This window comes from Myodes glareolus, chromosome 7, assembly GCF_982192425.1.
Source record: "Myodes glareolus chromosome 7, mMyoGla1.1, whole genome shotgun sequence".
Classification (NCBI taxonomy): Eukaryota; Metazoa; Chordata; class Mammalia; order Rodentia; family Cricetidae; genus Myodes; species Myodes glareolus.
The window spans coordinates 18,631,573-18,739,326 of NC_142032.1; the positions used below are offsets into that span (position 1 = coordinate 18,631,573).

Genomic DNA, 107,754 nt, shown 5'->3' on the forward strand with positions numbered 1-107,754 from the left:
CAGCTTTTTTCCTGCTACGACTGAAAACCGAAAAGCATGTGTCCCGTTTTTCACCAACACCGTTTAAGTATTTCGAGGCAGGACCTCTTAATGAGAGCTGCAGGGTTTTGCAGCTAAAGCTGAGTCAGGAAGTCTCTCTTAGATGAGAGCACTTGCTTGCCTCTAGCAAGCAAAGCAGATCCGAGAAATTGCTGCTACCAAGGAAACATGCTTTATTCTATTCTTTCCCAAGCTTTCTCAAGCTTTCTGTGGATTCAGTTATCCACGTCTGGGCTCCATATGTAACATGACGGGCCAGCTTGTTGGGGTTTCTGTCCCTCCCAGTACCCCACGGTCGGCAAATCCCAAAGAGAAAATCACACACAGGACTCCATAACATTATAAACTGATTGGCCCTTAGCTCTGGCTACTTATTAGTTCTTATGACTTATCTTAACCCATTATTCTCATCTATGTTAGCCATAATGGCTCTGTACCTTTCTCAGCTGGGCAGCTTACATCTTGCCTCTTAGGTGGTCTGGACAGGAGTGGCTAAGGGAGTTTCCTCCTCCCTTGCCTTATCCTATTCTCACTGCCCTGCCTCTACTTCCTGTCTGGCTTTCCCGCCTATACTGCCTGCCTGGCCAATCAGCGTTTTATTAAAATATGATTGACAGAATACAGATAATTCTCCCGCACCACTCCGTGTTTGTGTTTGGAGGCACAGAGATTTTGTGAAGTAGTTCCAAGCCAGATGTGTCCAACCTTCTGAGGTTGAAGTATGACATTGTCATTGTCTCCAGACCTGTTTGGTCACGTTCATAGCTATGCTGAGACACATGAGGCTGTGGCTGCAGTTTAGACATGCCTGCCCTAGGCTTTTGTGGAACTCACTTGGAGGCATGGTTACAGAGACCAATTGCACTCTTGGTGTCTGCAGCATTCAGAGATGGCTTTGGTTCCTAGACATCTCCCTCTCTCTTGACCGGTATCTGAGATGTTTCAGTTTTATCTCAGCATCCTAATTCTGGAGATCACATTAAAAACTGCGTGATCTGCCAGGGGTAAAAGCAGGGCTGTCCCATGTGCCCAGCATGTGAATGCACTTTGTGTTTCTGTCTCTATTCTGCTTTGACGAGAAGCTGGTGGAATTTTCTCTGTTTGTAGAAAGCAGTAGAGTTTCCTTGTTCGTAGTTCCATACTCTGACTTGGACGATGCCTGAGATTCATGTATATCCCCTTTTTTGTACTCAGCATACCGCACAGATGATTCTCAGCCCTGGGTTTTGCCAGTAGTGAGGAAGGTGGAACAGAAGATTGCTAACGACAGTAGCCTCAACCATGAGTACCTGCCCATCCTGGGCCTGGCAGAGTTCCGAAGATGTGCTTCTCGCCTCGTACTTGGGGACAACAGCCCAGCTCTCAAGGAGAATCGGGTGAGTTTGGGGTGTGAATAGTTTCTGTGAATGTTTAAAAAATAAAAAAATAGAAAATTCACTTTGTTTGAAGGTATTGAAATTTATGTCTTGAGAATTGTCAGAAAATACATTTTTGTTTTTTGTTTCTTTGAAGGCAAGCTGACCTTTTTAAATTTTATTTATTTACTGATTTTGTGTGTGGGTATTTTGCTTGCATGCACGCATGCCTGTGCTTCCTGTGAGTGCCTGATGCCCAAGGAGGCCGGAAGAGGGCGTTGGATTCCCCTGGGACTGGAGTTGCAGATGGTTGTGAGCTGCCATGTGGGTGCTAGGAATCGAATCCAGGTGCCCTGTAAGAGTATTCAGTGTTCTTCAGGACTGAGCCATCTCTCCAGTCCAGCAAATGCATTTTTGATGGCTGTGAGCAGGCGGTGTGGCCGTATCCAGAGCTCAGCTCCACTTGAGTTTTGCCCAGTACATCATCAGGCAGTAGTTACTGGAGATGCCAAGCGAAGGGACGTTAATGGAATTCCAGGAGTCTGGGGGTGCATAGACACGTCTCTGCCACTGCTTTTGGCTGTAGGCAAGTCATTTACCTACTTGGTTTCTGTATCTTCATTTTAGAGCGAAGATAACCTGTAGCTCATAAACCCACTAGGAAGTCTCGCATAGGGGCTTCCTGAAAGTATATGCAGAATTTTATTTATTTCTGGGGGAAAAGTTGCCTTAATTTTAACCAGATTCTCAAAAGGTGTCTGTGGTCCCTCAACATTCAAGACCCAGAATTCCTGCCCTGCCTCATATTTGGTGATTCTTCTAGCCTTGCCCTTAGCGCCTCTCCTTTCACTGCGTGTGTTACCACTGCAGACATGTGGAAACATGTGGAAGAAGAGTGTGTGTTGAATGGACCCTGTGAGATACTGTGTGTGTGTGGTAAGAAGTGGTGATGGAAAGATTTGAGGGAGAGACCCTTGAGGCTGCAGGTGGGACTTGAGCTGTGTTTGAAGGATGTGTGTACCCAGCCAGGGCTCCGACTCTCAGCCGTTGCCATATAGTAGTATTACCTGTGAGTTTGTACACTGTGCCCTGTGAACCCCACGCTAAGCCATTTTGATCAGAATCCTGGAAGGGCATGGCCCTCTTTTCTCCCCACAGCCTGGCAATGGGATTATTTTTAAAACATGCCCTCATGGACTCCAAAGTACCTGCAGGTTTGACAACCACGAAGTAGAGAAGATAAGAAATCAGTAGTGCTGCTCTTGGGACAGGCGTGTGGGGAGTGGCTCAGGGACAGAGGTAGTCAGAAGCAAGTCTAGGCTGTAAGACACTTGCCTAAAGACCCAAGTTTGTGCAGGGCTTACCTAATGAAAGTGTTGTTTGAAGGCGTAAACCCGGCTGGATGGGTGGAAAGGGAAGAGCCAGAGTCCGGTCAGGTGTTGTGCAATTGGAACCAGCTGCCCTTGATACCTTCCAGGCCACGTTGTAATGCAGGCCACGGGTCACACCTTGAAAACACCACAGTTGTGGAGTCATGTGAGGTGTTCCTCTCCAGGTGCCCTGATAAGCCTAGTGGCAAGGTGAAGTTAAGGTTGTGCACACACGGCACACAGCGCCTTCCTGCTCGCGTCTTGCAGGAGGCAGGCTCTGGCAAAGGTCTTGGAACCCAGGGCACTGATTAGACAAGTAATCGAAGTTTGGACTAGGTTTCTGTGGAAGGCTTTGACTTGCCTTGGAACTGAAGGTGTGAGATGTAAGTGTTCGTGGGTAGGGGTGGCTCGGAAAAGCTGCCCTGAAAATCCAGTGTTTCCCCAGAAAGTGAACAGTCTTTTTAAGAAACATGTAATAGTTGTAGTAATCGTCTGAGAATTTCATGCATTGTATTTTGAGCGTACTCAGCTCCACCCCTCCCCCACTCTGACTTTGTGCTCTTTGCTTTTTTAAAAAAATAATTCCCCGAGTCCAGTTTGTACTGCCCGTGTACGCATGGATATAAGGCCATCCATCCATTGCCGCACGGGGCCAACCAGGCTACGTACCAGTGGCCACAGCCTTAAGAAAAACTGGCCTTTCCTTTCTCCAGAAGCCATCAGCTCTCAATAGCTCCCCAGTTGGGGTGGGGGCTCATAGACTCCTTCACACTCTACGCTTGAGTGTTGACTGGCTTGGTCTTGTACAGCCGGCCACAGCTGCCGTGGGCCCACGGGTGCAGGGGTCCACAACGTACTGTGTTGTTCCAGTCCTCCCCTGCCTCTGACTCTTTTCTCACCCCCTCTTCAGCAGTACCCGAGCCTGGCTTGTGTGCATGTGTGTGTGTGTGTGTGTGTGTGTGTGTGTGTGTGTGTTACAGATGTCCTATTTGTGGCTGAACACTCCACTGACAATTCCTCTCTGCAGTTTGACCAGTTGTAGATACTCTTAATGTAGTTTGAAAGTGAGCAGCTGAGGGTGGGGGGTCTGTCTCTGCATAGGCCGTAGATTAGTTGGGGCAGTTGTTGGCAGATGAGAGACCATATTGGGGAGCTGCTTCCTCTAAGAAGACTGCATTCTCACATGGTTACTTTGTTGGCAGTGTTCCTCTGTTCATGGATCTGGGTTTTGAGCTCTTAAGACTCCAAACTCATGGCCTTGACCTGGGAACATAGCCTTGGTCTAGTTCATCTACATTGTGTTTTGATTTCAGAACTTAATCATCAGTCTTTGTGGCATCAAATACATAAAGTTCCCATCTGGGATACTTCCCAGCAGCCGCCTTGCCCTAGGTACCAGCCGCTCCTGAGCACTGAGCCTCTCTGTCTCCTGGAAGTTCTCTCCATGTCTTAGTTCAGCCCGCCATCAGCTCATGTGGTCATACAACAGCCTCATTGACTTTCTGGCCTCGAGTCTCCTTTTCCTCCCAGTACAATTTCCAAACAAGAGTTAAAGAGCTTCCTTACCAAAAGCTGACTGTGCCACCTGCTTCCGCCCTCCCCATGGCGCACGTCCACTGCTGCCCTGAAAATTTGCTCCCGCTGGATCCCGCCATCCTAAGAGCATTGCTGTTCCTCAGCCCACAGGCCTTGAGGACTCAGAACCCTTGCCTGGCCTTTCCCACTGTGTGGAATGCCCTTCTATTCCTCCCAGCTCTCTTGTCTCTGCCTCTAAGACCTTCAAGACCTGACCAAGGGTCACCTCTATGCTGAATCATCCACTTTCTTAGGTGTGGCCAGTTCTTTAGGTTCTCTTGAATTATGGTGTGACTGTTGACTGTCAGGGAATAGCAGAACTCACTGTGTTTTAACTATGATGTCTAGTTAGAAAATGTCATTTTATTTTGTATGTGTGAGTGTTCTGCCTGCATGAATATGTGAGCCACGCGAGTGCCTGGTGCCCAGGGAGGTCAGAGGAGTGTTTCGGTTCCTCTGGAACTGAAGTTTCAGATGGCCGTGAGTCACTTTGTGGGTTCAGGAAACTGAAACCAGGTCCTCTTGAGAAGAGCAGCAACTGCTGAGCTGTGTCTCCAGCGCCCTGTAATGTCTAATTTTATAAGCTTTTTCTCTGACACTGTGTGATCCTGGCCAGGGATCATGGCTTATTTACTTTGCATGCATTTCCACATTTTAGCTCATGGGACTTCTGAGAGTCTCAGATGTTCGAGTTAGTCATTCACTTGCTTGTCAGAAGGGCTGGACACTTTGCTAGATGCTACTGGTATCCAGGTGACCATACAGACAACCTTTGCTTCAGCTTACTGTGTTAAAGTTGACAGAAGCCGGAGAGAGAGAGGAGAGGGAGGCATGCTAGCCGTGGCAGAGGGAGGGTGGCAGAGGGCGGGAGGCTGGATTCAGGTTTAACTGGAGTGGACAGGATAGGAAGAGTAGTAGAGACAAGACGTGAACAACGAACCAGAGTCGAGCTGTAATGTTGTCCTCCTTACAGCATCCTCTCAAGGTTGAACATTAGCCCAAGTTCTAGGACTTTCACTGTTCCTTACTACTTTTCCGTTTTCAGACTTTAGGGCTCTAACAAAATGTCCCTTTTCAGCTCCTGTAGAGCAATGTCCACATAGGCAGGAGGTGCGGAGCCCATCTTGTTCAGTTTTAACCGTTTAACCTTTGTTTAACCTTTGTTCTGGGTACTTCTGTGTACCGACTTGAGTCTAGGTGACTGACTCCATGAATTGTCTGAACTTATTTTCTTAGATATTAACTATTTTCCTTTTTTTTTCCCCAAATATATAGGACTTTCTTGGTCAAAAATTAGTTTCTACAATGACCAAATTGCTACTTTATTTATTCATAAAAAACTGGTTTCTGTTAATTACTGATGTTTAGAGTAACTTATGTTCCTCTGAAACCATCTAGTGTTTAAATCTTCAGGACATGATAATTTGAATGTTTGATATTTCATGTGTCATATACGGTATGAGTGCCAGGGTAGCTCATGTTAGTGAAGTGGGTTTATGTTTTTAAGGAGCATTTTCAGTCCTGTGTTTGCTTCTGGAGGGAGGGCTGAGCTAGTGTCAGGATCCCCCCCCTCCGTTTTCCTTTGCTATCTTTTAGTGTTAGTGTTAGCTTAGCGCCCAGCTCTGTGCCCCCCCTCCCCGCCCCCGAGATAAGGTTCCTCTGTGTAGTCCTGACTGTCCTGGAACTCGCTCTGTGGACCAGGCTGGTTCGAACTCAGAAATCTGCCTGCCTCTGCCTCCCAAATATTGGGATTATATGCCACCACTGCCAGCTCGCTCTCTTTTTAAATTACACGTTGCTGGGGGTTGAACCTTGAGCCGTCCACATGCTAGGCAAATGCCTTACCACTAAACTACATCCCAGCCACCTCTTTTTCTTTCTAGATTTTTGCCACGTGCTTCTTTTGTTCTCCTTACTCTAGTATGCCACATACTAGGTGGCATCTAATTTATGCCATTTCTCTACTGAAGGAGTTATGCTGAAGCCTCACTAGAACTTGAAGGGTCAAATCAAAGAGGTAGATGGAGTGACGTACAGAAGACAGACTGACCAGATCCAGAGCGGGAAGACCTCATTTCGTGCCCACCCATGACTCCAGCCTCCTCTCTGTCCTTTTGCAAACCATTTATTTCTCTCAATCTGTTTCCTCATTCATCAACTGGGGAAATAGAATTTACTTTGAGGGGCTTGTGAGGACCAAATAAGACCTTGTGTGAAAGTACTTTTGTTAATGGTAAAAACGGGGTTTCTAGTATTGCCCTTATTAGGACTCAGAGCTGAGAGGAAACTGAGGAAGGAGAGAAGAATCTGCCTGTTATCTTTGTTAGGGAGGACACATTCCCAGGGGTTAATAAACTGTGCTCTGAGCTCGATAGTGTCAAGGGCCAACTCGGGTGTATTTCCAGGACTGCTACTGAAAGGAGTGATCTTGGGATGGGTACCGTGAACAGATGGGTTTCCTTCCAAGGCACACACTGGCACGACCTAGGTCCTTCTACCTGTCCTCAGAATGGAAGTTCCTCTTGGAACTGTGAGCTTGAACCTGGCCACCCTGCTCACTGGCTGGTGGCAGGGACTTTATCTCTCACCTTCCCATCTATGTTTCCCCATGGGTGAACATGAGCAGCTAATAGGATCTTGGTCAATTGTTGGAAGCTTTGATGAACTCCTACATTAGGGGATTTGCAAAGAACGGGCACAAAGTAGGTCATCATTATTGTCTTACTCTTGTAGATATTAAACGATGTCACCATTGTCAGTCTGTGACCCCCAATCTTCTCTCTTAGGTCGGAGGTGTGCAGTCTTTGGGAGGAACAGGTGCACTTCGAATCGGAGCTGATTTCTTAGGGCGATGGTACAATGGCATAGACAACAAGAACACACCCGTCTATGTATCATCGCCAACCTGGGGTGAGCCTGTTAGCTGTGGGAGAGAGAGCAGAGCAGCTGGGAGGGCTGGCCCGAGGGCACTCAGTGGCAGCTTGGAAGGGGTAATCTATATCCGGAAGGCAGCATCCCGAGACAGCTGCTGCTCAGATTTCAGCCGGGGGCACCTTTTCCCAGATTCTCCAGTCTTGCATTTTAGCCCATGCTGAGGGCTTCCAGTGTAAAGGTGAATGCAGGAGGCGGCACCATAGGCTGCAAGTCTGGAGTTCTTGTAACTGGTTTAACTTGTTCCTGGTACTCTAGCTCAGTAACTAGGTTGGTACTCTAACTCACATTGCCCAGTGCAAGCACCTGTGTTCCTTCTGATTACACCATCACCTCGTGTTCATAAAAGCTCCTAACGTTTGTCCCTTTACTTTTCAGAGAACCATAATGCCGTGTTTTCTGCTGCCGGTTTTAAGGACATCCGCTCCTATCGCTACTGGGACGCGGAGAAGAGAGGCCTCGACCTCCAGGGCTTCCTGAGTGATCTGGAGGTGGGTGGTAGAGAAGAGCAGTGGAGACTTCTGCGGGGTCAGAAGCAGCAGGGAAAACTTTGGGATCAGTTGATGAGCAAGAGTCTGCTTTTTCTCCAAATCAGATAGTGCATTTGAAATAGCGTGTAAGAGAGCACTCGCTTACGTAAGAGCGAGACGTGAGAAGCTCAGGCTGTGGTTGGTCCCGTGTACTGCTGACCATCTCCTGAACTCCCTGCTGTGTCAGAGAGCTGATGGACCTTTCTTCTTGTCAGAATGCTCCCGAGTTCTCCATCTTTGTCCTCCATGCCTGTGCGCACAACCCAACCGGGACCGACCCGACTCCAGAGCAGTGGAAGGAGATCGCTGCCGTCATGAAGGTACCTGCTCTTCCAGAGCATCTGAAACATAGGGCGTATGGCTTAATTTCAGTTAGTTGTTGATAATTATTTAAAACACAGCCTGCTTATTGGAGGGTCTGGAAAGTGGAAAGAAGTCCAAAGAAGAAAATAGATATTAACTGTAAATCCTCTTACCCCAACAGACACTCGTAGTGTGTTAGTGGGTGGAATATTAGGGTTTGTGTAGGTTTTAAAATGTCTATATGTTTTATAAAGGTGGAATCATTTTGTTAATATTATTTTTGCAGCATTTCCCCCTCTTATTTCTCTATATGACATCATTTAATATTTTACAGCATCAGTTCTCATAGCCCTATGATCCTTTCATGAATATGCCATCTTGGGGATTGAGTAAATCAGTTGAGGAATGTTTAGGTTTATTTCAGATTTCTTGAACTGATTTATTTACAGAGTGAAACTTGATCTCTTTAGGATGCTTTTTAGATGAGAATTTCTAGCTCAAAGTGTATATATTCTTCATCAGCGTGTTTATGGGATGCTTACGAGGCAACTCTTAAGTATTAAGCACCCCTGGGGTCTGGTAGAGAACAGAGCAGGTGCAGCCCCTGCCCTGAAGAGCACATAGCCAGATTGGGAAGACCAGTTTAGTATTAAAGCAGTTCTGATACTGTGAGACGCTGTGTGACTGAGTTCTGCGGGTGCACAGCTCAGATTTTATGACTGCTCAGATTTAAGGCTAGTCTTTCTGCAGGAAGTGGTCTCCATGCTGAGTCCTGGAAGGGAAGGGGTGAGAAGACTTTGTCTGGAGGGGACTGATGGAAAGCTGGCAAGGGCAGAGGGGGAGCATGGCCACAGCCCCACCGCGGCAAACTGTGTCTGTCTAAGGAAGTGAAGGACATTTGCATTACTACCTGGAGTTCTGGGGGATCAAGGGAGGGTAGGCGATGTGTCTAGAGAATAAATAGGGCTGAGCCTTAAGTTCACCCTGACGACATGGTGTGGAATAGGTCAGAGGGAAGTTAGCTGAGACAGTGTCGGGAGCCGTGTGACATCGGACATGTGTGGAGTGAGGCTCTCCGCAAGACAGCTGGGAGAGAAGCTGATGCTGCCAGTGTCCAAGAGGGCGTTCCTAGAAACCAGACGAAGTAGGTGGCGTTGGAGTAAGGGAGGTGCAAGCAGCTCCTTAGGAGACTAAGCTGGCAGGCATCAGGGGCTAAGATGTGTGTGATGAGCTGCGGGATTTGAAAGATGCACTCAGGCTTCTGGTTTGGACAGTTCAGGGGAGGGAAGAGATTTGTCCAGTCAGTGTCAAAGCCACAGGTTCATCATGGGGGACTCTGAAGAGGTGAGAGCAATTAGAATGGAGAGCCTGCTTCGTCTTGAGCAGCTGGTAGGGTCGCACTGAGGCGAGGAGGCCCTGGGGTTGCCAGACCTCAGTTATCCTGCCAGGAATTCCTGCAGAAGGATCCACTGCCACAGGACAGTGTCTCCGAGCTTCAGAAATAAGCCGTGCACCTTGCTGCCGGAGCGCAGCACGCTGTGAAGAAGGGAGGTTGACAAGTGGTCATTTGCTGCTTGCTGTTCAGTGAAACAGGTGCAGAGTGGCAGGCAGCAAAGTGAACGCACACAGGCAAGAAATACAAGGACAGTTCAGGGCAGAACTTCTTCCCAGGCACCAAGTGGGGACGGAAGGGCCCATGTCTGAGGCTACTTCCCGAGGACATCCTGCTCTGACTTGCTTTCCTTCCTCGCAGCGCCGTTTTCTGTTCCCCTTCTTTGACTCAGCCTATCAGGGCTTTGCATCTGGAGACCTAGAGAAAGATGCCTGGGCTATCCGCTATTTTGTGTCTGAAGGCTTCGAGCTCTTCTGTGCCCAGTCCTTCTCCAAGAACTTCGGGCTCTACAGTGAGTGCCTTCCAGAGTCGCTGCCCTGCCTCCCTGCCCCCTCAATACTGTGTCAGCAGTTAAGCCTGGTTCTTATCTTCTCCTTAGATGAGAGAGTGGGGAATCTGACCGTGGTTGGAAAAGAATCTGACGGCATCCTGCGGGTCCTTTCCCAGATGGAGAAGATTGTGAGAATCACTTGGTCCAATCCCCCTGCGCAGGGAGCACGGATCGTGGCCTTCACCCTCTCTGACCCTGAGCTCTTTAAGGAGTGGTAAGGGGCTTGGACCCTGACGTGTGAGGGTGGGGTGCAGAGCTGCATCGTGGGCTGCATTGTAAGCTGCATTGTTTGGTTGGATCCTGACACGTGAGGGTGGGGTGCAGAGCTGCATTGTGGGCTGCATTGTGGACTGCATTGTAAGCTGCATTGTTTGGTTGGATCCTGACATGTGAGGGGGAGGTGCAGAGTTGCATTGTGAGCTGCATTTTCCTAGTTTTTTTTTTTTTTTTTTTTTATCGTGGGAGAGGCAGAACACTCCTAACCTCTATGTCCATAAAGTGGACAGGTACCCACGTCACGTGTGTGTGGTAGCACAGTGCCCGAGATGTGCAGTGGCTCTGCGATGGATGTCCGTTCCTCGTTCCTTCACTGTCCAGTCCCCTCTGTAAAGCGGAAGCACAGGAGTTCCTGCAAGAATAGATTGTCTGACTTCAAGGCAGTGTGACCATTCTGGGGCTCTCTCTTTTTGCCGTGAATTTACAGGATGATGAAATTTAGCTCCTAGACTAGACATGGTAGAAGAGGCTAGTAATAATAATTAATAAAGGAGTGGTGTCATTGTAACATTATGCTTTAACAATAGCTACTTCAATCTTATGAAACCTTCTAGAATTTAATGTTTTCTGACTGTGGTTAACCAAAGATAGTTGAGACCAGAGGAAGTGAAACTGTAGAGAAGGGTGAAGACTTGTATTTATCTTATTTGAGAAGACCGTGGCTTTCATGTAATGTCTGATAGATCCATTAAGCCTAATGGAGTGCATGGTCCTATTGGTATCAGCACCCCGGTGAAGCGTGACTGGGATGCTAATGCATTACAGCCGTAGTACCACAGAGCAGCACTGAACTCTATCAGGAAGTTCAGTTCTTACTGACCCTTCCTTGTGTCTGTGTCTCTGGCTGTTAATCCATCTGTCTAGGAACACAGGTACCATAGCAGACAGGCCGTGATCTCATGTTAAGTGTTCAATTTAAATTGCAGACTGTTTTGCTTTCTATTTGTTTGTTTTGGGTTCAGGGTCTTGCTATGTGGCTTTAGCTGACCTGGAACAGTAGACCAGGCCAGGTTCGAACTCACAGAGATCCGCCTGCCTCTGCCTCCTGAATGCTGGGAGTAGAGACATGCACCACCACTGCCCAACTAAACTACAGCTTTTAAACTTATATATTTCTGTGAACCCTCTTTATCTGTGTGAATGGGTGTTGATACCAGTGTCCATGTCTCAGGACAGGCAATGTGAAGACAATGGCTGACCGGATTCTGACCATGAGATCTGAACTCAGGGCACGATTAGAGGCCCTCAAGACTCCCGGGACCTGGTCTCACATCACTGAGCAGATTGGAATGTTCAGCTTTACTGGATTGAACCGTAAGTGGACCCAGCCTCTTGAGCACGTGTATGCATGTGGACACAGCTGTTGTCAGTGGGTCAGATGTTATTTTGGATCAGAACAAGTTAGGTTTTCTTAGTCGTATCTCCTGAGCTATTGAAACCTCAGGAGCATTGTTGTGGTCTGCCCTCCTGACCCATGATTTTGGTATTTTCATTTTTATGGGTTAGAAAGTGACTTAGAGCTAGCTGGGAAATAACACGATTTGTAACTTGGAACTTTAATCTATAACCAGTTTCTCATAAATTGCCAGGTGCCTTTGGCTTTACTTTAATCATTTATCTTAATCATAAATACTACATGTGAGTCCTTAGGTACCAAAATTCTTCCTTTTGTTTGTTTCTGCTTTTTCGAGACAGGGTTTCACTGTGTAACAGCCTTGGCTGTCCTGAAACTAGCTCTGTAGTCCAGACTGGCCTCAAACTCACAGAGATCACCTGCCTCTGCTTTCTGAGTGCTGGGGTTAAAGGCGTGTGCCACCACTGTCTGACTTGGGACCAAAATTCTTAACAGGTCTTTGGTGGTCTCCAGGTAGTACTCTCAAAAAAATGCTGGAACGTTATCTCTCCTTGTCATAAATTTAAAAATTGGTAGAGGTAGTTGGGATTAAAAGCTGATAGGAAATTTCGTGGGCATGATTTTGGTCAGCTGCCGGTATTGGTCCCTTATGGTAGAGGAACCATTGATTTAATAAGTAATTACTTTCTGAGCACCTGCTGGATACCTGCTGTTAGCCTGGTGCAGAGTGGTCGCTGACCTGTCCTCTTGGTAACTCTAGTGAGGGATGGATATGTGTTGGGTTCCATTGTAGGTGGGAAACTGGAAGCTTCAACCAAGTGTTATGGCAGACTGTTGGAGTGCTAGTTTGAAAGGGACTGAGAACAAAACCCAAGGGAGATAAATGGAAACATGTGATCAAGATGGTATTATAGACCCTCTTGAACGACTTTGTGTCGAAATGAGGCTGCCCCAGAAAGTAGCGAGTGGCTCACTTAGGTGTAGGTGTCCTCATGTGGGGTAGAGAATTCCTTGGCTGAGAAGTTATTGTGTGCACGCGCGCGCGTGCGTAAAAATAGTGATATGCAAATGAGCATTGGGTGTCATCTAAGAGCTTACAAGAAGGGACCCCCCCCCAGCTTTAGCCTACTGCTAATCAGAGTAGGAAAAGTGGCAGAAATAGACTGAACCTGGCTGTTCTTAGCGTTTGACATCACTTGCTATATTTTGAACAACAGTTCTGGTTTTCTCTTCCCCTCATTTTACTAAGAAAACACACAGATAGGTGTAGTGGTGTGCATCCTTTAATCCCAGCACTTGGAGGCAGTGGAGGGTGCTGAACTTTCCCTGTGCCCCATGTGTGAAATGGGGATGATAAGGCTGTTACCAACAATGCTGAAGTGCTGGGCTAGGCAGTGGTGATGCATGCCTTTAATCCCAACAGTTGGGAGGCAGAGGCAGGCTGTTCTCTGTGAGTTCGAGGCCAGCCTAAGTGAGTTCCAGGACAGCCAGGGCTGATACACAGAGGAACCCTGTCTCGAAAAGCAACAACAACAATGACAACAAAGTTACTGAAGTGCCTGGAACACTGCCTAGCATGTTGGGTGTGCCCAGGGATGAGCGTGATCTTATTATTCTATTCCATGTCTTTAATGTGCTAATGAAGCAGAAATGTGCTAGAATTTGGCCACAGTTTCGTAGTAAAAACAAAATCACTATAGTGATTGTAGGATTGAGGAAGGGTACACCTGCCCTTCCTTTTTCATATGTGGTGCTTGGCTACTATATATAGATGAATTTTTCTTTGGGCTGCCAGCTCACAAAAACAACATGGAGATTTATGAATTATGAAAGCTCGGCTTTAGCTCAGGCTTGTTTTAACTGGGTCTTATAACTTACATTAACCCACTGCTGTTACTCAACATGTTGCCTCATGATGCATGGTTTTTACCTCTCCTGCATGTCCTGCTTCCTCTCCATCTCCTGGTCTCTCTCTCCCACCTAGATTTGTCTCTTTCTCTCTCTCTGCCTTGAAGTCCCTCCTAACATCTGCCTGCCTGGCTATTGGCCATTTAGCTCTTTATTAAATCAATGAGAAAGTGCCATGGCAAAGGCATATCTTCAGTGTCCAAAAAAGGTTATTGCATCCTGGGAGGCTGAGGTTTGAATGGGGATCTGATGGTCCTAGGTTGTGGGGTCTGGGTAGTTTCTCAGCCTCTTGGTTCATTCACATGTCATTTATCAATATGTCCTGATGGGCTCCTGTCACATGTATTGTGAAATGAAATGCTGGAGGTTGTTAGATGCGCAGGTCTAAGCAGCCAGCCTGGGGAAGACACAAAGTGGGTCGTATAACCAGCTCCTATCAATATACTGTCTTATGTCTGATGGTTATTCTCAATGGGCAGACTTAGCTCTTATGGTTAGTCTCAATGGACGGACTTAGCTCTGATGGTTATTCTCAATGGGTGGACTTAGCTCTGATGGTTATTCTCAATGTACGTACTTATGTCTGGTGGCTATTCTCAATGGGAGGACTTATGTCTAGTGGTTATTCTCAATGGACAGACTTATGTCTGGTGGTTATTCTCAATGGGTGGGCTTATGTCTAGTGGTTATTCTCAATGGACAGACTTATGTCTGATGGTTATTCTCAATGGGCGGACTTATGTCTGGTGGTTATTCTCAGTGGGTGGGCTTATGTCTGATGGTTATTCTCAATGGACAGACTTATGTCTGGTGATTATTCTCAATGGGCAGACTTAGCTCTGATGGTTATTCTCAATGAATGGACTTAGTCTGGTGGTTATTCTCAATGGACGGACTTATGTCTGATTGTTATTCTCAATGGGCGGACTTAGTCTGATGGTTATTCTCAGTGGGCAGACTTATTTCTGGTGGTTATTCTCAATGGGAAGGCTGTCTAATGTGCAGGGTCTGGTTGGGAGGTAGTCCCAGATTCACAGCTACCCTTCTGTTATAGTCATATTGTGAACACCCTGAAAACGACATTAAGTACAGACAAGTCTTTCAGGATCTAATAAGTAGTTTTCTATTTGCTGATTGGACAAAGGACAAAGTCGCTCCTTTTGTTTGACTTGTCTGTGTTAAAGGGGGTAGAGTGCCACTGTCCTGTGGTCTCTGGATATTCACAACTTAACTCACCACATTGCTTTCCTGTCTTCTTTACAGCCAAGCAGGTTGAATATCTGGTCAACGAGAAGCACATCTATCTGCTGCCAAGCGGTCGAATCAACATGTGCGGTTTAACCACCAAAAACCTAGATTACGTCGCTACCTCCATCCATGAAGCCGTTACCAAAATCCAGTGAAGAAACACCACGTAGTCCATACCACCAAAGCGGTTTTTTGTCACGTCTTCCCTGCCTGCGCAAACCTAGTTGTACATTATCCTGGATTAGAGATCACCGTGGTGAGGCGGCCACTGTTTAGCTGGCCCCACGTGAGGAAGACATTTCTTGAAATGAACCGGAGGTCCAGGGGATTAGAGCCTTTTAGAAACCAGAGCACATCAGAGTTATTTAAGAATAAAAAGTACTTTGCTATGAGATGTAATTACCTTGCCTTCCTCTAGCATTCTCCTGGAGTTGCTGTCCGTGGAGCCATGGGCTTCTGCGTGTTGCTTGACTCTGTACAAAGTCCAGTCCCAAAGATCATGTTGTCTGAGGAGCCGGGTGTGACTGTGGGTGTCGGCTGGGGCATTAAAACCTATCATTTCCACCCAGAGTCTCTTGCCTCCCTGATCTTTCTGCATGGTTGTGTCCCTAGTCTGAGACATTAGTTTTTTTTGTTTTTGTTTTTGTTTTTTTTTAGGCAATTATGACAGATATTTACATCATGACACACAGATGGATATACATATTTAATTGAAATAAAAGTCCCACTAAATGGTATTGCTCTTGTGATATGTAGCACCTTGTGATGTTTTCTTAGTCTATTTTGTTGTGTTCTGTTTCATTTAAAAAATAAAAACACTCATCAAGACACATGGAGTGAGTTTTGTCGCGTTAATGAGTTGTGGCCCGAAATTTAGAATGAACAAAAGAGAATGTGTTCCTGAAACGGAAAGTTCTGGTGGGGTCACGGCTGTGGGTCCATGCTGCTCTTTGGGGTTTATCATCCAGAGGCCAGCCATTTTCTTAAGCAATGACGATGATGTCATTTAGAGTAATTCTAGAATACCAGGCCTTCCCATAACAGCTGGAGCGCCTCCTGACATATTGGAAAAATTACAACTGCGTGAACACGCCACAGTTTCCAGAGAGCTCAGAGGCTCTGCAAATGGTGGATTTGGAAAATTGTGTCTTACTTTAAGCAACAGAATTACCACTTGGGAGTTTTAAAATCTTTCAAAGTAGCTTTTCAGTATTTCCTGGGGCTCCCGTGAGGTATAAAATCCTATAGTTTTGAAGATGATTGCCTCCTGGAAGTCGCCAGGTCCAGCCCTGCTCCCCCAGTGAACTGGTCTGCTTCATATTGTCCTGACTCACCCCTTTCAGCTGGGTGTGGTCAAGAATTCTTTCCCAGCTTAGCCAGGCACTCTGTTCTGTTGTTAGGGCTTTGAGTTAAAAAAGATCTTTTACCTTGAGCCAGAATTTGATCTCCTTTTGTTCCCCCATTCCTTTCAGGCAGACAGTTTATTGGTACTGTTACGTATGGCCTCGCAGCTCTGGAAAGCACCAGTGGTTATTTCTGGTCTGGCTTTCCTGTACAAGCCACCCCCACCCCAGCCTCCTTCAGCATCACTCACAGTTTCCTCTGGCTGCACTCACCCAATACGTGTGCCTGGGCTGGTGTGTGTGGATGAAGTGCAGGTTAGATGTTAGCTTGCCGTTTCTTTGTTTCCATTTGCACCTCTTATTAATGCTTGTTCTTCCAACTTCAAAATGTTGCCACGAGTAAGAGAAGCCACCCCAGAGTTTCCTGTCATTCTCCCTAGGTGTGGCTTAAGCCATCAGACACAGCATCCTCATTGTCAATGGTTGGTAAGGGCAAAAGTGTCTTCATTTGGCCGAAGAGATGACTCAGCCGGTTAAGATTGCTTGTGGCTCTTGCAGAGGACCAGGGTTTAGTTCCTAGCACTCACGTGGTGTCTCAAGGCTGCTTGCGAATCAAGTTCAAGGGCATCTCACACCCCCTTTTGGCTTCCAGTGGTACTGGCATATACACCAATAAATCTTTAAATATATAATCTTAATTACTTGATCCAAAGTGTAGTTCTACTCAGTTAACTTTTACTAGGATATATTTAATTTTTTTTTTAAAGAGAAAGGTAATTTTTTTTTGTAGTGATACTTTGTAATCTAACAAACCTTGCCTAAACAGTGCAGAGCTAAACCACTAGCTAGCCATAGATGGCAGGCAGTGGTGGCAACACCTTTAATCCCAGCACTCGGAGACAGGGGCAGATGGATATCTGAGTTCAAGGCTACCTTGGGCTACTTGAGACTGAATGTATCTAAAAGAGAAAGAGCTCACACAAAGGTGATCCCGGGACTTGGGAGTCACAGGCCTTTAATCCCAGCATTAGGGAGGTGGAGACAGGAGTGATATGGTTAGGTGGAGAGAGGAGATGTGGGAGGAGACAGGAGCTCAGATGCAGTCTGAGGATTCATAGGAACAGAACTGCCCCTTTGGTCTGAGCAGTGGTAGAGGTAAGAATTATAGTGACTGGCTGTTCTAATTCTCTATCCGTCCACTTTCACCCCTGATAGCTGACTCTGAGTTTTCATTATTAAGAACAATTAGAATTCGTGTTATAATTTTTCTCTAGGGGAAGTTCTAAAATGTAAGGGAACAGCGTCAGTGCCTGTACCAATGTGCTAAAGATGCTTTTAGAATTAAAAAGAAAAAAAGTCAAGTGAGGACTTGGCCTTAATTGTGTGTTTGTCTGTCTTTTGGTTACTGTGTCCTGTACTGTGTCTGGGGCTCTGTGGATGTTTGGGAAAAGCTGTGGGACTTCAGACATGGGTGCACGGTAGACTTACTTCAGAGGTGGGATTGGTATCACAGATTCTGTATTCACAGACAGGACACTCAAGTCTGACTTGCCAGTTCCTGGCCCAGCAACCTTAAGCAAGTTATCCGACTTCTCAGGCAGCATCAGCACCTTTGCGGGGCAGTTCTGAGAAATGAGCTAACACATCCTTATTACAACATTTGGTAGTATAGCCCAGAGCAAAACGATTGTTACCGTATTAGGGAATGAATCGCCTCTACTGCGTCTCTGAGAAGAATCTTAAATTGTTCTAGCATAACCCAATCGCCGTGCTATTACACACTTTGCCAGCCATTCCCCCTTGATGGCTGTTCCACAGAACTGGCTGTATCCTCTGGCCCTGGTCTTGCCTTTGTTTAGGAAGTGCTGGAAGCATGCCTTCTCGACTTCTTTCCAGAGGGTCTGTAGAAGTCTGCTAGTGTGAGCAGCAGAGTCTCAGGGGCATGTCTGGGTCTGGCCCCCAAGATCCTGAACTTTTCTCATGGTCACATGGATTTAGCAGATGGTGGCCCTTCTCACTATCCTCTTAATACCTCTTCGTCTCCATTTACAGCTAGGCTCATGTTTAACTTCCCACTTCTGCCATTCAATTCCTATAGAATCTGCCCCTCCTGGTGTCCCAAAGTGAAGTACCCGAGCATTCCTGTAACCTTACCCCAGCCCCACACCTGTCTCGAGAGGAGCACTTGTCCAGGCAGCGGGGCCACAGGTGAGATGTGGGAACCACGGCAGAACTCGGAAATTCCGTGGGCAATTAAAGCGGCCATAGTCCAGGAAACACATTTTCATTTTATTTAAAAATTATTTACAATTTATTGAGCTTTCATAAATGCTTTATTTTAAAATCTTTTTTTTTAAATTTATCTTAACCTGAAGAAAATCTGGGGGTGTGGGAGATAGGGAAAGGGGAGGTGACAGCTCCTTAGAGGTTCTGCAGTAGGGAGGGTATCGCAATAGCAGTGGCCTGGGCGTCGGGGCCGAAGGGATAATGAGAGGGAGTGTCTTTTGTCCAGCAGGCTCCCTTGCAAATTCTTGTTCAAAACTCATCACTTATTGGCCTAGGTCCGAGATCTCCAGCATTTAGTGCCGGCATTATCTGTTCTGATCACGGAGGAGCAGGCAGGGGGTGGTGGCCGTGGAGTTAGCTAGAACACATGCATGGCTGAGCTTCAGGCTAGCCAGGCTAAGCGAGTGGCATGTGAAGTCCGTGACACACACAGAAGAGACATCGCTGGTGCCAATCTTCCCTCCTGGGGCTGTGGCCCTCTTGGCAATATCAGCTGTGGTTTGGTAGACAGCAGGCAAGTGTTTTGTTTGGGATGTAGGTTGTACCATACTATGTGGTATGCTAAGGATTTCTGAGGACCCTGTCTTGGTGAGTACCAACCTTCCCCCATTGACAAGAATGCCTGACCACGTATAATTAAACACCATTCTCAAAGTGTCCAATATTCACTCTGCATTGCAGAAACACTGGGCTGAAAGTTCCCCTATTTAAAACTACTAAAAGCCTTTGTGGGTCTGGGAACTTTGAGGCTAGTAGGAAAGCTTCAAGTCTCTGGAACACACAAACACACAAAGTTCTGACAGTTTCAAGGGCATCATAGGCCCTCTAAAGTCAAACTACGGACTCCCCTGGGGTAGTGGCCCCAGGTTAACAACCCCTGAGTTAAATAAAGTTCCTGTGGGCGAGCATTTTCCTTTGAGACACAAATAACGTAGAGGAATTATCAACTGTCCATCTGCTTGTGACCAAATGGGGAAGAGGAAAAGGTGGCTTGGGAATGGCGAGGAGACACAGCAGGCAGAACTGCATCTCTGGGTACTACTGACTGGAGGTGTGCAAAGGGTGAGAAATAAACCGAAAACTCAAATTCAAACTCCACTTACGTTTTCCCTCTGGCTGTTTCCCAATACCTACATTCTCAGTAGATACGCGTGGCCATTCTGCCATCTTGTGGTTGTGACTGGAATTGCATCTGCCTCAACACCCAGGACTAAAACCCTGGGATCAGGTAGGTTTTCGGGATACTTAGCTGACCAGCAAGGTATATAGTAAGTGGGGAGTATGTGAAAAAGAAAAGTGAGCGTTCAACATTCCTGTGTCAAGCACACTGAAGTCCCGTGACAGCACGGGGCATCCTTCCTGGCTGACCTGGGCACTCTTTGGTTTATCATGGCTAAAGTCACTGTAACAACTTACAAGTTTTTTTTTTTTTTTTTTTTCTTTTCATGTAAGTTTTTTTTTTCCTGCTTTGATTTTTCACGTAAAACCTGAAGTTCCATGTCTGGCTCACAACTTGGTCTCTGTGTTCCCTGATTTCCCTTTTCTGAAGCTGGCTTATTGAGAGATTAGTTACTGGAAGCCCAAGCTGACACATCCTGGGGAGATGTGGTGACTCAAGGCTTTGTCGCTTGCCCTTCCCCAGGCTTCAGAGAGATCCAGTCACGGACAGTGAGTCCCACACTCTGAAGTTCTGGGAGAAGAATCCTTGTCCATCCCTGGAGCATGACCTTCACAACTGTTCTTTTAGACTCGAATACACCTCTCTCCCCACATCACCTCCAGAGTTAATCCTAAGAATGAACTATGGCAGAAAGGGTTATTTTGTTCTGGAAGAAAGAATGGTCAATTCCAGGACATGGGTCTCCTGTGGTCCAGGGACACAAAGAACAAAGAATATCACTGGGAGCCTCAGAGAGGCATTGCCAGCTTGGGGTCATCTCCCTGCCGGTTCTGGGCTATGCTATGGACAAGGCCACTTCTAGCGTCTTCCATCACAGGTTTCTCCTTCTGTGTCAAACTGGAGACAACTGGGAAAACTTGTCAGACTGACCGAGAGGGGTGTGAGGTGGAGGGCAGGGTGTTCTGTCACCGTGGGAGGCCTCGGGGAAGCAGGTGATGGGAGGGTGGGTCTTCCCCAAAGCCTTGGAATTTCACACGCAGCCCAGCCCGTGAGGTCTTCCCCTTGTCAGGTGATCAGAGGTGTTAAATTGGAGTTTTCCTCAGAGGCTTTCTCTCCATCTGCTGACCTCTTTCTTTTCCGACCACCTGAAAAACGGGTTGTCAGAGTCAGTCTGCAGCAAGGGGGGGCAGTCTCAGCAGGCTGAGGACTTTTTAACACGGTGTGGTGCGGAGAGGGGACAAACCCTGCTTTGGAACTCGTGCCATGGAACCTGCACTGCACCGTGGTGCTGACATTAGCATCTGAAGCACCTTCCCAGCAGAAGAGCCTCCTGAAAAACCACGATCCCAGGCAGTAGCCTATGGCAGAGTTCATGGAAGGGACTAGGAAGGCCCTGAGATGCCTTCTCTGCCTTCTCCAGCTCAGTGACTGCCCGAAACCTCCAAAGAGTGCTAGTCTCCCCGTCTCTGACGTCCCATGGGCCGGAGTTGGTGGGTAGAACTGGGAGCCGTTTTCCCGAGGGGTCTGGTTCAGACCGTCTCCTGCCCACTCTGGGCCAGGTGATGGTCGCTGTATAAATGTCCTCCAGGAAGAGACCCCTGTGTGCAGCGCTGCAGTTTCCAGGACGGAACTTTTTCACCCTGTTCTCTGCCATTGGCCTCTGTCTTGTCTCTCTTTTAAAGAACATTTACTGTGTGCAGGGGCATTTGCACACGTGTATGTGTGTGCATTTGCGTGTGTGTGGTTGTGCAGGTGCCATGGTGTGCATGTGGAGCTCAGGTGACTACTTGTGAGTCAGATCTCCCCACTTCCCATGTGGGTCCTGGGAACCACACCCAGGCCCTCAGCCTTGGCAACAAGCACTCTTACTTGGAGCCATCTCCCTGGCCCTCGCTTTCCTTTCTATGGAGTCTCCTGGCCACAGAGTTTTCCTTCAAAGGACTATATAGTGAATATTATGGATTTAGCAGGTTCTAAGATCTCTGTCATGATTGTTTAATCATGATAAACTGGCCTGATGATCTAAAGGTCTCTACCTATAAAAAAACAGGAGAAGGAAGGAGGGGGTCATATTTTGACCTCAGGGCATGTCTGTGGACTCCTGTCACCAGATCACCAATGGAAAGGGACAGAGTCGAACAGTATCACAGGTGTGGCACTGGCTCAGGCCCTGTTGTGATTTTCTAGAGTCATGTGTCACTAAGGTTCGCAAGCCTTCCCCTTGGAAAAAGATCCTAGCATGTATTCCAACTACCTGGCAAGGAACTTCGGTGGGGGAGACAGGTACTCACTCAAGGTTCTTAGCAGCTTCTTGCCCATGGTTTCCTCACAGTCGCTGCTGCAGGGGCTGGCCTCTGGCTCCAGGTGGATGTTACAGCATTCGGTCTCTGCAGCAGAAAGAAGAGCAGGCTCAGGTCTCCAACCTGAATGGCAGGACCAGGCAGGGAGATTCGGAGTGATGCCTCTCTGTGAGTGATGGGAGGGAACGGTAGGACCTCCTCTCAGGGAGTGACAGCGCTGAGCAGTGCGTGTGCTGAGCAGTGCGTGTGTGTGTGTGTGTGTGTGTGTGTGTGCATGTGTGTGCATGCCCATGGACATGTGCATCTGCCCTGAAGGGTGCTGTCTATTAGTTAGCAAAAGGGACAGAGAGACAACAGGAGCTGCAATCCACCAGACCACTCAGAGTCAGAGATGACTCCTTCCCCAAATGCCATCTGGAGAGAGTGGGAGAACAGACTGTGTGCTCTGTGTCAGATGAAAAGGACACCTGAGGCCACCAGATGTCACTTTCTTTTACCTGTAACACCAAGGGCTCAGCGACAACTGAGCACACACCCCCAGTTCCCTAGAATCTCAGAGCACAGGAAGGGTCCAAGCTGGGAGGCAGGGCAGTGTACGGGAAACTGACCTGCGCCTGCACGCCTGACGTGGAGTCCACTTCCAACACTGTCACCAGGCGTGGGCGAGCTGTTTCCCCTCTGCCAACCTCATGGGTCCTCATGTGTCACACTAAGCGGTGGGCTAGATGGTCTTTAAAGTCCACCCATCTCCATCCCCACTCCCTCGCTCTGTCTCTTGGCCAAATGCTTTAGCAGAGCTGCTAAATTTAGTGTGTGGGGGAGGAAAAGGTCTCGTGTTTTTCAATCCAAACCCTGGACTGGTGACTGTATGGACTCTCTTTCTGGGTTTGTAGCATGTTGTCTCACTGATCTTAGAGGCTCAGGAGCCTTTCCAGACCTTTGCTTTGGTGTGGAATGGGGCAGGACGGAAGCAGTGGGTGGAAGAACTGCTGGTCTGGTGGGAGGGTATGTGGTGTGGCCAGCACTTGGGGCTGTTCACCTTAGTGAGGAAAACCAGATCACGTTGCTGCTGGGACACAGGGAGTTTCGAGCTGCTCCACTATTAAGACAGAGGTGCGCTGTGTCTCAAATGAAGGGATCTGAGAACGCAGGGAAAGTTCCAGAGACTTTGGCCTGCTCTGTGGCCCAGGGGAAGGGAAGAGCCCTACCAATGAGGGTGAAGAGAAATAAAACTATGATTATATTTATTTATTTATTTTTGATTTTTCGAGGCAGGGTTTCTCTGTAGCTATGAAGCCTGTCCTGGAACTAGCTCTTGTAGACCAGGCTGGCCTTGAACTCACTCTGCCTCCCGTGTGTTGGGCTAAAGGCATGCGCTACCACTGCCCAGCTATTATTTATATTTATTAACTTACTCAGGGAAGTTTACCTATTAAGATAAGGAAACTGAAACTTAGGTTGAGTAATTTGCTTACGATTGCACAGTCCCTAAAAACCCAGTGTGGGTGGTGCATGCTTGTAATCTCAACACTTGGGAGATGGAGACGGGAGGCTCAGAAGCTCAAGGTTCTGCTACAAAATAGGTTTGAAGCCAGCTAGGGTTACATGAGACCTTGTGTTTAAAAAACAAAAAAACAAACAGACAAAAACCCCAAATATTGAGAGGCTAGGGTATAAATCTAAGTAGAAAACAGCTCAAGTTTTCCTGGAAAGGTGAATTAGATGGGCCCGATACATGGTAGGTGCTTGGTAAATGCTGACAGCACCCCACTCCCATGCCCTCCCAACTCTGATATAAGAGCTAGGAGCCCAAGGCCCCCCAAGCCAGCTGGTTCTGAACCACACTTGTATCCCAGAGCGGTGATCTCCCTTACTCCTCTGACCCAGCGCTGACCTGCTGTTGTGGGAACAGCTGCAGGGGACAGCGAGAGCTGGTGTGTTGTGTTCTCCTCAAAGCTGGCCATTTCTTCCTGGGGGAAGGCCATCTCCTCCATCCTCAGGTACACGACCTCCCCGGGGCTTCTCAGACCATCGGAGCGGCTGCCTAGGGAGGACAGTGAGTACATCACCACTGTGCCTCGGAGGAGACCTGGGGCTCCGTGAGGCACAAGATGGCTGCCGAGCAGAAATGGAGGTGGTAGACTGACTCACACGGCAAGCTGGTCCTGTTGCTCAGGAGTGTGAGGACTGGGTCATCCTTTGGAGTCTGGGGTGTGCCGCGGGTCGTAGGGGCCTTGGTGGAGTCCCCATCAGTGAAAGCTTCCATGTCTGGGGACTGGGGCGAGCTGTCCATGTGGCAGGCCGTGAGTGCATTCTGGTACTGCTGTCGTGTGATCTGGAAGGAAGTGGGCAGGGGCTCAGGAGAGCGATGAAGACGCTGCATCACAAACAGCTTCACTGGGATGCTTTGGAATGCCTGGCCTGAGACCTGAGGCTGTGAAGTGGAGTCCCACCCAGCTGCATTAGCCCCACAGAAAAAGAACAAAGAAGGGTCCTTTACTTGCTGACCACCAACACCCACTATACATTTTTCTGGCTTTAGACTTTGCAGCGTACTGAGAAGAACCTGCCAGACCTCTTTTGTGTTGCTGCAGCAAAGTATCTGAGCCTTGTACTTTATATAGGAAAGAGGTTTGTTTGGCTCAAGATCTCTGTGGTTGGGGGGCTGGAGAGGTGGCTCAGAGGTTAAGAGCATTGATCCTGAGTTCAATTCCCAGCAACCACATGGTGGCTCATAACCATCTGTAATGAGGTCTGGTGCCCTCTTCTGGTCTGCAGGCATACACACAGACAGAATATTGTATACAAAGTAAATAAATAAATATTAAAAAAAAAAAGATCTCTGTGGTTGGAAAGTACAACCAGCATGGAACTGGCACTTGGTGAGAGCCTCCCTGGCTGTATCATACGCTAGAGAAGCATAAAGGGAAACGGTTGACTGTAGCAAGGGACTAAACACATAGGCCAACCTTGTTTGACAACTACCCAGTTCCACAAAAGCCAATACAGTCCCAGGAGAATGATATTAATCCCCTTCAAGGAGGTGGACCTTGTAACTCTCACATTCCTCTAGGTTCGGTCTCTGGAAGATCCACCTCATAATACTGTTATGTTGGGGACTTTGTTAACCTTTGGGCACACACTCAAACCATACCCGAACCCGGGGATGTGGGCCAGACAACTGTGATTCTCACACTTCAGTATCAGACCTGGAAGGTTTGTTACATCCAGGTTTCTGGACCCAATTCAGAATGTTTCTAATTTACTAGCTCAGCATCCAAAACAAGATTTCCAGTTCTCGCAAGTTCCATGTAAGGCTAGTGATACTGTGGTGAGACACAGGTCAGTTTGTTCCCTGCGAAGCAGTTTAAAGGACACAGCAGCATTGTGCTCACAGCTGGCTTTGGTAGACTTGTCTTCAGGTGAAAACTATGCCTTGCACTTTATAACATGGAAATGTGGGTGTCTGTCCACTCACCATCTGCCCAAAGCTTCAATAGAGTCAATGCTCTTGCTGAGAACACCTCATGGCCCAGCCTCTGCCATCCCTCACTCAGCTATCTGAAGTCACGTTCTCTTGTGGAATATTTGTTTAATGATGCAAAGATGTGTTTGTTTATGTTGCACTTGTTTAACTCTGTAAAGCTGTGTTACTTTGCCTACCTAAAACATCTGATTGGTCTAATAAAGAGCTGAACTAGGCAGGGGGGAGAAATTGGTGGGGCTGGTGGGCAGAGAGAATACATGGGAGGAGAAATCTAGGGAAAGGAAGAGGAACAAAAAAAGGAGAAGACTAGGGACCAGTCACCCAGCCACACAGCCAGTCATGGAGTAAGAAGGAAGGGAAGATATAATAGAATAAAGAAAGGTTAAAAAGCCCAGAGGCAAAATGTAGTTAAAGAGAAATGGGATAATTTAAGATAGAAAAACTGGCAAGAAACAAGCCAAGTTAGGCCAGGCATTCACAAGTAAGAGTAAGTCTCCATGTATTTATTTGGGAGCTAGGTGGTGGGTTCCCAAAGAGTGGAAAAAACAAAACAAAAAACCAACTACAATGTTACATGTAGAAAATTTCCTACAGGACACTTGATAAACCTAAGAGAGCAGCTGACCCTCCAGTAGCTGTGTTCTTTAGTGATATTTCATTTGTATTTTAATAAAGCTTGCCTGAAGATCAGAGAGTAAAACAGTCACACTGATCAGCCTTACAGACCAGGCAGTGGGGACACACACCTTTAATCCAGTAGTCACACTCGTTTGCCATAAAAACTGGACAATAGTGCTGCACACCTTTAACCCCAGCTCTAGAGAGGAATATAAGATGGGAGGAGACAGCTCTCAGACACAGTCTCATTCTGAGATTCCTGGAGGCAGAATCGCCATTTTGGACTGATGTAGAGGTAAGGGCCGGTGGCTGGCGGTTTTGCTTTTCTGACCTTCAGGTTGAACTTTATTTATTAAAATACAAATGAAATATCACTGCATTGTTCTTTAAAAAATTACTTGTATTTTATTTATTCTTAATTAAATTTTAATCTACGTGAGGCGTGTGTGTGCACGCACACCTACAGAGGTCAGACGAGGGTACGAATCTGCTGGAGCTGTAGTGACAGGCTGTTGTGAGCTGCTCCACACAGGTGCCGGAAACCAGGTTCACCGCAAGAGCAGCCGGCACTCTCCTCTCAACTGTTGAGCCATCGTTCCAGCCCCCGGCTGTGTTCCTCAAAATATTAATTTAGATTTCTCTTCTAGTTTAATCAAATAAGGCAAAGGCATCCTTTACCCAGAAAGTATAAGAGGAAACTCATGGCCTGCTGAGCACCCATGACTCAAGCCTTGATTTTGCCACTTTTGAGCTGGGTAACCCTAGCCAGATCGCTAGCCCCTCTGAGTTTGTAGAACATGCCTGGAGAACGGAGATAATATGAGCTCATGCATTATGCAACCATTCCATGTGACTATTTATCACATGCCCACATACATCTCTCGATCTGACTTTGTACGAGGCACACATTTCAAAGACAGGTGTCATATTCACCATCTCTCTCCTTCTAAACTGTCCACAGCGTGCCATGGTGTGGGGGAGGAGGAGGGGCAGTGGCCCTCTGTCCCCAGAGTCTGTGTGACTGGTGGTGCTAGAGAGACAAGTCTAGAAGCTTGGTAAAGCCTTCAGTAAGACACAGCCAAAGAGGACAGCAGCCGGAGATAGATGCCAGGAAGGCGGTGAAAGGATGAGGAAAATGGACAGGAAAAGCTACAGTGATCGCAGAAAAGCAGGAGAAAGAAGATAATGTTGGGTTTGACTGTGGCCTGGATCTGCTGGCTCAGGACTCCCATCTGCCAGGTGGATGGTTGTGTCCCCCAAGCTAGATGCCTTTTGGGAGTGAAACTGCAGTAAAACGCTCTATCTTCCTTTAATACTTTTTCATACTTGGGAGGCTTCTGTCCCTGTTGTACCTGTGCTGAGCTACGCTTCAGACACCACTGTGGGGGAAAGAATGATATAGAAATTAAAAACCACTTCTTGATAACAACTCTAAGGGAGGGAGGCCCTCCTGTGAGATACCGAGTTCCGTGTCATTGGAAGCAGTCACCACGTTAAACCCCCACTTGTTGGTCCTGTCGTCCTGGCTAGTGTTATATCAACTTAACACAAGCCAGAGTCATTGGAGAGGAAGGAGCCTCCGTTGAGAAAATGCCTCCCTAGGGTTGTGCTGTAGGCACCTGTGGGGTATTTTATTAATTAGTGATTGATGGTGGAGGGCCCAGCCAATTGTGGGCCGGGGCTATCTCTGGGCTGCTGGTGGTTCAGGGTTCTAGAAGAAAGCAGGCTGATCAAGCCATGGGAAGCAAGGCAGTAAGTGGCACCCTTCCAGGGCCTCTGCATCAGCTCCTGCCTCTAGGTCCCTGCCCTGTTTGAGGTCCTGTCCTGACTCCCTCTGATGATGAACAGTGATGTGGAAGTGTAAGCCAAATGAACCCTTTCCTCCCTAAGTTGCTTTGGTCATGGTGTTTCCTCACAGCAACAGAACCCTAACTAAGAAGCCTGCTGGGAAGAAGATTCAGACAGCTGCAGCCAGGACTGGACATTAGGAGAAGCACGGTGGTGTGTGTGTAGGAGGAGTGCTTGGCCCTGGATGCCGGGTGAAGGGTAGAGTTTGGGGGAGGGTCTGCATGCCAGTGGGTGGCTGTTAAAAGGGATGGTGCCATTGACTGGCTACCTCTTTGTTCTTACAGCTTTGCTTTCACACTGTTTTAAGAAAAGAATTAAACTTTAAACTACCCCTGTGCTAATGCATCACTTAAAAAACAAAACAAAAACTTGCTCCATAAGGGATTATAGAGAAGGCTTAGCAGTTAGGAGCTCTTGTTCTTGCAGAGGATCTGGGTTCGAGTCTCAGGCATACATAGACATACATGTGAACAAAATACTCGGACATATAGAATAAAATGAATAAATCTAAATAAATTAGAAAAGAGAAACTGTCGACATAAACGCTATTTTGAAGAATGGACACAGGTTCAAATATCCCTTTTCGTTCTTTCTTTCCCTCTGGGCAAGTTCTGTTATTAGTGCTAGGGGGTGAATCCGGGGCGTGGGACATGCCAGGCTAACAGGGCGCAGCTGAGTTACACTCCTGGTCCTGACAACTTTTCAATTTAGCATGCTATTGTTAAATAGAAATATTGTTTAGGAGTTAAAATGAGAAACAGACCAACCAGAGCTACATGTGACACCCTGTCTCCGAAAAACAAACGAGACAAACAGGTGAACTAATTCTATCAATGTGGCCTTGACGGCCAGCAGTTCTCATTGCTCCCAGCCCAGAACTGGGGCAGCCAGATCCTCTCCCAGATTGCTTCTCTGCAGCTACTGGCCTCCCAGAGCCTTTGTGGGCGTGCCCCACATGACACTGCCTTAAGCCGGCTCTGGTTCCGTCCCAGTTTTTAAAGGTCCAGACATTCTCCAGATAATATAGTGCTTTTTAAAAAGCCACATAGTTTAGTGCCTGCACGGGTCATTGTTATTTAACTTATTTTTTCTCCTCTTATCTATTTGCAAGGTTGTTTTATATAAAACAATTTACATACTTATATTTTGAAATTTTTTTAGTTTAAAACTTTTTATGTGTCCGGGTGTTCTGCCTTATGAATGTTTGTGCAGCATGTGTATGTCTGGGGCCCATGGGGGCCAGAGCAGGGTGTCGGATCCCCCGGAACTGGAGTTACAGATGGTTGTGAGCTGTCATGTGGGTGCTGGGAATTGAACCAGATCCTCTGGGAAAGCAGTCAGTGCTCTTAGCCACTGCCATCTCTTCAACCCCCATATTTGTATCTTATATTCAAATGTATTTAGCACACTGCGCAGTAGCCAAAGAACATTGTTAATACTCAAGAAATTCACATTGATTGGCTGATGAAGCTAAGCAAACTAATTTTCAAAAGACAATGTTTTCTTCTTCTTGTCTCTCATTCCCTGCTGCAATGTAGCCATGTAATCTTAGCAGTAACTTGGGTTTAGATTGTCTTTTCAAACTTTGGCCAGTCAATAATTTAAGCGGCTCCTAAACTATTATCTTGAAACTAACAAAAGGTAAGGTTTCCCTTTTGGGAATCTTGACTTGGCAGCCAAGGCACCCAGAAGAGAACCTTTAGGCTCTAGACGTCTCTTGTCATTTTTCGAGCTTGTGATTAGGGGATGGTTAATTAGCCTTCAATACACGATCCTGCAATTTGGGGATTTTACCACTAGATGGTGATGGTGATCAAAGTCATACAACCCACACTGTAAGGGACCTGTCAATCATAGCTTAACAATGATGCCTACAGGACAGACAGACAGACTCTCTCTCTCTCTCTCTCTCTCTCTCTCTCTCTCTCTCTCTCACACACACACACACACACACACACACACACACACATACACACATGCACACACACAATTAACAAAACATAAAAACCCAAAACAAAACCATCAACCAAAAAAACGAAATAAAATTCACAAGGATTGGTGGCTTCATAATGCATTAATGTCTACGAATCATGGCTTTGTTTAAAACCTTTCCCAGAAAACCATAAGATGTGCCTTTCTAATTCATTTTAAACTTGTCTTGAAATTATATTTCTCTTGAACTTAGTAATTTGGGAACTTGAGTTTATTGGACAAAGATTGAGGACTTTTCCTGTAGCCAGCATCTGGGGTTTGGGCCCCGTGAAAGCACTTCTCCATACGGTGTTCCCTTTAGGTTCACAGGGATGATACAGCTCAGAGTACTTGCCTGGGATATCTGAGGCCCATGTTCAATCTTTAGTACTACAGAATAAAGTAAGAAAGTACAGAGACTCTCCTGGTTAAAGAGGTGGGAGCTGGGAGAGGAAGGTGCCTCAGCAAGGCTCCAAGCATCTTCTGAATCAGGAGGAGGTGATTTTTTGCTTACATTTTAAGAACCATCTTACATCACACAGCAAACAAGAAAACCAAATCGTAACACAATTGTCTTGAATTTGAGAAGTGCCCCTCGGTAAAACTAAATGTTTACTGAAGCCACGGGTTTAAAAAGAGTTTGACTAATGCTTCAATTAGACATCCTCAATTTTAAAATTTTAAGGTGAGAAAAAAAAAAAGAAGAACTGTTTGGTATTTCCTGGCAGCTTGAACCAAAACACAATCCTCTGATGACAATTTCTGAGAATTGGCCTTGGCCTTGGGGTTCCACTCCCTCTTCTCAGGTTGGAAAAGCTTTCCTTGTTATTGAGGAAAGTCCCCTTTCTTAGGTCTAGAAGTGGGGACAAGTTTTAGGAAAACCTTCACAAATTTCCTCCGTCCGAGGTCCTCTTCTCAGTACGTTCCTCTGAGGAGCTGCCACATCCACGTCTGTCTGATTGCTCTAAGTGATCTCGTCAGAACAAAGACCCTCGGCTCCCCATAGCTCCTTATTTAAACCCGATGGATAAATAATCTTACTCACTTTTCACTCCAAAGCAGCAAACCAAACTGGACACTGACTTTTTGAACTTCGGCCATAAATGGTGCCGTATGATGCCCAAAAGCTATCCTCTAAAACCTAATCCCCCAGGAGAAGGCATTCAGCGGGAAGGTTTCGGGAGGGCATTGGGTCTTAAGGGTGGCGGGCGCTGTGACCTCTCTCACACCCGGGACACAGAGGACACAAAGGCTGTGAGGAAGCGGGCCCTCCACACACACTGGCTCTGCAGGGCCCAGACCTTGAACTTGCTAGCATAAGGTGTGTAAACTGCACATGCTATGGTGATTTGTGACGGGGCCTGAATTGACTTCCCGAGTTGAACAGGAAAACCCAAGTTGGGCGGGAGCGGAAGGAGAAGGACTCCCCTTTCTCTTTTCCCATCTAAACGTTTTAAAATTGAGAAGGGTGGCCAATTAAACGCTCTTTAAACCCGTGGCTTTAGAAAACTGTTAATCCTACTTAATAATTTTTTTTTTCACAATTGCTGGGGCAATGCGCTAAAAATAGAACCCAAATTCCATATGCTGCCCCAGAGGGCCCAGGGGTTCTGCTTCTGATGCTCCATTCCCATCTCACACCAGCGTCTGCCTCTGCTCTTCACAGGCCAGTGCCCTGATCCCCCCAGCACTGTGGTTTCTAGTCTGAGCATTCTCTCTCCTTCCTTCATCAGCCCTCAGCAAGTGTCCTTCCCTCAGCCCTCTCTGGGGGCCACTTCAGAAGTAGCCGACTTGTCCCTCCCTGTCTCTCTTTATGCCACGGCTCTGCCATCACCACTTGAGCTTACCTGGTTTATGCCACGCTAACCTGTCTCCCTCACCCCTGCTTTGGACACGTAAACTCTAGAAAGACAGCTGTCTCAGTGGCTCATCAATGCTAAGCACAAGCAACAAACGGCATCCTGAAATTATGAGGCCGATACTCCAAGAGCGGAGCTAGTACATTGCCCTCCCCCTTGCCACCCTCCTCCACCTCTGAGGAAGGTTTGCATTAGCACTGAGAGGTCTCTCAGGCTGGCCGCCACAGGAAGTGAGGTGAGGTGAGCCTCTCTGCTCTCAGGCCCGGCAGCTGTCCAGTAACACCTGCAGGTTACTCAGCTGGGTCATGATTGCTTTTGCCCGGGCGAACTTTTCACAATTCTCCCTGAAGCCCAGTGACTTCAGGGCTTGGACTCCAGGAGCAGACAGAAGCATCAGCTCTGAAGTGTGACTCTATCGGTTTTTAGCCAGATGGTCTTGCCTTCAAGCCTCAAAGTTGTTTGTACATAGTCGTGTGCACAATGGGAATGGCAGTAGAACCTACCTCAGGGGGTGGTGGTGGCTGAATGGATGAGTCAGGCAAAAGAGTCAGTGAAGACCCCCGCAGAGTGCTCTGCACCCAGTCATCCTTACCCTGCCCCGTCTTAGCTAGGGTTTCTATGGCCGTGAAGAGACACTACGGCCGTAGCAACTTTTATAAAGGAAAGGTTTTAATTGGGGCTGCTACAGTTTCCGGGGTTTAGTCCATTATCACCATGGATGGAAGAAGCATGGTGGCATGCAGTCAGACAGGCTGCTGGAGAAGGAGCTGTGAGGTCTGCACTTGATCCACAGGCAGCAGAAGTGAATGCCACGCAGGTCTAGGTTGAGCATCTGAGACTTCAAAGCCATCTCCACAGAGACACACTTCCTCCAACAAGGCCACACCTCTTAATATTGCCACTCCCTATGTGCCAAGCATTCAAACACGAGTCTACGGGGCCCTTCCTATTCCAACCACCATGTGCCCCATCTGGCAAGTTCTGCCCCTCTGCTGATAATGTTCAGTGGTTTCTTCTTTTCATAGCTACTCCTGCTGGCTACCACTAATGTATCTGCAGAGTTCTGGCTCATAACACCAGCCAGCACACCCCAGAAGTAATCGGTGTTTTGGGCAGGGGGACATGACCTTCTCCCACTGTGGGGTTTCAGTGGCTGGCAGTTACCAAGTGTACTCACTGGGTGTTTCATTGCACTGGGATAAGTGGGGCTCCAGCTAAGGTGTCAGCATCATGTTTATAATGGTTTGCTGGATGTTAGAAGAGAAGAGAGCAGAAAATAAAAGAAAGAAAAAGGAAAGAAAAGAAAAAAATTCAGTAGAGCAAAAGAAAGGGAGGAAATTTAAAGGACTCCTGGGTACTACAACCCTAAGAATAGAGCTGAAGAAGACACCAGGCTTTTCCTTAAGTGACTGGTTCTTCAGTGACCCATTTTCATACTATGGCTTAGAAATACTATCATATAAGTCAATATACTGTTGTAGAAAATCATCACGGTTTTTCTATACTCTTGACTTATTTATCCCTTGCTGACTGACCTCGAAAGAAATGAATAGAATCACTCTGGTGCTAATGGCAGGGGTCCAATAGAGACAGTTCTGCCTAGAAATGGGTCTCAGGCAAGCTCATCTCCCTTTAATTTGTGCCTTAGTGTGTCTACATGAAATAAAGGATCAGGAGTCTTAACTGTGTCAAATGATCATCATCATCATCAACAACAACAAACAGTAATGACCAAGCTTACTAAAAGCAGGGCTTTGTACAGTCAGGGAGGAAGTGCCACGCAGTGTGACACTGGGGCAGGAGAGTGGAATGCGTATAAAGGTCTGTCCCATGCCCGCAGCCAACTGCCCTCCTGGAGGAGTTACCTTCACAAACTGCACATCGCTGAGGATGTGCACCGAGTAGTCAGGGGTGTAGAGGTTGTTGCTGCTGCTGTACAACTGTGTGTTGCTCCCGCCAAAGTCACTGCGCTCTCGGTTCGGAGACTCGGAGCGATTCAAGCCGCTGCAGCGAGAAGGGGACCGGTTTACTGCAGATGGTGAGGAAGAGGAGGGGTGGGAGAGAGAAGAGACAAGGAATGGCAGGTGAGGGAGAAAAGAGGAAGGAGGAAGAGAGAAAGAGGTGCTGTTTACAGAGGTCCCACGGCACTACCAGGCAGTGGTGGCATTGCGAGGACAGGGACCCACACCCCACTAGAGTTCAGCAACGGAGTGGCTTGTTGGTATTGCCTCCTGGGAGGCACAACCTGATCCAGGGAGGAAGCCAAAGGGCTTGTTTTCCCTAGATGGTGGGCAGAAGTGGGACGCTGTCTCGGCTCCACTTCAAGTTAGGTGCAGGATGACCCCCAAATACACAAGGATAGTGCTATGTACATGGTGCACAGTAGAGACCCCTCTATTGGGACAAAACACTGTACACAGTGCGACAACAAACCCTTTTAGAAAGACCAGGGTCTTCTGTTTGTCGTCAGAATCACCTGTTACCACCATGGCCATATTTTAGTGGCGCTAACTCAGGTCTGCCTCAACAGTGGCAGGCCTTGGATCAAGAGTGTAAAGAGGTCCACAAGCATAAGGGTAAATGCTTACAAGTTGTATAGCATGTTACTATGCAGTTACATTGTTTTGTCTTTGCCAGTAAGGCAAGGTTCAACTCCTTGAGTTTTGTGGCAGGAACAGGGCTGTGTGGGGTGAGTCAGGCTCTGGTCTTAGGACTTTTGGACTCAGTATCTTTCAGGGATGTTTGGTTGTGCAGTTATAGGACTTTGCATGTTTGAGATATGTAGCAGGACCTAACTCCCTTCGACTCTATGAAGGTCTTGCCTCATACAGAGACGCAGCACTGAGAAGCGCCACAGTGGTCTATGAAAATGTGGGTCATGGAAAGGCTCATTCTGGCATAAATGGAGCCTGGAATAACCCACAGACTTTCTGCCAAAGACACAAATGTCTCCATAGCTTCTTTGAGTTCAGTAAAGACTATGCCATTTGGTTTTAAATGGACAGTGAGCTACCTCCCCTAGGACCTCATTCAAAAGGGATGAGGAAGCTGAAGGTGACCGTAAGCATTGCCTCAGCCATGGGACAACCCTACTGAGAGAATACAAAGTCCTTCTCATCCCTCTGTTTCCCTAGTGATACCACTCTGCACACCTTCCTCAGAGCCCGAAGAGTCTGTAGGCTTCTCAGAACTCAGATGTATTTCAGAGAGTTCAAGTGAAGACTCAAAATTTCCAAAGATTTTTTTTTTCTCAGAGCGAAACTTGGCGATTTAATTCTGCCCCCTGAGATGATGCTAGTGTCAGTCAGGATGTCTGATCAGCACCTACTGGAATGAGTCCCAGAGCTGGACGATATGTCTATTTGCCAAGTCATTACAGCTTGGCAAACCACATAGCAGTCATATTAAAATAAACATAGGTCGGACACTTTCTCTCTAGAACCGCAATAATCCCTGCTTTCGTATGACTATAGAACTGAGGATCCCACTTTTATCTCAGTTATCTCTGCAAATGCCACTTGCTTGTGATTTGCCACTTGATTCCCCGCAAGGAACTTGGGAATCAGCCTTGACTCCCCTGCTCCCTAAGGACCATGTTGAGACCTGCCATTGGCCTCTAACCCAAACAGTCCTCTGCTCTCTCTCTCTAGTCAGGGACAGTTACCAGCAGCATTGCTTGGGTCACAATCTGGTCTCCTCACTTCTCAAACAGCAGTTTTCCATCTGTAGGGTGCATTCCAAGACTCTTAAGATGTTTAAAACTCTAATTGTACAAACCCAATTTATATGTTGTGCTTCCCTACATATATACGATAAACTTTAAATTATAAATAAGAGATCACCTACCACTATGCATTAGCTAACAGAACAGAATAATAATACACACAAAAATAAAAGTTGTTTATACATTAAGAATTCCTTATTTCCTAAATATTTCAATTTAATAATTTATGGATCTTGATTATTATCAGCATCTGAAATCATAAAAAAGGAAGTCTGGATAAAAGGAGACCACTGAGATCCATTTCCATAATCCATTTCTGATTCTATCTGAATAAACTCAGACTGCTTGCTGATCCCCACTTTCCTGACTGATTTCCTCTTGGGCCGCCTTCTCCTCTCTTGGCCTCTGGCCTTCTTGGTGTCCTCAATCTCTCCCTGAGAAGACACCAGTCCCTAGAAGAAACCAGTCCCTTGGTTCCCCAGCCCTGCCTGCCGAGGTTGCTTCCTTCTCAATCCCTAGCTGTCACCGAAGAGGCTTCCTTCTCTGAAGACCTCACCTGGGCACCCTGAGAAGCTCCTCCGCGTTCACTATGACTGTCCCCCTCCTGCCCTTCAAGAAGCACTTTTCACAAAAATTACAGCTTCTTAGATCTGCCCAACTCTACATTTAGTGAGAGTAGAGACCTTGCCTTTCCTGGTCATCAATATACACCCAACAGAACCTGACCAGGGCAGGTACTCAATATAAATGCAGAGTGGAAAAATATGACCTAGCAGTCCTTGAAACAATTTTAATTTAGAATCTAAATTCTGTATAGAGAGGTTTTAGAGCTCCCGAATGGTCTTGGGGTCCCCAAGCCTTTTCTCTGTCAACTATAGTCATCTGGGGATCCTCTAAGAAGCTAGGGTTGGTAGTAGGGTGCCAGAAACACACCAGGATGGAGTTAAATTCAGAAGCCTCAGGCCTTGGCCAACAGCTTAGGGGAGAAGCCACGCACACCAGGACTCTACCTGTCTGCTTACAGGCGGTCTTGGAGTCAGTCCTGTGAAAGTTGCCTATTCACGGGTGTGGGAGGACCAGATCCTCCAGAGCTACTAGGACTGATGAGACAGTGACAGAGAATACAGTGACATACCAGTGACTGTGAATTGTAAGACTGTAGTCTTGGTCCCTTAAAAACAAAGCGATGAGTTCTGGCTAGGCTAAGTCTATTTGTATTCAGGGCGGCAGCTGGCAGCCAGAGCTCCGTCCTCTGGGGCAGTTGTGGGGGTAACAGGTAGTCTTGCAGGAGGGTAGCTTCTTTGGCATATGATCAGGGTCTGGAAAGTTGAACCCTGACTCAGGGGGTCTTGGTTTCCACTCAGTTTATGTACAAGTTGGGGGAGAAGATGTGAATCCTACCTGTGGCTTCAGCTACCCTGAGGCACTACCGCTGCATTTTCCGTTTTTCCTGGCCAGACAGGGGCTTCACAGCCTACAGTTTCAGCCCCGAATCCTTATCTTAGATCATATTTCTATATATATTTGAAAAGGATGACAGGGAAACAGAACTCATCTTATCTACTGAACTTTTCCCATCTGCAGAAGCGTCTGCCTGAATCACCTCCATTCCAGTAGAGGCAACCGCCACATCCTAGTTCCCCAGAAGACTCCCACCATACATGAGTATCTAGGATAAGGAGTCCCCCTACTTGCACTCAGGGACTTACAGGCCAAGCATAATTACATAGTTTGCTGTTGTGTTGAAGGAGGAACCAATTTTCAATTTTTTAAAAGTAAATGCACCATTGGATGTTTATTTACGAAATCCCAAAGATTTTTCAACACCAAAAGATACAATCGTCTCGTAAAAGGAATTTTTAAGGGGAAAAAAAAGAGCCCTCGTTTCGTGACAAAGAAAGTCCCAGTTCATCTGAACATTGTGTAAGATGGATGCTTCAGTGTCCCCGAGCCTGACATTCCTCAATAGGTAGGATGCTGATGACTCGGCATTTTGGTAATTGTGCACACACACTCTAAGGCTTCAGAGCAAGGGGAATGGAAATGGAAATGCTTTTAATAAAGAAAGAGAAGAAATCAGTAACAGACGAATGTCCCAGCAGCATGGCAAACTAGTTCAAGTTGTCTAATTCCCCTTGGCATTTCCTAAGAGCACAGAGGCACAGCTTGGGGGGATGAAACAATGTGGGAAATCCTGAGTACAGTGCGAGGGGGTCCGAAAGCGGCAGATCAAACAGCAGCACAGAATACTGCTGACCACAGGGGCACCAACAGAAGGCGGGCCAAGCGGCCAGCACGCCTTTGGCCTGCTTGCGGTATTATACCACAGCTGGCTCTGGGGCGACTGGGTGGAAGAGGCACCATTTTTTACTCTGCGTCACTAACTGCTCTGGAAGATTGTGGCAGACCTCCGTCCTGCAGCCAGTGTGTGGCCACTCTGCAAGAGCAGTCTGTCCTAGCTAGCAGTTTAGAGTGACCAAGGCTGGGTGGAGAAGATATTGCTATAAAACTGGGGAAAGATAGGAGGTGGAGGAAGATATGGAAGAAGATTTTCCAGAGTAACTGCTCCTGGACAGAATCCCCTTCATTCTGCACTAATATTTGGGAGCCTTAAAGACTGCCACCCGGTTCTGGAACTGGTGCTCCACGCGCACCTACTTTTACTTAGGGAGACTTCACAACCCTATTCAGGGAGTAAAACTCAAAATTCACAAGTATGATGCTTGACTCCCCTTGGGAGCATGAAGATTTGGAGAGTAGACGGGCTCTGTGGCTCCCTGTCGACATCTTCTGGATCATTCAAGAAGGTTGAGGGGGAACGGCTTCCTTTGGTCATGGTTGCTACCACAGGCCATCTGTGTTTCCCAAATTGGATGGGGGTGGAGTGGGGTTTAATTACATAGGCTTATAAGGGCACAAACTAAGATTATTAAAATTCATCATTCTTTGGTAGTTTTCTAACATCAGACAACCAAATGCCAAGAGCCAGCCCTCTGTCAAGCCCCATGCGAACTCTGCAAGTCAGCCCCAGTTACGATCCCAGATGAACTTGCTCACGTTTCAAGGAGTTTTAATGGTTCCCAAATGTTCACTACATAAAAGCCAACCCCAAGGAATAGTTCCACTTGCCACATTGTACAAAGCCGAAAGATTATTTTTAGGGACTCCTTGTATATTCCGGGAGAAGACGCCATCATCTTTGATCTCAAAGAACATTACGGACAGACTATTGAAGCCTCAGCTGTGACTTCTCCCCTTTCTCCGTGTTCTTGCGGACTTGGGAGGATTGCCATGGGAAAGCCAATATTATCTCCATCAGGAGAAGGATGAAGGAATGAATTTGGTGGGAGGGAGTGATAACTGCAGTAGGGCCAATGAGAAGCTTCATTTTTAAACAAAAGCACCTGCAAAGTTAGCTAATTGCACTGTATTCTGGAGGTGATCCATGGACCACTAAGCTCTCCTTACTCCAAACGCAAAGAAATGCCCTATGGATAATGATTTGCAATCACATGCTCAATATTTTTGAAATATTTGTTACAAGGACTCTTGGACTCAGTCCAGTGCGAGCACCATATTCATTAACGTGGCTAATGCAAGCACACTGATGTCCTCTAGGGGGCGCAAAAGGCCTACATGTGGCGATGCAGTATCTGTCCCAGGCAAGAGAAAGCAGGATCCAGGGACCTGGATTCCTTGTCCCTCCACCTACTTACTACACATACAAGACTGACCAAATGGCGTAATTTCTGTGTGTCTGTTTCCCTATAATAATTTCTACCCACCTCCCAAAGTGGCTGTGGGGAGTAAGATAAAATGATGATTTCTTTTTAGAAATTTCTTAACTTTTAAAATTTACTTTTATGTTTACAAGTGTTTTGCCCGCACGTATATATGTGCACCACAAAGAATGTCTGGTACCAATGGAGACCAGAAGAGGTCCTCTGCAAGAGCAGCAAGTGCTCTTAACTTTTGACCTCCCTTTCCAGTACTCTGATTTCTTTTTAAATTTGTTAATTTCTTTTTCCTTATGAAAGACAGGTTAAGGCTTACTTAATATGTATACAAGTTTATATTTCTTGAGTGGAAATCAAGACTGGGACCAGAAGGAACTCAAGACTTCTTGCGAGAAAACTCCTAGGTTTGCCACAAAACTCCCAGACTTCTTTGCTAAAATGGGCCAGAGGTCATGTTGTCGTGTAGGGTACTGAGAACGTCACCCAGTTATTGTGGAGGCCAATGGTTGTCTACGGACAGAGACCAGCCGCAAGAATGGAGGGAAGAGCAAAAGGAGAAGATGTTGGCTACCTGCTTTCTCGTACTGCGTCTATGACTGGTCCTCCCTGCAGAGCTGAACCAAGACCGGGAAAAGAATGGCCTTGTTCTCAACTCATTTACTGGTGGTTTCCTGTTGGACTGAACATCCATAGTCATGGAGAATGGGGAGAAGGTTGAAAGAACTCTCCGGGGCACACATCAGCCAGATGTACAGGAGAAGTTCTGACTCTGATGGGAGAAAGGCTATACAGAGACTGAGATTGCTTATTCTCTGACTTTGGGTTATATGAAGTTTTTCATAATAAATATTGGTGAACTACCACTATCTTTTATGCTGGGAAATTACAACTTACCACTATCCTTTATGCTGGGAAATTACAACTTATTGGGTTGTCTGTCTAGTTGAGGGTTAATTAAAAAGAAAAATATATGCCTGCTTTGATTCTTCTGGCTTAAAATCTTGTAAAAATATGTACCACCCCCACCATTTCTGTAGCACATTCACAATGCACTCTTGGCATTCTCCAAGATTTGAAGGTCCATGATGTGGTCATTTCTAATTTTGCTGGCATGTGGGGTTAGACTACATAGCTGGTGTGGATACCAGATTGGCATCTCACATCAAATGTTCTAGCCTGTAACTGTTGGGAAGGCATGAACTCTCACAAAAGAAGAACTTTATTTCTTGGTGGAAAATTACCATCCACAGAGAGGGAAAACTTTGGTGAAATTTGAGAAGGTGGTTAACTTGTCTTGAACAGATAAACATGGGAACCAGATGGTTTTGGATGCGAAAATGCGATTTGGGAGGGAAGTTAAAATAACTATGTTTGAAGTTATAAATATGGAGTCTGAGGTCTCAGGGTATGGTCTTTCCAATGTAGAAGTTCAACTGACCAGACATAACTGGGTTTTGGATCATGGAAGATATGGTGGGTGTGGATAGGGAGCCATAGATGAAGAAACCACAGGAAACTGGACTTTTTTAGCCTCAGGAAATTGTAACTAATATATTCCTGCTCTGGTTCTTACTCCATGGTACTAAGAGATCAACCTCTAAAGATACAAACAATACAAACCCAGCTATTTAATCATCCAGATTTACTGTACCCAACTCAGTCATTCATTGGGTTGCTGAGCACTCTATTAGGCTTTACTTGATTAAAAAGAAAACCATCAAATTGTATTTCATTAACACGAGGAGTTAAATGTAACAAAAAGCTACATGGGCATTTTTACCTCCAGTACCCTCTGCATGAGCAGACCCACAGGAAATGCAGCTATCCCTCAGTAGATTGCCAGGAGAGGGGGATGGGCTAGTAGCTAACTACATAGAAGAAAAAGAGGTGGTAGGGATGTAGGACGGCGTTCCATCATTTCCTCCTACTTTTCTCCTCTGTACTTTTTATCCCTCCACTATGCAGAGTCAAATTATGTGGAAGAACTCACACTAGTCCACACCGCAACCATTATTCCGTGCACATACACACATATATCCTGGCAGGAAAATTCCTAACTGACGCTGCTGGACCAGCCTGCTATGCAAATGAGTGTTATTTGTGTGATACACTATGCCTTAGTCATTGGAGTGTCTGTGGGCAGAGGCCAGTTCTCATGCAGGACAGTGAGGGAGATCAGATGCCTCCTGCTAACCCTACTGGATCTACAGAGACCCGAGATACTCATGCATGTTTACCTGGGGAGCCTGCCAGAGAGTCCCCTCTGCTGAAGGCGAAGGTACGAGACACAGAGACGGGCACTAAAGAGTCGGGGGGCCAAGGACATGTGAGTAGCAAAGGGGAAGATAAACACAAAAGAAGAGAGACAAAGAGCAAAATGGGTGAGACAGTCTGTCCCTGGTTCTTCACAATATCACATTTCTTGGCAAAAAGTAAACCTTCCTCCAGAAAGCACAGGAATTGTGTGTTTACGAAGTCACCCTCCAGAGAGACAAAATAAAATGAACTGAAGGTCCCCTGAAAGGATGCAATAATCTCAGTGGGACTCACAGATGCCAGTGACTGGCACAGCCAGTGCCCTTGGAGGGAACACATAAGTGGCTTTTTCTCTGAGCACCCACCTCCAGCTAGCAAAGCTGCCAGAACCCAGCACTGTCCCCTGCCCTCCGCTCTCCCAGTTGTCTCATATAGCCTGCGCATACAGGAGAGCCCTTGGGCAGACATTCAGAGGTCAGGAAGCCAGGTGCATGCTCCTGGGAGGGCATCCGCTAGGAGGCTAGCTTCTGCCTGGGCTACCGGGTGACACTGTATTGTATGGCTGTGCTGGTGAGGACCTGGGCATGGCTAGAGGCTGTGGGCAAAGGCAGAGCAGGATTCTAGTAGTTCAACTGTGAGTCAACTTTATGAATCAGATCACAGTTACTTCCTAGAAATCACAAGCATTCCGAAGCACCTCTCTTCCTCTTCTTCTCTTTTCCCTTCCCTTCTCTCTTTCCCCAGAGTCAGAAATGGTGGTAGCCGTCATTCAGGCCTCAGTGGAGCAGACTGTACAGGACTCCAATTCTTCCCTCATATTAATCCTGATGCTCTGCTCTACATAGGATGTCTGTCTTAGCTGGCCGTTCTCAGAATCCCTTCCCAGGACCCAAGTGAAGATGATCGCCAGGCACACTGAAAACAGGCGGCTTCTGCAGCTTTCTCTTCTGTACCACAGATTTGATCTGAAATTACCTATCCATGCAGGCCAAAAGGAAGGAATTTTTGTTTGCTTATTGTTTAACCTGTCTGATAATCATTAGTTCCGTCACAGGATGTTAACAAGTGTTTGGACAGGCCTCTGTTCTGAGACACACTGGAATGAGAGAGTCCCCATTCTCCAGTTCTTTCTAAACTAAACGTCTACTCTGCTAAGCAGGCTTTCTCCCCACTGCGTACCTCCGTGTGCTCCTGTTCTACTTGAGCTCTTGTGAGGCTCCTCTAGAAAACCGGGCTCCCTCACCATGGGTTCTTGGGGTTCCTGGCAATCAACATCAAGGCAAGGAATCGAATGTGAGCCTGGCCCTGTGGCATGCCTTTAATTCTAGCATTTGGGAGACAGAGGCACACAGATCTTTGTGAGTTTTGATCTCCATAGAAAGTTCTAGGCTAGTCAGGCTACATAAAAGAGGGGTGGTGGTGGGCGGAGTGTGGATTGGGCTCCCTCTGCTCCACTCAGGAATACCTAGGAGAATTCTTAGTAACTTCAAATTCAACTCTGAGGCCACAGGTCACAGGTGTCCCCACAAATCATCATCTCACTTCCGCCACAATAACCGAGTAAGGCTGAGTAAGGGTCTTGTAGGGTCAAAGTCCTGCAGGAGTTTCCTGCCTGTGGTTTAGGCTTAAGCTCCACCTCCAGCTGACATTCTAGGCCAGTAAAAAGTGGAGCTGGATGCCCCTGAGCCTTGACTTCGGCACCAACTTAGGGAACAACCATGGGCATGGGTGAACTTTGCAGTTAGTCCGCACTTCACTCAGGAGGAAGAACTCGATGGAGGATGGACAGCAGCTCTTTCCCCCTACTGGCCAATGATATTTATTTTTCTTGACTAAATAAGTATAAGGCTCAGAAGCATGGGAAAGGAAAGAGAATTTAATGCTTCCCTTTAATTAGTTAAATTGAATATAAAATATAATGACTCATGTACATGAAGATGCCGTAATAAAACCCATTATTTTGTACCTTGACTTAAAAAAATTTAATAAAATACCCGAGTGGTGGTAGTGCACGCCTTTAATTTCAGCACTCAGGAAGCAGAGGCAGGCGGATCTCTGTAAATTCAAGGCCAGCCTGGTCTACAAAGTGACTTCCAGGACAGCTAGGGTTGTTACACAGAGAAACTCTGTCTTGAAAAACCAAAAATGATAATAAGAATAAAAAATAAAATAAAATATGCATAAAAGGCAACTATTGCAAGCTTACTCTTTTTTCACTGATAAAATTGAAGAATTTTTGACAGAACTATACTCAGAGGAGGCCAGATAACACCTTCTTACTCAAAACTATATTTATATTTATTGGTATTTATTTGTGTGTATGTATGTGGGTGGGTGGTGTGCCACAGCATGTGGGCAAAAGTTAGGGATCTCCTTTTTCAATGGGGGTTCTGGGGACCAAATTCAGCCACCAGACTCAGCAGCAGGTGTCCCTCCCTGCTGAGCTGTCCTGCTGGCCCTCTTTGAAAGAAAAGTTATATGAAGTAGGGGAGGGGAGGGGGCGGGGAGACTTATGAAGCTCTCTTTGGATTTTCTCAGGGCTCTTTTGGAAGAACTGGAACAGAGTCAGCATTTCCAGGCGGCATCTTAGGATGCTAGAGCAACCTCTACTGTGTCACATGGGCACCTCCTTCCCTGGTCCTGGGAGCTGTCTCTCATCTGCTCACCTCTCTATACTGAGCCCTGGTATCTCTTTTATCAACCTTGCTTGACAGTCATTGGCTGACATAAATACCATACTACATCAGTTTTTCCTTCCTTCCTTCCTTCTTCCCTCCCTTCTTCCCCCTCTCTCTTTCTTTCCCTGTCTCTTCCTTCCTTCCTTCCTTCCTTCCTTCCTTCCTTCCTTCCTTCCTTCCTTCTTTCTTTCTTTCTTTCTTTCTTTCTTTCTTTCTTTCTTTCTTTCTTTCTTTCTTTCTTTCTTTCCAGATCTCCTTATACAAGTTCTGTGTCCCTGGGTAGAACAGATACTTAAGACGTCATTTCAGCCATCTGGTGGGCTAGGAATTAAAATGACATGGTAAGCTATTCTATCATTTCCATACAGCAATAGCATTCCAAAACATGGATCTAAAATCTATCCACTGTGCTGTGAGAACTAGTCAGGACACAGGAGTGGTCCTATCTAGGTAAGCCATCAGCTGGCTAGGTGATCTGGAACAAGTTACTTCTTTACCTTTTCTTATTAAAAATTTAATCAATAAACTTATTTATTTACCTGTTTTTGTGGTGCTGGGATTTGAACTCAGAGCATTGCCTATGCTAGACAACTACTTGACCACTGTTCTATACACCTAGCCCTGTTTTCTCATTCTGAAGTGACATCTACCTTGCTCTGTTCTTGGGATATCAAGCTCCAAAATCCTCTGATAAATTTCGATATATGACACTATGTGAAATCTCTTTTATGATGAAAGGAAATATCCCATTTGATATTAAAGTGGCCACCACAGTGCAAAATTTAACCAATGAATTTAAAGGAAATCTAGAGAAAATTCTTGCTGGATCACATTTACATCACAATAGAAGCCATGCCTTCTACCCACAAACACACCAACTCTGCAGAGAAAACAGCAAGAAGGTATAGCACAGAAGGGCAGATCAAGCCTGCCGTCAGCCCTGTGCCAGTCCCCACCCCCGGGCAGCATGCAGGGCCAGCTGGCAGCCACCTCCTCCCCAACCGGAGAGGTTGCAAGCAAGGAAAGAGCAGCAGCTAAGAAGCAGATTGCACCAGCCTTGGTTTACAACACGGAATGCCACAGTCACGTTCCCTGAGGACAAACATTACAGACAAAATCCCAGCACTCCAGGTAAAGGCCAGGGATGGATTATCACTGCAGGGAAGGGAAGACTGAGCCGGCAGCCACAGCACACACCTACCCTCCTCTACTTCCATTTATCACCTGGGTGTGAACAGAGAAGCCACTGCTCACATTCCAGCCACGCACCACTTAAGCCTCCACGCTCTGTGGGTACCTGGTGGGAGGCCCTGTTCCTGGCAGAGCATTGCAAAAAGGCTGCCTGCATTTGTCTTAGCCCCGCCCATGTTCAAATAGCTTGGCTCACGTTCCCAAAGTGGGCTGAGGCAGGGCCATGGTGGGGAAGACCAGGAAGGGGTTTGAGAGATACATACGAAAGACAGAGGATCCAGCCAGACTTCCAACCTTCCGCACGTCATTATCTAAGGACAGAAGGATGCAGTGGGGTTCAGAAGTAATTCAGAAAACATAACTTCTTATGGGAATCTCCACTTCCACTCCACCCCAGGACCAATTAAGCCTGTGGAAATTAGGCAATCAAACAGGAGGGTAGGGGAGTGGTGCGGGAGAATTGTCTGTATTCTGTCAATCATGTATTTTAATAAAACACTGATTGGCCAGGCAGTAAGTATGGGTGGGTCAACCAGACAGGAAGTAGAGGCGGGGCAATGAGAATAGGAGAAGGTTAGGGAGGAGGAAGCTCCCTCAGCCATTACTGCCCAGTTCACCGAAGAAGAAACATGTGAGCTGACAGCTGAAAAAGGTACCAAGCCATCTTCCTAACGTAGATAAGGATAATGGGGTAATATGTGTTATAAGAGCTAATAAGTAGCCAGAGTTAAGAGCCAATCAGTTTATAATCTCATGGAGTCCTGTGTGTGATTTTTCTTTGGGGCTTGCTGGTTGTGGGGTACTGGGCGGGACAGAAACCCCAAGCAAGCCGGCCCTCATGTTACAAGGGAGGGGATAAAAAGTGAAACCACTTGTCTTTTCATACTGAAGAATACTTTCTCCATCCCCAACACTTGCTATGTGATCGCTTTCCCCCTCCCAACTCAATTTTCTTCCTCTTATTTTAAAAACTAAACAAAATCTGACTAGAAAGTTATTTTTATGCCCATCTGGCATGAAGGAAACCAGATCCAAGGAAGCTAAACAGCTTATTTGGAGGGCCTTTAACAGGAGTCAGAAGAAGAGTCAATGGCTTGAGCCTAGATTTTTCTCGGTGGTCTCACAGCTTCCCCTGATAAACTCTGGCTTGGGAACTGGAATACCTGAGCAAGCCGTGGTCATGATGGCAGGAACACCGTAGTAGGTAAAGGCTCCGTTCTCAAAGCGAAGGCCTTCCTTGCCAACCTCCACTTCCACTTTACCCTGGAGAAAGAATGTTGAGGCTGTGAGGAGCACTTCCAGGGCTCTTAACCGCTCACACCCCATGTGCTTTTCTGTGTGTGACAAGAGGACTCTCATTCTCACAGGGCAGCATTCATCCCACCCTGACTGACAGGACAGAACAGGACCTCCCACCTGAGAAGCCCTTTGCAGGGAACTCACTGCTGTCAATCCTAGGGTAGCACATGGGCATGACTAATCATGCTTTCTGGAACACAGTCACAGTCTTTCCAGAACACAGGTCTAAAGCACCAGCTAACTTGGAGCCCGGTAAAGAGCTTTACTGACTTGGTCCCCAATGAGACCATTTCCAAGCCTGGATGAGACAGAATCTGATCTTGTTGAACTCATCGTTGGTGACAGTGATAGTGACAGTCAGTAGGAGAGTGTACAGCCCCATCCACACATTTGATACTGTTGTGTACACCGTGTGGACGCTCACTGTCAGCCCCACAGCTCCACCGATACGTAACGGTTTTATGTCCATTTGACAGATGCATTGATTCAGTCTCAGAGAGGTTAACTGGCTTAGCCAAGGTTTGTTAGCAATTGGAAATGATGACATTTTAAAGGCAAATCTTTCTAATTCCTGATCCTGCCTACTTTTCTTCCACGTTTTTTTCCCTTCAGCTTTCTATTTTAATTTTTTTGTTAAACATAAGAAGGCTTGCATGTGTCCTTGCATTATAATAATATATAGTTATATAAACAATACACACACACACACACACACACACACACACACACACACACACTAGAACAGGATCCATTTCCATTTCTCGCAGTGAAGAAAGTGGCCCCACATTTTGGGGAAGGACAATCACCTTATTGAAGTTATTTGGAATGATATATATAACACAAATTGCGATTTTGGAAGGACAGACTGAAGTGAACTGTAACAAACAGAGGCTATTTCTAACTTAATGAGATCTTCACTGAGATCTTAAACCCATCACTACTGGGAAGAGACATGGAGCCACTGACAGAGCTTATGGTGGGGACCAAGACAGGGCACAGCTGTGCACTTGGCAAGTGGTTCTGCATAACCCAAACCCAGTATGTATATCAAACTTTCCTAAAACTCAGAGTTATCTTCCTGCCTCTGCTTTCTGAGTGCTGGGATTACAGACCTGTGAAACCATGCCCAGCTTTGATACCTACTTAAGATAGGCCTGGTCAGCTATCCAGGGCAGCGAGAATCTTTATGAATGTCCTGGGTAAGTGATGATTTCTTTCATGCAGTCATTGCCTCCCTTCCTGGCCCTCTTCAGAGAGAGATGTTTCAGGGGACCACAAAGAGTGAAGCACAGTGAATGAATGTGCTCCACGTGCTCCAGGAGGCAGAGTGAGGACCAGCGTGGATGCCAGAGAAGCTAAGATTCAGCCCAACCGAAGAAAGGTTTTAACAAGAATCATCTACATCCCAGGAGGCAGCAGGGGATACCCAAGCAGATACCTGGAAAATATCAGGATTCCACAGGGCTCTTTCTGTTCAGAAGCAGAAAGCCGTACTGAACATACACACCCCTCACTGACTCACAAACATGCCTGAGTGCTCAGATGAAAGACCACCAAAGAAACTATGATTTGCAAGATACCACTCTTACATGCCCATGGCCTTCCTGTGTTTAATGCAGGATACCTACCTACTTCACTGGTACCACTCTCTAGGCATCCTGCATTGAGAGGGGACAGCCACAGTAATTCCCCTTTACCCTGCAGATCTTTGAAAGTTCCCTGACCTTGCACCCACCTGTAAAAGCAACACAAAATAGTCCACAGGGCGGCTGCGCTGGTAGAGGTAATGTTCTGGGGCTTTTTTATTCCTCTCGTCAAACTTCAGCTCCTGAATCACGTTGGGATGCTTCAGTAGCCGGAGCAGGATCTTCTCCGAAAGGTAGAGAGACTTAAAGGGCTCCACTTCTAGAAGGCAGCAGGGGTTGGTGGTGGGTGGTGGTGGATGTCAGCACTTCTGTACCTCCCCCATTCCAGCAGCAAAAGCTGGGAGGAGGCAAGTGCAGCAACTGGGGGTTCATCTAGAACAAGCACCCCAAGGAGGTCAGGGTTCTGCAAATTCCTTGGATTGAGGAATTTTAGTCTTCAGTGTGCACCCTGGAGCCTTCCCTATCTATGCCTTCTGGGGATGACTGTGGCCTCACTGGCATCTCAGGAAAGCAGGTCACCATCTGGGAAATGTCAGTTTTGCTATGAATTTCCTCCTTGTCTTTATTTAGACTTGGAGCTGGGCAACTAAGTTATGGACACAACAAGGTCTTTAATTTTACAGTTGAGCAACACGCAGAGAACGGAGTCTGGTTTATTTGCTTTACATTCACCTGCTGGGTGAAATGAAATCCCAAAATCAATGGAGACATGTAATTATTTAAATAATAAGCTTTCAATAATGTAAAATATCATTTATCATACTTAACTATTAATAGATGTTATATATTGATATATTGATACTTGCAGTATAATACTAGGCAGACAAAGCTTCTTTGCTTTGGGAAAGTGGTCTATGATGTAAAGAAATTAATATTCAAAACAAGATTTCATGTTGAAAACTCTACAGTAGGGAGGCTCTACCTTATATTTGCCCACTTTTAGCACCTGGAGCAGTGCTAGGTAACACTCATTATACCCTCGGTAAGTAGATAATATATTAGCTAAAAATGGGACGTAGTGATGGATTGATCATTCTAGGTCAGCATATTAATTAGGGCCGAATGAAATCAGAGAGTTCAAAGGCAAATGCTGTCCTCTTCATGAAAAGGAGTTCGACCCTTCCCCTGCTTTTCTTTCCAAAGGTACCAGGATTTCCAATCCAGTTCTCAAGTTTGTGAACTCATAGTTCACAGGCCTATCTGACTCCCAGAGGGGATGGAAACACAGGGGCTTGTCGCTTGGAAGATAAGGCTTTTCCTTCTGAGACAAATGCCCTGGGGCACCCAGACCCCAGCAGGATGGAGGTTAGCCTCAGGCTCCAGTAAGCAGAGGTCATGAAGTACCACGGTGGTTTCCTTAGCCCTTTTCTGGTGGAAATGAGAACATTTACTTCCTCTCACCAACACAGCATAGGAGCCTGGGTCTTACCACGTTACACCACAGGAGGCAGCCTTGTGGTTCTCAGTGCCAGGGCTACACTTGAGTGGGGATGGAGGATATAAAAATGTAGTACCTGGTGTTACCCCAGGTTCCACTGGAAGTGCTAGGGTAGGGAGTGGGCGGGGCAGGTCTACCTGTGGCCATGAAGCGGTGCGTGGCAAGCAATAGCTGTGGCGAGATCTTCACTCTGATCTCCGAGTCCGAGAGCTTGAACAGGGAGAAGTCATGCCGCCTCCTCTCCCGGTGTGGGACCCTCTGCTTTTTCCGATTGTCGGCTATAGGGGCACAGGGGAAAGATGATACTCAGAATCATTGTTGGTCTTTGGAGGTTTACACAGATTCTTTGGGACCCCACACATTCTGCAGTGCCAGCTGCCGGAGGCACAATCGACTCTCTCCCAGGAGGAGGCGGCCGGCAGCAGATGGTTTGGCGTTGTTTGCGCTTATGTGGTTGATGAACAGGGGAAGAGCTGTCTGGGGGTTCCTATCTAGGCTGGTTCCCTTACCTGATGGCTGTGCATGCTCTCTATGCATCAGCATTTGTGACTGTTTTAATCCATGCAAGAGAGCTATGGTATTCAGTAGCTTTTCTACCCATGTAGTTTTTGCAAGACCTCAATAGGCAACTATACATGGCAGCATTCATACAAAGTCATACAAACATGATCTGCTGGTATTCTTGGCATTAAGGGGTTTGGGGTCTCTCCTCTGTCATCTTCCATCCTTCAGAGCTGGGCTCACACAGTCTCTTTCCTGTGGGTTTAAGCCATGCTGTGAGAGGTTCCTAAGGAATGTCACTGTTACCACTCATAATTCTGCTTTTCCCCTGGAGAAAGAATCATGAGGAATACAAGGGAGAAGAAGGGGAAGGAGTAAGAATGAAAATCTACTTTCTAAAAGCCGGTTATTCAGACGAGAACTCAGTAGAGCCTGGAACCTCAATGTAGTTTATTGCTTTTCAGAAGGAAAGGCCTACATATGTGTACACATGTAGAGACACGCATTTATGTACAAATGTACATGCATATGTGTACACATATACATTGAATTTTTATAAGTGGAGGAAGCGTTTACTTTGACCACTTCTCTTTTGCTTCCCCTGAGTGTTACAAAAAATAAAAAATAAAAAAATCAAAAAATCGAAAGTGCTAACCCACCTCATCTGTGCTGAGGGGAGGGGGAAAGCGATGTGTCTCTGTTCTCAGACTCAGCCTGGAAAACAACAGGGCTGCAGGGCCTTGTGGTGCAAGTGTCCCAGATACACTAGGGACCAACAGTCTGTGTTCTCACAGCAGGAAACCAGGGCCCCAGAATCTAGCTTCCTTGTCTCCCGCTCTTGCTCTCTTTGCTTGGAGCTGGCTTCATTCGGGCCTTTGGAGTTTCTCCCATCTACACAGCTCTCGTGGGCCTGTCTTTGACTCTGGGCCTTGGCAGGCATCTGGCTCCTGCATCAACACTATTTTTGCTCTTTTGGAGAAGGTGGGGAGATTCTAACCCAGGTGTCCCAGTCATGTTAGAAGAAATAGCAGTGTTCTGGGCTCCTCTGCCTTTTCATGGCTCTTGGGGAATCACGTTCAAGTTTCTTTACAGGGATGGGAACCCCTGACCCTTTCTTCTAGAAAGAGCCTCATCCAGAAAAATGAGCACCAAGCAGAGATTTATGTTAGCACCAGTTTTCTGTGCTCTCATTCGCGAGCGGCCTTCTGATTGATATGACACATTTGCTTATGTGTCTTTCAGCATGTCTTTAACCTTCCCTGGTAGAGATGGCCCTATGATCTCTCCATTGCTTTGATTTTAACAGTGGGTATTTGAAGCATTAGGGTCATTTAAATCCATATTCCAGGAAGAGACTACTCATTTAGCCTGCCACCAACTACTAGTACAAAGGTCCTCATCATTTTACATTCAGAGATCCCTCAGAATTCTAGAGCAAGAGTGATGAGCAGAGAAAAAGAAGGGAGCCTAGAACAGGAGAGATCTTTTCTGAACTTCACCTTGTTTGGAAATGCTCAGTACAGGTCCTTGAAGGAAGGGGCTGTGATACTCAGCTTATTCTTGTTAAGGGCTGGCCCATGTTCTAGATTTGATCTTTTCTTGGCCCAAAGGTATCACTGCCATATGGTAGCAAAGCTGTGAGGAACTGGTTTCTGGAAGGCTGCTCTGGCCAACTGAGGCTGCTGACCTCAAATGAGTTATCCCTGGGAAGGGCAGGGGATGGCTACCTTAGGAGATGAAACTCTGAGGAGGAAACCTTTCCTGGCCAGAGACGCCCATGGGTTTAGATAACATTCCATCCAGTTCCATAGACAAAGCAAGTCCTTGTACTGTTGGAAAGCAAAGTTTTGATAAGGCTCATGAGTCTAAAACTGACAGTCACTGCCGAGAAGTCCATATTGTTCCTGAGGGGTGCAGGGAGTGGAAGATCCCAAAATAGAAACAGGAATAGGAGTCACACAGGGACATAATGCAGGGGGCAGGAAGGAGAATGGGGAATTCAAGGGGCTGCTAAAAGGCATGAGGGACAAGAACAGTATCCAGCAAGGACCATTTAAGTTTTTGGCTTGGGCAAGGGGCAACACTATGACAGTGTTCATTGCTCACTGGTGGGTTGGGTGTGAGTGGAATTCCAAGGGGAGCTGAGCTCTATGTAGACAAAGAACCAACATGAGAACCCCTGGGCTTCCTCTTGGGCACAATGTATTTCCCTTAATCTTTTTTTTTCCCTCCCATTTGAAGGCTAGGCTATTTTTTCCCAGTTCTGACTGTATTCAGGAAAGTTCCCTTCTGATAACATGTGCCAGCATGTTCTCAATGACTCAGGATGATCTGAAACAGGGTATCTTGCTGTGCTAGGACTGGGTAGAGGTAGATGATACACACCAGTGCACACACTTGCCTTGACACCCTCTCACATCGTTTATCAAACGGATGCACTCCTGGGGATCCCCCAAGGGCACACACTTACTGTAGAGGTAGTTAGCTGACCCCGGAGATTCCCCAAGGGCACACACTTACTGTGGAGGTAGTTAGCTGACCCCCAAGGGCACTTACTGTAGAGGTCGGTTTCATCCAGGATCTCTGACTTGATGATCTCTTCTATGATGTCCTCCAGGGTGACAATGCCCAGCACCTCATAGAAAGGGTCCCCTTCACCTTCATTGTTCACTCTCTGGACAATGGCCAGGTGAGACTTTCCTGGAGAACAAATGACATCGTAGTTAGGATTTGGATCATTTTCAGAGACTTCTGTTTGTGAGAAAAAAAATACAAAGATATTGTCTGACCAATATCAGGACTGAACTTACCCCAGAATCATCTGAAAATAGGAAATTTTGTAATTTTCCTATTACAAAGGAAAGCCTGGTACTTAGAAGAAGTAGAGTTGTGTATTGCCCAGTGATAGGGCAGGTTCTCAGACCTGAACTATTAGGCAGTTTCATTGTGTGACTACTGCAGAGTATGCTTGTGCTGGCTAGTTGATTGTCAGTCAACTTGACACAAACTAGAGCCATCAGAGAGGAGGGAGCCTTAACTGAGAAAATGCCTCTGTAAGACCAAGCTGTAGGCAAGCCTGTAGGGCATTTTCTTAATTAGTGATTGATGGAGGAGGGACCAGCCCATTGTGATTGGTGCCACCTTTGGGCTGGTGGTCCTGGGTTCTATAACAAAGCAGGTTGTGCAAGCCAGCAAGCAACACCCCTCCACCAGTTCCTGATTCCAGGTTCCTGCCCTGAACTCCTGCGTGGCTTCTCACAATGGAATGTGATACGTAAGCCAAACAAACCCTTTCCTCCCCAACTTGCTTTTGGTCATGGTGTTTCATCATAGCAATAGAAATCCTAACAAGATGTACTTATGCAAACTAAGATGGTTATAACATCTTTAGTTGACAATTTTATAAGAGGACCATTCTACACAGTCTATTGCTGGCCATAACATCACCATGTGGCACTTGAATATATTTTATAATTTTAATTGGTACATAAGTTGGACACACTTATAGGGTACAGTGTGACATTTGGGAACATTTACATAATGTATAATGGTCAGATCAAGGTAATTCACGTGTCTACCACCTCGAGCCTCATTGTGTCTCTGCATCGGGTCCATGTACACTAGCTGTTTTGAAACACATGGTTCATCGTTGCCAAGTGTGGGTACCGTACCATATTCAGAGCCATTAGAAGCAACTCTTTCTATCTACCTCACCACTGTACCTGCTAGCTACCTTCTCTATCTTTCCTCCACCCACCTCTCCTTTCTCCTGAAAACTTTCTATATCTATGTTTCTTTTTAGGAAAGCCATTGAACATATCCACAACCGGTTACGTTTTTTTCTTTGAACTCTCACACATTAATAAGCATAAAGCTGGAGGAGACTGAATAACCTAACTGAAAGAGCAACATTGGGAAGAATTCCCTGCTTAAGTCAGTTTCCCTGCTTAAGTAACATAAGTTACTGCTTTTGGGCAAATTATTTAACTTCCACTGAGTTGCCATCTCTCACAAGGAATCAGGGACTAGCAAGGTGTGCTGATTCCAAAACAAGGCTGCCAGATTCCTGCAACTCCCTCCATGGAAGGGTGTGGCTAATACGTCCTGCCCCTGAACCTCCGATGGCTTGTGACTACTTGAACCAATAACACTTAAAGGTGTCCCAAGGCTGGGTGGTAGAAGGCAACCACCTCTGCTGGGGAGACCCTGTGAGAAGGTCTGACTACCCTGAGGCCACCGTGGTGTGAGAAGCCACCTTGAAAGTGGGTGCTACACGCACAGTTGATCCAGCCTTTCTTGTCTTCTCTAGCGGTGGCCTGGGTACTGCAGAGCAAAGTCATTCCTGTTATACCTTTCTTAGGGTCTGGTTCATAGACGCCATTAGCATAATAAAATGGGGATTGTTTTCTACCTGTTTCCGGGGGGTCTTGTTAGCAATCATATAACTAGAATAACGAGAGCCCACGAAGTGGCCATGCAGCTGGTGGCTATGTACAAAGGTTTTGTAAACTGTAAAGCGGCAGAGGCAGATGTGAGTGTCATCTTGATTATCAACTTGGCTGGATTGAGAAACATCTGGGAGGTTATTAAGCACACTTCTGGGTATATCTATGAAGGCATTTGCAGGAGGAATTAACAGAAGGAGGAGGATCCGCTCTGAATGCCTGTGGCACCACCAACATGTCTCAGATATCCCAGATGGGATAGCAGGGAAGAAGGAGAAAGCCTGCATCCACAACCATTCTCTCTCTGCTTCCTGGCCGCCATGATGGGAGTTGCTTTTTCTCCCAGTCACCATGCCTCCCCACAGGGACAGGACAGAAACTATGAACCAAACAGATCCTTCGTTGTTTAGGTTAAATATTAGGAACTTGTCACAGAGATGAACATTCTAATATTGCAGGGGTTTTGTTTTCATTGCCTAACGACTTAGCAGCTGCTAACATTTATCGAGCTCTTACTACATGCCAGACATTATCTGCAACACTCGACACCCGCCAAGTTATTTAATCCTCAAAAGAGCCCCACGGTGAGGAGCAGCGTTACACTCACTGTACACAGAACTGAGGCACGAGTCGGGTTAGTGACAGGCCTCAGGTTGCACAGTCTAAAAGCGGCAGAGCTGGACTGCAGCCCAGTAGCTGGCTTCAGTCCTAACCTAAGGCCTTCCCTTTCCCCCTTTTCTCCTGATAGAAATGGGTTCACATGAGCTAGGCAAGCACTCTATTGCTGAGCTATATCCCCAAACCCCATTATTTTAAGGTTATATATATTTTCTTTTTTATTATTTATAATACCTGATACAAAGAAAACACAGTGTTATTGAGTACTGAGGGCATGCTGATAGTGTTATTGAGTACTGAGGGCATGCTGACAGGAAAATCGATTTATACATGCCCAGTTTATATGTAATCTCCTTACACCCCCTCTTTCTCTGCCCCCCTTCTCCCTCCCAGTAATTTCTCTTTCCCTTTCTTGTGTCTTCAATTCTCAAATGAATTGGAAACACAATGACTATCATTTTGCAACTTTTCTGACTTGTTTGTTAGGGATGAGAGCAACAGAGGGCATGTTGTAACTGCTTTCTAAGTTTTGCAGGGGTTTACTTGGTCTTAAAAGTTTAGCTCATGTTAAAAAGACTGCACATAAGAGCAGTGCAAAACATTTTCCCTAGACATCTTCATAAACAATTCAGAGGCCTACTTTGAATGTAAACATTTGTGTGTGTGTGTGTGTGTGTGTGTGTGTGAGAGAGAGAGAGAGAGAGAGAGAGAGAGAGAGAGAGAGAGAGAGAGAGACTTCATCTACTGACTTATCCTCAACCATTTCCGATCTTGGTTACTTAAATGGTGCTGCAGTGAACACAGGGCTTAGCTATCTTTTGGAGGTCCAAACTCCATATTTTAAAAAAATTTATTTTGAGACAAGGTCTCACCAAGTTATGCAGGCTAGTCTTGAACTTGTGATGTTCCTGCCTTCTGAAAAACTGGGATTATGGGCCTTTGCTGCTAGGCCTGGCTGAAGTATTTCTAACAGCCCTCCTTCATGTCAAGTGTGTCTCCTTTTATAGTGCAGACCCAATTCCTGTTTCTAAAAGGCAAACCTGAGTGGTTCTTTTTCTTAGCTACAAGACATTTCTAAGGAGAAAATCTGAGGGACTGGCTCAGATGAGTTGGCCTTGGAAAAGATCCCCTACAGCTTTTGCCTGCTTATTGCTAAAAGTATTACTTAAGAATAAAACAAGGCAGTCAATTCTCCAGAAGCATAATTAGCTATTATTTAATTTTCTTGCTGCGGTGAGAAAACACTTGGCAAAAACAACTCAAGGGAAAGGGGGTTTATTTCCCCTCACTGTTTGAGTTCCAGCTCATCAAGGTGGGGAAATAACAGCAGTGGGACCTTGGGGACCAGTGCATCCTTGGTCAAGAAGCAAAGAAAGATGCCTGCTGCATTTAGCTCACTTTCTGCTCTACACAGTTCAGGATCCCAGCATGGGGAATGGTGCCACCCGTAGGTGATTCTGCCCACTCCCACCAACCCAATCAAGATAAACCCTCATAGGCAACCCTAGAGCCCCATTTCCCAGGTAATTCCAGATTTCATCAATTGGCAATTGGGTTTAACAACGCTGGTGTCAAAATTTAAAGACACAGACACTCCTTAGGATTTGAAATGGAAATGAAATTTGAAAGACAGGTTTGTTTTTTTTTTTTCCAACTATGAACGGTCTCTAAAATTTCCCTGCCTTCTCCCTAAGACTGTACATTGAGAGTCTTCCCAGTATTTGATCTGCTCTGCTACATGCCTCTGTCAGCAGTCTGCCCTCTGGGCATTCCAGACAAATCCCACTTCCTAAATTTCTGCCCTGTACCCTTCCTAAGAGCTCACAGTGTGGCCTTTCCCTACCCATCTCTGTTGGCCCTTCAGGTTACAGCCTCAGGAAAAGCCATCCCTGACTGACCCCATTCTGAATCAGAACCCATCTCCTGCTGCCTTGGGCTCTGAAGCCATTGGCACCACTGCAGCTCAATGCTTCTTGTAGCTGGTGACTTGTGTGTCCTGCATGAGCGTAACTTTCTCAGGGTTACATCTTTAAACAGATTCTTTCACCTATAAATAGATATTTGAGAAATTGAACGAGGTTGGAGCTCACATAAAAACACAAAGCTGGTATGGCAGATGTTACCAAGAGCCTTTAATTTCTGATAGTAGGCTATAGGTTTAAATTAGGATTTCAAGCCTACCTCGGTGCTCTAGAAAATTACCCTAGGAAACAGCTGTATCCTCCCCAACTGGACTGAGTGTTTTGTAACTTAAATTAGATTATGCTAATTGTTAGAATGTGTGCAATTTAAAGATAAAAAAACCTTCCAACACATTTTTCTTAAACTCACGGCACCTGTTCTCACTTTTCTACGAACATGTGCTAGCAGATGACAAAACAAAATGACTAGCATCACGGAAAATCCGGGAACCCGGCTTCTTAAAAACTGCTTTCTATAATTGGGTGTCTTTTGTGCTGTGGAGCTCAGAATGCATACAATACAGCCATACTTCCCACAGTTGATGTGGTCGGTTCATATGCTGGAATTAAATAAATGAAAAGAGTTTATGGTCTTAAAAATGACTTCTACACTATAGACACCCAAAGTTGTCCTCTGACCTCGGCACACATGCCGTAGTATTCATACCCAGGAAGATATGCATACCCGCCCCAAAGGAGTTACTTTTTTTAAAAAACGGTTCTATATCTTATAAGGTCAATCTGAGGATCATGAAGGAATTTTAAACTTTACTTATAAGTTATTCAAGATACTGAGACATAGTACCTAAGGGAACTATTTAGAAACATTTTACAAACCATTCTCTGAGATACCCTTTGGAGTTGTGGATATGATTGTGTATGTAATGTGTATATAGAAAAAGTTACAATGAAGCTCATCATTTGAACAATTAATATGCACGAATAAAATGGTAAAAATTTCCCCTCACAGTCATAGAAATCAAGAAACAAATGAAGGAAGCAGTCTTTCTTAGGGACAGGCTGGTGTAGGAGATGGGCTGACAATCATAAAACCCTGTTTTGAACTAGTATAATAGGGAGACAACCAGTTGTGTCAATGGTAAACACACTTAAGGCAAAGCCACTTCTCTTACAAAAGTTGACCTTTCGGAGCCCTATCCTGCATCCCCCATTTTTCCTCGGCCCAGGAAGGAGTGTTGTAGGTGGTCTTATGTGAAGTCAGTCTGTAGACATGGAAAGTTACCCCTTCATTCCTGCCGCGATACCCTATGAATAGTTCTCATTTACAGTTAGGACAATGGTTATTATTATAATTATTACTGATGTAGGATGCCATTCCGTATGCTGTGAATATGTTTTAGTGTCATTGGTTAATAAGGAAGCTGATTTGGTCAATAGCCAGGCAGAACAGAACCAGGTGGGAAATCCAAGCAAAGAGACAGGGAGAAAGAAGGCAGAGTCAGCGAGACTCCAGCAGCCAATGGGGAAGCAAGATGTGAGGCAACAAGCCACAAGCCTCGTGGTAAAAAATAGAATAGTAGAAATGAGTTAATTTAAGTTGTAAGAGCTAGCTAATAATAAGCTTGAGTTAATAGGACAGTTTGTCATTGCTATTAAGCCTCAGAGTGGTTATTCGGAAACTGGCAAGGAGGAGAGAAACCTCCAGTTACAGGTTACTACAGAAACCACCATTTATCATATATACTCCAGGTGTCAAACATTGGACATACATAATTGTACAATGACCAATATCTAGAACATATGAAGAAATATTCAATCTCATGAAAAGACAACTCAGTTAAAAATTACAACTAAAATTTTTAAATGATTTGAATAGGTGCTTCTCCAAGGAAGATATATAACTGATCAATAAACATGCAACAATGCTGAATAAATAATCACAATCATTAGAAAAATTCAAATGAAATGGGAATGAAGTATCATTACGTATCTACTAGGATGGCTATAAGAAAAAACAAACCACAAGGGTTGGAGAGGATATGGAAATCAGGGATACTCTATCACTGCCGTACTGCTCTGGAAGTTCTTTGAAACACTGAACATAAATTACCACATGGTCCTGCAACTCTACTCCTACACAAATGAAAATGTATGGCCAACAATATTAATGATGGACCAAAAGTATCAACAACGCACATTTTTAAACAAATAAAATGTGGTAAATCTATACAATGGAATACTGTTTGGCCACAAAAAGAATAAAGTAATGCTATAAAACAGATGAGCCTTGAGAACATGGTAAGTCTAAGAAGCCAGGCACAAATGGCTACTTGCTATATGACTCCATTCACGTGAAATTTCCAAACTGGGCAAACATACAGAGGAAGAAAATAGATTAGTGACAGTTAGAAATGGTGGAAAGAAGAAAATGGAATTGCTACTGAGTTCAGGATTTCTTTCTGGGATGAGGAAATTCTGGAGTTAGATGGAAGCAATGTCCGCATAATTCTGTGGGTATACTAAAAATGTAAATTACACGCTTAAAGGAGTGAATTTTATGATATGTGAATTATATTTCTATGGAATTTTCTTTTGAAAAAAGCTATCTGAATAAAAAGCTGCAATAACTCATGGTTGAAAGAACAGGAAGTTAGCAAGGCTCAAAGCCACAGTCACATGGAGGTGTGAGGCAGAAGCAGCTTCAGAAGGGGAATAATGTACCGAAATAAAAGGGCAGCGGGGTTTGGACTGGGGAATTGTGCCAGTGAGTGTTGCTGACAGCATTTTATCATTTAGTGCTCTAGATGTGGTGACCAAAAGTGGACATAAATAAGGCCATAGGAAACTAGAGGCATGAGGAGATATCATTTATGTTCTTCTGGAGAGGGGAAAAGTGATGAACAGGGACATGGGCTTGGCCATAGACGGTAGAGAGAATTTAAAGAGCTGGGCTTAGGAGGGTCGTTTCTGTTATCAGAGATTTTAGTGGCTCTCAGAGATGACTAAAGAGTGCTTAAAACTTACAGACTGGGCCAAACTTAGAGTAACAGTGCTCTAATAGCCTAGTGTGTCCATTTTTTTCTCAGCAAATGTTGGCTATTTTTCCTTCAGTGATTCAATGCTGTGTTTGGAAGAGTGGATTGACTACATTTGCCTACTTCCCTCTCCTGTTTCCCTATGAGATTCCATGAACTCAGACTATGACCTCTTCTGCTTGCTAGCAGGAACTCTCAAATGTCTTCAGACCAATACAAGCCCATTCCTTTCAGCTTGTCCCTAACTTTGTAGAAAAATGGAGAATGCTTGTACATTGTAAAGATTTGTTACTCATATTGGTTTAATAAAATGCAGATTGGCCAGCAGCCAGGCAGAAAGTATAGGTGGGGTGACCAGACTAAGAGAATTCTGGGAAGAGGAAAGGCACAGAGTCAGTCACCAGCCAGAGGCAGAGGAAGCAAGATAAAATTGCCTTACTGAGAAAAGGTACCAAGCCATGGAGCTAAACATAGACAAGAATTATGGGTAAATTTAAGTCATAAGAGCTTCTTAGCAATAAGCCTGAACAATAGGCCAAACAATTTATATTTGATATAAGCCTCCATGTGTTTATTTGGTATTGAATGGCTGCAGGACTGGGCAGGACAGAAACTTCCATCTACAGATAACTGTCAGACACTTTAGGTCAATGACGATTACAATTATATAGAACTTTCCGGTTTCTCAAGAGGCTTTCCAGAAGAGCCTTGGAATGGATAAGATGTTCTTGAGAACTTCATAAATTTTCTAAGGAGTGAGTGAGAAATGATTTTATAGGCCCCAGCTTTCTTTCAAACCCACTAAGACACATGCATTCTATGTATAATCTTTAACAAGTTAACTCCTCTTTCAACTTTCATTATATAGTCCCCCGCTCACGTGGTGGCCATATTCCTAGGGCAGGCAGTGTTCTTTTAGAACTATGACTGCTAACAAGGCACCATGTGCAGAAAAGCAAAGCCAGGCCCAGCTGCAGCTGTGGAGGAGGATCCTCAGCTGAAGGATCTACTCTGCACATCCTTGGCCATCCATGTTCAAAGCAATGGGGCCTGGCATGACTACCCCTTCTGTTTCTAAAAAGAGCCAATGTAACCATCTTTAAGTCAGTAAGTGCATGGGCATACCGTATCTTATTATGATACATCAGAGGCAAGAGTAATCCTTCAGTCAGAAAGCTCCAATGCTAGTTACTACATTTGAGGTATTTTTTACATGTCCCTTGAACATACAACTGTGGCATCGATAGAAAACCTCTAGACTGAGTTGAAAGGTAAAATGGGTTTTACTTTAATTCACGTTCTCCCTACCATGTGCATCGTGACTGTGTATATGTATATACATGCCCGTGGAGGCCAGAGGTCACAATGTGTGTCTTCTGCTATTCTTGTCCACTTTGTTCTTCTGAGACAAGGTCTCTCACTGAACCTGGAATTTACCAATTTAGTAAGACTAGCTGTCCGACCTCAGGAACCCTCTTCTCTCTGACACAGTTACACACTACTTTTCATAAGGGTCGTGGAGATTCAACTTCAGGTCCTCATGCTTGAGTAGCAAGAACTTTACCAATTGATCCATCTTCCCAGCCCTGCCAATATTCTCTTCTACCCTTCTCCCTCTGTATCTCTCTGTCTCTCTCTGTCTCTGTCTCTCTCTCTCTTTGTCTGTCTCTCTCCTTCCTCTTTTTATTTATTTTTGTGAGACAGGATCTCACCACGTAGCCTTGGCTGGCCTGGCACTCACTCTGGAGACTCTCTGGCCTTGAACTCACAGTAATCTGTCTGCTTCTCCAGTGGATTTCCTTAAAACAAAGTTTATATCTGTCTCTGAATTGCAAAACATTACATTTTACCTTGGGTTCACTAGTATCCTACTTAGAAAATGGTAAGCACACACTCTGTGGGATCAGATTTGAACCTGTGCCTAGACACTACAGAAGCCGACCCCTGTCCTGATGGCTTGGTTCACCAGCACTTCTCTTTTCTTGACTTCTAGAAGCTCTGGGCTCCTTTATCCATCTATAGGTTTGTTGCCACTAGTTCTCCTTCTTTTCATTTAAAGTCTCCAGATTCAGTGCTATCGACATCCTAATGAGACACAAAGTAGAGAATATGCACCCCCAGCTTGACCCGTACTTGGAACATAGCACCAGAATGGTGGTGTTGAAGCTAGAGAGGTAAACCTTAATGAAGCCGAAGGAGCTTAAACCACACTTCTCTAGGATTAAGTGGGATTTAAGGTGCTCTGTCTTTTCTCTATTAAACGGTACCACAGGTAAAACCCCTTCACTCCCAGTGCTTTGAACCCTTTCACCTAATTCAGAGGCTTTCACTATTGGCTCTGCGTGAAAATTACTCCAAAACTTTAAACATATTCTACCCATGAGATCCCACACCCAGATATCCTAGCTCCAATGCTGCTCACACGCAAAGACCACGACATCAATGCTCAAAATGGTCCCCAGGTGATCCCTGCTTTCCCCAAGTTGAAAACCACTATTTTTGTTTATAGAAACCATGTTCCAAGTTTGGTTTCTGGACCAGCAGCAACAGTGTCTCTGAACTAGCTGGAGACACAAGTTATCAGGTACTGCCCCAGACTCCCTGAATCAGAATCCCCAGTGATCTATAGTTCAATAAGCTTTATAGGTTATTTTAATACAGGCTAACACAGCAGTTTAGGGGAAAGATTTGTGTCACTATAGCTCTTTGACACCTGTGAAGCAGGGAGGTAACTACTGAGATGTCTAGCAAACCCTAGTCCCTTTCAGCATCTGCTTTCAGATACTGAGTCTTCACAGGAAAGAGAAGAACTTTCTGAAACCAAGGATGTTTTAGCCATAAGTTATGTAATGCATTCTCTCATGTGACACGGGGTAGCTGCAATATTTTTGTTGACACAAAGCAGAAAGCAGTTGGTGATGTTAATGCTGAGCATAGGAAGACATCTTTTGTGACTTTTATACCAGTTACTTCCGAGGCAGGCTTGAGGTATCACCCTCTTAGGCTCTTGATATGTCTGAGGTTAATTCAATTCTCCACTGCTATAAGTCAACTAGGGTTTTGTTTTTCCCCTCCAGAAACTCCAGTTGTGCTCCTAATACTGGGCATTGGGAATTCTTTGTATAAGTCTCTACAATCACCTGGCACCAACATCCAAAGTACAAGGCAGATCCCTTTGACAGTCAACTACATATTCAAACAGTACATTTACAGACTGGTTATCAACTGGGGGCAATTTTGCGCACACCCTACTTCCCAACACCCTACTCCCCAGATAGCATTTGGCAATGCTTAGAGACAAGTTGTCTGTTACAACCTGAGGTTATAATTCAGTGAGTAGAAATCAAGGATGAGGCTAAGTATCCTATTATGCACTGAAAGACCTGGATAAATCCAGATCCCCCTAGCAGGAAAACAGAGCCAAAAATCTAGCAGGAAGAGAAGAATCAGAAATCTAGGATTAACCAATTTCAGGGTTTCAGGAACTAGCTGAAGATAAAGGTAGATTGTAATCTTGAGAGTAATCTTGAGAAACAGAGAGATTCCCCCTAGTAATTATCACCCCCTAGTAATTATCATTGGTAAAGGAACTAGCTGATTACGACCTTGAGAATGATCTTGAGAGGCAGGGAGTTGCCTCTTTGTAATCATCACTGGAATTTTCAGAGTTTTCTGTGACATCCTCCCTGCCCCCCTTTTTGGATTACTGGGCTGTGTGGTTTCTTCCTATAAAAACTACTTCTCCCAGTCACTCGAGGTCGAACTCTTCCCCTGCGTGGGTTATGAGTCTCGGCCCCAGTGCACTGGTCCCCGTCTTGTCGTCTTGTCATCTTGTCATTAAACCTCGTGTGATTGCAGCAAGGACGGTCTCTTGTGAGTTACTGGGGGGGTTTGCGTCATCCCGAGGCTCGAGTGAGAGTCTCCCCTAATCGGGGGTCTTTCAGCACAAGATAGCTTCCTCAAGGCCAACAGAGCCTTATCCTGTCCAGAATTCAATACTGCCGAGGCTGGAAGGCTTGCTTTATAGACACCTATTGTCAGGTAAAGAAACTTTACATAACATGCTTGTACTGGAAAAAGTTACAAACAAAAAGCCCTAGTCTTCGAGGGCTTGAACTGAAAAAACACTAGCCCACTGGAGCAGGTGGCTCTGGCAGGCCTGGCCCAGCTCCCAGTTCTCTTTGTCTTGCTAAAAACTGTTAAGCTACCTTTCTGCAGCTAGCCACCAAGGTCTTTCCCCTTATTTGGTCACTTCCTCCTCCTGAATGACTCCTAGGCAGACTACCAAGATCCAGCTATCAAGGTAAAAGTCCCCTTTGGTTCACCTAATTAATATGCTTTGAATCAAAATATAGCACCACATCCTACCCCGTTCTAACACAGACCTCCCCCTTCTCTCTTCTTCAAAAGGACACCTGCAAGGTCATTGGCTATTGTTTTGCTGCCCGACTCAGATAGCCACTTTAACTTTTCTTCCCTGCTTCCCTGAGAAAACAGATGTTTGGGTGGGGTTTGTGCCTAATCCGGAGTCTGAGATAGAGCCCCTGATGTGTGTGTGTGTGTGTGTGTGTGTGTGTGTGTGTGTGTGTGAGAGAGAGAGAGAGAGAGAGAGAGAGAGAGAGAGAGAGAGATGGGGAGAGTTATCTGTTCTGCTAAAGGTGCTTTAGGCTTGGCCCTCGGAGAACTTTCGTGGACCCTGTTAGCATACTTCCTCTGCCAAGAGAAAACAGTCAATAATTGATCTGATTCCTCATTGTTTCAAAAATAGCCACAGCACTTTGGTAAGGTGAAAATAGAAGCCGGGAGGAGGACATATTGCTTGGTGACAGAGAGCATGAATAGGGAAGCAGAAGTAATTTTATGGTTTCTGCAGCACTCATGACCTTCACCTTGTGAAACACGGAGGCTTCCGTTAAGCTCTTTCCGGCATCCACAGAGCGTTTGCCAGACATCAGTGACTAGCTACCATGTGACCACTACCCGGGTACTTGTTCCAGGACCCCCACTTCTGAGGCACAGGATCAGGATCGCAGGGCGAGGTGAGGGTCCAGACAATCTAAAAAAAAACGAACTCTGAAGAAGATGCTTACACACTCGGAAGTTCGAGGACTACTGTTCTTGACACTTGCTAGTCAAAGTGCGGTCCTTGGCTCAGAGGGCCGACAGCACCTGGAGACTTGTTTCTAGCTCCAGAACTCAGGCCCCACCGTAGTCCTCAGAGGTAGACTCTGCATTTCGCTGAGATCCCGAGTGGTTCTTACACACAACTAAGTATGAGAAAAACTGGCCCAAACTAAACCTAGGCCTAATCCTAACTCTAGACACTTGATTGCCACGGACTGTGTGCCTCATCCACATAATGGAGATTTCAAACAAATGCTGACATCATGGTCATAGTGTGTAAAACTGAGTTTCTGTTTTGAAAGGAGTTTTACAAATGTAAAAGCTCTGTAACCATGAGGGATTATCATTGCTATTTTTATTAGTTTTCTTTCAAGGCTTCAGTTTTTGCTTTCTTAAAATTAAGTTGGTGAATGACTGTCAATCTAGCACTTAAGAGGCTGAGGCAGGAAGATTTGGAATTCAAGGTCAACCCAGTCCCAAAATAAATAAATAAAGCGTAAAAATTAAAAGTTGGGATCAAAGGTCTTTTCTAAAATTTTATACAAAGTCTAAATAATCTCAGGCTACAAGAACAGTTTGACGTTTACAGGGTGCCTCTATTTGACAAGAATATATTTAAGAATGTTTTATGGATTGACCAGGGGAGGGAGGGACATGAACGTGCAGGTACCATGGCGCACATACTGGTGCAGAAGTCAAAGGACAACTTGCAGGAGTTGGCTTTCAGCCTCCCCGCCCCTGCGTGTGGATCCTAGGGATGGAACTCAGGTCATTAGGTTTGGAGACAAGCACCTTTACATGCCGAAACATCTTACTGACCCCAGAAATTTAACTGTGCTAACAATTACAGCCTTTGTGTTAACTAAGAGCTCTGAATTCCTAATGTTTCTATCTTAATGTTGGAGCACCCCACAGGAATGTGATAAGGAAGAGCTACTAGGCCACAGGCTATGTGGTTCTTACCATTTCTATACAACCATTCATCTTCTAACAAATCTCAAAGAGAAGAAAAAAAAAATTTCCCCACTAATCCTACACCAGTCACACTGACTTAAAGAAATAAAACTCATTTTTTTCTGGTTAAAAATAACAAGGAATTGCAGTCACATTTTGAAGTCACCGTCTTGTTCTAGAGAAATAAGAATAATCAACACCTTTATCACACACACATACACAAATCTCTTGAGCTACTAAAAGGCAATTATGAAAAAGCCAACTGTGTCATCCAGAGTACCATGGTAACCAACATCACCAGGGCATGAAAAAAACAGTTGTTAGTCACTAGAATCAAAGCCAGTTGGCAATTTGGCTTGCTAAGCAACACTACAGAAATAGCAGAGTAAGGGCTCATTATCCAGAGGTCCAATGCTGCATAGCTTGGAATCTGGCTCCAGAAGGAAGTGTCCCAGGTCTCCCCATCAATCTGAATCTGAGGTGCGCTGTCCAAGTCTAATCTATCACTTGTTTAACCAGCATTCATCAAAACTGTTGCATCTGAGGCAGATGGTTTGATAACCCACACGTTTAGTTGGATTTTCAGCTGAAGAGAAAAAACTGTGGGTTGATGACGGACAGAACGAGAGCGGTCCTGGCAGGAGCTTGGGGAGGCAGGATTTGCCTGAGACGGACTCAAGGAGAAGGAACAGCCGACAACAGAGGACAGAGAAAACTATAAGGAGTAGACAGAGAGCTGGTTATAACGCAGCATTAAATAACCGTATTCTCACGGTCATGGTCCTGTGTCATCAAGAAAAAGATGGGGTTATATTTAGGATCCTTAGTTAAGGCAAGAGTGGGTACAAGTGATTTTGGAACTACCACAGTCAAAAGGAAGAAACATGCTGTTTTAGCATTCGTGAGGAATAAAAATTATTCGTGGCGAATGCTTCATTCTTCCTAGTTTCCGATTTTGGAAGAGATTCAGGCTTATGAGAATTGCTTTAGCAGCATTAAGATGTATTGTCGGCTCTCTTCTGCCTGTCTTTTCCTAGCTCAGATTCCTGTCTCAGCTGGAATGCCTTTTTCTTTCATAATCGCTGATCACAGTTCTTTCAAGGCCAAGTTAAAATTGTACTTCCTCAGAGAAATTTTCTCAGATCACCCAAGGACTCACTGCTCCTTTCTCGTTTCAGATGCCCTTGTCTGTAACCCAGGCTACCTCTTAACCAAGACCCCTTGTACCGAAACCCTTTCTTCCTTTGTGTTCCCACATTTACATCCGCGCGTCTGTCTGCCATTGCCCCAGTGCTGTCAGAAACAGTACTGAACTGGGCTGCCACAGGCAGGCAGAGGGGAGGCTGGTTTCCTGAACAAGTGGAGCACAACCCAGAGGGAACCTTGGATGCTGCTACTCCCTTCTCCCTTCAGAGTCTTGCACATTTGCTTCCATCTTCTGGGGACCTCTTGCTTGGAGAAACTACTTCCCATCCTCTAGGGTTCAGTTCAGATATTTGGGGAGTAACCAGCTTAGGTTGCCTGCCACATACTTTTTGTTCAAATTACAACCCATTTTGTAATAATTTATCAGCTAGCGTTCTCCTCTCTGTTTAACTGCAAGCCCCAAGAGCCCACAAGGGTGCTTGCCTGGTTACTATATCCCCATACAGAACAAAGTTCCACCAATACATGGAAGGTAGGCAGGAAAGAATGGGAAGGAATCTCAGGCTGATAAGGAACAGGAACCAGACAATGAGAGGACTGAAGATTCCTAGTGTCTAAGGGGTGCCTAGAGGCAGATCAGTTTGGGAGAAACCAAGAGAGCACGCAGACCCTCTTCTAAGAAACCCGGAGGTTGGAAAGAAGTTAGAAGCATGGCCACATATATCTGGGGGGTTAAACATGGAACTGAGCTGAGCTACAATAATACACAGTATCTTTCGAATAAGAGAGAACCCAGGAGAGATGATAAAAAGAAGAAATCGAATTTAGCTGCAGCCTGTGGGATTTAGATTAGATAAAAAGGCAGCCTGACAACAAGAGCTGGCGTGGCCTGGGAGGAAGGCTAACTCTAAAAAAAGGAAGCACCGGAATTAGAATTCCACTCAGGTTCTTTAATGTTTCCTTGGGCTCTGATTATGTGGGTTTTTTTTTTTTTTTTTTGCCAGACTGGTTTGGGGCAAACCATGGGCAGGGAGAATATTGCAGAAAAACATTATAATGCCACACTGGAAAATATTAAGACAGAAAAGTAAACCTACAATTTTGTCATCTTACATAGTTATTTTCATTTTCCTTGTTTTCCTTTACTTTCTCCCTGTGCATGACAGACTCTGCTTTGTCTACTGTTTGTTCTGGTGACTCACAGCTCATTCTAAATCTCACTAATTATTTAGCAATGCTAACATATTTAATAACATCCTACATTTAATTTTACCAGTGCACTTCAATATTGTAACTCAATGATACTAATTGAAGCATTAATGTTTTTGACAGACTTCTATAGAATTAACCAATGGAATGATAATTCTTCCTACTGACATATTCCATTCCAGAATTTGGGGTATACTGACTTTTCAATTACTCATCAGTGAAAAAATTAGAATCTACAAGTGGGCCAGGGACATTTCCTTGGTGGTTGGAAACACTTTGGGTAAAGATCCTGTGAAAGAAGACCCAGGAATCGTGGACTGTTATCACCATATTCCCAGAACATAATAAAGTGCCTGTCTTCACAGTTCAAAAATGTGTTTGAATGAATCAATGGATGAGCAAAGCCTGTGTATAAGATAGCAATAGGTCATTTTATAGACACGCTAGTCTTCAGGCACAGTAACTAGCATAGGTGGGTTGAGGGGCAAAGAGCATGTTAGTATTTGACCATATATCATTTAACAGAGTTAACCATCAACACTATATAGCCCATGGGCTTGGAATTCAGAATACAGTTTCATTACTTTTCTGGGTCTACACAGAGTTCGTTTTCACTTAAACTAGTCTACTATGGAGTAAACTTTATGTTAAGTAAAATAAACCTCAAAGTGTCCATATTATAAACTAGGTTTCCCAAATTATAGTCCTCAATCTTGAGAAAACTGTAGTGAAAATAATATATAAGACAATGAATGACTCTAGGAATTATACTGGAATGGTAGATTGTAGTGGGCTCCTGCCTTTTCCATTTATTTTCTTTTAAAAAAATTTAAGGCGGTGATTATGTGCAGTATATATTTAATATAATAGTAAGAATTATTTCATGAAAGGCTAAAGAAATGGTTCAGCATTTAAGGGCAATGTGCTCTTGTGGAGGGCCTGGGTTCCACTCCCAGCACCCATATTAGTCCCAGGGTATCTGATGCCCCTTTTTGACCTCATGTGCACTCACATGGTGCACAGACAAGCAGGGAAACACACATATGCAGAAAATAAAAGTAAAACTTTAAAAAGTTATTTCCTGATAATGGGATTCTTTTTACATGTCTTAACATTTCTGTTTTTTATTTCTAATTTTTTCCTATATAAAGTGTAGAAATCTATAAACTTCAGTATTTTTATGAAAGCAAAATATGCTATTTAATCAATTGTTCTGTCTTCCATGTTCCAATTGCATCTTTACATGTCTGTTATAGTTTTTTATCTCCATGGTTTTCATATAAGTTTGTCTTACGCATATATTTATATACTGAGCTATGACTCATGGCTTAGAATGTCATGGGAAGTCCTGGTGAAAGATGAGTTACATGAGTTAGTCTGCTAAGCTTGCAAAGAGAATGGAATATTATTTTTGGCAGTAGGTTTCTGGGGGTAGATTTTGTAGATTTTGGTCTATGTAGTCTAGACTGGCCTAGAACTTGAGATCCTTCTGCCTCTACTTCTAAGTGACTACAGGTGTACATCACTGTGTCTTGTCTAAGAATACTCTGAATACTAAAAGGAATTGTAACAGTTGTTTCTAAAGAGACAGAAAAACAATATAGGCTGTATTTTTCCTCTACTATTTAAAGTTTAATATGTCCTGCTCTATAGGCCAAAGCTATTAGGTTAAAGACAATTAAAGATTCATTTGCTAGAGCTCTGCAGAACTCATCTATTACATTATATATTATAGCTTAGCTCCTCAGTCATCTATTCGGCCTTTCAAAAATCATTTATAATGTACTAAGCCAGACGTGGTGGTGAATGCCTGTAATCCCAGAATGCAGAAGGCTGACACAGGAAGATTCTGAGTCCATATTGCTCCTTTAATAAGACACAGAGTGAGTTGGGGAGGTAGCTCAGTTGGTAAAATACTTGCCTTGTAAACATGATAACCTCAGTTACCCCAAGGACCTACTTAAATAGCTAGACCCACATAAGACAACTAGGTATGGTGACCCACACTGTAATCCCAGTGCTGGGAGGCTGAAGTGGAGGCAGAGGCAGAGGCAGAGGAATCCCCAGGGCTCATGGGTTAGCTAGCCTACTTTAACGGGCAAGTTCCAGGCGAATGAGAGATACTGCCCTCAAAATAAGACAGACAGTGTTCTTAAGGAATGATACCCTGATTTGTCCTCTTGTGCGCGCGCGCGCACACACACACATACACACACACACTTATACAGGCATATAGAACAACAAAAATGGATACAACTGAGGTTTATAAGAGATGCTTCAGAAAAGGTGGCCCCTAACCTGAGTATTAAAGAGGGAGCTGGTGCTGGATTTTTCAGGACATGCGTATCTAGCCCATCATATTCTCATGCAGTATGAGAAGGGGACAGATAAGACACAGCACTGTGCTATTATGGAATTCAAGGCCGTGGGTACCTAAAGCTGCGGCAGAGAGTGGGGAGCGCTGGGACCGCAAAGGTGGTCAGACAGCAGGTCACCAGGGTACCGGCAGCTCCATCTCTGCTTAGACTTTACCCTCTGAATGATGGAAGCTGCTGAAGGGCTTGAAACAGGATGAAAACCTAGAGATGATTTTAGTGACACTAGAGAGGACAGGCTGTAAGGAAACAATGAGTTGAAGAAGCCTAACATCTTAGGAGACATTTTCACAAAGGAGTAATAGTCAACCACAGCTAATCCTTAGCACTTGTGATAGGTGCTGAATAAGCATCACAATGCAATGGTCTTAGTAGTACCAAGTCAGGACCAGCACCACACTTCTACTATGCTTATTTAATGTCTATCTCTTCTAATAGAGTTGAAGCCTCCATGCAGACAAGAAGTTACATTGACAGTGTTCTCTACCATGTCTACACCCTCGGCACAAAGTAATTACTTGTTGAATACAATCAATGACTAATCTACATGGAAGAAATAGTGGGATAAATTATGTAGGTCCAAGAGTCTGGATGCAATACTGATAATCGGTGTTTTCCTAAGGAGAGACCAGAGTTCTTTTGCTCTCTCTTCACATCCACTAAGGACAGGCCATGTGGGGACACAGAAAGAGGCAGACAGATGCAAGCCAGGAAGAGAGCATGTGTCAGGAACTGTGTTAGCCAGAACCTTGAGCTGAGACTTGTACCATCTAGTAGAATGGGAAGAGGGATTTCTGTTGTTGAGATCACTCCAGGCTGCAGTATTTGGGTATGGCAGCTCCCAAGGAACACACCAAGATGAAGTTTAATATGGCAAGGATGGGTTATATGGAGTGGTTTCTAAATTAGCACACTGGAGGGACCGTGCTGCCTGTACTGGAGGAAAAGGAAGAGACATTTGCAGTGGTCAGTAGACAGCCCTGATTATTTTGTATTTATTCACCTTCACACAAACACAGAAATATGAAATTTGTCTATGACTACTTAGCCAATGTTTACTTATGATTACACAGTAGTCCCTGTGCTTGTTCTCAGAAAAGTAATAAGATTCATTCATTCTCTGCCATCAAGGAACTCAGTCATGTGGGAAGAAATACCATTCCCTTTTTGTGAAGCAGGCATGCCAACAGGAAAGACCATTTTCCCTTTCTCCACCCCTAGAGACTTAAAACTGATAAGTACAGGGGTAGCATCCTACATAGACTAAGCGCGTTGGGTCATATGATCCGTATTTGAATTTGGGTTACATAGGCTCACTGGTAATCTAAGAATAACTATCTGGGTCTTAGGGTCAGTCTTTGTAACTGTAGAATCAGATAAGGTAGACAGAACCCTACAGTGGAATATTCATGGTAGTGGTTATTACAATTATTAAAGCTACATTCTCAACCCAAAGAGACTAAAGCTACGGGTAGCAAGTCAGGAAAAAGGGCCAGTTTCACCACCATGCTTGACAGCAGAAGTTCCAGGTTTTCCAGGGACAAGATCGGAGTAGCCAGAGTCAGGGCGGCAGATGAACAGGTGTTGGGCATCTACAGCCCTCGTTCAATCACAGTGCAGTGATCGCCTACGGGCAGTTGAGTAAGTCATGCTATTGATCTTAGCTTTAGTTGTTTCATCTACAAAATGGAGTTAAAGACCTACCCAAGAGGGCTGTTCTGAATATAAAAAGGGCTTGGCGTGGTGCCTGGCAGAATTGTCACTCAATTAATGGCAACTGTTGCTTTTATTAATATAATCATTTTCCTCTTTCACCTCCTAAGGGATTCATTTAGATGGTTAAGTTACTTGAGATTCGAGGAAGTGAGGGAAACGGAAGAGGTATTAAAGACTAGCTTAAAAAAAGTTATTTTTAAATGTAAAGAAAAGCAGCTTAACTTGGCTTGCTTCTCCTAACATGTGGTGCAAGCGTAAGTCATAAGTTGGCCACTGTTCTGTAACTTAGAGCCTGATATAACCTCCTTGTTAACGATTCCTCATCTCCTACCCTAAGCAGGTCTACCAAGCTGTTACTAAAGGTTCTCTGAGGATGTTTAATTCCTTTCCAACTTTAATATAAATGAGAGTCACACAAGGACTTATTAAAAATGCAGATTTTCATCCAGGAAATTTATAGTAGGGCATGAAATTCTGCATTGCCAATAAGCTCCCATGCGAGTCCCATGCTTTGGGTTCGAGGATGGCATGCCAAGGAGGTAACAGGGCTCTGAGAAGATAGAGAAACGCCTTTGTTGGCCTAGTGCTTGCTCTCATGGCCTACTTCTCTTTAATGATCTGTCTAATAATAGACTGTTAATAGAATAGGAGCAAACTTGTTTCAGACTGGACTTGGAAATTCTGCATTCTAAATCAATATCAACTGTTCTGAACAACTCTTCCTGGAACACAAAGTTTGCTCCTAAAGACAGCTGTTATTAACCTTAGATACTTCATCGACTGTTAACTTCCTGAAGGTAGTCTTGCCTCCACTGTTACCCAAAACTGTGTATCAATAGATACTGAGTGGATAAATGAAAGAAACCATAGTCTCAGTAAAAATGTTTTCTGAACTAAAAATTTCAGTACATCCGGTAGGATACCACCCCTTGAGACTTTGCTTAGAGCTGTTTTGGAGACCCCCCACCAAACACTACAGGCTATTGCCACTGCTCTGGTTACCTATTAGAATTTGATGGTATAACCTTATTGTTGAAAACAAGTTACAGGGGAATCAAGTGGGTACTGACTAGGAGGCTTCCTTGCAGGTTGTTTTCAGAGTATTGGAAGTTGCTATGCAGATGGCTGGGGGGAAAATCATCAACAGTCTTACCCAGCTATGAGCCCTGTGAACCAAAATAAAGACTCATTGTGTTAAGATAGAGCCATGGCCACAATAGTGGCATGGATGTTATGGGGGTAACATACTGCTTTCTGAGCTTTCTGATTGGATTTAAGGCCTGTTTCACAAGAGGAAACATGCCTGGTACTATAAATCTGTTTAAGAACCCATGGTTGGAGAGCTTGCAGGCCCCAGTGGGGGAGAGAAAACCTACCATGAATTCAATTCTTCTGCTAAATAGACATAGAGTCAACTTGCCCTCTAAATTTGTATCTCTACCAATAGATTAGAATAGTTCTCAGACCTTATCAGAGAAGTCTCTTTGTATTATAGATGGTGGTTAATACAGAAACTTAGAACTGGTCAAAGCACAGAGAGTAAGTATTAGTGGAGTGCGCAGCCATAAATGGGACATCTGTATCACCTGCCGTAAAGTTCAAGGACCATCACAGAAGAGGGGGCAGACACACTGTAAAACCTAGGAGTTGGGGAGGACCAGAGCGAAACTGTCTTCTGGACACGACAGGACCTCTGCACTCATGAGCTCCCAGCAGCTGTGGTTGCCTGCGTAAGATCTGCTTAAGATCAAGCCAGTCAACAGTTAAGCTTAGATGGGGAGGGGCTCCTAATAGGCAGTTGATGCTTTTGGGGGGCAGGAAGTAGCAGTGTTTTTTCAGGGTGTAGCCCCTGGACGGTTGACCATACTCTTGTGGATATGGGGAAAAAGAGAACAAGATGTTGGGAGAGTGGGTAGGTGGGGTGGATCCAGAAGGAGTCACGAGGAAGAATGATGGTGAATATGATCATAATGCACTATATAAAATAATCAGAAAAATTAATAAAAATACTTTAAAAATGTCTTCTGGCACTACATGACAACAAGGCACTTTCTCAAATGCACTGGAGTTGCTCTCAGCAGAAACTTAAGCCTTGGTAAGCCTCAAGGAAAAACCACAAGTGGGAGACAATGAATCAGAATATGGCAACCAGTGAGCTGAGCAGAGTGGAAGAGGCCTGGGGCTCAGCCAATGCTGAGAAAGACAGAGAAGACATGAGACTGTGTTTTGAATATTCTCAATGGTGACCCCTCGAAGTAGATTTGATTAAAAACAAAAACTAGGGGATAGTTCTGGGCCTGATCTGGTAAACAAGGGGCAGGGCAAACACAAGGCCAAGAGGGCTAACTCTAAAGTATCCAGGTTGATTTTTCTTGAGTGAATTTGTACTCAGGCCCAGAAGGTAATCTCCAAAGACAAACCCACACAAGAAGTCAATGGTCATACAGCTTGCTTAGCACCATACTTTGAGGTTAGGTGGTATGGGGGAGATACTGATGGTGTTGAAAGAAACCCATTAATTTGGGTGAAAATTTTCTTGGGTCTTCCCTTGGAATAAATATTTCCTTAAGTCCCTACCTACCCTACTACTGTGAAGAGCTAGAGCTCCTGGAAGTGCCAAGACCTAACTCTCAGTCCCTAACCTGGTCATCTGTGTGTCAGATGAATGGCTGCTGGTGAGTTAAAGAGGGAGAAGAACGTCTAAGGAGTCTGGTGTTTATTCTCCCTCTCTCAAAGGGCAGAATTGGGAGGCTTTCGAAAGAGACCAACGCTTCTGCTCCCTGTATGGCAGACACAGTCAGCAGCTGGAGCTGTCCAGCAATGGAGTTCATTCTCTTTGGAAACAGGGAACCTCCAGTTTCAGGAATTTGAGGCAAAGGCTGTGGGATTCTATAGAGGGAGCCCTGTAGTGGGTGGGGAAGTTGCAATAAACTCCCACGGCTCACCTGGGCTCAATCTCACAGTACCTGGTGCTTAGTAGACTGCAGAAAGAATTATAGTTGGGAGACAATGGATGAGGAATATGGTTTAGCTCGTGAGCCAAGTAGAGTGGAAGAGGCCTGGGGCTCAGCCAGCTGCAAGGAAGGTAGAGAAGCATGAGATATCTAGGGAGCCAATAACAGGCCTTCCTGGAGTTTCTGGCTCCATAGATCAGAGGTTTGCTTTGGGTACCTGAAGCCTCTCATGGTTATGAAAGGCAGTATCTTTGAAGGGGGATAGGAGCTGGGGAAGGTTAAAGACCACTGCTCACCCTTCTTAAACTCCTCCAGCACCGTGTCCAGCCGGGTATCATTGAAGACGCAGTGCAGGGGCCGGTTGTAGAAGCGGGTGACTGTGAGCAGCGGGGTACAGTCGTCCGGGTCCACAAAGGCCAAGTCTTTAACGAACAGAATGTCCACAATATTGTGCCTCTGGTCGCCCTCATACACAGGGATGCGAGTGTAGCCACTACGGAGGATCTCGGATACTGTGGCGAAGTCAAGCACAGCGTCGGAGCGCAGCATGAAGCAGTCCCCAAGTGGGGTCAGCACCTCCTCTACCACCTTAGTGCGCAGCTCCAGGGCGCCCTGGATGATGTTGAGCTCTTCCTTCACCAGGTCGCTGTAAGGGTCCGCGGCCCGCAGAGTCTCCAGTAGTTTCTCTCTCGTGTAGAAGGTGCTGATCTCCTGGCGCAGCGCCCAGTCCAGGAGGCGGCCCAGCGGGTAGCACACCGGGAAGGCGGCAGCCATGAGGAGCCGGGTCAGGCACACACTGTGCGAGGCAATGGCCAACCCGTGCCGTGAACACACCGAGTAGGGACAGATCTCGGCTCCCAGGAATACCGCGCCGGTGCACACGAGCGCTGGCAGCCACGGGAAGTGAACCCCCGCCTCGCCATAGTCCTCCCCGGTGCCCCCGACGCCCGGCGGCAGCGAGGCGTATAGCCAGCCGGCCAGCGCGGCATTGGCACCGGCTTGGCCCAGGAGCAGGGTGCAGAGCAGATGGGTCCCCCTGCCGCGCACGGCCTGCACGCGGCGCGCCTGCTCCTGCTCGGCGGCCGAGCCACTGTTCCGCAGCACCCGTAACTCCACCGGGTCCAGCGAGAGCAGGCTCAGGCGCAGGCCGCTGAACAGGGCGGACAGGGCCAGCAGCAGGAGCGCCCCGAGCGCTCGCAGCCACGCGGGCGGCAGCAGGTCCCCACCCGGGCCGTAGAGCCGCGGGCGGACGCGCAGCAGGAAGCCGCCGGCGGCGCCGTGGTGGTGCCAAGCGCGCCCGTCCCAGGCGCACAGCGAAAAGAGCTTCCCGCCGCCGCCCGCGCCACCGCGCTCCGCCTCGCCCTTACGCAGCTCCCGCACCCGCACCTGGACCAGGGCCGAGCCCGCCACGCCCCCGGGGCGCAAGGGCCCCAGGACCTCCACATCCGACGCCCAGTCGCTCTGCTCGCGGCAGCGCTGAGGTCCCGGGGGACGCGTGGGGACCGCGCTGGGCGCCACGCCGCTCGCACCGGGGGGTTCCTCGATGAACACGAGCCGCGGGGCCCAATCGCCTGTGCCGTTCTCCCCCGGGGCCAGGGAGGGTGCAGGCACAGGCGCGGAGGGGACCGCCGGCCCAGGTTGGAAGTAGACCCGCAGGAGGAAGCTGGTGCCTTCGGCCGCGCGCAGGGTGCCCCCCTCCAGGGATACACGGCCTCCAGCTGTGTCTTCGGGCCGCAGACCCAGCAGCCAGGCAGCAGCGGTCGGGGGCCGGGGTGACAGGGAGAAGAAGAGCAGGAGCACGGCGCCCCGGCTGCAGCAGTCCCGGAGTCTGACACCCAGCGCTGCTGCCGCCGCGGCCGCCGCCGCCATCCTGCACCCGGCGCGATTGCACGTGATACTGCAGCAAGCCGAGTGCGAGCTGGAGGGAGGAGGAGGAGCTGGAGCCGGGAATCCGGCCCCAGGCAGGTCACCACGTGTGCTCCCCTTGAGCGCGTGGGCTGGAGGCGGGGGTGGGGAGTGTGTGGGTGGAGGAAGAAGGGGGTGATCGGAATCTGCCTGGGAGGGGTCCCCTGCAGGAGGCTGAAGATGGGCACGCACTGTCACAGTGCCTAGCCTGGATACTTAAGTGTATCTGTGATGTAGCCCTGGGAAGGCTTGGTTTGGAGCACTGCCTCCTACTTCAGTAGTTCTTCCCCTTCAACCTCCCTGCGTTCTGCTCACTGCCCTTATGCGAACTTCTACCTGGCAGTAAATCTGAACCGCAGGCCTTCTTCTGTTCATTCGACACAGGAAATTTCCCAGCGTTTCTCCTCTGCCATTTGTCTTCTTCCTTCTAATTAAAAAATTTCTGGTCCTGAATCTGTGAAAAATTTTAGTCTCAATTCTAACTAGCCTTTCATATTGTAAAAATTTCCAAATTAAATTTAAGTTCAACTCCTTTGTTCATCAGTGAATTGAAAATTATGAAAATTATGGTACGATTATGAAACAGAGTACTATACATCCAGGAAAATGTTGTTCAGGATCTAATGTATATGTAAGGTTCAGAACAAGGATGTAATATATCAGTTTTTTTATTAAAAAGATATTCATGAATAAATTTTATGTACATGCTTGTGTATGCCAGTATCAGGTTTCAACTGGGAATGATGTCCAAGAAATGTAATAACAGGATTAGTTTCTTTATGTATAGGTTAACAAGAAATTACAAAAAATAATACACAGAAGTATCTCTACTTTTCACTCAGTTCCTTCCACGGTTTACATGAAAAGCAGGAAGCTGACATTGGTGTTAAACTCATATCATTTTGTTGTATCTAAATTTATGTAACCACCACCACCATCACCATAGTAAAGACATACATCTTTCTCTTTCCCCAACAAGATTTGGGAGATTTTTCCACTGAATTGCTCATGGTATTTGTATCCACCATCTGCTAGTATTGCTTTATTTTTATGCCTCATTTCTTAAATGCATGCATCAAAATTCACTTTCTTGTTATATTGCTATATAAGTTTCATTGCATTTTGAGACTGAACACATTGAACTGCCGAAAATAGCCTTGAACTCTGGATTCAAGGATTATACATGTGCACCACTACACTATGCAATGCTGTATATATGCTCCGATGGCTGCATATTCATGTACCAACCACTGTAAACATTATTTCCACCTTTGAACTGGCAAAGTAGCTAGCTTGCCTAGTAAGTTGTAGACCCTGGGCCCCACTTCCACCTGCACTGGGAGTGGGTGGTTCCACCGTCTTCTTTTTCCTCTGTGGTTCCCTTTTCCAGAATGTCATATGAATAGCAAGTATGAGCTGTTTGGGAGCTGCCACTGCTTATGCTGCATACTTAAATTCCATCCAAGTTGCACGTATCAATAGCCCATCCACCTGTAGATGAGTGCAATCCATTTTGTGGGTAAGTCACAGTTTGTCCATCTGGTTAAAGAACATTTGATTTAGTTCCCTTTTTGGCAATTCTAATAAAGAGCCGTAGGCATTTGTTAGCAGTTTTCATTCCTTAAGTGACTAAACCATAGGTCTGTGCTACATTTAATTAAATAATCATTTCTTCCGAAGTCACATTTTGTGTGTGTGTTTGGACATGTGTACATGTGTAGGTTTGCTTGCTTTACTCACCTTGTGATCAACACCACTCTCCCCCACTCCCAGGAGTTTGACTTTTTCTTTAGATGACATGTGTGTTTTTAGATTCTGTATGACCCTATTTGTGTATTTGTTTGTGTATATGCATGTGGGGTAGATGGAGGCCAGACGAGAGTGTCAGATGTTGTGGAGCTGGTGTTATAGACAGTTGTGAGCTGCTCCTTGTGGGTGCTGGGAACTGCACTCTGGTCCTCTGCAGGAGTAATAAGTGCTCTTAACTGCTGAGCCACCTCTCCAGCCCCTCACTTCCCTCTTCTAACTGGGCTCTGCTACCTATTAACCATGGGACTGTTTAAAATAATTCAACTGGAGAATCATTTTCAACTATGATGAGGACTGCAGGGATAATGTACTTGGTACAGCCTAAGCCCCCCAACACATAATAACAAATTTTATTATTAGGAATATTAATACATTTTTGTAGTTTAAAAAGTAGTAAAAAAAAAAAAAAGGTCAAGATACATGGGGTGCCCATTTACAGCAGAACCCATACACCTGTCTAAGGTTCAGGGAAGCTCACAGCAGAGGGAAAGGAAAGACTGTAACAGCCAAAGGACCAGGAGCCTGCTGCGAGTTAGTTAGTGTATTCTATATACGACAGGGAAGCTGTTCCCATGACATCTCGGCAATATGGCTGTCCAAACAAAACCTGAAAAATGACAGCATCAACTGACACGTGAACGTATATGGGGGAAATCTCTCAAGGCTCTACCCTTAGATGGAGAGTAACAATTAGTGACTGTTCAGAGAAGAGGAATCAATGTTCTCCAGGAAAGAACCCCCATAGGCTAGCCAGTCCCTATCTATTAGCTCTAAACACGTAGACACATGAGTAACCAGTGCAGCAAGTTGTATTTATGTATTTACTTGTCTGTATATGTAATAATAATAACTAAAGAGAATGAGGCCATGAATTTGAGAGGGAGCAGCCTGGCCGTGGGGATGGCCACAGGAAGGGTTGGTGGAAGAAGGCGGGAAGATGTAAATACAGTCCACATATATGAAATTAAAAATAAGATAGTATGAAAAGAAATAGAAGACAAAATATTTTCCCAGTTCTTCAAATTCATAAATTCTTCTATTTTCTTCTTGTTCTTTTTTTTTTGAGGGGGTGATTTCTATTTCCCAAGCTTTCTATGTGGTCCCAAAGTTACACAACCTTACTATAATCTCTTATGCAAATCTCCTGGCAAATTTCTTTTCTTCTTAATCAAAACTTCTAACACAAAGACACTAGTTTATCACAAGGGCCCTTGCACCTCTGTTAGGCCAAGAACTTGATCATCACGAGTGTCTCACCTAACACTCATTGTCAAGCTGTGGATGTACACAAGAGTTCTGTGAAATAGAAATAATTACATCCATTTTACAGGGAAGATTAAGTGGCTAGTAAGACATTTTTGGAACTCTATAATGATGCTCCTTCCACCTTGCAGAATGGAGCAGTAAAAAAAATAAATTCTTCCCAAGATATTAGGTAAAGAATTTATAAAGGGATCATATATTCATGTTAAGAAAAAATGTAACACAGAAGAACACAAATAAAATAAGCTATAAAACAACCAGAGATAAATGTGTAATCTTTTGGCATATTTTTTTTTTAAAAATTACTACATACATAAATAAGATAAACAAACGTACTTGAGCTCCCTGCATTTTCTATATTTTCTAGTTATTTACAAAATTTAACTCTGCTTCTGCTGCTTAACATATCAAGATTTTTTCCTCTGATGTAACAGAAAATTCTTCCAAAAATAATAATATTTCTCTTACCCGCCCCCTACCCCATTCTCAAGTACGCCCATGCCTCAGGCATACAACATGTGAAATTTTTACCCAGCTACATCTGAGCCCCTCGTTAAAGTAAGTTTATAATGAGAATAAAGGGGGGAGGTGGAGGGAATAAGAATCTTCATGTTCTCAATTGCACCAGATCTATAAACAAGTGGTAGGCTTAGAAAATCAATTATTTTTCTGAGCCCAGTGCCTCATCTGTGAAATGAGTTTTCAGATTTCCATCCCTTCATGAGTCAGAGTGTAAGGGCTAATGAGCCCCAGGTGAAGATAATCTAGAGAGACTGAGTACTTTTCCTTTTGCTGAACACGAGGTCCTGGAAAAGTACTGGGTTTCCAGAGCTCTGCTGTAACTACAAGGATTCCTGGGGACAGGTTCAGCTAGCGTGATCGTCCAAAGGAAGAGCTGGCAGAAATAACTTCCAGAAACCAAACGTTCACTCTCTTCCTAGTTTAGAAGATAATAGCCCCCAACTTCGAGAGAGGAAGGAAATCACATTAACTTCCAAAGCCATAAAGAGTATTCTGTTTCAGAATACTCTTACCAGAATGCTTTGCTTTATGCCTTTACTGTTCATCTAGGCAAAAATGTGTTAATTGGCAAAGTGTCAGGTTCTGGGCTCGATGTTAACACATCCTTGCTACACTGGAGCTTAGATTCGACTAGGAAGATGGGCACGAATGGAAACTGATTACTCACTGAATTAAGGAGCCCTTCAAAGTACATGAGGCTGTGTAATTTCCAGCTCTTTTAGAGAAAAGTGTCTGGAAAATGATGTCTCAAAATGAGATGTAGAGAAAATAGAAGTTTATACATTTCATTTTTTATAGTACTTTTACAACTGTGAAATTAGATTAATGACATTCCTAATGACAATCTGTTCACACCTGTTGCTCTGTACCAAGCACTTTATCCTTATGACCTTCATAGCAACTGGAAAAACTATTTGATTGAGTGATTCTGTGAATCACAACGCTAATGGGTCTGCATTGAGACTTTTGTCTGCTCATATGTATATGGATATATATGTTATGATGTTCATGTGGACGTTAGGGGACAACTTGCAGTGTGTGGTTTCCTTAGATCAAACTCCAGTTGTCAGACTCAGGGGCAACCACCTCTATCTGTTGAGCCACCTTTCCAGTTCCCCCACCCACAAAGTCTACAGTTTTTTGTTCTTTATGTTTAAATTTATTTTAATTGTGTTCATGCATGTGTTTTTGTGTGGGGAGCCTGTGCACCTGCGTGCAGGTGCCTGTGGAAGCAGAAGGATATTGGATTCCCTGGGACTGGACTTAGAGGTGGTTATGAGCCACCTGAGATGGGTGCTGGAAATCAGACTCAGATCCTCTGCAAGAGATGTATGTGCTCTTAACCATGGAGCCCTCTCTTCATCTCATCTTTAAAACAATCAGCATACAAATAATGAATTTTATTTTTATGTTCTCATACGTGTATAATATCAGGTATGGCTCAGATTTAACCTTCACATTAACCTTTCTGTCCACTCCTTCCATTTCCCTCTCCTTGACCCCTAATAGTTTTCCCTCCTCTTTCATGTCATATATGCATGTATATTTAAATCTCTATTCCACATGTAAGACAAATGTGATATTTTCTTTCTATGTCAAGTTTACTTTATTTCATATGATGATCTACAGTCACATGCATTATATTGCAAGATCATTTTCTTCTTCGTGGGTCAATAATACTCCATTGTGTACATACACACACCACATTTTATTTATTTATTCACCAACTAGTAGACGTCTAGGCTGATATTTTATCTTTGTTATTGTGAACAGTGACACACACACACACACACACACACACACACAGACACATACAAAACCCCATGGATTTCAGGCATTTCTGTGATATGCTGACTTAAATTCCTTTGGGTTATATATCCAGATTTCCATTCCCACCAGAGATGCATATCCCCTTGTTGTAGAATATTAGTTAATTGTGTTGCATTTGTTTATGCTGTGGAACATTTGTTTAAAGATGCAAAGATGTGTTATATTCTTTTATGTTGCATTTGTTTAACTCTGTGAAACTGTGTTACTTTGCCTGTCTAAAACATCTGATTGGTCTAATCAAGAATTGAATGGCCAATAGTGAGGCAGGAGAAAGGACAGGTGGGACTGGCAGTACCAGAGAGAATGAATGTGAAATCCGGGAAGCAAGAGAAGATCAAGGAAGGAGAAAAGGAAGGAGTGAGAAAAAAAGCAGCCAACCACCCAGCTACCCAGCCAGACATGGAATAAAAAGGAAAGAAAAGACATGAAGAGATAGAGAAAGATAAAAGCCCAAAGGTAAAAGGTAGATGGGATAATTTAAGTAAAGAAAATCTGGCTAAAATAAGTCAAGCTAAGACTGGGCATTCTTAAGTAAGAATGAGACTCCATGTGTGATTTGTTTGGGAGGAAAGAACAGAGAGTAGAGAGTAAAAGAGTCAAACAACCAACTACACCCAACTCCACTCTCCGAGTGTCCTCACCATCACTTGTCACCTCTTTTCTTGATGACTGCCATTCTGACAGGGCTGAGATGCAATCTTAATGTAGGTTTGATCTGCATTTCCCTGGTGCAGAGCCTACGATGTAAAAAGTTATGAAGACAGAGCTGGCAGGATGACTCAGCAGTAAGGCTGCCTGCTGTCAAGAATGAAGACCCGAGTTCAAACTCTGGAATCAGCATGGTGGAAGGAGCGATGTGTCCTCTGAACACACCTGCAAGTTGTTTCTTGAGTACACACATACACACACACACACACACACATACACTCACGGACACTCATGGACACACACATGAGGCACACACCCACATCCCCACACACCCACACACAGGGAGACACACGTAGACCCACACACACAGACACCCCCACAGAGACACACACACACTCACATGCACACACAGACACATACATGAGGCACACACCCACAGACACCCACAGACAGGGAGACACACAGACCCACACACAGAGACATGCCTCCCACAGAGACACGCATACACACACACACACACACACACACACACACACACGGCATCCCCCGCACAGGGAGACCCACACAGACCCACACACATAGATACCCTCATAGAGACACACACACATGAGGCACACACACATATACACACACATACTCACAGACACACACAAAGACACACACCCACACACACCTACATACAGGGTGACACACACAGACCCACACACAGAGACATCCCCTCACAGAGACACACACACACACACACACACACTCACAGACAAACACACACACGAGGCACACACACAACCACACATAGGGACACACACACACGAGGGGCACACAAAAAACAGGGAAGGAGGTAATAAATAAATGAATAAATAAATAAAAATAAAAATTAAAGTTAGGAATATGGTATAGTAATTCCAGGCAACTTTGACAGAGTATTGCGTATTAGGTATAAAGTAACTTATTTAATTTCCAGAAAAATCTTTGGAGGTAGATATCATTACCATTTCTATTTGTGGCAGAGGACATTCAACTACAGAGTGATTAAATACTTGGTTGTTCAAGATTTGTCTATCACATCCAGTATTTTATACTATGTTACAACTACCTACTATACTTTTGTTCAGTGACATATAAAGTTTTGCATGGTTTTACTTACAATGTTCCTATAATTTTAATGTTCCTTCTTTCTTTTCTTTCTTCCCTCCCTCTTTGTTCCTTCCATCCTTTCTTCTCGTCCTTTCTTCTTATTCAACATATCTGGAAACAGTACCTAACTAATAAATAAACAGAAGAAAGATTCCCAACAATTCTTCTTTAGCTACGCCCTGTTCACAACTAAATTAATGAAATTCTCAGATGACTTTAAAAGAAGTCATGCTGCAGAACCTAGGACAGGCCAAAGAAATATAAACATTAGCAATATGGCAATGAGAATGACACTCAACTTGGAAAAGTGTCAAGTACAGGTACTTGGGGAAAAGGAACTGCAAACAAAAACTTTTGCAGGGAGGGCAACACCTGCAAAATTGTAATGGTTGCAGAGACCCAAGGGTGACGCTGAGCAGCAAATTAGACACACAGTTGCTTTATAATATTGTGAGAAAAATGTGACGCGGGCCACTTGTCGTAAAGCAGGGAAGTAAGGGCTCTTTCTGTCTGATGGTGGTGACAGCGCCTGGGATGCTGCTTTTAGTTTTGGACACTTCATTAGGAGACAATTGTTGATTAGCATTTGGGAATTTGGAGGCATGAAACAAGAACCATTAAAAGCATTTACTAGACTTGACTGACCCATTCAAACCCAATGATGCAGAGGGATAAAGGAATATACCTCTGTGCTTAGCATGTATGGCTGAAAAACTGAAGTCTCTTCATTTTAAATTTAGCATAGACTCACTGATTGTTGAAGGAGGGAGGGACTTTGGAGATGAGTTTTCGTGACCTGTAAATTCCTAGACTAAAATTCTGTTAATATGGCACATTGCTCTTGCACTATGCATTGAACAGACATCTAGAAAGTTTCTTCGAACATAGATTTGATCACATTAATATTATTTATCTGTTTAAAAACGTTGATACTTTCCTATGGCACTTAAATAAATTAACCCATCTACCAGGGACTCAGAAGGTTCTGCTGAATGTGGTTTTTACCTGAATTTCAACTTTAACTTCTACCACTCCACCCCAAGTGCTCCAATCTTTAACCATAGCTGGTTTCTTACTGTTTCTAGAATGCTCCAAGCTCTTCCTCCTAGACCAGCTTCTTGCATTGTGGGTTCCTTTGCATCTTTCTCCCTTCAGTGAGCATCTTATTTCCAGTCTCCATTCCTGGTCCATAATCCTGTTTATAATATCAACACGATGTGTAATTTTCACTTTTATTTCTTTCTTATCTTTTCTCTAGTAGAGTATAAAACCTAGGAGTAGAAAGACTCAGATCCTGTCTCAGTAATTCCTGATTCCAGGGCTTAGCATGTGGCATTAGTTAATATTCTATTCTTATAATATTCCTGACTTTATTCATTGTTTCTCATAAATCATTCATTACTCACAGAAATCCTATGCAGTAGCACCATCATTAGCTTCACCGTAACTAGCCACAATATATAGAAATAGGAGGTAGAGCTAGGATTACGTCTATACAGAGTGAGTTGCCCAGGATCCAAAGCTATATGCTATCTTTTCCCCAGGAAAGAATTCAGGCAAAGAATCCCCCTCCATATTTGAGAATTCATCAGTCACTCCTACTGGTGAAAATGAGAAAATTTAGGGAGAACATAGCTGGGGGAAGAACAATGGGGACCAGATCAGAATGTAGAAGTTCTGGAGGAATGAGTTGTGCTTTGTGTGATACAACTCTGGGGAGGTAAAAAACAAAACAAAACAAAGCAAGGATTGTGTTTCCTGGTTTATTAGGAAGTGGTGGTGGCCTGGTATAAGGGGTTTGGTAGCAGGCCCCCTATATGAGCTTATTTATCAGAGGCCAAAATATGATCTTATACCTATTTTTGAATGAGTACTGAGAAAGACTTGTTTAACTAGGAAAAACAGACTATAGTGTTTCCAAAATTGAGACATCAAAAAAAAAAATTCCGAGAATTGCACCCAAATCTTGAGCATGCTACAAATGTGAGTTGCCACTGAATCGCAGCCTTGGTCTTTTCAAGGCCTTTCTTTATTGAACATTCAAGTGACTCTGTGTCTATTATCTGTGGAAGCAAGGGTACGGGAGTCAAGGGCAGCCCTGTTATAAACCAGAAGGGTTTATTTGATGAAGGAGTCAGTAGGGATAAAACAGTTTGCATGCTGTCTGCTGCTGTGCAGAATAAGTTTCTAGATACTCTGTCAAAACTGAAAGGATTTCAGCAAGAAAGACTTGATGATATACTAAAATTATTCGTACAAACTACTGTTATTTGTGAAGATGAATATTATCACTAATAACCTTTTTCTTTGGACTAGTAGGAGTGAAAACATATTTATAAGGAATTTTGTTAGTTCACTAATAGTGGCCTTGGCTTTTTCAAATTTAATTTCCCTGTATCTCTTTTTGTTCATTATTATTATCATCATCATCATCATCATCATCATCATCATCAATTTCCAGAGTAATATTTATAAAATACAGACCCTGTGTTCTGACTGTACTTTCCACTGGATTTCTATTATTCATAGGATGAAACAGAAATCGCTTACCAGGGCCAAAGTCCTTCACAAATTGTGTCCTCTAGCCTTTTGCTTTATTTGTTTGGTAGGAAGTGGCAGAGCTGAGACTTGATCCGAGAAAAAGCTACATCCAGAGCCAATATTATTTTTTAAAAAAGATTTTTTTACTTTATGTGTGTGAGTGTGTTGCTTGCATGCATGTAACACATGGTGTAGTGCCCATGGAAGTAAGATTTCCGGGGTCCAGGAGTTATAGATGGTTATGAACCACCATGTATGTCCTGGGATCTGAGTCCTGATCTTCTGCAAGAGCAGTCAATTCTCTTATCCACTGAGCCGTCTCTCCAGCCCCAGAGCCGCCTCCTCTCCCCCTCCCCAGACAGGATTTCCCTGTGTAGCCCTGGCTGTCCTGGAACTAGCTCTGTAGACCAGGCTGACTTTGAACTCATAGAGATCTGACTGCCTCTGCCTAGGAAGTGCTGGGATTAAAGGTGTGAACCACCATCAACTGGTGTCAATAATTTTAACTGCTTTGCCTCAGGAGTCAACCAATCATCCTGAACCATCTTTTCATTTTTTTCTATGAATTACATGTTCTCTTGTTTTTAAGTTTTGCTATATCTTGCTGTCTCTAATTGCATATTTCTCTGTTGGTCACCCTCCTGCTTAAAAACCACCTCCCCAAATTTGGATATTAACAGACAGCTTTCTAGGAACTTTATTCTACTTGACTTTTCTTTTAAAAATGTACTCCATTTGATTTGAAGGCGTGACAGGTAAGCTAACTTTCATTTCTCTCTAAAGATGACAATTTGTTTCTTGTACTTATCCATGAAACTCATGTTAAAAAAGCAATCTTTCAAAAAAATAAAAACAAAAAGCACTTCTCTAGTGGTATACTATTTGTGTTTTAAAAAATAGAGTTTGCCTGAAGATCAGAGAGCAAAACAGCCATACACTCAGCAATATAGGCCAGGAAATGGTGGCTCACACCTTAAATTCCAGGAGGCAAAGGTAGAGGGACCTGGACTTCACTGAGTTCAAGGTCACCCTGGGCTGCACAAGATTTAATCTGTCTAAAAAGAGAAGCAGAGCTCACACAAATGTGATCTCAACACTTGGGATCACATGCCTTTAATCCCAGCATTAGGGAGGTGGAGACAGGAGTGATATGGTTGGGTGGAGAGAGGAATATAAAGGGGAAGAGACAGAAACTCAGTGGAATGTGAAGTCTGAGGTTGGTGGAGAGCATTGCAGGATCACCCCTTTATCTGGGCATTGGTAAAGAAAGATAAGACCTCTCTAGTGGTTCGGCTGCTTTGCTTTTCTGATCTTCAGCTTGAACCCCAATATCTGTCTCTGGGTTTTTACTATTCATGCAACACCCTCCCATGTTCAGACCTCATCCTGGTAGCTTTGACACTATGTTTTCAGGGACTTCCTCTTCACGTTGATGTTGAAATCCTGTGCTTTATGCTCCACCAGATTCTCCATCTCCTGGCATCTATCATTTATTATATAAATACTTCCAACTTATGTCAGTTCAGCTTATAGCGTTTTGACTTTATGGTGGTGAAAAGTGATACACATATTCATAAGATTGATTTTTTTTTTGAGACACGTCTTTCTCTGTTGCCCATCTGACCTTGAACACATCCTTCTGCCTCAGTTTGCCAAGTACTGGCATTGGAGGAGCACAGTCATCATGTTTGTTTAGTACACTTTGAATTTTAATTTTTATGGGCTAGCGATAAGTGGTATCGAGGCAGGACAGTTGGCTAGGGGATGTAGAAAGGTTCTAATTTTCATTTTTTTTGTTGGCAGACACACAGAAGTTTTAACATAACTAAGCAGACCACCTGCAAAATTACAGCACTTCCTTTTCTGAGAAACATAAACAAGACTGAAAATGGATAATGAACTATATCTTAAGCCCATATGAACTATGTTATAAACCTCTTCATAGTCTATGTGCACGTAAGCGTCTCTCTGAGCAGCTTTGTCTACTGGCACTCCTGTCTGCCTCTGTCAGCCTGCACAATGAACTTGTGTTTCTTTACCAAGAACTGAATTTTGTTGATATGAAAAAAGGATCTAAAGTTAGTGGCAGATTAGGTAGCTTCAAAGCCCCTGAATCACATATCTAGCTACAACTGAGGCCTGTCTGTGCTTTTCTCTCCCACCTCCTCCTTCAGCTTGACTCTCTTCAACTGCCGCTTGTATTTCTGCTTAACCAGTAAACACATTGTCTCACTTTGTGCATTAGCTACTTTTCTATTGTTGTGGTAAAACACCATTTCCAAAGCAACTTATAGAGAGTGATTTAATCGTTTCAGAGGCTTAGAGTCCATGATTATGGGTGAAGGCATGTCAGTAGGGCCAGGAAGCTGAAGACTTGGATCTTGAACAGCAAGCATAAATCAAAGAGAGGACTTTGGGAATGGTGCATAGCTTTGAAACCTCAAAGCCTTCCTCTAGTGAGACACTTCATTAGCAAGGTCATGCCCTCCAAACCTACCCAAAAAATACCACCAATTGGGAACCAAGTATTCAAATGCCTGAGACTGTCAGGGACATCTCACTGAAACCACATCTTCACCCTCCTGAAACTCTTTTCCGTGGAGGATATCCAGGTCTTGAAAGGCTCTGAGGTTTACAAGGCAAGAGGGATCTCGGGTTACTGAGTTGTATTTCTTTCTTTTTTTTTATATAATATGTTTTAATCTTTTTTTTTTGTAAATTTTATTAAATTATAAAAGTTTCCATTTCCGCCCCTCTTCCCAACACCCTCCCACTCCCCCCACTCCCTCTCCTCCTCCCTCTTCGTCCCTTAGGGCAGTCAGGGTTTCCTGTCCTGTGGGAAGTTCCAGTTCCTTCCCCCTCCCTCCAGGTCCAGGAAGGTGAGTGTCCAAACAGACTGGATCCCCAAAATCCAGTATATGCAGAGGAAACAGGTCCCAGTATCCTAGTCAATGGCTTTTCAGAAAGACTTCGGGCCAGCCACAGTCAGAAAATCCGGCCAAATTCCGAGAATCTGGTTAGATCACCTCCTCGTTCAGTCCCAGTCCAACTGGCCTTGGTAAACTCTCATTAGATCCGTTCCCTTGTATCAGTGGGTGATAGCATCCCTCGCAGTACTGATTTCGTTTTTCATGTTCTTCCTCCTTCTGCTCCTCATTTGGACCTCGGGGGGCTCAGTCCGGTGCTCCAATGTGGGTCTCCGACTGTATCGCCGTGCTTCGCCAGATGAAGGATCTATGGTGATAAGCAAAATATACATCAGTATGGTTATGGGCCACGGCCGATTCAGGCACCCTCTCCTCTGTCCAGAGAACAATCTGGGGGAATCTCTCCTTGGACCTGGGATCCCATATATAATCAAGTCTCCTGTAAACCCTAAAATGACTCCCTTAGTTGAAATATATTCTTCCCTGATCCCATATTCATCCTTCCTCGCTCCCCCCCCATCCCAGGCCACCGAGCTTTCCCCTTTCCTCCCCTACTCCCTTCTCTCTAACCCTCTCCCCTTCCATCAACCCTCCCACCCCCCCATGCACCCGAGGTTACCTGGAACTCTTGTCTATTTCCTACCTCCTGGTGGATAGCTAAATAATCTTCATCAGGTTCATCTTCTTATTTAGCTTCTCTAGGATCACGAATAATAGGCTCAAAGACCTTTAATTATGGTTAGAATCCACTTATGAGTGAATACATACCGTGTTCCTCTTTTTGGGTCTGGCTTACCTCACTCAGTAAAGCGTTTTCTATTTCCATCCATTTGCATGCAAAATTCAAGATGTCATTGTTTTTTACCGCTGAGTAAAACTCTAATGTGTATATGTTCCACACCTTTTTTAACCATTCTTCTATTGAGGGGCACCTAGGCTGTTTCCAGGTTCTGGCTATTACAAATAGTGCTGCTATGAACATAGTAGAACAAATGCTTTTGTAGTATGTTAGGGAATCTTTAGGGTATATTCCCAAGAGTGGAATTGCTGGGTCCTGAGGGAGGTTGACTCCCAGTTTCCTGAGAAACCGCCACACTGATTTCCACAGTGGCTGCACGAGTTTGCATTCCCACCAACAATGGATGAGTGTTCCCCTCACCCCACATCCTCTCCAGCATAGGCTATCGTTGGTGTTTTTGACTTTAGCTATTCTGACAGGTGTAAGATGGTATCTCAAAGTGGTTTTGATTTGCATTTCCCTGATCGCTAAGGAGGTTGAGCATGACCTTAAGTGTCTTCTGGCCATTCGAAGTTCATCTGTTGTGAATTCTCTGTTAAGTTCAGTACCCCATTTTTTAATTGGGTTAATTAGAGTTTTAGTGCCTAGTTTCTTGAGTTCTTTGTATATTTTGGAGATCAGACCTTTGTCTGATGAGGGGTTGGTGAAGATCTTCTCCCAGTCAGAAGGCAGCCTTTTTGTCCTACTGACAGTGTCCTTTGCTTTACAGAAGCTTCTCAGTTTCAGTAGATCCCATTTATTCATTGTTTCTCTTATTGTCTGTGCTGCTGGGGTCCTACTTAGGAAGAGGCCTCCTGTGCCTATATCTTGTAGACTACTTCCCACTTTCTCTTCTATCAGGTTCAAAGTGGACGGATTAATGTTGATGTCTTTAATCCATTTGGACTTGATTTTTGTGCATGGTGATAGATATGGATCTACTTTCATTTTTTTTACAGGTTGACATCCAGTTATGCCAGCACCATTTGTTAAAGATGCTTTCCTTCTTCCATTGTATACCTTTAGCTCCCTTGTCGAAAATTAGGTGTTCATAAGTTTGTGGGTTAATATCTGGGTCTTCTATTCGATTCCATAGGTCGACTTCTCTGTTCTTATGCCAATACCAAGCTGTTTTCAATACTGTAGCTCTGTAATAGAGTTTGAAGTCAGGGATAGTAATGCCTCCAGAAGTTCCTTTATTGTATAAGATTGTTTTGGCTATCCTGGGTTTTTTGTTTTTCCATATAAACTTGATTATTGTTCTCTCAAGGTCTGTGAAGAAGTTTGATGGGATTTTGATGGGGATTGCATTGAATCTATAGATTGCTTTTGGTAGAATTGCCATTTTTACTATGTTGATTCTCCCAATCCAAGAGCAGGGGAGGTCTTTCCATTTTCTGGTATCCTCCTCAATTTCTTTCTTCAAAGACTTAAAGTTTTTGTCAAATAGGTCTTTCACTTCCTTGGTTAGAGTAACCCCAAGATATTTTATGCTATTTGTGGCTATCATGAAAGGTGATGCTTCTCTGATTTCCCTCTCTGCTTCTTTATCCTTTGTGTATAGGAGGGCCACTGATTTTTTGGAGTTGATCTTGTATCCTGCCACGTTACTAAAGGTGTTTATCAGCTGTAGGAGTTCTTTGGTAGAGTTTTTGGGGTCACTTATGTAAATTATCATATCGTCAGCAAATAACGAAAGTTTAACTTCATCCTTTCCAATACGAATCCCCTTGATCTCCTTATGTTGTCTTATTGCTATTGCTAGAACTTCAAGCACTATATTGAACAGGTATGGAGAGAGTGGACAGCCTTGTCGTGTTCCTGATTTTAGTGGAAAGGCTTTGAGTTTCTCTCCATTCAGTTTGATGTTAGCTGTCGGCTTGCTGCATATTGCTTTTATTATATTTAGGTATGATCCTTGTATCCCCAGTCTCTCCAACACCTTTATCATAAATGGGTGTTGAATTTTGTCAAATGCTTTTTCAGCATCTAGTGAGATGATCATATGGTTTTTTTCTTTCAGTTTATTTATATGATGGATTACATTGATAGATTTGCGTATGTTGAACCATCCCTGCATCTCTGGAATGAAGCCGACTTGATCATAATGGATAATTTTTCTAATGTGCTCTTGGATTCGGTTTGCCAGTATTTTATTGAGAATTTTCGCGTCGATGTTCATGAGTGAGATTGGCCTGTAATTCTCTTTCTTGGTTGTGTCTTTGTGTGGTTTTGGTATTAGGGTAACTGTAGCTTCATAAAAGGAGTTAGGCAATGACTCTTCTGTTTCTATATTGTGGAATACGTTAAGGAGTATAGGTATTAGCTCTTCCTGGAAGTTCTGGTAGAATTCTGCATTGAAACCATCTGGTCCTGGGCTTTTTTTGGTAGGGAGATTTTTGATAACAGCTTCTAATTCTTCGCGACTAACAGGTCTATTTAGATTGTTCACCTGTTCTTGGTTAAACTTTGGTATATGGTACTTATCTAAAAAAATGTCCATTTCTTTTACATTTTCCAACTTTGTGGCATATAAACTTTCATAGTAAGATCTAATGATTCTCTGAATTTCCTCTGTGTCTGTGGTTATGTCCCCCTTTTCATTTCTGATCTTATTAATTTGCATGTTCTCTCTCTGCCGTTTGATTAATTTGGATAGGGGTTTGTCAATCTTGTTGATTTTCTCCAAGAACCAGCTTTTTGCGTCATTGATTCCTTGGATTGTTTTCTGTGTTTCTATTTTGTTGATTTCAGCCCTCAGTTTGATTATTTCCAGTCTTCTAGACCTCCTGGGTGAATCAGCTTCTTTTTTTTCTAGATCTTTCAAGTGTGCTGTTAAGTCTCCAATGTGTGCTTTCTCCGCTTTCTTTAATTGGGCACTTAGTGCTATGAACTTTCCTCTTAGCACTGCTTTCATAGTGTCCCATAGGTTTGAGTATGTTGTGTCTTTGTTTTCATTAAATTCAAGGAAGAGTTTAATTTCTTTCTTTATTTCTTCCTTGACCCAGGGGTGATTTAGTAGTTGACTGTTCAGTTTCCATGAGTTTGTTGGCTTCCTGGGGGGAGCATTGTTGTTGAATTCTAATTTTAGTCCATGGTGATCTGACAAGACACAGGTAGTTACTAATTTTTTTTGTATCTGTGGAAGTTTGCTTTGTTACTGAGTATGTGGTCAATTTTCGAGAAGCTTCCATGAGCTGCAGAGAAAAAGGTATATTCTTTCCTATTTGGGTGGAGTGTTCTATAGATGTCTGTTAAGTCCATTTGATTCAATACCTCCAATAGATCTCTCAATTCTCTGTTTGGTTTCTGTCTGATTGACCTGTCCATTGGTGAGAGAGGAGTGTTGAAGTCTCCTACTATTAGTGTGTGTGGTTTGATGACTGCCTTGAGTTCTAGAAGAGTTTCTTTTACATATGTGGGTGCCTTTATATTAGGAGCATAGATATTCAGGATTGAGACTTCCTCCTGATGAATTGTTCCAGTTATGAGTATGAAATGTCCATCTCCATTTCTTCTGATTGATTTTAGTTTGAAGTCCATTTTGTTGGAAATTAGAATGGCCACACCTGCTTGTTTCTTAGGTCCATTTGCTTGGAAAACCTTTTCCCAACCCTTTACTCTGAGTAAGTGTCTGTCTTTGTGGTTGAGGTGTGTTTCTTGTAAACAGCAGAATGTTGGATCCTGTTTTCGTATCCAGTCTCTAAGTCTGTGCCTCTTTATAGGTGAATTGAGTCCATTGATATTAAGTGATATTAATGACCAGTGGTTGTTGACTCCGGTCATTTTTTTTTTTTAGGTAGTAGAGTGTATGTGTTTTTCTTCTTTGATTTGTGCTTGTGAATGGTCGCTAGATGTTCGAGTTATTGTAGGCCGTGTTGGGAATGTTGGATTCCTTCGGTAGTGATTTTCCTTCTAATATTCTCTGTAAGGCTGGATTAGTAGCTACGTATTGTTTAAATTTGTTTTTATCCTGGAATATTTTGTTTTCTCCGTTGATAGTGAACAATAGCTTGGCTGGGTATAGTAGTCTGGGTTTGCATCCATGGTCTCTTAGTTTCTGCAGTACCTCTATCCAGGATCTTCTGGCTTTCATGGTTTCCATAGAGAAATCCGGTGTAAGCCTGATAGGTTTACCTTTATAAGTTACTTGACCTTTTTCCTTTGCAGCTCTTAAAATTTTTTCTTTAATATTTATGTTTTGTGTTTTGATTATTATATGGCGAGGGGATGTTTTTTTCTGATCCAGTCTATTCGGTGTTCTGTATGCTTCTTGAACCTTCATAGGAATATCATTCTTTAGGTTGGGAAAGTTTTCTTCTATAATTTTGTTGAATATATTTTCTGGGCCTTTGATCTGCAGTTCTTCTCCTTCTTCAATCCCTATTATTCTTAGATTTGGTTTTTTTATTGTGTCCCAGATTTCCTGAATGTTTTGTGAAGAGAATTTGTTGGATTTGCCGTTTTCTTTGACCAGAGCATTTATTTTCTCTATGGTATCTTCAGATTCCGAGATTCATTCTTCTATCTCTTGTATTCTATTGGTTATGCTTGATTCTGTAGTCTCCGTTTGTTTACCTAGGTTTTCCATATCCAGCCGGTTCTCCGTTTGTGTTTTCTTCATTGCCTCCATTTCAGTTTTCAATTCTTGCACTGTTTCCTTTACTTGTTTGATTGTTTTTTCTTGGTTTCTCAGGGTCTCATTTACGGATTTACTTATTTCTTCAAACTTTTTGTTATATTTCTCATCAATTTCTATACTCATCTCTTCAAACTTTTTGTTATATTTCTCATCCAATTCTTTAAGGGAGTTATTCATAACCTGTTTAAGGGACTCTATTGCTTTCATAATGGCACTTTTTTCCACTTCTTCTGGGTTAAGGTGTTCAAGTCCTTCTGTTGTAGGATCCTTGGGATCTGGTGTTTTCATGTTGTTTTTCAGATTGTTGGATGAGGTCTTGCCTTGGCGTCTGCCCATCTCTTACTTCAAATGTTCTCTATTGGAACTTCTGTTACCGGGTCAGGTTCCCTTCTTGGGCAGGGACTTCACTGACAGAATGCCCACCTTTCCTCAGGCAGGCTGTTGAAGCACAGGCACTCCCTCTTTCCGGGATGCGCTTACAATGCAGGCTCAGCTTGCAAGGCAGCTGAGCTGGGGAAAATTTTATGGCCCCAGGGGGAAGGGAGAAATATAGGAATTCGTACCTGGATGGGAGCTGGGATGGCAGGCGGGAGGGGGTAGCCAGCACTGCAGGGCGACCTGGGCGACTGTAGGGTCGGGGAACGCCAAAGCTCTTCCTCACCAGGACCCTGTCAAGGCCCGAAGCAAACTCACCCCTCCGATGGCCCTCTGCTAGAAGTCAGGGCCCCTGCTGGTCAGGAATGTGGCTGAGCTGGCACCTGGTCCACCTGTCCTCAGGGAGGCCTTTAAGACCCAGGAACTGCCTCGAGCCGGGCTGCGCCTACAGCCCAGGCCCAGCTCGCAAGGCAGCTGAGCTGGGGAAATTTTATGGCCCCAGGGGGAAGGGAGAAATATAGGAATTCGTACCTGGATGGGAGCTGGGATGGCAGGCGGGAGGGGGTAGCCAGCACTGCAGGGCGACCTGGGCGACTGTAGGGTCGGGGAACGCCAAAGCTCTTCCTCACCAGGACCCTGTCAAGGCCCGAAGCAAACTCACCCCTCCGATGGCCCTCTGCTAGAAGTCAGGGCCCCTGCTGGTCAGGAATGTGGCTGAGCTGGCACCTGGTCCACCTGTCCTCAGGGAGGCCTTTAAGACCCAGGAACTGCCTCGAGCCGGGCTGCGCCTACAGCCCAGGCCCAGCTCGCAAGGCAGCTGAGCTGGGGAAATTTTATGGCCCCAGGGGGAAGGGAGAAATATAGGAATTCGTACCTGGATGGGAGCTGGGATGGCAGGCGGGAGGGGGTAGCCAGCACTGCAGGGCGACCTGGGCGTCTATGGGGTCGGGGAACACCCAAGCTCCTCCTCACCGGGACCCTGCCACGGCCCGAAGGAAACTCACCCCACCGATGGTCCTCTGCTAGAAGTCAGGGCCCCTGCTGGATGGGAGCCGGGATGGCAGGCGGGAGGGGGTAGCCAGCACTGCAGGGCGACCTGGGCGTCTATGGGGTCGGGGAACGCCCAAGCTCCTCCTCGCCGGGACCCTGCCACGGCCCCGAAGCAAACTCACCCCACAGAAGGCCCTCTGCTAGAAGTCAGGGCCCCTGCTGGTCAGGAATGTCGCTGAGCTGGCACCTGGACCACCTGTCCTCAGGGAGGCCTTTAGGACCCAGGAACTGCCTGGAGCCGAGCTGCGCCTACAGCCAAGGCCCAGCTTGCAAGGCAGCTGAGCTGGGGAAATTTTATGGCCCCAGGGGAAGGGAGAAATATAGGAATTCGTACCTGGATGGGAACTAGGATGGCAGGCGGGAGGGGGTAGCCAGCACTGCCCTGAGTTGTATTTCTTGCTAGTGGTGACAGCATGGCTCTCCACCATAGGTGGACTATGTTGCTAAACTGATTATTCCACAGATTAAGTATATTGAATACATGTCAGCCTACAGAATTTTAAATTTACATGGGTTAACACAGATATAACCTCATTGTCATTGGGGCAGCTCTGAATTATAAATATCAGTTTATTTTTCCACTTTCCTGACGAGGCGAGTCAGGCGACAAGCATATGAGTGTTGCATGAACAAAGAGACTTAAAACTTCTGACTGGCTCTGTTACTCCAGGGAGTCATCAGGAACTGAATTTGGGGACTGGGATGGGAATCTTGTCTCTTCCTCTCTGACTCTGTGGCGGCCATGCAAAGCCCGATTTCCCACCAGACTTTATCCTAAAGAGAGGAAGAAGGTAGGGACTCGAGCCAGGACGAATCTGGGGTTGCTTGGCTCCTAGCATTGCCCTCTGCAGCCTTTGGCTGGCCGGCCAGCATTTTGGCTGTGGTGCGAACAGTGAGGTCAGAGGGTAGAGACACTGTCGTGGAGAAGGCAGCGAAAGCTCAATCAGCACCTCAGGGAATCTTCCCACAGCGCCCCCCGCCCGCCCCCACGTTCGACTTCCGGAGCCGCAAGGCACACCGGGAGTTTCCTCACAGGTCGTTGTCTGCTGCCCACCGCGTCCTGCGCTTCTGGAACCAAGTGTCCGGCCTTCACCCTGACTTTCCGGGCCTGGAGCTGGCGGCCTTGACAGCTGACAAAGCTGGAGCAGGACTGGGGTCACCTGACCGAAGGCCCTGAGGAGAGAGGCCCTGCCACGTGCCGGCTCCATCTGTGCCACGCTGGGGCTTCTGAGGAGGACACCGAGGCCCAGCACCCAGAATGAGAAAACTGCTTCTCCAAGTGAGGAGAGCCCTCGGGCACAGGGCACCGGTGGCGGTGTCGTTCTCCCCTGCGGGGTCAGGGACAGACAGCGGCAGGTCCCAGCCGGTAGGTGAGTACTACCCTCGTCGACGCCCCTCGCCCCTCGGTAGCTACAGTCAGGCGACTTACGGAGCTGAGGGTAGATGAAGGAGCAGGACCCCACGCAACAACCTGGTACGGTACACTCATCACAGCATTAGCCTTTTCCTGAGCCTGAGCCCAGACAGATGAGCTCCGTGTTTGCTCGCCTTCCCTATTCTATTCCTTCCTTCCTTTCTGTCTCCTCAAGTCCAGCTGCTTCTCCTCTCTCACTCTGAGAATTCTTTTTCTTTATTATTTTTTGCACTTGTGGGTGCTTGGTGTCTCACTGTGGTCTGGAAATTAGAGAGCAACTTGAAGGCTTCAGTTCTTTCCTTCCTCCATGTGGGTCGTGTGTGTGTGGAACTCGGGTCACCAGAGTTTGTTGGCAGGATGCTTTTACCATTGCTGGTCCTAAAACAGGAATTCTTAACATTAGAATTGCGGTGGTCTGTGAGGTAGGTTGGGCATAAATAACATATTAATACTATATTACTATTTAAGAATATATTGAGATGGGGTCTTGTGTGTCTTTGAATTTCTTTCTTTCTTTCTTTCTTTCTTTTTTTTTTTTTTTTTTTTGCTTTTTGAGACAGGGTTTCTCTGTAGCTTTGGAGCCTGTCCTGGAGCTAGCTCTTGTAGACCAGGCTGGCCTCGAACTCACAGAGATCCTCCCACCTCTGCCTTCCTAGTGCTGTATGTCTTTGAATTTCTAAGATCAAAAGATTCTCCAGCTTAAAACCCAAGAGTATGTGGAACTCCTGGCACTGTGCTCATCTTTCCACAGATGTGTTGAGGAGAAAATGGCTGTGGGTTGAGCTGGCACAACTCTACTGGTTTCTTTATTTTCCTCCTGGTAAGTCTGGATTCTTAGCTTCAGGTGCCCGTGGTGGCAAATGTGATGAAGTAAAACGTAGTAGATGTTAGTATCATCTCGCTTATTGATCTTACTCAAGGTTCTTGATCCCACCAAGAGCTTGTGTACCAAGTATCAATAGGGTCTAAAAATTTCTACTTTATTTTTTATAAAGTTTTGACTTCAGATTTCAGAAAATACTTCATGGGGAAAATTTCTATTTGAGGTTTGCCATATCTCCATTCTGTCATTCCTGCCAGGTAACTCTAAAAAGTTCTGTTTGTTTCTCTAATTCCAATTACAGGTCTCACCTATTGACTTGTGTTCAGAACTGGCGAGTGCTCCTAAAAACACTTCTGTTTTCTGGATTTTTTGCTTTACATTCCTTATTGTGTTTGCAGTTTTCTGGTGACTTTAAATATTGTATGGCATTTATCCAGCTTTAGTTGAAAGTGCTGCTTGTCTACGTCAGATTATTTAATTCAGCACGGGAAGGCAAGTTTTGGAGGTTTATGCTTTTAGAAACAGTCTTTTGGAAGACACTGGAAGCAAACTTTTGAAGCTCTTCTTCCAAAAGAAAGTAATTAAATAGACTACTGCAGTAGGAGAAGTGTGTCATGTTTAGGGGTTGCAAAGACTAAGCCAAGGTTAAAAAAGCTAGATGGAGAGTGGGGGGGCTCTTTTTGGAGGCAGAGTTTTTTAAGATAACACAAATGCTATTTTTACCAATGGAAATTGTATCAAATTGCTTTCCAAATTGTTTTTTACCTTCTTATTTATCTTCACATTAATTATAGGATTAATTTATAACCCCATTTATAGATGAGAACAGATCTTTCTTGAGGTGATGAAGTTTCGTTCAGGTTTTTTATAAGACATATTTTCAGTTTTAGTGTAGTATCCACAAACATAATTTAATATATTAATAATTTATTGTATAGATAAATTGTGCCATTATTCTGGTCTTCTGAGAGGCCACATAATATTATGACAGTTAAGAATACAGATTCTAGATTATCTGTGTTCTTATACTGGTTCTTCTATTGTTTGTCTGTATGACTTTAAACAACTTAATTTTAGGAGCTTCAAATTTTCCATTTTAATTAACCAATATCTTGTTCATGTGTATATGTGGTGTATGTACATGTTCATGCCAGGGCTTGTACACATGTATATGTGGAAGCCAAGAAGTTGACATCCAGTGTCTTCCTGGATTGTTATTTACCTTATTTTTTATTTTATTTTGTTTTTAGGATTTTTTTAATGTGTGTGTGTGTGTGTGTGTGTGTGTGTGTGTGTGTATGCAGGGAGGGATTTGCATGGGAGTGCAAGTGCTTACTGATGCAAGAAGATGAAGTCGGATCTCCTGAAGCTGGAGTTATGAGTGACTATGAGTGCCCTGACATGGGTGCTGGGAACTGAACTCTGGTCGTCTGGAAGAGCAGTGCATGCTTTGAATTTTGAGCCAGTTGAGCATCTCTCCAGCCCCTCTACCATCCCCCCCCTTTTTTCTTAAAAAAAGGAATATATTTTAAAATCTCTCTCTCTCTCTCTCTCTCTTCTTCTTCTTCTTCTTCTTCATCATCATCATCATCATCATCATCATCATCTGTCATCATCATCTATCTGTCTATGTGAGTGTTTTGACTGTATGTAAATGCTCCATGTTCATGCAGCACCCACAATGTCCAGAAGAGGGCAGTCGGATCTCCTGGTACAAGAGTTACAGCTGATCTATGAGCTCTTAAGGAGCTGCCTAGCTCTAATCCCTCTTCAGCCTGCATGGGTTACAGACACATGCTGCAGTGCCAGGACTTTTTACATTTGTCCTGGGGAACTTGAGTAGCAATTAGTTTGCAAATTGAGGGATCTCCTTAGCTCCAATGTCTCCATTTTTAAATGCAGAAGATAGTTCTTGTGTGATGAGAGGATTGAAAGAGTTGACAAAGGAATATTGCCTAATAGAAAATAGCTGCCATTTGAGTAAAAGCATTTCCCACTATAGTGTAGTTATTTCCCACTGTACCCTTGGACTGTGAGCCCAAATAATAAACTCTTTCTTTCTTAAGTTGTTTTTTCTTAATAATTTAAAAATTTTAACTAAAATATAATTTCTTAATTTCCCCCCTATTCTTTCTTCTCTCTAACCCCTCCCATGTTCTCTCCCTTACTGCTTTTCAAATTCTTGGCTTCTTTTCCTTTCTTTAATTTTTTTTTCTTTTTTGAAATTATAATTACATCAGTATCCCTTTCCTACATCAAAACCTTCTCATATACTCCTCCTTGTTTGTTTTCATTCATGATCTCTTTTTTCATTAATTGTTGTTACATATATATCTAGATATATGTATATTCCTAAATACATAAATATAACCTGTTCAGTCTGTATAATATTTCTTCTATTTATGTTTTCAGAGAAGACCATTTGGCATTGGGTAACCAAATAGTGTGCTCTTCTCTAGGGAATAGTATTTTTTTTGCTCTTAGCATTTCTTTAAAAAAACAAAAAGTTATTTTAATGTTAAAATTAAATTATTATTTTATATTACATTTTATATAAAATAATAATTTAATTATTATTTTAATGTTATATGCATTGATGTTTTACCTGCATGTATGTCTGTGTGAAGGTGTCAGATCCCTTGGGACTAGAGTCACAGACAGTTGTGAGCTGCCATGAGGGTCCTTTGGAAGAGCAGCTAGTGCTCTCAACCACTGAGCTATCTCTCTAGCCCCAATGCTTAGCTTTCCTTAGTTGTTGTGATTGTTTGTATAGGATTGAGGGCTCCTGGGCTTTCCATGTTATGTCTATTGTTGTTCGTGTTCAGCTCATGTTTAGGCAGTCATGTTGGTGCAGACTTTTTGGTATAGTTTCTGACATTCATAGGAGATACAATCTCACAGCAAACTTCCTGATCCTCTGAATCTTAACACTCTTTCCACTAATGATCCCTGAGCCTTATGTGTGGGAGGTTGTATTGTAGATATCAGTTGGGACTGGGCTCTATAACTCTCCATTTTGATTGGTTGTGGTTTTATCTAATGGTCTCTTTCTGTTGAAAAAAAAAGTTTCCTTGATGAGGGGCGAGGACTACGCTTACTCATCTGTGGGTATAAGGGCAAATATTTAGAATGCAGTTAGGGATTATGCTGGTTTAGTAAAGTAGTGGTTGTAGGCTCTCCTCCAAGATCCATGGTTTCTTTAGTTTTGGGTAGTTGGTTAGGTTTCTAATACCAGGAATGACTTCACTTTTATTGCTAGGGCTTTAAGTCCAATTAGAAGGCTGTTGGTTATCACCAAAGTCTGTGTGCCACTACTGTACCATCGGGGTTACAGTGCCATTCTGGTTTTCACTGTAGTTCATAGATGTCATACTGGGTAGGACTGTTGTAAGCTTGTATGACACCTTCTGGTACCATATACACAATTCACAATAGCTACAAAGTCTAAGTAGCCTAAATGTTCTTCAAACAATGAATAGATAATGAAAATGTGGTACATGTGCACTATGGAATACTACTCAGCTGTAAATAAAGTGAAATCATGAAATTTACAGTAAGTGAATGGAACTAGAAAAGATCATAGTGAATGAGGTAACCCAGACTCAGAAAGACAAATATTCTTCTGTTTTCTCTCTTCTAAGGTTCCTAGCTCCAAATCTTCAGCGTCTATATCCAGGGTTGAGGATACATGAGCAATAGAAAGAGAAACATCTGTGTTTAAGCGATCTGATAGGAGAGAAGGTCAATTGGGGGTGGGAGCTCTAATTAGGGAAAAGGAAGGGTAAAATAACAGTAAGAATGTCTGAAAAAGTCATAAGAAATCATAGTATTAAGTATATGCCTAAACGTCCCTACAATACACATAAGTTGGTGTTTAAATTTATAGTTTAAATGAAAATTTTCCAACTGGGCTCCTTCCATGAGACAAAAATCATTCAACAAAGCCCAATACTGAGCTTGAGAAGCCCTCTTTCGAGTTGTTGGTCAGGGCTGTTCAATCAAAACTCCTATTACAAGCTATTGCTATTGCCTTTGGTTTATCCTCAGAGGTGGATGCTATATTTCTAAAGACACTGTGTACTTCAGAGGTCCCTGAGCTGGAAATTTTTCTTTATTATTGTTATACATGCATACACACATACACACACTAATACATAAATACAACATGCTGGCTGCAGTCAGTGTTGATTGTCTGTATATGTTTTTCAGGACTGGCCACTGATAGTATATAAGCAATTAGGTCCCTCATCCCTGGGAAATCCTAACACTTGTCTCAGCAGCCATTAGTTGCTGTTCTTTGTCTAGGTATGCACCCCTTGGTGTCTCTCCCTTTCACCTTAGCATGTCTGTTAGAGCTTGGTCTTGTTTAGGCAACCATATGGTGACGTTGTGTGTGGGGTTAGCTTCCTTGTCATTTCTAGGAAATATAACCTTACAGCAGATTTCCTGGTCCTTTGGCTCTTAAAACTTTTTGGCTTTTTGTTTCCTAATGTTCTATGAACCTCCTTAAGCTTCTTTAGTTGGGCTTTTTATCATAAGCAACATGAAAATAAACGAATATATTACCTAATTAGACTTCTAGGAATAGAATTACATGTTTTAAATATGAGTTTGAAGCAACCTCTCTGTTTTTTAAATGTGGCCAATTTACAATTTACTTTCCTAGTTACAATGTGTTAGAGTAATTATGCTCCTTTTGTGTGTGTTGTTGGTGAAGTGTAATAAATATCGATGATATATGTGATATATATATTTAAAAATAAAAACTTTTGGATTAGGGGTATATCATGACAAAACATGTACTTAACATACTTGAAGGTCTTGGTTTAATACAACACACACATTTTTTCTTCATCAAATTGAGAGTCAGGCGGGCAATCTGATGCTGAAATCTGCTAACTTCATTACTACCTCATTGAAAATCTTGAAAATTGTTAGTTAATGTATATATGTATAGTCTTGTTTGTTTTATTTTGTGGGGGAGCAGGCTAAAACAAGTTCTCTTGTAGCTTAGGCTGATCTGTTGTAGCTCTGGATGGCTGCATATAGTTCACAGTAACTTTATATACCTGAGAATGATTTGGATCTCCTGATTTTTCAGCCTACACTTCCCAAGTGCTGATATTATAGGCACACAGCTTGATGTCTGGCTTAATGTGAAGTTGTATTGAATATAATTTTTAGAAGGTAGTTCTCTTCTCAGGTAATACTCTTGTATTTCCATGAGATAACTGTTCCAAAGGAAGGAATATTTTTGTCCTAAGTAGTTTGCCAGGATGTGGAGATGAGGAGGAAATCTGACCCTGTTTTGGATTTATGTACAAATTAGTATTGTCCTTTAGTGTCAAACCAGTACAAGCATTTTCCTACAAATTTATAAAAGCATTTTGGCTGGTGGACTTAATGTCACTTATACCTTCATCTGTTGGTCCTACCTTGTACATATTTTCTTCTCTTTGCTCCTAGTTGGTTATAATCTGGGATTATTTACTGATTAAAATGTAATGTTCTGTTTTTGTGATTTTTAGTAATTTTTCTGTAGCTATATACTGTTAAAAGTTTTTTTAATATTTAAAAAGGTCACACTTTTTCATTGTCTATATTTTCTTTTAAAATTGACCCTGTAAAAAAAGTTGTTTTCATATGAACATAACCCTTAATTGACCTCAGTTGTCACTTTTTATAAAAAGTTCAAATCCTTCTATTTCTTTCTCTGAGATTTATTTTAGGAGTGGATACACAACCTCAATAGTTTTGGGTGGTGCTGGATATTAAGTTCCCTGAGCCATGTCCCCAGCTTCAATTTCAGAAAAATGTTTAAAATGTAATTTAAATTAATTATTATTTTTTACATGACTGCTATAGAGAAGGGGAATGGGAACAAAGTTTCACCCCTAACTAAGATGCTATTTGTAATCAGTATCTGCTGGTAGAGGGAAAATCAGTTTTCTGAGTATATAAGTGAAACTCCACGACAGACCTCATGCTCAGTCGTAATTGATCAACACAAAATGAACTTTTTTTTTTTTGGTTATGGCTTGACTTTTTTTTGTTCTTTTGTCTTTTTTTGATATCTATCATCTATCTTATCTATCTACCTGTCTGTCTGTCTGTCTGTCTGTCTGTCTATCTATCTATCTATCTATCTATCTATCTATCTATCTATCTATCTATCATGTATCTGTCTGTCTATAGATAGGTAGAGAACATGAAGATTTAGGAGGTAGGGAGGATCTGGGAGTACTTAGAGGAGAGGAAATTTGGCCAAACTCTATTGAATGACAAACTGAGAAGAATGGCTAGTAGAGAATTTAAAATTACTATGTGACTTTTTTGTGACACTCATATTTATTTTTGTTAACGTTGGTCTAAAATTTTTATTTTATGAAAGCAGGGGCTATCTCATTTGTTTCTGAATATGCACATGTCAAGCATGTAGTAAGCATTTCCTGAATGCTTGTTTAATCATGCGTTTACACCTCCAAGTAGATTATAAGCTTTTAATGACTTGGGACTGAATTTTAATGTTTTGAGAATTTTGTTCTAGGTTTAGTAGAGTGATAAAAACACAGAGTACGCAGTCAAGACATATATATTGCAGCCAGGCAGGCATGGTGCAAGTATTTTTAGTTCCGGCACTCGGGGCACAGAGGCAGGCAGATCTCTGTGAGTTCAAGTCTACAAAGCAAGTTCCAGGACACTTAGAGCTGTTATACAAAGAAACCTTGTTTCAAAAAACCAAAAACTCAAACCAAAGTGAACCAGCATAGAACCATAGGCCCTCTGAATGTGGGTGACAGTTGTGTGGCTGTGCAGACTGTGGGGCCACTGGCAGTGAGAACAGGATTTATCTCTACTGCTTGTACTGGTTTTTTGGAACCCATTTTCTTTAAAGTGATACCTTGCTCAGCCTAGATATAGTGGGGAGGGCCTTGTTCCTGTCTCAAAGCAGTGTGCTAGACTTTGTTGACTCCCCATGGGAAGCTTTACCTTCTCTGAGGAGTGGATGGGGAGAGGGAAGGAAGCTGGAGGGAGTGGGAGGAGGGCAGGGAGTGGAAACTGGGATTGGTATGTAAAATGAAAAAAGATAGTTTTTTTTAAAAAAACAATTTATTTTAAAAACAAAACATATTTATTGGATGAATGAATAAAATAAAAATACCTTCTCATGGAAATTTCCAACCAACTTCCAAACTGTCTACTTCCTCTGTGCTTAGCCAGTCCCCAGCTGACTTTCAGGTATTTCCAGTGTGATATAGCTGGCTATTTGCTTCTTTCCTTTCTTTCTCTCTTCTTTTCCCTTTCTCCTTTCTACTCCATTCCCTGCTAAACTCTTTTGTTTCTTAGACTTCTTCAAACTGACAATGGTATGTATACTCTGAAAACCTTTTACTTCTTCAAAAACATTTTGTTATTCCTTATACTTTCAACTAAATCCCACTGAAGAAGAATGGAATTTGCCAATGGCTGAGTGAAAAAAGTCCAGGTTTCCTTTCTCTGCTCAGACACCTGTGTAGGTCTTTTTCAGTGGGCCTTACTGTAACATATGATATACTTGACAGATTGGAACCCCCTACAGGCTATTATCTTTTATAACTAAATATTACATACTGAGAACAAGAGTAAGGATGCAAGCCATGGTAGTAAAGTCTACAGACTCACAGACAGTTTGAAAATCTGGTTGGTGGTCTCAGCCTTAAGAATATGATTTTTTTTTGAAAACATCTTGAGGTCTTGAAGGAAACAAGGGAACAGGACCCCAGATAATCTCTGTGGCTCTTCCTGGCAACAACATCCAGTGCTTCTCCAACCATTGGTGAGAGAATAAAGAAGTGGGTATCAGGCTGCTGTGAACCAGGTTGGGAAATTTATGGGTTTTGAGCCATCCTTTATGACCCCACGTTCATATTATTCTAACACTGACCTTATGAACTCTCTTACTCTTTAATCCTATTTAATATTATTTCTTTCACAGTATTCTTTCTGAAAACAGAGTACTCAAGAAAGGGGCCTTACTTAGGGTTCACCTTGCTCTAGTTACTTTTGTTACCTTTTTAATGATTACTTTTAGCCTTTTCTACTTAAATCAGACCGAAACTTCACTTTGAATGATTGCTAAAAGTAAATGTTCTCAAGATCAATATCCCTTTTAAAATGATTTGTTTAATTTTATTTTACTTTGGGTTTTGGGATAGGGTCTCTCTATTAGGCAGTGTTGGCTGTCCTGGAACTTGCTATTTAGACCAGACTGGCCTCATATTGAGAGAGATACACCAACTTCTGCTGGATTAAAAGTGCACCAACACACCTAGTCTTGTTTTATTTTTAAATTATTTGTACTTGTGTGTGTCTATGTTGGGGTACGTGCACTTGATTGCTGGTGCCATTGGAAGACAGAAAGGGGCATCATGTCACCTGATCTGGAGTTACAAGCAGTTATAAGCTGTCTGATGTGAGCACT

At 44.4% G+C, this 107,754-nt stretch overlaps 2 protein-coding genes across 3 annotated transcripts in view; one reads left to right on the forward strand and one right to left on the reverse strand.

The window, feature by feature from the left end:
• The window catches only part of Got1 (glutamic-oxaloacetic transaminase 1), a 24,586-nt gene extending 8,922 nt beyond the window's left edge, over nucleotides 1-15,664 (forward strand). Inside the window, exons 2-9 of the mRNA XM_048452927.3 lie at nucleotides 1,234-1,415; nucleotides 7,126-7,249; nucleotides 7,649-7,761; nucleotides 8,016-8,120; nucleotides 9,857-10,007; nucleotides 10,095-10,260; nucleotides 11,494-11,636; nucleotides 14,848-15,664. Of these exons, the coding sequence (XP_048308884.3) occupies nucleotides 1,234-1,415; nucleotides 7,126-7,249; nucleotides 7,649-7,761; nucleotides 8,016-8,120; nucleotides 9,857-10,007; nucleotides 10,095-10,260; nucleotides 11,494-11,636; nucleotides 14,848-14,987 (1,124 nt within the window). The 3' untranslated portion in view covers nucleotides 14,988-15,664. The remainder of the gene's footprint in view (nucleotides 1-1,233; nucleotides 1,416-7,125; nucleotides 7,250-7,648; nucleotides 7,762-8,015; nucleotides 8,121-9,856; nucleotides 10,008-10,094; nucleotides 10,261-11,493; nucleotides 11,637-14,847) is intronic.
• Nucleotides 15,665-18,443: 2,779 nt separating this feature from the next.
• Cnnm1 (cyclin and CBS domain divalent metal cation transport mediator 1) lies at nucleotides 18,444-77,517 on the reverse strand. Of its 2 annotated transcripts, XM_085693958.2 has the most exons (12): nucleotides 75,929-77,517; nucleotides 52,691-52,834; nucleotides 49,771-49,911; nucleotides 48,285-48,454; nucleotides 46,414-46,513; nucleotides 45,514-45,561; nucleotides 41,363-41,425; nucleotides 33,530-33,693; nucleotides 24,033-24,216; nucleotides 23,776-23,925; nucleotides 21,873-21,968; nucleotides 18,444-20,726 (listed from the first exon to the last, which is right to left on the reverse strand). In XM_085693958.2, exons 1-12 carry the CDS (start codon nucleotides 77,499-77,501, stop codon nucleotides 20,647-20,649), a joined length of 2,913 nt encoding a protein of 970 aa, XP_085550084.1. In that variant the 5' UTR covers nucleotides 77,502-77,517; the 3' UTR covers nucleotides 18,444-20,646. The 2 variants fall into 2 exon arrangements, with proteins under 2 accessions (XP_085550084.1, XP_085550085.1); XM_085693959.2 differs by lacking the exon at nucleotides 41,363-41,425.
• Between the last annotated feature and the right edge of the window lie 30,237 nt (nucleotides 77,518-107,754).

Bases quoted from the DNA above. Each gene is read 5' to 3' on its own strand.
- Cnnm1 (XM_085693958.2), bottom strand. From the start codon at position 77,501: ATGGCGGCGGCGGCCGCGGCGGCAGCAGCGCTGGGTGTCAGACTCCGG. The intron at 23,926-24,032 runs GTGAGTCAGTCT...TGTCCTCCCTAG, and splicing joins CAACAGGACCAGCTTGCCGT to GCAGCCGCTCCGATGGTCTG. The intron at 21,969-23,775 runs GTCAGCGCTGGG...TTTCTGCTGCAG, and splicing joins AGCTGTTCCCACAACAGCAG to AGACCGAATGCTGTAACATC.